This window comes from Nuphar pumila, chromosome 14 (genome assembly GCF_984573655.1).
Source record: "Nuphar pumila chromosome 14, dmNupPumi1.hap1.1, whole genome shotgun sequence".
NCBI lineage: Eukaryota > Viridiplantae > Streptophyta > Magnoliopsida > Nymphaeales > Nymphaeaceae > Nuphar > Nuphar pumila.
The window spans coordinates 9,682,552-9,821,514 of record NC_143262.1 but is presented as its reverse complement, the minus strand read 5'-3'; the positions used below and the strand labels follow the sequence as shown (position 1 = coordinate 9,821,514).

At 38.4% G+C, this 138,963-nt stretch overlaps 5 protein-coding genes across 8 annotated transcripts in view; 3 read left to right on the top strand and 2 right to left on the bottom strand.

Annotated features, from left to right (window-relative positions):
* The first annotated feature begins 31,794 nt into the window (after window positions 1–31,794).
* Window positions 31,795–52,669, top strand: LOC149816309 (potassium transporter 7-like). Its single transcript, XM_089987496.1, has 10 exons — window positions 31,795–32,426; window positions 47,183–47,411; window positions 47,511–47,759; window positions 47,919–47,969; window positions 48,241–48,501; window positions 49,860–49,912; window positions 50,073–50,187; window positions 50,279–50,533; window positions 50,640–51,162; window positions 51,909–52,669. The coding sequence occupies exons 1-10, from the start codon at window positions 32,166–32,168 to the stop codon at window positions 52,453–52,455; spliced, it is 2,544 nt and encodes an 847-aa protein (XP_089843622.1). The 5' UTR covers window positions 31,795–32,165; the 3' UTR covers window positions 52,456–52,669.
* Window positions 52,670–53,669: 1,000 nt separating this feature from the next.
* On the bottom strand, window positions 53,670–111,883 carry LOC149816308 (copper-transporting ATPase PAA1, chloroplastic-like). 2 transcript variants are annotated; one of them, XM_089987960.1, is made up of 17 exons: window positions 111,388–111,883; window positions 110,901–110,954; window positions 110,657–110,810; window positions 95,134–95,208; window positions 94,735–95,015; window positions 92,638–92,871; window positions 92,228–92,326; window positions 91,977–92,126; window positions 70,442–70,588; window positions 69,929–69,979; window positions 69,651–69,823; window positions 62,125–62,257; window positions 60,489–60,586; window positions 59,072–59,309; window positions 55,935–56,138; window positions 55,301–55,381; window positions 53,670–54,180 (listed from the first exon to the last, which is right to left on the bottom strand). In XM_089987960.1, the coding sequence occupies exons 1-17, from the start codon at window positions 111,814–111,816 to the stop codon at window positions 53,971–53,973; spliced, it is 2,811 nt and encodes a 936-aa protein (XP_089844086.1). In that variant the 5' UTR covers window positions 111,817–111,883; the 3' UTR covers window positions 53,670–53,970. The 2 variants fall into 2 exon arrangements, with proteins under 2 accessions (XP_089844086.1, XP_089844085.1); XM_089987959.1 differs by having other exon boundaries at window positions 69,651–69,979.
* A 2,181-nt stretch (window positions 111,884–114,064) lies between these two features.
* Window positions 114,065–119,467, top strand: LOC149816307 (Alg9-like mannosyltransferase family). The gene is made up of 9 exons (XM_089987616.1): window positions 114,065–114,292; window positions 114,411–114,528; window positions 115,399–115,503; window positions 115,643–115,938; window positions 117,935–118,216; window positions 118,332–118,551; window positions 118,682–118,833; window positions 118,905–119,067; window positions 119,173–119,467. Exons 1-9 carry the CDS (start codon window positions 114,072–114,074, stop codon window positions 119,254–119,256), a joined length of 1,641 nt encoding a protein of 546 aa, XP_089843742.1. The 5' UTR covers window positions 114,065–114,071; the 3' UTR covers window positions 119,257–119,467.
* A 6,168-nt stretch (window positions 119,468–125,635) lies between these two features.
* Window positions 125,636–127,720, top strand: LOC149816306 (uncharacterized). The gene is made up of 2 exons (XM_089986806.1): window positions 125,636–125,762; window positions 127,073–127,720. Exons 1-2 carry the CDS (start codon window positions 125,640–125,642, stop codon window positions 127,454–127,456), a joined length of 507 nt encoding a protein of 168 aa, XP_089842932.1. The 5' UTR covers window positions 125,636–125,639; the 3' UTR covers window positions 127,457–127,720.
* Window positions 127,721–137,061: 9,341 nt separating this feature from the next.
* LOC149816305 (serine/arginine-rich splicing factor SC35-like) overlaps window positions 137,062–138,963 on the bottom strand; it is a 3,975-nt gene continuing 2,073 nt past the window's right edge. Inside the window, exons 6-10 of one of the 3 annotated variants that reach the window (XR_016427739.1) lie at window positions 138,923–138,963; window positions 138,478–138,832; window positions 138,210–138,370; window positions 137,688–137,938; window positions 137,062–137,578 (exon numbers count right to left, since the gene is read on the bottom strand). The exon at window positions 138,923–138,963 is cut by the window's right edge and continues 166 nt beyond it. Coding sequence is in view for 1 of the 3 variants with exons in the window: in XM_089987958.1 (XP_089844084.1) it covers window positions 138,365–138,370; window positions 138,478–138,832; window positions 138,923–138,963 (402 nt within the window). In the remaining 2 variants the exon portion in view is untranslated. Of the gene's footprint in view, window positions 137,579–137,687; window positions 137,939–138,035; window positions 138,371–138,477; window positions 138,833–138,922 lie in introns of those variants that run through there. The other 2 variants (XR_016427738.1, XM_089987958.1) reach the window with 2 other exon arrangements.

Below are 138,963 nucleotides of genomic sequence, written 5' to 3'. Positions count from 1 at the left end.
ACAGAACTATTCACTTGACTATCGGTATCGGCCGTACAGATGAATCCAAACGATTCAGGGCCAATACCGATACTGACAACATTGGTTTTACCAACCGGAGGTAGGGGTGGTCATCATGCGGGCCCGTTCCGTTGACCAGGCCCACTTTTTAATGGGCTCGGGTTTGAAGATAAGCCTATGACCAGGCCCATTGGCCCGTTGGGCCAATGTGAAGCGGGCTGGGTCCGGCCCTACCTGGCATGGCTCAATCTTAAAATGCATAAATACTTGACTGAAATTATAGGTTAATTATGAGTATAACAAGTTTTCATGCAATTAATTCATAATTAGTGCAACTAATTAGATAAATAATAATAATTAACAAATAGCAAGTTTTTATGCAACTAACTAGATAAATAATAATAATTATCGAAGTTCCTATGTAATAGTTAATTTTAAAAAGTTCTATATTATTAAAAAAATTAATAAATAACTCAGGCCCATAAGACCGGCCCAGTAGCCTGTAGGCCAGCCCAAGCCCGGCCCACCACGTATATAACAGGCCAGGTTTTGGCCCGGTACCTAACGAGCCCAGGCCTAAATCATGGCCCAAACCCATTTAATTAGGTAGGGACAAAATGACATCTCAATAATGCCCATTCTTGTCCAACTGGTTTATTAGTTGGGTTTAAAGGGATCCACCAAGAATAGCCTGATAAGATCCAGACTCGGCCCAAACCCAACAAATGTCAGTTCAGCGTTTATGTGAGATAGGAACTAGATTGGGCCTGTTTAGGGATGTAAACAATTTGGATTTGGATAGGATGTACCTAATACCATATCCAAGTATTCGGATGTCAGCTAAATGAATTCGAATTTAGATTCAAATTTGGATAGTGAAAAGCTCATACCACATCCACTTTTTAACATGTAAATGGATTTGGATATCTATCAAATATCTGGATATTCATCGGGTTTGGTAGAAATAGCTCAAGGCATCTGATTATGATCAGATATGGTTTTAGCTTAACAACCCGACTACATGAAATTGGATTTAGTCGAATATCTGATAAAATATGATCCATTGACATCCCAAGGCATGTTGGGCCTTGGGTCAGACCCAACCAGATCTCCCCCTTAAAAGATATTTTTGGTATGGCTGTGCAGAAGCGAATCCCAAATCAAACCTAGGTTGTTCGAGCTCAACACATTAAAAAAAAATGGATCGTACTGGAGTTGGGTTAGATCGGCTGGAATCTGCCTTTTTAAAGTCAATGAAAGAAAAAAAAATAAGTAGGGAAAAGCAACGACCCAACACCTCCGTTAAGAGTAGGGGTGTCAACGGGTCGGATTTCGTTCAGACCCAGGTAGAACAAGACTTTGACCCAATTTTCGGACCAAACCCTATAGGGTCCAAACCCATGTTTAATCGGGTCCACTATAAGAGAAACCATACTCGTACCCGGATAAGACCTACAAGAACCAGATCCAGATCATACCCGATAAAATAATATTTTTTATCATTTTTAGATTGAAAAATTGTGGGTATTAATCGAACTCGGGCCAGGCTCGGGTCTGGTATAAAATTTCACAAACTATACCCAGATCCATGTATTAACCGAACCTTTGGGTCTGAACTCAGGTCTTAATTGGGTCTTCTTATTTATCACCATACCTGGATCCTATAAGGTTTGGTCTGGGTCAGGTTAGGGTAAAGCAGACATGTGAATTGCCGATACCGAATCTCAAATGAATTGTTGTTCTGAATCGGCTAAAAAATAATTAAAAAACATTTCCTGTCACTCATAAGATGACACATGTTAAACTATTAAAATAATATAAAATTTAATTATAATCCTTTTTCATTTTATTAAAAAATAGCCGATTCAGGTTAGTACTGTATCGATTTTTCTGCTGATATAATATAAATCGGCCGATTCACACCGGTACGACAACATTGGTTCAAATCCTGCTCTGCTATAATTTATTTTTTATTCATGATGCAACTTGACTTGTATATAAACAAATTTCACGTCCTAGATGAGCTTATCGAACATAATAGAGCTTGATGGGTGTTCATCAAGCTTGAATGAGTGCGAACGGACCCTGAGCTAGCTCAGCTAGTTGTACACCCTAACTATGGAGATAGGGATGGCAGTGGACCCGGTCTCAAAATCCTGCCCTCCATCCCTACACGGGTTTTGATTTTAACTTTCATCCTTGCATCCATCTCTATTTCATGTCGTCCATCCCGGGTCCAAACGGAGTGAAGCGGGACGGCCCCTGACCTCGGTCTAGTGTCGTCTCTGAAAAAGGATTGGGGACGGGGTGGGGTGGGATGGGGGACAGGGGAAGGCAGGGATAGGGATGGGGATGCGAATGGGGGAAGCGTAAGTCCATCCCTACCTTCATCCCCACATGAGTTTTGATTTTTACCTTCATCCCTGTCTCATTTCCTCCATCTTGGGTCCAAACGGGGTGAGGCGGGGCGGGGACCTGTCTCGCCTGGTCCACTGCTATGGAGATCATACTTTTATAGCAAAATCAATGGGAACACTTCAAAATCAATGGATGAATGGAGAGTATGGAATCCAAAATACTACAAAAATAATTCCTTTTTTTTTGGCAAAAAAGTTAAAGAATTAAAGTGATTAATATTCTTAGCTTACCTAGGGCTGTACTTAAAGAAAGCCTGTGCTCATTGTAATTTTGTTTTTTAGAACAAAAAAGAAAAGCATGAAAGCAATCCAACCTTTTTGATAAAGTTTCATATATAAGGTATCTCTCTCTCTCTCTCTCTGCACACAAATAGAACCTTTTATAAAGCCAGACAGCTCACCAATTACAAAATATCACTATAAACATTATTCTTAATGTTTCACATTTTATATATTATTTATATTTTTGTATATTATATATATATATATATATATCATTTTCATGAGGAAAACAATTGTTAAAATCGCTGTATAATTGTATGTACAAAAAGGACTTAGCAAATCCATTCATTATTATTATTATTATTATTTTTAAATCTGACCCTATAGGTATGATTTATACGGTATGTTTTATGCGGAATGACATTTGGATGTAAGTGAGCTTTTTTGCCTGTCCAAAAATAGACAGCCATTAATGCTTCGAAATTTCTCAATTCATACAAATATATCTTTTTATTTAAAAAAACAATCCAGTGATCAATTCTTAATAGGAATGGCAGTGGACCGGGCAGGGACAAGGTCTCCACCCGGCCCTATCTTATACGAGCTGAGCTTGCCATGTTCATGCTCGGCTCATTTACCTAAACAGGCTGGCTTGTAGCTCGGCTCACTGACCGAGTCGAACATAGAGCTGCTCGTCTTGTTGTCCAGCCCTACCTTGCATGATCTGACTAAGGTCTCTCTCTGTCTGAGTGGACAGGTTGGGGTTGTTCCGCAAGATGACCTTAAGGTTGGATTTTGCTATAATTTTCTTAGGCATAAACAAATGGTATATTGGAGATTGAATTTCAAGCTGGACGAGCAAAGAGAAATACATTGCAATGTTGGCTGATATTATATACATTTTCTAGGTAACTCTTACCCACGGTGGCATCCCTTTCTGCATGGTTGCATGGTCGAAGCTGGGTAGAGAGGACCTCAAGGGTTTTAGTTTTACCAACAGGAGGCCAGTCAATATCTAGAAAAATAAATAAATGATATAAAAAATATTAGTATTATTTTGTTAGTATGATCCTTAGCAAACAAACCATGATTGACACATCTGTGGAGTCAAATTGAAGTCGATGAAACTTAACTCCTTTGATTTCCAGTTCAATAGTTTCATGTATTCAATAGCACCAAATATTAACCCCCTCTCTCTCTCTCTCTCTCTCTCTCTATATATATATATATATATATATATATATATATATATATATATATATATATATACATGGACGATAGTAACAATAAACACCCATGTTGGATGCACGTGCTATTGATTGTGAGTGCGATCAACGGTTCTCGCAAAAACATAATAAAGTGCCTTTAGCGGTGGTAAAGACCGTTGCTAAAGATCATTTGAGAGGACACATAGCGCCCAATCGTTCATCCTCTTGTTCAACGGTAATGCCCTGTCTGTTATTACTCTCCTCCATGTGTGTGTATGAGAGAGAGAGACTCAAACTGACCTCACAAATGCATTTGGTATGTTTGAGGGGAAACGCAGTTTTTGTTCTTCTAGGGTATGTTTGGTTCGTTACCACTTAATCGCTTTCTCAGGGGAACCTGAGAAAGCGATTCTAAAAGCCCGAAATCTCATGTTCTTCCGAACATGAAATTTCAGGCAGCCTGTGATTTCATTCTGATTCAAAATCATGGCAACCCATGAAATTTGCCGTGGGGAATAGAATCAAAATGATTTGAAATTATTCTGATTCCAAATCCCATGCGAGTTGAGACTAGGGGTGGCAAAATCTGACACGACCCACCAACCCGCTTCTTAGGCGGGTTCGGGTTTGGCTTAAACGGGTTCATGTCATAAACGGGTCGACCCGCCTAACCCATTTATTAAACGGGTCAGGTTCGTGTTAGGGGTATGCCAACCCGGCTGACCCGTTTAATAAACGGGTTAGGCGGGTGGGTCAACCCGTTTACCCGAACCCAACCCGCCAACTCGCCCGCCAACCTGTTTACCCGACTCCGACCCGCCCGCTAACATGAACCCAACCCGCCAACCTGTTTACCCGACCCGCCCCGCCCGCTAACATGAACCCAACCCGCCAACCCGTTTACCCGCCCCGACCCGCCCGCCAACCCATTTACCCGACCGACCCGTTTATTAAACGGGTTAACTGTGTCGGGTCGGGTTACCCGTTTAATAAATGGGTCGGGTTCGTGTTTGCCACAGCCGACCCGTTTAATAAACGGGTCGGGTTCGTGTTGGTATACTGACCCGCCAACCCGCCGACACGACCCGCCAACCCGACCCGATTGCCACCCCTAGTTGAGACATGCACCCGAACGTACCCCTAATGTAGAAACATGATTTATTAAGCTGTGAAAATTTTAAACGTTGTGGGCCATTGGTGTTTTGGGACCATCCAAAACATCCCCAATTACATAGTTGTTCTTGCTAAACAAACACCACCCAAATACCCACTTGCACATCGTAATCACATGATCCGAGAGTCGTTTCTTATTAAACAAACCATGTACAGACCATGTAGAACGAAGAAAAATCTGAAATGGCGCTTTCAGCTCATTATAACGTAATGGTGACCCGATCAAGTATTAACTTACACACATTTACACACTACTTTTGCCCGTTCGATGATGATCAAGCACATTATTTGTTTTTATCAATTATAACATATTAACTTTGTTGTCAAAATCACCACTAAATTCAAATGCTTTGGTTAGTTTATAGTGATATCGAATCAATTCAATCAATCAATCCATGGTAATGTTGTTATAAACACTTGGATCCGATCACACCGTGATCACCAATTTGTGAATACGTAGATTCAATGGGTTTTGACAAACGATTAGGTATGAACTGAATCCGAATTTTGTTGTAAAAGATATGAGATCTCCGCTTGTAAGTTGCACATCTTTCCTTTTCCGGTGAAAATGGATCAACCTTATCAAGAATGTCAGCTTTCCTTTGATCTTGGTTTTAGCATGCAACACCATGTACCTCATACGTGAATCCTAAGAAAAATGTGAGCTTTATAATGTATGAACGCAACCAAGACTCAAAAAAGATCCAAAAGGAACAAGTATGAAATATGTAAGACAAAACCACACTTATTTTGAATAAAATTACAAATAAATAAAAGAAAATACGTAAATAAGAATCTCACATCGGGCTTAGATAGTTCTTTCTACGACGATAACAAACGAGTAGAGCTTCTGCATGGCAGAAACTCCTAAGACAAGGATCGAGATATAGGGTTTATGGGTCCAGAATCTACCAGACTATGGATATGTGTACTAGGTTAGGGAGAATCCGACAAAGACAGAGGTGTTGAGGGACTTAAATTATAGATGAAATATGAGGGTGCCTAGACATAGATCATAAATGGGGAGACAAACCACCTATTTATAAGTATAAAATTGGGGTTTGGATATAGGTTTAGATGATTCTAGGTGGGGGTGTAATGCCACAAAAATCTTAACCCGAATTTTAGCAAAAAAATAAATTTTTTTTTAACTTTAAACAACAAAAAACAATACTTTTCATGTGGGGTTGAAAGACTTTGGAGTGGTTTACAGGTATGAATCAACAACGTAAAATCAATGAACCATTTATAAAAATCAAAATGATTTATATTTATAGAAGTAGACATTCCCAAAATGCAGTAAGATGAATAAAAAAGATAGAGTTGCAATTACACAAGCACTCTGATCAAAATGAAACAAAATCTGAAGTCTAGCCTTGGATCCTTATATATCCTGATTCTTGACGTCGCCCCTGCATCTCTCCATCTACTGCATATCATATCAATCACTTGAAATCCCTTTAAAGGGTAAGACTCATAAAAGCTTGGTAGGTATATACCAATCCCAGGTAATTACATAACATTAAAATATACATTTTTATAGAATATATCATAGTTCATTAAGACATGATACATTTCAATATAAGATGTCACAGTTCATCAAAGTATAATACAATTCTAATATAGTTTATCAATGCATAAAATAATTTAATAGAAAACATTACAAAATTAACAATTGTGAAGTAACATGCAACTTTATTTGAAATTTGATCGTGCATTATCAGGGCATATTTTCATTTCAAGACTGTAAAAATAATAAAGTTTTTGCTTCTCTTGATTACATTCCCCTTGGGTACACGAAGGCATACAATGCAATAGAAAAGAACACTTCGAGCATTCATTATGTTGTGTTTTATGTTTTTTGAAGGTCTAATTGACTGAGATACAAAGTGGGTGGTCCGAGACAAGAAAAAGTTTTTGCACTGGTAAATGTTCAGTCTAAGATGCATATTGGACTAGCTACAGTAGTTGAAGATCTACCGCCTAGGACGCATTGATAGCCCCATTCTCTTAACCTTCGAGTAACTGGAGACCATCAGGATGTCTTGTTCTTATAAACATAATATTGTCACTTGAGACTTGTACCACCTACCCTTTTAAGTAGACCATAAATCTGAATAGGTTCAGGGTTCTTATTATAATGTTTTTGTTATTTTATATGCCTCATATCATTAGTCAATTTAAGGTTTAATAACCCTAGTACCCATTTAGGGTAGTCATAATTCATTCATATTTACCCCACCCATTCAATATTATTTGGATGCTTTTATCCCCAATGAGTACTCCGCCTGTGAAGATGAATATTATAAGTGTGTATGTGCATGTACCTTTTATGGTACGATGTTTATTTCACACCTTATGGGTTCATATCAACTCCAAGCTCGTGTATGAGCCAACATAAGTACTTGCATGCTAATATTATATCACATATATATCACAATGTAATGCATGTAAATATCCCAATTTTTACTCGTTCATTTTTAGACACCCCTCCCTTTCACATATGCCAACCCTGTAGGTCAATGTAGGAGTCTAAGCCTAGGTCTGTTCTAGTTTAGGTGTCATTTCACCCATTTTGTTAAGAAAATTATCATTTTACCCTTAGATCCTTGTCAGTCAGAGTCAACCAAGCTCATTTTTAAGTTCAGAAAAGATGGAATGTTAGTCATTTCTAGCTCTTCCGGGCTCACAATGAGCAAACATTGTTCATTTCTGACCATTTTGGCTAAAATTAGTCTATTTTTCAAGAAATGAGCTCATTTCTAGCTTGAATCCAAGCCAATTGTCTCTGAATTAGTGAATTTCAGTTAATCCTGTTCCCTTGAGTCTAACTTGAGCTCACCAAGAGTTCAAGTAGTCCGGTTTCAGTTTAAATTTTATTCTCACAGTCTTGGAGTTTATTTTAGCCCATTTCAGCTCATTTTAGCTGAAATTGAGCTAAGTCTTGTCAGCCTAGCTAGTGTTTGAGCTTCAGATTTAGTTCACCTCAGTATAACCAACCTTCATTATAGCTTAAACACAGTACAATCTTGTTACCCACTTCACTCCAGTGTTCATTTTTCACCATTTCTCTGAGAATTGGGTCATTTCTCGGTTATCCAAAGTCAGTGTCTTTTTAGTTCCTATGAGTTTAAAAATCTTAAAATCCAGTTAAAACCAGTTCAAACCTCACTCTCTGAGTGTCATTTTTGCCCTGCAGGGGGGAAATCATTTCACGAGCATTTTCCTTCAAAACTTTAGTTCTATCAATATGTCAAGCCGGTACAAGTGTCAATCCGGGCTCAGATCAATTCCTTTCCTGAAAATCTTGGCTATATCCGAGATCTGATTCACATTTGGATCGAATCCAATAGCGAATTTGATATCTAATACCCAATTTCATCTTCGAACAGGAATTTCCAATTCTTCGTCTCTGCCAAGGGTCAGGAACTTCAAATCCCTCATCCAGGGTCTGTATTTGGTATATCATTTCATATCATTTCATTGCATTTCAAATCATTGCATATTCATTTTCGAGATCCCGCACTCTCGTTTTCAAAATATCAAATCTAGACTCGATTTTAAAACCTTTTTTTCGAAATTAATTTAAAAAAAACTAGGTTTTAAATCGACATTTGCCATTTGGCCAACACTCAGGGCTTTACATTCCTTATTTCAAAAATATTTTTCTTAGAAAAATGATCTGGATTCATTTTAAACCTGATTTTCAATTCAATTCCCATTTTTTGCAACTTTCTTTAAGTGGGGCCCACCCTGCAGGGGGCACCAAACCCTAAATTTTTCATCTTTATTCAATTTTGTTTTATTTCACATTTTACCTATTTCAAAAATATAATTTTTTTTACAAATGTAGGTATCTTTTTAAGGCTTTTAGAAAATCTTGTTTTTAACCCCTTTATATTCCCCCTTTTTTAATCGTTTTTGAAAAATCAAATGGGGCCCACAATAGGTGACGCCACATTTGAAGGTGTTTAGGTTTAGTTAGTGTTTTACTTAAGTTAGAAGTTTGAAAAGTCAAAGTCTAACTGATTTTAAAACTTCATTTTATTCTAAAGTTTTAACCTTGTTTTAAAAATTTATTTAAAGTTTTAAAAACCAAATGTGGGCCCACATTAGGTGGCACCACATTTGAGAATTTTCATAATTTTAATTAGGAGTCAATTAGGTTTAATTAGGCTTAATTAATTAGAGTTTTGTTAGGTTAAAACTTTCAAGGAAAATCGCCCCTCCTTAATTTTTATTTTTTGAAACTCTTTAAACTAATCCAACTCTAAATTAAGAATTTTGAAAAATCTATAAATAGCACACCCTAGATTTTGACCCACACATCTCATCTTTTTCTTCTCTCACATATCTTCCAGCCCTCTCCTCAAATCCAGCAGCCTCCATTGTTGCAGCCCAAGGGAGGCTCAAGATTATATTTTCTTTTATTTTTTTCCTCTTTATTCAGTTATTGATGTAAATTATAATATTGGAATAAGAAAATTTACTTTCTTACTTAGCTTAGGGTTGCATTTGCATATAGTTTGATTTTAATATATCACTGCTATGTTTAATAATTCATGCACATATTTCAAATCCATAATGGTCAACATAAATGGCACGTGCACTTGCTTCTAGGGAGTTGATAAACTTGGTGGATTTCGTATTTGTGGCCATGGTCAGAATACAAACGAAACTCAAATTTATCATCTTCTTTTAAGTTACAAACAACCTACACTCTTAGGCTATCTTCAGAAATCATTGCATATTTTCAAAAAAAAATCAAGTATTTTTCTTTTTAGAATAAAATGTGATTCATTCAATACATATTCGTGGCCATAGTTAGGGATATGTGGTGGATCTATCTTATTTAAATTCTATAAGACACATAAATCCTTTTACAAATAATTTTCTCAAATTCTTTAGAAAATATTTTCACAAATTACATCCATGCATCATCTAGGTCTATAATGCATCATGAAATGAGTTCACAGGGCCACATGCCCATCCCTTTTGATATTTTCAAATCAAACTCAGAAAATTTATTTTCTTAAAGTTACTCTAAGTCTTTTTCCTCAAAAACGATTTTCTCAGAAACCCTTTTGTTTTTCAAGAAATTTTCAATATTTTCTGAATCCAATTCACGATTTTCAATATTTCTCAAATGTGGCTCACGATTTTCAAAGTATCCCCTTTTCCAAGTATTTCAAAATATTCCAAGCATACATCATGTTTTCAGTCAAATTTTTCTAAGTCATAGCACATGCCTGATTCTTCGTGCATTTAGAGAATAGAATATCGATTTAGACAGTTGAGCAAAGCAAAGCACATGATTGATCCTTGGTTCGATTACCCCTGGTTATGGCGCAAGAAATAGTTGAATCTTGTACCGACAGACGAGTCCCTTTCTTGCAAAATTTTCAAAACGGAGGTGAGTTATTTTCAAAATCAAAGGTCAGTTTGACTTGCAAAAGTGAAATTTTGCAATGAGAACAAGTTTGGCGACCGTGATGGGACAGTTAGAAACATTTGCAATAATTAAACAAGTGCAACTATAGGAAAGTAAAGAAACAATAAGCAGAATGAGTTTTGACTGCCTCATGAAAAGATTTCACAGGGCCACACGCCCATCCCTGTTGATTTATTTCAAAGTTTAAATTCAGAAAAATTGATTTTATCAAAGTTACTCGGATTTTCTTCAAAAATCGATTTTCAAGGTTTTTCCCTTTTTCAAATATTTTTCTAAGTCCAATTCACGATTTTCTAAGCCTTCTTTTCTTCAAAAGTGTTTTCCCAAGTATGAAAAATGATTTTTCAATCATCCCTTTTTCCAATAAATTCTAAAATATTCCAAGCATACATTATGTTTTCAGTCAAATTTTTCCAAAGTCATAGCACATGTCTGATTCTTTGTACATTTAAAAATATAATATCGATTTAGAGAGCTGAGCAAAGCAAAGCATATGATTGATCCTTGGTTTGATTACCTCTGGTTATGGCGCCAGGAACGGCTGAACCTCGTATCGACAGGCAAGTCCCTTTCTCATAATTTTTTTAAAACTGATGTGAGTTATTTTCAAAACTTTTTCAAATGTCAGTTTGACTTGCAAAAGTAAAATTTTGCAATAATAACAGGTTTGGCGACCGTGATGGGACCTATCTTCGCCCGATCAATCTATTCAACTTGTCAAAATTGTGTTCTACAATATCAACTTTATTTCATATGAACCTAGGAGCCTAGAATCAAACCCAACTGACATGAAAGCATGTAGACTAAGGCATGGTTTGATAGAACCGATTGAGGGGGCATTATTCATGCTCACATAGACTTAGATCAAATACAATCCTCCTCAATCTAAGATCTGATTGAAAACAATGTTTGCTCCTCATAAATCTTTCAAAATTCTACTTCGTTTGGTCATTAGAGACTTTTATTTTCTTGCATCTTTGTCATTTTTCAAAAATAACCCCACCTATTTTTACCTGGCCACCACGTTGCTGGGCTTTCTTCCAGAATCATAGTTCGGGACAAAGCCTCACAACTGAGCCACCTATTTGGGTTGACTCCCTCTGCCACGTACCGAGGGCCATAGTCCAAAGTATATCGGCAGACGCTCAAGGATGTTGGAAAATATGAGTCTGAAACCGGAGAAAAATATTTTTATGCCACGTACATCGAGCGTCGGCTCGAGTATATTGTCATAGCATGATTGAACACAAATAATCTGAGCTTTAGAGTTAGGAATATGGTCCTACAACAATTTTAAAACTTGTGCATTTAGAGTCAACCTTTTAAGGAATGTTGTATGCGCATACTTGTTTGTGTAGAATGTGATGTGAATGTATTTTAGACATTTCTCAATTATTTTTCCTTTTTTTTCCTCATATTCTCCAACGATTTTATCAAAATCCTAGATGATTTTTCAAAAAATCATCTGTTTTTGTTCAAAACTCCATGCGATTTTTCTTTTCCTTTCGTTTCTCTAGATTTCAAAATTTCAACCTTGTTTTGATCATGCCTGTAATTTTTCAAAAATCGTGTATATTCCTCAAGTCTTGTTCTTATTTTCTTTCTATTTTCTGTCTTTCCTGAGGGTCATATCTCTTACGAGGTGCAGCAAGGTCTCCCTGAACATCGGACTCTGAACACCGGACCTTTCTTTTTTCGGTGGTATTATTCATGGCTCAAAAACTTTTCCCGTATGTTCTCGGATCATTTGAGCGACTGCGGATTAGAACTGACATCATCAGTGGGCGAACAACTCGTAAATGGCAATTTAATTCAAGCACTGGCAGAACGATGGAATCCACACACCTGTACCTTCTGGTTCTCATGGCAAGAGATGACTCTACTACTGGACAAATTTTCAGAGATTATGGGTTTACCTGAGCCAGCTGGTCAGCCAGAAGATCCTTTAGAGCAGCAGTTTCTGATCAACGTTAAGGGACTTGACCCCCTAGACGCTTTAGCCTGGATGGAAGAATGCAGAACCTGTCCGCTGATAGAAGCATATGAGAGTCAGTGTGTCGACTTGTTTGAGCTATACCGACAGTATGAGGCATTTGAAGAAGTCGATTTCTTATCCCGAGCAGCGCGCAAAAGGATTCAACATGCCATGATTCTGTGCATAGTAGGACTAGCCTTCTTCCAGGATGGACAGAACTACGTGGACATGAGAATAGTGTAGCTTTTGCGAAGATGGGAAAGTCGACAGACCAACCGTCTCTCGATCGCCATGGTCGCACTTGTCTTCTTGTACCGGGGATTGACCCACTTCACGCTCAAAGATTTGATCTTAGTAGAAGGGTGCATCTACGCATTGCAGTCTTGGTTCTTCCAATACGTGTCAAATCAAGCAAGTTCTTTCAGATATAACGGCAAGAAGCCACTACCTATTCCTCGATATCGATTCTTGATCGAGAACCTCTATGAAGAAGAAATCGTGTGAGACTACTTCGACCATCGAGAGTCACCCCCTCGATACACTTATACGCATGGCAAGTGACTCAAGTTACTCAGACCGTTCTTCGTCATCTATTACCAGCCAGAGAGATGCGTTAGGCAGTTCTCGCAGAGGCAAAAATGTATTGATGTTCGAATGTTATCAGACATTATGCCAGAATTCGATCTAAAGTCTGCTCAGTGGTTCAAAATGTACCACTCAGCTAAATATAGATGGGTTCTTTTGTTATTCTTACTATTTTTCTAGGTTTTCGAGTGTCCTCTAATTATCTTGAATGGTGGCAGATTGCTTGCCCACCCCCTCTTTATCGAGTTTATTATCAATAAAATCATTTCATTTCAATAATTTTTATCGTGGCTTGATAACCTCGCCTAGGTAACAAGGCACATGTTAGTTGCTTACTTCTTTCATTAAGAATGACAAACACAATTGTCGCAATTCTAACAACGACCAGATCCCTGGTAATGGGGTATCCTTCAAATTGTCGACCTGATTCTCACTGAACATTTTCCCTCTATTCATTTTCATCCAAAATTGTCATCCTCAAATTCTAACCATCCACCTCATTCTGCAGAAAGCATCGGTATTCTCGAGTGATTCATATAAGATTCGGCTAGAAGACTGCATTATCTCAACATATCAGAACAACAGTATCGAGCAAGAGATGGATTCTCCAAGATCTGCCAGAAGACAAGGTCAGACAGACAGGAATGACATCAATCATGCCGCATATCAGCTGTTCAAGAAAATGATGATTAAAATGATGTCTGAGCAAGCAAAAGTGAGTTCTAGAGAGACTCTCGTCAAGAAGAAGGCATCTGTCACCTTCTCCATGAATGCCACTCGCAACAATGGCAGCGACACAAAAAGTTCTAAGCCCGATAGAGGCAACGTTGAAAGCAAAAGAAGAAACACCTTCAAGCAAGACAACAAGCCATTCCAGTCGAGCTCTCACCAGAAATCCTTACAGAAAGAAAAGATAAAGCGTGATGGTTGGAGTAATGACCGCAAATTCACCCATTTAGATCAGTCGCTCGAAAAGATTCTTGAATATATGCTGACCAAGGAGATGGTCAAGCTCCCAAAAGTCGTTGATCCTCTCATTGTTATAGGAAAATTTAAGGTTCAGTTCTGCAAGTTTCATCGGGCAATGGGGCATGATATCGAGCATTGCTTCATTATCAAGAATATCATTCAAGACTATATTGGTAAAAATCTCCTTGTAGAAGGCAAAGAAGAGGACAAAGCTGCCAGCTCATCAACGCCTTAAGAGCAACATGGTCAATACTCTCTCATTTCTTTCATTTTGCTTTTGTCATTTTGTAGGGATGACATGGTTCCATTTTTTTCCTAAACAAAATTATCAATCTTTCTCATAGCTTAGCGCCATCTTCTTTGTAAAATTTATTTTTGCGAGGAGTGACCTCTTTTTTAGTAAAAATTTTGGAGTAAATTTTTTTTTGAAATAGCGGAAGTGCGAAAAACACAAGTCGGGTGCATTACAGGATAAAACAGAGAAGTACTAAACATACCATTCATTAATTGAAACATTAATATCATTAATTACATCCCATAACAGAAATGTAAATCTACTAATCAGAGTTCAAACATAAAATACTAATAAATGAGATCTCTTGGCTTTATCCAAAACGACACCCCGATGCTCCAATTAGTTGCTACCTGAAAAACATTTAAAGCAGAAGGGTCAGACTCTCCTGTCTGCGTAAGAAGCATTATATTTATATGTGGTGCTCAGTGACCTGTGTACAAATATGTGCAAGTACTGCAGATATAACTAGCATGGAAGTTTATAACATTCTAAGAAGATGATTATGCTTTCTAATTCATGATACAGTGCAAAGGATGACTGAACTAGAAGTATATTTATCCACCTTAGTACAAGCTATAAATTCCACAAGTTTTACTAAAGTCAACTCAACAGAATGTAATTCTTCAGAGATAACTTTCTAGTCAACTTAAATTATTTAATGTTTATCTTACTCTTACCCTGTGGGTACGCACAGGCATAGACCTCGTAGCGGACCGAGACCATACAGGGGTCTATTATTTAATAACCCGTATGATTAGCCGTACGGATATCCAAAGGGGATGGTTAGTGACCGAGAGAGAACTCCCAGTGGCTAGAATAAAAATTAGGATGCACCCTATACTTAAACATTCAGCATTTTCAGTTTTGTTTATGAGCTCGAGTGTACGTTCCGTACCCCCATTGGTTATGCCGCAACATGACATTATCCAACTTTATCATGTGTGTTCCATGTATTGGACATAATCCTAAAGTCCATATGTGAATCACATATTTAGTTTACCATCGAAACTATTTCCTTCATAGATTTTTCAATTGCATTTCACCTAAAAAGTCTTTAGAAAAACTTTTTTAAAAGAACCCTTCACGAAAATCATTTTAGAAAAACTCTTTACTCAAATTTTCATGTTTATTAGTCAACCAATAGGCTCAACGGTCGACCAATCTTTTTGCTTCAAATCTTCTAAGAAAAAAAAAATTAGTCGACCGAAAGTTTTATCAGTCGACCGGACAAAATGTCTGTTTTGTGGAAAATTTAGCAGCAGTCGACTGAAGGTTTTATCAGTCGACTGATCAGAATGTCTGTTTTCTGGAAAAAATTTAGCAGCAGTCGACTGAAGGTTTTATCAGTCGACCGGACAGAATGTCTGTTTTCTGGAAAAATTTAGCAGCAGTCGACTGAAGGTTTTATCAGTCGACTGATCAGAATGTCTGTTTTTCTGGAAGAAATTTGGCATCAGCCGACTGAAGGTTTTATCAGACGACTGATCAGAATGTCTGTTTTTCTAGAAGAAATTTAGCATCAGTCGACTGAAGGTTTTATCAGTCGACTGATCAGAATGTCTGTTTTCTGGAAAAAAATTAGCATCAGTCGACTGGAGGTTTTATCAATCGACTGATCAGAATGTCTGTTTTCTGGAAAAATTTTAGCATCAGTCGACTGAAGGTTTTATCAGTCGACTAAACAGAATGTATGTTTCCTGGAAATTTTTTTACAGCAGTCGACTGAAGGTTTTTATCAATCAACTGAACATATTATCAGTCGACTAACTATTGTCCAAGTCGACTAATTTTGCCGTTTTTCTATAACTTTTAAAAGGGTGTATCTTTTTATTTTTCAAACATTTTGATCATTCTAAATGAACTGTTTTGCCACCCCTTTCATCCTCAATGTATGGAATCTTTCAACTATAAATATGAGTGCATTCCACACTCAAAAACATCGAATCCAATCGAATTACCCAATAAGAATGATATATCTTTATTTTACCATAATGTAAAATAGAAATCACGTATACATAACTTCAGACTTGATTAAAACCATTCAATCTACAAAGTATGAAAGGTATATTGAACAAGAAAATACAACCAAACAATAATTTCATGAATAATAATCCGAGGTATTTAAGGTTCCACGCCATTTGCCTACTTTATTTTTGTTTCGATCTTGAATCCGTCATGGCTAACACCCACACCAAAAATATATGCATTTCCCTACATAGATTCGAACTGTAGGTTTTGATATGAGTACTACATATCACCAGGCATACACATAGGAACAAAATGCCCTTACAAAGAACACCACAGTGCCCCAACGTTGGCCAAGGGTGAGAACCATTGGTTGAACCACTACATATTAACCTATTGGCGAGTCGGTGTTTTAACTCATGTCACCTGGGTCTCGAGGCCCTAAATATACCTACATATAGGTGGTGCTTGTCGCGTAAACTCCATGATATTGCAACATAGATGTGCAACAAGGCATCAACCACTTACATACAAATAGCAATGCTCCTTACCTCTTTGGAGTTTCACGACGGCAAGGCTGCAACCCCTTCTCTTCGTTAGAGCGGCACCCCACGTCGATAATGGATGTTCACGCGTTCAGCAAAGGAGGTCCACACAGTCCAACAATGGAGGTCGACCACCACCGTGAGAGAGAGAGAGAGAGAGAGAGAGAGAGAGAGAGAGAGAGAGAGAGAGAGAGTGAGAGAGAGAGAGAGAGATGTCTAATGTAACTCCTTACCAAAAATCTCTCATTTAACTCCTCTATCTAAAGGGAAGTTACCAAAATTTTAAAGCATTAAATCTTCACCCAAATCTCACATTTTTGGTGGGTGATGTCTATTTCCAACAATGCCCCCTCCTCTCTTTGGCATGATTTCCTCTAACTTCCCTCACTATTTGCTTTATGGGTATCCGTCTTTCATGTCACCTGGGATTCTCCTCAATCCTTGGTAGAGCTAGATGAAAAAGGCCAAAAATTTAGGCTTAACATAATCCCACGTTTTTACCCTTTTCACCAAGGTAGAAATAATCACTTTCTTGAAAAAAAATAATTTGTGCACAGGGGTTTTTAAACTTGGGTGGTGGTACCACACACTGTGTGTCCTACCACAACACCACACCATCACTTGGTGTTTACTTTTGCAGAAAATTCTCTTTATGTCACAATGGGACATTTTTCCTTGTTGATAGACTCCTTTCGTTTTTATATGGATTTTCACCCGTTTGGTCTAAACTTGCACTCGCTTACTCTAATCATGTTTCGGATCTCACGTTATCATTCCGAAACCATCAGGTTTCCCATTGGGCCCTGTAAGTCGGGTCGGATCATCGGATCTCGCCAAGATCCGAATCCAAAACCACTTGTGAGAGTTTGTTATCGGTTTCGTTCTAGAAACCACAAGTCATAAAAATTGTACTGCCTAACTTAAAATCTTACTATTTCACATAACTGCTCCCTTTTATTCATTTAGAATTTCATAAATTTCACGGGTTTTACACCCAATGTCTTTTGTTAGGCCATCCTGTTATTGAGGACCTTTTTCCAGAGAGAGTATGATGAACTCGCTCCTATGTGACAATTCATCGACCTTATCCAATCAACCACCTTTCAATAAGAGAAGCCTAAAGTTAGAGAGTTTTGACGAAAGCTTAATTTCTCTTCGAAAGTTCATTTTGCAAACATCTCCTCTTCAGAGAAGAGAGGAGTATCTTTTATTACTCGTTCAGGTAAGGGTCAAGCCTCAGTCTCTTCTTTGGGGAAAGGAGAGGAGAATCTAGTCACGGATGTGTCAATCGAATGTCAAGTGATTTCTTTCCCCAAGGATTTCAAGACGATTTTGCCAATTTGTCATAAAAAATAGTTGTTGATCTCAAAACTTTTATTGCACAAAGAATTACCTTCAGTATTCTTTCCAAAAGGACAAAGATTTTGCAAAGAAAGAATAAAATTCAAATCTTTTCTGTTGGTCAACCAAAAGGATGAAGGAAAATCCTCAATATAACCGGTAAAGGAAAATCCAATGATGTTGAAAAGCCATAAGTGAACTGATATTGATCATAGCTATGACACATTTTTAAAAGACCATTCTTCTGGCAATAAGACAGTGAAAATATCCTCGGTGATAAAAAGAATTCACTCAATCTCAATATCTCTTTAATCATTTAAGCTACCATTAACTATCTGCAAAAGAGATCTCTCAATTATCGTCAAGTTGAAGACTGATGAACGAGTCAGACCCTCGGGGCCAAAGGAGACTCGGATCATCTCCAAGTTGATGAAGTGTGTGACATGTTCTTCCAGGAAAAGTTTAAATCATCGCCAAATTGAAGGCTGATGCGATGAACCTCCCGACAATCCCTAAAAGATATTTGATCAATGCTATCATTAAGAGATTTTCAATCAAAGCGACCATATTATCAATTCAATTCTTGGGATCCAAGAAGACTCAGATCATTTCCAAGTTGAAGGAGCATGTGATGTGTCCTTCCAGTGAAAATGAGAACATCACTAAGTTGAAAGTTGATGTGATAAAATTTTTGCCTAATCCCAAGAAAGCTCAATCTTTATGTCTCAAAAAGAGTGCAAAAAGATCATCATGGGTAAACTCTAGATATCAAGTTGTCGAATCTTCCAAGAATGATCTTTATTTATGTGAAATTCTTTTATCAATATCCTTTCATAAACTGCTTTTATAATACTGAGAACACGTTTCCTTTTTTTTCATATCAAGGAAATGGACAACTTCCTTAAAGAAACTCAACAACAATAATTTGATTTTGGATTCTACAGAGTTAGCCCAGTTGGAGTTAATATTCTAGGTAGAAAGAGAGAATATATTTTATGCACAAATGTGTTTACATTTCAATCATTTTGAATCAACTACAATTTTTATCATGTTGGCAATATTTTCAAGCTATCCCGACATGAAGTGAGAATTTGATGTTCATTTTGACATATCTTGGCGCCATTGTTATCCTTCTTTAGGACTTTATAATAGAAGTTTTCAATATCCTTCTATTCTTTTTAATTTGAGTGCTCGGGCTCTCAGATTCGCACACTTTCCTGTGTTTCTCACTGTCTCGCCATAGACAATTCATTTTTTTTTTTGGTTTGAGGTCGAGCCAACATTTATATTTCTAGCAAAAGGTCATCATAAAAGTTGTTATGTCTCAGCAATGAGGCGCCCAAGATCAATCCATTTTCAAAGCTTTAGAGAACCCCATTTTTTTTCTTTTGCAAACCCCTCTCAGATTTATTGTGCAAAATTCGAAGGTCTCATCATGGTTTTCTCATTCGAGGATTCAGTTATCCATGCCCGTTCAGGTTAAGGGTTACACATGAGTTTTATTTCATGAGGTATTTTTCATACCCGTTCAGGTTAAGGGTTACACCTGAGCCTCATTTCATGAGGTATATCCATATCCGTTCAGGTTAAGGGTTACACCTGAGCCTCACTTCGTATAGTGATAAATAAGATGACCCAAGTTCAGACCCGAAGGTCCGATTAATACATGGATCCAAGTATAGTTTGTGAATTTTTATACCTGGACTCGACCCAAGTTTTGATTAAGACCTGCAAATTTTAAATATACAAATAAAAAAAATTATATTATAGACCTGGGTCCAGACCCCATAGCATACCCAGAAATCGTGTGTAAGTCTGTTTCTACCTAGGTCCGAACCAAACTCAACCTGTTGACACCCCTAATTCTAGGCCCAAAGATTCAGATTCAAGTGCCATGTAGGAGCCTGACTGGTCAGAAAAATAACGTGGCGAGCTCCTGTTGACAGTTGATCTAGTTTATGAGCTAAGTCATATGGATTTGGCAGGTTGATGGGGCTAAGTTTTAATTTTGTAAGGTTTTAGGCAAAATTTTGGATTTTTAGCAAGTTTGGGGGCTCAAAACACATTTCCTCGCATGAAAACGGGTCCTAAATAGCATATTTGGGTTCAAACAATAGTTGAGGTTGGAACGATACTCTACACTATCATTCTGGACCCACTCATAGGAATGACAATCTAGATTGTCATATCGAAGTTCAGTAGATCCACCCCTGGGGACAACAACTTGGCCTGGATCCACTCCAAAATTCTGAACTGGATCCAAATTTTTTAATTTGAACGACAGTCTAGAGTGTAGTCTTGACCTTTGGATCCAGATCCACTTCACTAGAATGACAAATGAGCTTGGAATGACATATAAGAGTCCATTTGAATTTAAATCTAGATCCATCATAGGGTTGATAAATAAGAGTTTTTTTGTATCTTGACAGTCTAAATTGTTATATTGGCAAGTGGGTCTAGATCAAAACAAAATTTGGGTTCAGGTCGGATCCAATTTAATAGAAAATCTTATTTTGGACATAGCTTTTGACATGGATGTTCGGTTGAAGTGATATTTGGTGTGTTGAAAAGCTTATAATGTCAACTTCAATTTTTCTTTTAAATGAAAGACTTGAAAACATCATTTTTTAGGCCAAAATTATATTTGAAGTAAATTCAGTTGTTTTGAACAAGAGACATTAGTGTTTTGAAAAAACAAACACTTGAAAAAAATTCTTAGGAATGTTATCTGACAAAATTGGAGTGTCTAAATATGCCTCATTTTTATTGTCAAACCAAAGGAGCTCACTTGATAACAAAGAAGTTGACACATTGATTTTGAAATACAAAAATCAATTTTGAAAGCGTTTGACAATAATGAAATCTTTTCCAAAAACCATTTTTGACTCAATAGACATGGAATGTGCTATGTACCTTAAGTTGTCATAGTACATAAGGTGTCATAGGCCCTGTCTCTAATGCCAAGCATGCATAAGAGCAAACATTCATAGTGCTGACAAATTGTTCAGGCACCTCATTAGATCCTTCCACACAAACTGGAAATCAGGCCCATTCCACCCAAAAAAATAAGTGGGTGTTGTTTTGTCTTTAAACATAAAATGGAAGAGACCAACCAAAAACCTCAGGTCAATTCCATGAAAAGGAAAACAGCTACATGAAAGGGTAAAACCTTACAAACTACTCTTCTGCTAAAAGTTGGACATGGCGACTGAATGCATGTCTTCAGGCCGCCAGACCAAGATTAACCACCTAATTTAGACCAGGAGAGAAACCGATTTGACAAATCTAACTATACAAAAGCTAAATATGTACACCATAAATCTTTCAGCCCCTTTAAATAAAACTTTCGAACCTAGCCCTGAACTCCGAAAACCCTAATTCCCTTATGCAAGGATCTTCAGACCCAAGCTATGTGTATTTTTTCAGCTTATATGTTCAAGATTACTTGAAATATGAGCTTAAATATAATTTCACTGCTATCTCAGGGGGCCGTTATCTCCGCCAATTGCATGAATTGTCACAGGAACCCATGACAGAAGACACAATCTGAGAGGCAATACAGCAGGCTTTGGCTTGCTCAAATTGGATATTAAAATTTCAGTCTGGCGTGTTTCCTTCTACTGCAAGGTTGTCAAACTAGAAGCGAAAGCGGGAAATGATATGAGAAGTTTCAGTGAGACATTTTAAAATTTATAAGAAGCCGGAAGCGAAGTATTAATTTGAAAGCGAAATAGAAATAAAATATGAAACAATATTGTAACTAAATAAGAATCGAACAAGAAGAAAATAAAAACCAAAATAAAATTGATTATTCTTATATTTCATGTTTTTTGGGTAAGAGTTGAATTTTTGTTAAAATCTAACGATGATAGAGAAAGTACATGGTAAATGAGTGAAAGCCTGGGAGACAATACATAAAAAAAAACATGAAAAGAAATGTGTGAAAAGAATATAATAATCATAGACCATGTATGTGAGAAGCATTGAAAAAGCATGGGGAATCGAGATTCTCATGAAATTTCAGAAGCGAGGAGTATCACACTTCTGTTAGGAAAACCGCAAGCAAGAAACAACTGAAGGAAACAATAAACAAGAACGATAAAAAAATACAGCAAGAACACACAGATTTACGTGAAAAAACCTTTCCTCAAATCCGAGAGAGTAAAAAACCACGGTCGCCCAGAGAAAAAACTTTATTGCTCTTTTTCGACAGTTATAAGAGAGAAATAAAAGAAAGAATTTATACAAGGCAAGGGCGACACTCCTAAACCTAAACAAGTTAGGTTTGATCCATAAGAAACCGGGTCTCAAACTTAAGCCCAAGAAAAATTTCTCAAAGACCCGCACCGGGAGAGCCCCCGGACCCCCCTTTCTGCAAGGGCAAAAACTCTCCTAACGAGGCAACATCTTTGAGCAACCAAGACTTTCTGGGGCTACCTTTTCTCTGGCTGCGTTTACGTATGTATGTCCACAACCAGTGTAGATGTTGCCTCAAGCCAATCAGCAATCAAGCCTTCAACCTCATCTTAATATATTGCAAACATATTTAGATTATATTCATTTGGTTTTAAATTTGTTCTGTATTTATGTGATATTTAATATATATATATATATATATATATATATATATATATATAACAGGCGTACTCATATTTTTTGAAATTACCGTGTCGTACCCTCTATACCCATACTCATACCTGTATCTGCATCCGCAACCATACCCAGGTGACAGAATATAATTGAATCTTTTGCTTGGGATCTCCTATTGGGTCCGTTGGTCTTGCGTCAAAGAAAAATGTGTGGATCGATTTGGAGGTGTGGGTTGTATTGACATGGTGGGTGGCAACACCTAAATGCTGTGTTTGTTATTTTTATGAAAAAAAACTTGCATTCATTAGTATATGTCATAATAAACATTCTTAAAATGTTTTATATTAATAATTAACATGTTTATGATTCAGATTATTTTTCTTTAAATCTTGCTAAAAATTATTTGATGACAATTTTTTATCATTTCAGTTATCTTGTAGGGATGGGATATATGGATGGATGCACTAGTTTATGTAAAAGAAGTATATCTTAAATACCTTAATTCTAAATTATATGTGGGCTGGGTTTGGTACCCCACCGAAACCTGAACCTTCGAACTCGTTAGTTGGGCAGGTATGGGTGCACCTGATGGATCAGATTATATTATTTTATAATGTAATAAGAGTATATTAGTAATTTCATTAACAGGGATTAGGGACAGGGTGGGGGCAGGTCGGGGTAGGGCGGGGGCAAGAGTAAGTCCATCCTCGTACGGGTTTTGATTTTCACCTCTATCCTCGGCGTTTCATATCCTCCATCCCCGCCCCAAACGGGGTGGATTCAGACAAATCCCGGTTTCCCCCTGTCTACTGCCATCCCTAATTCCCATGTTTATTTCACCAATGGTGGAAAAGAGAGGGGAAGGGATGTCAACGTAGCAATTTCTCATGAGAACTGCATGAAACAAACGGGCCCTAAGGGGTGTTTGATCACGCGTCCCACAGTGTCTTGGTTGACCAGCCCTAAGGGGGTAACCTCACATTTTCTGGATCCAATAGAAAATCACTCAATCTAACCTCACAGATCCATTCATCGTGGCTCGTTTCTTAAAGAATTGAATATGGATAGAGTGGCTTTAAGTAAAACTGTGATTTTTTTTTGTTGTAGAATTTTAGTGCAATATTGACTGTTGATTTTTTAAGTTCTAAAAAAAAACATGCAAACAATCAGACAATATAAGGTATGTTATTTATTAAATACCAATATAGGACATGTTTGTAGAGAATGATCAACAAACAAACTAAAATTTGTTGAGAAAATTAGTGGTTTCTGCTATAAAGAAAGGTCCAAGTGAACTGACTGAGAGGAACCTACCATTTGAATGGGCATCTAAATTAAGGATTTTGTAGGGCCAATCCACTAAACTCACTAGAGTATGCAAACGGGTTCGGATCCAGAACAGCTAAATACATGCGGAGTCAGATCCATATCAAATCCCAAACAGCCAAAAATTGTAAAACCTCCATCCTGATCTGTCCCATTTGCATCCCTAAGAGTAACGTGATGGGGGCATATCCTCTTGTGCATCTCTCCAGCCAGGGGCAGATCTAACTGATGCTGAAATATGGTAGTTGCCCATACTAATTGCCAAAAATGTTCATATTAATTAAGGGTGTCAGCGGGTCTGGTTTACCCGAACCAAACCCTATAGGGTCTGGGTATGGTGATAAATAAGATGACCCGATTAAGACCCAGGTCTGGACTCGAAGGTCTGATTAATATATGTACCCTGGTATAATTTGTGAAATTTTATACCAGACTCAGACCCGACCCGATTTCCTATTAAGACCCACAAATTTTCAATGTAAAAATGATAAAAAAATATGGTTTTACCAGGTATATCCCGGGTTTGGTTCATCAGGTCCGGGTATGATTTTCTTACAATAGACCCAATTAGACTCAAGTTTGGACCTGATACCATACCTAAAAATCTGATCCAAGTCTGGTTTCACCTGGGTTCTAACCAAACCCGACCAGTCGACACCCCTAATATTGATGTGAACTAAAGCTATAGTCAGCTTTATCTCACATAAACATCAACATCTTTGGAAACTAACAATGATACCTACCCCCTTTTATTTCCACATCATGTTGCTCCATGGTTCTGATGGTGTGGGCCCACCAAATCTTCACTTTAGATGCTCGTTCCAAAGATACACATGAAAGCAACTATAATTATTTAACAAGAAATTTCATTTAGAGGCTCATCTTTTGCCTGATATGTCAAAATTCGACTCATGTTTTTTGAGAATATATTTCAAGACCTAAATTTTCACTTAGACTATCAAATGGCGACGCAGGTTGGAGTAATTCAGGTTAATCATGAGTTAAACCGCTCACAAACACATTTTTTCAAACTATTTGTTTAAAATAACATTTTGTATGGATCTTAACCATGAAAATAACTTCAAGTATCTATTTAACAATATAAATTTGGGTCTTGTTTTGTTTTGTTTTTTAGAATAAAGGAATTTTTTCATTGAATCTCAATAGATTGTTACAAATTCGTTGGCATTGACAGGGAGTCAATTTTCAACCAACTAAACAAAATTGAGAAGCATGTAAACATTGGTTGAATGCAGTCCAATCACTGGAACCCCACCTATGGCAAGCAGATCCAATGTATGGGGCAAAACACTTTATCCCACTAGGGGTAGCCACGCCCCACTATAAAAAAAGGGGTTGCCCACCAAATTAATGAGGGGGGACCTACCGCCACGGCCATCACCACCACCACCACCACACCCCAATAAAAAAATAAAAAAATAAATAATTAAAAGGGACAAACTTTACAAGTGTTTCACCCCCAACACAAAACCATACCTGCCACTAGGGATGCACAACGAGTTAGTTCGGGCTCGCTTGAGCTCGACTCGTTTAAGCCCAGCCAGAACTCATTCGGGTAGATAAACGACTTGATCTTGAATACAAGCTCAAGCTCGGTACACATAAATGAGTCGAGCTTGATCAGGCAATCAAGCTTGATCAGCCTGATTAAGCTTGGTTTGCCTAGTTATATAATACATAGAATATACTGTGTGTATATTTTATGTTTGTAAATTTTGACACTGCAACCACCAAAGTGGTACCCCATGTGGTAAGCAGGGGCTTGTGTCAAGCTGATAGCTCAGGATCGAATCCCTTTGCCGCATGGGGTGGCTGTTGTTCTGGTAGGGGTCCGCCTAACTCCAGCTTGCCTTTCAAAAACAAAAAAATTGACACTACAGGCAACGGGTAAGGTGTTAGCCACCCACTACTATAATTGCAGTTCATTTTTCTTTTAAATAAAAATGCTTGGCCCGAGCAGAGCCAGCCTAAGCTCGTCTCGAACTCGGCTCATGTGCATCCTTACCTACCACCTATATCCAGCTATAAGCTAAATATCAGCCTAACATATGCTTATAGATAACAGATGGATCCTGATGTTTGTCCCTGTGCAGTCTAGAATTCCTTTCTTTCCAAACAGTCCACCAGAAAATAGTGATCCGATATCGACATTTATCTTCTCTTTGAAGAACTCGTCTTGCTGTCAAAAATGGTGGTGGTATATTTGTCGGGAAGGAGTGACTTTTTTAAAGTCCAGCTGGGGTTAGGCAGACCCCTACCAGAACAACAGCCGCCCCATGTGACAGAGGGATTCGATCCTGGGCCATCAGCTTGACACAGGACCCCGCTTACCACATGGTAAACAACCTGGGTGGTCGGGGAAGGGTGACTTGGTGCCTTACTTTAGGTCCAAATATGCTTTGCTTGGGGTCCCTTTTAATTGGTCTCTTGTTAGAGCAAGGTGGTCTTCCTCGGGTACATGGTCTCAATGGTCTAAGGTTTAACCCCCAATTCGTTTGTGGATTGGTGCAATTGGGTGATGATGGTGTTGTTTGTGTTTGGGCTCACTCTCCCTCGAGTCTTTTTTTCCTTTTGCATTGCGTTCGGTGTGTGTGCTTTGCTTGGATGGTGATTATGGTTGATGTGCTGACACAAAAATTTGTCAAGACTCGGCATCTGTTTGGTTAGTGTGTGCAGCAATTGTGGTGCAGCTGTAGAGACCGTCCCACATCTGTTTTGGTTCTGCCCATTCTTTCATATCATATTCACATCCTCATGGCAATAGCTTCGCCCCGAGATCTGCTCCATCTGCAGCTTCTTCCTAGAGGTAGTTTATGGAACTTCGTGTGGCAGACCGGCGGTGTTGGTTGTTCATTGCTTGATGAGCGGTTTAGCGCGAAAGAAACAGGCCATGTTCTATGGGATGTCTCATTTGGTAGCTCTCAAGTGGCTGGTTATGGAGTTAGATTGGATTCACTCTCTTTTTGCTGACAACTAGATCTTTCTTGTGAAGCTTAGGATTGATGCCTATGCTTCTTTCTGCATTTATCTCCTCATTTGCTTCTTTAATAAAATTAAGTTTTCTTCCCCTAAAAGAAACTAGTTGTTGTTTTGGGATGAAGGCGTAGTAGTTGTTGTTGCTGTTGTTTCCCTAAAAGAAGTAGTCATATGGTTTTATAAAAAAGTAAGTGCCTCACTCATTAATGAGGGGCCAATGTACTCCCCCGGGCTGTTTTTTTTTTTTTTGAGAGAGAATAAGATATGCATTTAAATGAAAACTATACAGATTTTGACAAGTATGATGAGGTATCATACTCTGCCGAAGGGACACGAGAAAAAAAATATATAAACGTCGGTAAAACAAAGCAACACTGACAGAAAATTCTGTTTTGATGATGCAAAAGGGCCGATATAACCATGTAAGCCAAATGTCAGCCAAAACATGCTTATAGATAACAGCTGGATTCTAATGTTTGCCCCTACACAGACTGGATTTTCTTTCTTTCTTTCCAAATAGTCCATGAGAAAGTAGTGATCCAGCATCGCCATATAAAGGCCCATCTTTAGGATCTAGTGGTAAGTTCTGATCCTAGAAGCAAATGTTTTCTTGAAACCATGTGCCTCTTTTTGAGCTACTAGCAAATGATGAGTATTTAAACAAAAAATTGCGTTATTTACAACTAGTCACATGGTGTTCATGTAGGCCATGATCGCTGAAAACTCTACTTACGTATAGAAAACCAGTTTCCTGGGAAACCTTTTCTAAACATAAAACCTACTGCTTCTCACACTTGAAAAAAACTAATTACATGGAAAATGTGTTTTCCATAGCGTGGGAAACTCATTCTCATCACATGAATAACCTATTTGATTTACATTGAGAAACACATTTTTCAGGGATGCAAAACGGTTCGGTTTTGGGATTACAAAATACATTATGGAGTCGGATGGGATCCAGAGCAGCCAAATTTTGCAAGAAGACCATTCCTGAATCTGATCCGTTTGCAACCCTACACATTTCCCATGCATTTTGCACATACATTACCATAGATTCAAACTTGATTTTTATTGTAAGCTAAATATCATTAGTCATTATATATTAATTTCTTAAATGGTTGCTATAAAATAACATAATATTTGCCGAAATACATCAGTGTCTAAAGATATTGTGACAAAATCAAGACATTGTATCGATCAAGTTCTTAGTTTTTTATTGTTATTTTCTTGCATAATTATTATTTTATTTTTAGTTAACTAATTTATTTTTAATTAATCATTAACTCCTTAAATCAGTTTATTTTGATACATAGCATCTGCAAATTTTCAGAAACAATATTGTTGTTGTTTGCAACACACACACACACACACACAAAGAGAGAGAGAGAGAGAGAGAGAGAGAGAGAGAGAGAGAGAGAGAGAGAGAGAGAGAGAGAGAGCAATAAATTGGTGTTTATTAGGATCAATGCTATTAGCTTCTGGAATCCAAATGGATAGGAATGCGATTGTGAAGCCCAATGAAAAAATAGAAGAGAGAGAGAGAGAGAGAGAGAGAGAGAGAGAGAGAGAGAGAGAGATTCCTATCTTGTTGTGACCGCCTTATCCCCTCATCCTGTTCATACAAACTTTGATATGATCAAAACTTATAGAGACCGGTCCCAAACTATTTATGAGTGTGGCCCTATTGCGTCTCCCTCTGCTTTCCACCCGGTAGAATCCATAGCTCCTGCTGTTTTTCTTCTGGTTATTGGATCAACTGTAATACTCGATATTCTTTGATATTTAAGTCATTAATTCATGATATTATGAATTTTTCCATTTCCTTTAGTAGAGCCCCTACAAACTTTTAAGGGATGTTTATGGTAGTACCTTACTACCATAAGGTATGGTGGTAGACACTTGATTTACATGGAACTAAGCTTCAAATGCAACATCTAACCTTTGGATCATGTTTAACATGTTCTTTTTACTATTTTCATGTGTTAAAGTTCACTGAGATATGCTATTTTATGCCATTTCTAGAACACACTTATTTTTATGGATTGTGAGCCATTGATTTTTATTGTATCATAAATAGGATCTAATGATGTATTAGACATGATAAAACCTTCTTACATGACAAATAAATCATGTTAAACACGTCTCTATGTAAGATCTACCATTTGGTGGCTAAAACCATACAAACAGGAGTAATATGGTATCATGGTACAAAACCACCATATATATATGTGTGTGTGTGTGTTTCTATGTTTAACTAACTTTAAACTAATTATATAATGATTATAACTTCCAATTTATCGAAATGGCCAGAACCATAGTAGCTTTAATCGGATAGGGAATCGGTCAACCTCGGTTGGTCAACATTTCAGCAACTCGTGATTAATCAGCAAATTAAGATAACGTGTGGGTGGGGGGGGGGGGGGGGGCTCTGCTTGTTGGGTAGGAGCTGTTAGTGCATGTCACCTTGTGTTAGGACGTTGCAAGTTCAAATCCCAATGGTATGATGTATAACTGGTGGGGGTCTGCCTAACCCCAGCTTGCCTATAAAAAAAAAGGTAACTTCTAATTAATCAGTTTTTTTCATTTTTATGTTAGCATTTTATATTTGTTTTTCTTAAACCTAAATTTTAAAACTGCCAACAAATAGTGATCTAATTCAAATAATTTCTTATACTTTTGATAATCATCTAATTTTTAATTTTGCAATACATAATAAAAAACAATCCCCAAGTACTTGTAAATTCTTTTATATATATATATATATATATATATATATATATATATATATATATAGAGAGAGAGAGAGAGAGAGAGAGAGAGAGAGAGAGAGAGAGAGAGACGATATTCCTTTCTTGATGAGAGAGAGAGAGTAGTGTGTAATGTTGAACATGCAAAATGTTGGATGTTACAACGGATGAGCGCACGCCGTTAAAGGTCTTTTTTTTTCGTAAATCGGATTCTCACCGGGTGTCCGACTCGTTCGATTCTAAAGCACGTCTGATGATAGCCTTTCGTGTGTGTGTGTGAGGCAGGAGGCAGTCGGATAAAACGTTTTGTGTAGTACATGGTTTTAAATGGAATTGTAGTGGCCCATCATCCCTTAAAACGCTATATCATTAATTCGGTGATAACATTTCTCTGCTAGTGTTTTACTTTTTTCTTTGAATCGGGATAGATCGCGATTCACTGGTCCTATTTATCGTTGAGGAAGCGATTCTACGATTTTCATATTGTGAATGCTTCCTCATCAATAGAGATGTACAACAAATCGAACCCTCTCGAGCTCAGCTCAAAGTTCGTTCGTGCTTTAAATGAGCCGAGTTTGTTCCTGACTCTGAGATTCAGACGAGCAAATGAGCAGAGCTTGACAGGCTTATTGAGCTCGATAAAACTAGGATAAAAGTATATATATAATATGTTTGCAAAAAAAATATAAAAGTTATTATTACATTAATTAATGGGTAGGGCATTATTTTTTTCTCACAAGCTGTTGAATTTGAATCTCACCTAGAGGATTTTTAGTATGTATATGTTTTTTCGGTCATAATAAACAAAATACATGATTTGGCTTGGTGGTGGGTCACTTGTGAAACGTTGGGAGAGATTAGGGATCACATCCTACTTTCTCAACTTTTTTTCAAGATTCCACCTTTTTGGAATGCCATTCAAGCTCGGCTTGAGGTCAGAACTGAGCCGAGTCTGGTCAATGAAATTCAAGCTCGGCTCCGAGCTCAAGCTAAGCTTGGACAGAGGCATTTTAAACTGAGTCGAGTTCGAACAGCCTGGCTCAGCTCGTGTGCATCCCTGCTCATCAGGATGCCCACTCTGTGGTTTAATGGCCGAGTCTGACTACCATGCCCAAGACTACTAGCTGACAGCTAGATAATAAGGTAGGCCCACCACACGCCTGAGAGCAATAACAAGCACAAACCACCAGATTTTCATGATCAACTGCTTTAGCCCCAAAGAGATTTGATGTAGTGGGATGAGACCTAGTCTGCAGGTGATCTAGGTTCGAATCTCACGGGCATCGCCCCTTGTGCAAGACGAAGCCTGGTGACTGACTCCCTGGGGCCCACGGAGTTTTACACTGTCAGGACAGCGATTGAAAGTACTGCAGGCAAAGCTAGGTCTTTGATTCCAGGGTGATTTCATTTCTCTATGTAAATATAAAAAAAAACTCATAAAGCTTTAGCGCCTATCTCATCTAGGGATGCAAACAGTTCTGATTCAGATCGCCATATTGACTTAATTGGATGTTGGCATACGGATTCTAATTCGAATGGTAAAAAACTCGTATTAGATCCATTTTCTTACATGTAAACAGTTTCGGATATCGAATTTGATAATAAAAATCAAAACCATATCATCTTTTTTGGCTTGCCAAATGTACGAATAAAATTCGATTCAGTGACATATCATCTTTTCCAGAATTTGTGAATTGTGGCGTGGCTCCACAATGGGGAATAAATGACTATATAGGGTGGAAAATGATTTCCTCGTGCACGTGTAAATCAAGCCTCCAAGTTAATTGTAACCTTCGTCTATGTGGTGGCCAACACTACCGCCTTAGGTGGCAACAGACTGATATGGGGACTTATGTTTGAAACTCACTCGGGGATTACTATACCATTTTTCATTATCCCACTAACCCAAGAAAAAGAGGAGATCTTTATTTGATTTCCGGAGATTCCAACAAATTGCTGAATAAGTGGGAAAAAGCGCGCGATTCTCGTCTCGTGGGCGACTTTTGTTCCTTCTCTTTTTATTGCCCTCTTTTTTTTTCCCCGATTTTTCTCGCTTTTCTAAAAATCTGGAATACAAAAATATATTCTCGTTTCCCAATCCTCCCCTCTCCGCGTATTAATTCGCTCTCGCATTTCCCGTTCTCCTTTCTCTTCTTCTTCCTTTCTCTGCAATTCTAGGGTTTCCAGGGAATCGAATTTGTCGTTGCCTCGCCGAGAGCTAGCGAATCGACTGCGGATCTCGTCTCCTGACTGCCGGTTCGCCGATCTCGATTCGGACTCGCTCGCGATCGCGTCGTTCGATGGATTGATTGGCGAGAATTCTCCTATTGATCGGCGGTTCTTTTTTAGAGAGGATCGATGGCGCAAGAGCGCCTAGCTAGGGCGTCGATGCCCAGGGTTGCTTCGGAGTCGAGATGGGTGTACCAAGACGAGGATCGGTCCGATGAGAACGAAGGCGCCAGCGATGGGGATGAGGAGGAGGGGGATTTGCCGCAGTGGGTGAGTTCCGAGTCCGACGAGGACAATGCCGCACAGCGGCTCATCAGGACGGGCCCGCGGATCGATTCCTTCGACGTCGAGGCGTTCGAAGTCCCCGGCGTTCCGAGGAGTGACTATGAGGTACTTTTCGGTTCCACAGTCCGATTGAGGTTTACGCTTCACTGTTAGATTTTGCTTCAGGAATAATGACTGGTTGCGTAATTGAAACTCTTCAATCCGTGAATTGTTTGTGCTGATCTGTTCTCGAGTGAATTCTTGAAATATTGGAGCATAGGATGCCAAATTTGTTTCCTTATTTGCTTGATTCTGTATGCTGGTGTAATGACCCGATCCTGGGCCTCTAGAACCCAGGTTCCTGGAAGTTAGTTCTCATAGGGAAATTACTCAATAACCATAACTCAAAACCCCACAACACAAAACCATGCCAGAAATTTTTTTCACTAAGTCGTGTGAGTGACGACAATAGTCCCTGACCTACCGTTACAGAATGGTGTGAGTCTACAACCTAGTAAGATTTCATTTACAAATAGGTAAGACCATTACAACTGGAGTAAGTTGGAAGCTTCTAATCTTAGTTTAGTTTACTATTTTACACACATGTTATTTATAAGTTTTACCTTATTTTTTAGCATTTTTAACATTATTCTCGAACACATATTCTACTCTAGTCGGCTATTTCGGAGATAGCCTCTTCGGGCGTAGTAATGCATGTAGACAACTCAAAGTCTACGATGTTGGCCAGACTTATGATCCAACATAAACTACAGACAGAGGTGCTGCAGTTGTTCGTCGATTGCAAGCCGGAAATGAGCTCAATCAATAGCTAACCGAAGAGCTAGGGTGACTATATCTGCCCTCAAGGTGTCTCAATGAGCTATACCTGCCCTCAAGGTGTCTCAAGGAGCTATACCTGCCCCCCAAGGTTTTGTGGTTAATGCTACATCCTACATATGTTTAGTAGGCAATGTTTTAACCCCTAAGGATATATTTGATGGATTGCCCATAGTTGGATGAAATGAACAAAAAGAACGGAACAGAACATTGGTTCTGTTCGTTCTGTAACAACTGTTTTAAGTCCAACGTTTGTTTGGACCGTACTCAAATGCTATGTTCCAAATGTCTGTTGTTTGACGATAATGTGCGGACAACTTGGACAGTCATGGATAATGGGTCGAATTACTTCATTTTGGATCGTGATGCAGAGCAGGCGGTACCAGTACCATGTGACCCTGGCACGACCAGAGAACCCGACCCACCATTTGGAATGGACGATCGGATCCAGCAGCAGGATCTGACCCCAGGTGAGTTGACTCGATGCAGGAAGATAACGCGCACCTACTCCAGAAAAGGGAAGATCCGGCTCAGCACTGATCCAGTCCCGAATTGAAGCCTTCTCGGGTCCGGGTCCGGACCCGAGACCCGGATCCAGTGGCCATCTTTAAAAGCACTGCTTAGGGCTGCGTGAGGGCAGTTTTTTGGAGAATAACTACAACTTGTTTTTTTTCTTAGCAGCCTTGTTTTCTTTCTCTGTCATTCTTTTCTCTTTTTTATTACTGTTCGTTGTTTGCCTTTTTCTTCAATTTGTTTATCAGCAACTTGTCATTGACATTGGGCATTTAATACAAATAAGTTCCAGCATCACCGTTTGGGTGAGCTTTATTGTTTTAGCCTGTTCAGCATACGACTGTACACAGTCGTGCCTTCCCAGCCTCCATCAAGGTCACGCGAGGGTTGGAGTTCGCATCAAGAAGTCGTGTCTTCACTGCTCTTATCACAGCCCTCTGAAGGCTGCATCAACTTGGTATCAGAGCCCAGACATCCTCCTTCGGCAGCCTCATGGCTCAAGAGGCGAGGGACGATCCGGCACGCAGCAAGGAACGGGAAGAAGTTGGTACCGAAGACCCAATGATGCGCATGATGGAGATGATGACAAAGATGCAAGAGAATATGCTGCGCATGAACAGAGAAATGACTGAGATCACAAAGAGGATGGATGGGATTGACTGTCGACTCGTCGCCATCGAATCGACTGCAGGATCAAACCCAGCGACAACCCAACCAGTGGGTACCACCGTGGGCAATGGCGCAGTAAGTATCATCACGGCTGCAACGATCGACCCAGCCCAACTGGGTCCTCAGCCTGCAGTATTTCAGGAGGGTTTTGAGGAAGGTCTGCGCAGGACTATCTATCGAGAGACGCTTCAGCAAGGTACGCCCACCCTAAACTCTGGTGCGACTGCGATGCAGCCGACTCCAGGGCCTCTTGGAGATCCTCCCCTCACTGGCGTGAACCCGCAGGCCTGGCATCGACCCACACATCTGGGAATGCAGGCTGGACCCGGCCTGCATGGCCCGAGTGTGACTCTGGATTAGTCCGTGGGTATGCCAACGTCAACTCGTGCAGGGATGGGTTTGTCAACCCTCTCAGCACCCGCGCGCGGGGGTGCGGTCGCCGGCAACTCGAAGACTAAGGGGATCGATCCCCTGTGGTCCGGACCTGACCCCTCAGGGACCGGTCAGGAACTTATTTTAATCGGGTCTAGACCCGATTACCGAGGACCACCCTTTGGGTTCTCAGGAGCGGGTCCGGGTCTGGCAGCCCCATACCCAGCCTACCCAGTTGGGTTTGGTTCGCAGTTCGCTCTGAATCCGACCCAACCCGTGAATTTTGAACCCCAAAATGGATCCCATACCGACCCGAACTTGTATCAGACCCGGACGGAACTCCAGCTTGATCTTGAGCCGGGTCAAAACCAGACCCATATTCATATGGACCGCGGATCGAGTTCAAACAAAACCTTTTATCCCCATAACTCGATCCCCGATCCGACCTATCCAACTCTGGGTCCGACGAGTAGTTTAGGATTAGGCCCGATCCATATCCAGTCGGGCGAACCATCCCAGTCCTACACCAACCCAACTCGATACCCGAACCCTAACCAACCCAATAACCCCTTCCCGATCCAAAACCCAGTACCTCGCCCAACCCTACACCATTATCATAACCCAAACCCGTACTACCCCTTTCCTACCCACTTAGAGCCAGAGACCCAACACAACCATCCACCTTTAGTAGGACCCCCTTACATACTAGTGCAACAGCGACAGCCACAGATGGCCCCACCCGCGGGCAAACTAGGCCGCGTCAGTTTCAGCAGGGAGCGGCGCGACCTGAGCGTCGACCACCCCTCGGTGGAGTTCGTCAGCACCAGCATCCAGGCGAGCAGTACCACATAGAGGACAATGAATCAGTGTGGGACGATGATGCTTTCTGGAACGAGTATCTTGCAGGAATGGTTGAGGCTCGTCAACAGAGAGCAATTGAGCATCCCTCCACTTATGGGGTGAAGCTGGACCTTTCGGAGTTTGCGGGGCGGTTCGACGCGGAGCAGTTCTTCGACTGGTCTTATGCCGTGCAGTTTTTCTTTGACTACCACACCGTAGCTGATCACCGTCGTGTCTCTCTAGCGTCTACTCGGTTGAGAGGATTAGCACAAACATGGTGGGTGGAGCTGCAGCGATCGAGAAAGCGATAGGGACTAGAGCGTGTACAGTCGTGGGAGGAGATGCATAGATTGATGCAGTCAAAATTCGTGCCTTCAGATCACACCGAGAGAGCCTACAAGGAGTATCTAAGCCTGCGTCAAGGCACTCGGACTGTGGCGGAGTACACTGCCGAGTTCCATCGTCTTTCTCTACGGGTGCAGATCGAGGAAACTGCCTGCCAACAGGTCATGAGGTACATTTCTGGTCTCCGTCCTATTATTTTTGACGACTTTAGCTGTATCACGGTTGAGACTTTAGATCAGGCCAGCATTTATGCCATGAACGTCGAGGAAAAGTTAAAACGGAGGCAGGAATATAGGACCTCCCGTAGTGAACAATCCAGTCGACCCAAGTCGAGTTTTCCAACCAGGGGAGCGAGCTCCCCTAGGAAGGAGGACTCAAAGTCTACCCCTAGAGCAGAATTTAGCAAACCTGATCCGTCCGGACCCGCATTCAATACCCAGTCTAAAGCCAAACCTAGTGATTCTACCATTCGTTGTTTTAGGTGTCAGGAGCTAGGGCATGTCGCGTCTAGGTGCCCCACTGTGGGCAAAAACACCCATCTCGTCGAAGGTATTGTGGAGTCAGCATCCGAGAGTGAGAGTGAGTCTTTGGTCGAGGATGAGGATGAGAGGGAAGTCGTAGAGTTCGACGGCAACGCCGACAATCTATTATCCATCCGTCATGTCTTGACCGCATCCCATGAGTCGACCCCTGCAGAATGGCTACAGAACAACATCTTTAAAACCCGATGCAACTGTGAGGGTCACGCATGTGATGTTATTATCGACACCGGTGCTTGTGAGAACATGGTGTTCGAGAGCATTGTGTCTACCTTGAATCTGAGAACCGAGAAACTGTCTCACCCCTACAAGATGACGTGGTTCAAGAAAGGAAACGAGGTTCCCATCACCCAACGTTGTTTAGTTCGATTCTCCATGGGGGAGCACTACCACGACGAGGTGTGGTGTGATGTAGCCCCTATGAGTGCGTGTCACATCTTGTTGGGTCGTCCTTGGCAGTTTGATCGCAAGACCATTCATGATGGCCGTAGGAACACGTACTCGTTCATATTTAAGGGTCATAAGATAATCCTTCTCCCCATCGAGGAGACGGGATTTCCCACGGTAGATAAGCCCGAGCGAGTTCCCCGACTGGCAGGACTATCCTACCGGTCTTTCTTGAACCAATGTCAGGAGGATGGTTATTGTTATGCTGTGGTGGCTAAGCCGTCAGTGAGTACGTCGTTACCAGTACCTACGGACATCAACCCCCTTATTGAAGAGTTTAGCGACATTATGCCAGATGACCTTCCAGATGGTCTTCCTTCCACGCGTGTCGTGCAACATGCTATTGATTTTGTGCCAGGGTTGAGTCTCCCCAATCTCCCCGCGTATTGTATGAACCCCTCCGAGCATGCCGAGTTCTTGAGGTAGGTCCAGGAGTTACTACAAAAGGGCTTTATTCGTGAAAATGTGAGCCCTTGCGCGGTACCCGCCCTGCTCACCCCTAAGAAAGATGGGTCCATGCGCATGTGTGTAGATAGTCGAGCCATAAACCGCATCACTGCCAAATACCGTTTTCCCATCCCTCGTTTGGATGATATGTTTGATATGTTGGCTGGTGCTTCCATTTTCTCCAAAATCGATTTAAAAAGTGGGTATCACCAGATTCGTATCCGAGAGGGGGATGAGTGGAAGACGACATTCAAGACACGTGATGGGTTGTATGAGTGGTTAATCATGCCATTTGGGCTATCCAATGCCCCAAGTACTTTCATGAATATGATGACCCAAGTGCTACGCCCTTGTATAGGAAAGTTTGTCGTGGTATATTTTGATGATATTTTGATTTATAGTTCATCTTTATCTGACCATTTGAGTCACCTGCGTCAGGTCTTAGAAATTTTAAGGAGAGAAAAATTGTATGTCAATGCGAAAAAGTGTGAGTTCATGACGTCCAGTGTCGTATTCCTAGGCTTTATTATGTCATCTGATGGAGTTAAGGCAGACCCCGCGAAAGTTCGTGCGATTGTCGATTGGCCTATCCCAAAGACTATTGAAGAGATTCGTAGTTTTCACGGATTAGCCACTTTTTACCGACGTTTCGTGAGAAACTTCAGCACCCTCATGCCCCCCATCACGGAGTGCCTCAAGGGTACTAGTTTTTAGTGGACGCCTGCTCCGGGAAAAGCCTTTACGATCATCAAAGAGAAAATGACCAGTGCTCTTGTCTTAGCCCTTCCTGATTTTAGTGCAGTCTTTGAGGTTGAGTGCGATGCCTCTAAGGTGGGAATTGGCGCAGTCTTGAGTCAGAATCGTAGACCTGTTGCCTTCTTTAGTGAGAAGCTGACTCAGGCCAGGTGCCAGTATTCCACTTACGATGTTGAGTTTTATTCCGTAGTACAAGCCCTTCGTTATTGGAGACATTATCTCATTTATAAGGAATTTGTCTTGTACACGGACCATGAGGCATTGAAGTATCTGAATAGTCAAAAGAAGTTGAGTGCTCGTCATGCCAAGTGGGCCAGTTTCTTGCAAGAGTACACTTTCTCGATTCGCCATCAATCTGGTACCCTGAACAAGGTAGCTGACGCTCTTAGCAGGAAGGACATCCTCCTGATGACTATGTCAGTGCAGGTCATTGGGTTCGAACAGTGCAAGGAATTATATCCCACGGACCCTGATTTTCAACAAGTCTGGGAGGGGTGTATCTCTTCAGATCACACCATCGACCCCCGTTTTAGTATTCATAATGGTTACCTCTTCCGTGGGAACAAATTATGTGTGCCTGATTTCTCACTTAGGCTTCAGTTGATTTCTGAATTACATGACTGAGGGTTAGCAGGGCATTTCGGACATGATAAGACGTTTGCTCTGTTAGATGAACGATACTTTTGGCCCAAAATGCGCAAAGATGTTGTCAAGTTCATTTAAGGGTGTCATGTGTGTCAAGTGTCCAAGGGTTATCGTCAGAATAGTGGTATGTATACTCCGTTACCTATTCCTGAACGGTCGTGGGAGCACGTATCCATAGATTTTATCGTGGGCCTCTCCAGAACGCCACGTCGTTTTGATTCAATTTTAGTCGTTGTTGACCGGTTATCCAAAATGGCTATTTTTGTCCCATGTAAGCGAACCACCGATGCCTCTTTAGTAGCGTCCTATTATTTCAAGGACGTTGCCCGCTTTCATGGTCTACCCCACACAATAACTTTTGATCGTGACACGCGTTTTATGAGCCACTTTTGGAAATCGTTATGGGCTTTATTGAAGACCAAGCTTCAGTTCAGTAGTGCGTACCACCCCCAGACCGATGGCCAAACCAAAGTTGTGAACCGCACCTTAGGAAACTTGTTACGGAGCCTAGTAGGGGAAAATGTTAAAACCTGGGATCTAGTCTTGCCTCAAGCCGAGTTTGCGTATAATAGTTCCATCAATAGGTCCACGGGCAAGTCTCCTTTTCAAGTGGTTTATGGTCGGTCGCCCACTCATGTCGTCGATCTAGCTCCAGTGACCAGTCTCCCTGACCCCGCCCCAGACGCCTTTGATGCTGTTGAATACATGCGTGATATACATAGGCAAGTCCGGGCCAAACTCATTGAGAGTTACGAAGCGTACAAAGCCTTCGTTGACAAAGGTCGTCGCGACATTCAGTTTCAAGTTGGTCAGTTTGTTTGGGTTTACCTGCGTCCTGAGGGTTTTCCCGTGGGCACCTATAATAAACTGAGCCCTAAGAAATATGGTCCGTTCCAGGTCCTACGACGATTAGGTTCGAATGCCTACCTCCTAGAACTGCCTCACGATTGGAACATTTCCCCGATTTTCAATGTATCTGATTTATATGCTTACTGTGGGGACAACAAGTCGTCGGAGCCGACTTCTTCCCAACCAGGGGAGAATGATGCAGAGCAGGCGGTACCGGTACCATGTGACCATCTTTAAAAGCACTGCTTAGGGCTGCGTGAGGGCAGTTTTTGGAGAATAACTACAACTTTTTTTTTTCTCAGCAGCCTTGTTTTCTTTCCCTGTCATTCTTTTCTCTTTTTCATTATTGTTCGTTGTTTGCCTTTTTCTTCAATTTGTTTATCAGCAACTTGTCATTGACATTGGGCATTTAATACAAATAAGTTCCAACATCACCGTCTGGGTGAGCTTTATTGTTTTAGCCTGTTCAGCATACGATTGTACACAGTCGTGCCTTCCCAGCCTCCATCAAGGTCACGCAAGGGCTGAAGTTCGCATCAAGAAGCCGTGTCTTCACTGCCCTTATCGCAACCCGGTTCGTTCACCATTTTATATGTTTTAACAAGTTATTATGGTTTTTTGCCCGGATATGGATCCAATTATGAAATTATATCTAAAATCATGAATTTTTGCACCAAATATGGATCTCGAATGAGATTTTTGCTCCAAATAAGGATCTCAAATTGGATTTTTGCCCTGACTTTATTCTTTGACTAAAAACATAACCGGGCACATAAGGGCTCTTTTAATGGATACAACATATGCTCCTGAGTAGATATTGCTGCTGTTCTTTGTTAGATCTACTCAATATGGTAGCAAGATTCACTCAAGTGTGGGAAATACAATTTTTACTACCAGGGAATTGGGATGGCATTTGTACAATTGTATTATTAGATGCAACTTCTACCTCTACTTGAGAACACCTGTTTTAGATATGTGGCAAGCATTGAGCTTACCTAATCTTCACTACGGTTATCTTCACATGAGCTCATATTTGTAATAGAAGTGATACATCTGAGCACATGAACACTAAAAAGTATATTAATGGTGTCACTTATCCCAACCCTTGTAGATGGGTTGTTCAAGACCCTATTTGCAGGCTCTCTACTAGTGGCATCAATGCATTTTCATTAGATCCCTTGATATCATGATAGTGCAAAAGCTACTATTTTGTCTTCTGAGTATGAAATTATTGGCAAAGTTTTTTCACCAGAGAACTTAGAATATGTGACATTCATCATGAAAATCTTGACAAAAGAATTGCAGGAAAACACCACGTGATGATATCGCAATATTTCAAATGCCTTTTTTTTATCAAAACCCTTTAAAAATAAAAAGTCAAAAAATATGATATTTGTGAGATATATATACATATATAAATGCAATTCAAAAAAAGAAAAGGAAAAGCAGTTTGCAGAAGCAACTGCTCATAATTTTATATGGAAATGTATTGGTCAAATACGTACCAGCTGCCATTTGCCAGTGATAATGTTGTGTAGCTACACTTTCTCCCGGTATAACCTTACAATCGATGCAACAACCCCTATCTCTCTTTCTAAGTAGGAAAAAATCTATCTGACTCGTATTAACCCCACTTTTAAATGTTACTAGGTGAGACTCCCTCTTCCTAAACCAAGTGTTTGCTAAGATCATATCATAGGACAAACCAAAATCTAAAATCCTTTCTCCACTTTCGTTTCTTTCTCCTATACCATAGCCTCCATGGATACTCTCATATCCATCCCTACTAATGCCTACATCTCCATTAAGGTCACCGCCGATGAAAAGCTTTTCTCCATAAGATATCCCTTGTACTACTCCATCTAAATCTTCCCAAAATTGACGCTTAATGGAATAATCTAAACCTACTTGAGGTGCATAAACACTAATAATATTAATAATATCCGTACCTAATACTAATTTAATAAGTAAAATCCTATCACCCTTCCTATGGACCTCAACTACATTATCTATAAACTCACGACTAATAACAATCTCTACTCCATTCCTATTCTTATTTATTCCTGTATACCAAATCTTATATCCCCAAAGTTCTATCACGTTTGCTTTCTCACCTACCGATTTGGTCTCTTGTAGACATAAAATATCCATATTTTTCCTACACATAACATTTACTAACTCTACCAACTTACCAGTTAAAGACCCTATGTTCCAAGTGGCTAACCTAATTTTATGGTCTTGAACTATCTTATTTACCCCCACCCGTCCAACAAAGTGAGAGAACCCTTGCCTATTTGACACCACACCCGGGCGCCGGTGTGACATGTCACTTCTGGGCGACGACCTAGCAACCCTTGCCCATTTATCACTGCCTCCGGGCCTATAGAGTACAATGCGTCGCTCAGTAGGGAACACCCCAACGAAATTCTCATATTGGTTCATATTCATAGGGTGTGACTAAATTTTTATCCTGGCTTGTCATTGGCCTACCGCAACCCTCCTCCTTTATCTGGGCTTGGGACCAGCAGTGTATAACTAAACAGTTAGCCAATTTTTTCGAAAAAATCTCAAAATGACTAAGTATGAAAATACATGATATTACACTAGATCTATCTGGAATTCGACTTCCCTATTCGGTGGAAGTCCTGAAAGTTCTTCGGGAAAAACATCCACGAATTCTTGTACAATCTCTACCTCTGTGATTGAGAGTTTATCGTCGACTTCAGTCTTTATATAAGCCAAGTATCCAATACAACCCTTCTGTAGATACCGGTTGGCTTGAAGACATGAGATGATTGTCGGTTTTGCAAGTTTTCTAACACCCCGAAGGGTGAAAGTAAGGGTTTCGGGGTATTGAAAACTGATGTTTTTTCTTCGACAATCAATAGTCGCATGATGATTAGATAACCAATCTATGCCCAAGATAATGTCAACTCCCTTAAAGTCCAATATCAGAAGGTCTACTTCATTTACATACGCTGACTTTCCTACCAAGTGTCTCTACTTGGTATTTTATTTCTAGAGGTACAGGTGAAACAGGTAATAGTACCGTAAAAGTAGGGGTGGTAAAACTATGTGTAACACTCGATTCAAAGAGAACATGTGCACTAATACCAGAAATTTGGAATGTACCTTACACCACATCTAGGCTAGCCAAGACTTTATGTAGAGTCGATGCATAAACTCGACCTAGAGCAACTGGTTTCTCTTTGGGTTTTGCTCATTCTCCTTGTACTGGCTGGGGACATTTCCTTGCAATGTGTCTCATTTGTCTGCAATTGTAACATTTGATATTCTTTTCATCGCAACAACCTTCATGCTGGAAGCTGCAAGTCCTACAACTGTTGTTTCCCTTGGAAGGTGATCTTCGGTATCGAGGTTTCTTAGCTTTTGGTTGCTCAAGCTTCTTCCTTTACTGCTTATTGTTGTTTTCTGCTCTGCTTTGCTCCTGTGGTTTTGAAGATCTGTTGTTGCCTTGCCTCTTCTTGAAAAACCTTCGAGACGACGAGCTAGTTTGTCCATGTTGTACTTGCTTGGGTTTCTCTTGTACCTTCGGTTTTGTTGTTCGAGCATCCCAAAACTCGTACCGAGATGTCATCTCCACCAATCTGTCGAACCTTTGAATTTGCAAAGGTCCCACCATCCTCAGAATTTTAGGTTTTAGTCCGCGCTTGTATAGCTTGCATTTTTGCTTTTCAGTAGATACTAAAGCCTTCAAAAATCTGGATAGTGAATTGAATTTGGTGGTGTAGGTTGCTACACTCATATTTTCCCTGTTTGATGTTTTTAAACTCTTCTTCTTTCTCCATCTTTTCGATCTTGGGGAAGAATTGTCTGTAGAACTTGTTCCTGAAGGTGATCCAGGGAACAAACTCTTCACTTTCTAGGACATCTCTGATGGATTGCCACCAGTACTCAGCATCTCCAATTAAGTTGGATGTCGCGACCCATGCTTTCTGGTCCTCTAGGCACTGTATTGCATCCAGTGCTTTATCTGCTTGCATCATCCATTTTTTTGCTGCTACTTCTCCAGGAGTTCCGTCGAACAAGGGCACTCTCATATTCTTGAACTTCTCATCACATTTGATGATTCTATTCTTAAGTATATTCTCTTCCATATTTAATTCTTCTATTGTGTATTCTATTGAAGGAACCTTTCTTCGATGAAGAAGAACAAACTTGGTTGATTCAAATTTCGATCTTAATCTACTAATAAATTGAAAGAAATGCTTTATATTTATTTGATTTTGGCGGAGTTCTATGTCTTATGGATAATGACACTTTGGTTCAAGAAGAGCCAACTCTTCTCATATTTCGCTCGGACAAGCTATTATAATATTCTGTAATGCTCTTGTCCCCTTGAACCATATTACGAACTTTGTTTTGTAAGTTGCACACATATGCAATATCTTTAAGAGAATACATTCTCTTAAGATAGTCTCAATCATCATTGGCATGTTTAAATTGTATAAGGCTTGAATATTTCTTGATATCCATACTACTTATGAGCCAAGACATAATCTTGGCATGTCCCATTCTCCATTCCTTCCACTTTTTTCATAAGTGGTAATGGTTTTTGTTTTCTCAACCTCAGTAAGAGGTATTTCTTTCTTACATTCAATCTTTGTAAGGATTAACTTAGGTTTCAAATCAGTCATATCCACTAATCCCCATAACCCCTTTCCCCATATAAGGTGCTTCATAATTGAAGCCCACAGAACATAGTTTGAATCATTGAGTTTAATGGGTTTAATGGTAACATTATCATTGTCATCCATTTTACAAGGTTTTGGGAAAGAGATAAGGAAGAGAAGAAAGAAGAAGAATAGAAAAAATAAGAGAGGGAAAGAGAGTAATAAGTACTCCACTACGGATGATGAGTACAAGTGCTCCTCCAAGCTCCCAAGCTCTTACATGATCACAATTTCACATGCACTTGAAAAGATCTTCACTTCTTTTCCAAACTTTGAATGGCATGCTTCTCGATGCACTGAAAAACACTTATCTTGAACACTACTGTGCTATGATACCATGTAAGATTACATGTAAGATTACAAGTTCTTGTATCACTACCAAATAAGACTACAAGTAGTCTTAATCAAAAGATCACACAAAAGAACCACAAAGGTTCAACCTCAATACCCAAAAAAGGGTATGCAACAAAAGGCGAAAAATATATTTTATTGGCTGGGAAAAACCCACTAAAAGCATACATTGTAAGGGGATCTTATCCCATATTTATGCAAGTGCGAGCTAAAGGGAGTCGTTGGGCTTGCCGTTGGGAGTCCAACACCTCTCTACCTTCTGACTTTAGTCAAATATTGACTAGTCAAAAGGTTTACAAATGTACAAAAATAAAAAAGAAAAAGTAAAAAGATCCTATTCTAACTAAACTATTCTAACTAAAATATTGATGTATATACTATTTTTTACAAGATTTGGCTTTTATTGAACTCGTCTATCTACAACTTAGTGTAAGAAGGAAAAAAAATGAACTTCAAGTATCCATGTTTCCTTAGGGTTCAAAACGATAATACAATGCATAGAAGGCTCGGCCCCTTAGTTGACTCTCTAATACAAGCTGGACAAAAATGTCCTTTTGAGGTTGACCGAGAACAAATAGGCTAAATAAAAGAGTAAAAAGAACTAGAAAAAGACTGGCACACTCTATGTACAATATAATACATGACAATGTTAGAAATGTCAACCATGTCTCAAGGCACAACTTAGTCTAATATTTTTCACAGTCTCCTTCCCTTATATAGCACTCCTTTATGGGGTTTTGGCATCTTCTCAAGCCAGTGTTTGAAAACTTGCAGGGTCAACCCAGTGACTTGGTTGACTAGGCTGAGTTGCACACAGTACACACACACACACACACACACACACACATATATATATATATATATATATATATATATATATATATTGAGAGAGAGAGATTATATGGCATAAAATATTGATATTATGTGTATTATATGTAAAAGGATGCATATACATGTATTAATCAACATATTATAAAAAATATCACTTTGTAATTTGTATACATATATGCACATTATAAAACATATGACATTGAATATACTATTTCCGTTATATGTTCATATTACAATATAACGGAAATAGTATATTCATAGTTTTACATATTTATATAAAATATAAAGTTGTCATGATCTGGCCAAGTCATGAGTCAACCCATACCGGGTTGGCTCAAGAGTAATTGTGTTTTAAAACTATGTCTGAAGCATATGCATTCACATGCAATTTTCTTCCAAGGTAATAATGCCCTAAGTAATATGCCGGGAGGGGCTCTGAACGTGTCAGCAGTCTAGAATATACTCGTAGCTGTCTTCTTGTCTTGGAGTACCCAGAAACTGCATCAAGATATTTGGAATCATTAATAGTTGCTTGATATCTCAACCTATGGAAGAAAATGTGAAGGACTAGAGTTGGTGGTCCTTTTCCATGGTAGTAGAGTTGGCTGATATGAAGTAGCTGTGCTGATAAACAAATCTAACAGGAACCTGTCATTTGGCCAAAGCTCTGTGGTGCAGAGGAGCATCATTCCACATGTTCAGGCTTCCACATTTGCATTACAAATGCAATTGTTGTGACTGGAAGTTGCTTATGTATATGTATGTATGCATGTGTGTTCACTTAGTATTTCACAAATAAACTCCGTTCTTTCTGCATAATCTTTTATATCCTTTTTAATTTTTCTCTTCTTTTGGCTTGCACAATATTGAGAGTCCATAATGTCCATCAAAAATTCCCTTCTTGGAGCAGGCCTCAGTTTTTTATGCTTTTGTAGAAAGAGCATCAAATGGTATATCAACTCATGACCATCAAAGAGACTTTTGGAAAATAACCATGTTTTTTTGTGGAAAGAGTGTCATTTGAAATGCTACATAAACATCCATGAAAAAATGAAATAAGGACGAGAGATATTACAAAATCAAGTGATGTTCTGAATTCTTATCTTCCCAAGGATATCAAAGTTATGCAAGCCATGGAAATTCATAGATTGAGATTTGGTTTAGCTCAAGGTCTTGCAATTAAATGTTTTCTGCATGAGAAAATCTTGCTTGTGCAACATGCCATAACTTTAGGATATTGAAATATCAAAGTTATTCCAAATTCTAATTGTACACTTGTCTATCTCTTTTCCTGGTGCAATTTCTACTGTATCATATTTCTTCTCTTTGTTTGTGCTCCAAATTTCCATTATATGCCATCATTCTATTTAAATCTGTATAAGTTTTTATTTATTGAATAGTTGGCTATCTGAATTTGTTTGTTCTATTTTTTTTCAGAAAAAATATGAACTTCTATTTCTAATTGTTGACACTTCTAAATGATCAGTATTGTTTGGTCAGGTGTACATGTTTCATGCATTGAGAAGTCTCCTTGTCTAAGAGGGGCACCGACTTTTGCTTTTCCTTTTAATTCTTTTGCTTATATATGTTCATTCTGTGTTGGGAATATATAGAGTAATCCCTTTGTTTTGAAGCATCCATTCTGAAAATGAAAGTTCATCTCATTAGAGATGCAAAAACACAGAGAAACATTCTGTTTATGAATGAATTCTCCCTGAATTATCTGAATCATGAGATTTAATTGCAGGACTTTACTTTGGGCAGGACTGTTCTGCTTGCTTTCCAAACACTAGGAATCGTCTTTGGGGATGTTGGAACAAGTCCATTATATACCTTCAATGTGATGTTTAACAAAGCTCCTATACATGGGGAGGAAGATGTTCTTGGAGCACTATCATTGGTCTTGTACACATTGATTTTGATACCATTGGTCAAGTATGTCCTTGTTGTGCTTTGGGCAAATGACAATGGGGAAGGTGTGATTCTGTAAAGTATAGTGCATCTATGCTTCATTCACCTATTCATCCATCCTGTGTTCACCCCCTGCTATTTTTGTTGTGCAATATTTATTGCAGGTGGAACATTTGCATTATACTCTTTGATATGCAGGCATGCGAAAGTCAGTCTTCTTCCGAATCAGTTGCCATCTGATGCTCGTATATCAAGTTTTAGACTGAAGGTGCCATCTCCAGAGCTTGAGAGATCACTAAAGATTAAAGAAAGTCTAGAAACTTCATTGCCACTGAAAAGGCTGTTTCTCATGTTAGTTCTTGCTGGTACTTCTATGGTGATCGCAGATGGAATTGTTACACCTGCAATGTCAGGTTTGGTGTTATTATCCTCAGTCTTTTGATAACGACTTGATTGATGTCTCCAAATAATGGTTCAACTAGGTCTTCATTGTATAGGATTCTATGCAATTGTCTTATCTTGAACCTGAAGGTCTATCTGTAGGTTCTCATCTTCATCATTTGGAATTTCAGTAATGTCAGCTGTGGATGGTCTCAAAATTGGAATATCTGGAGTGAAGCAAGGTAAATCCATGAATTCATTGACCCATCTAGAATGATTATTGAGAGGTCCTTCTTTTAATTTCCCTTTTTCTAATAATTGGGAGAGGATTATCTTTTCATCTTGGATTTTCTTCCCCTTTTGTCTCATTGGCTATTTTGTACACTTGGACCAAGTCCAGAAAGCACACACACTGTCTAAGAAGAGCATGAACTCAGATACATGTGTTATTTATTGTAGTGCATCTCAGCTAAATGGAAAATGTTATTATTGGATACCCTTGTCTTTCTGCAGAGGAAGTGGTGCTGATTTCGGTAGCATTCCTTGTTATCTTGTTCAGCATACAAAGATTTGGCACAAGCCAAGTTGGGCTAGCCCTTGGACCTGCTTTATTCATCTGGTTCTGTTCTCTCGCAGCAATTGGGGTCTACAACATTGTGAAGCATGACAGAAGTGTTCTAAGGGCATTTAATCCTGTCCATATCTACTACTTTTTCAAGAGGAATTCAAGTAAGGCATGGATGTCACTTGGTGGGTGTTTTCTATGTGCCACTGGTAAGTACATTCATAGTCTGTCTTTACAGTTGCAGGGGATCACTTTACCATGATGTATATGAACCCTTCTGCTCCATTTTCCACTGATAAAAAACAACTTTTATGTTAGTCAAGATGATTACAAATTTACAAGGATTTGAGGACATGAATAATCTTCCTGCTTCAAAACAATGTATATCCTATGTCACATGTGTGCGGGTGCGGGGGTGCGGCAATATATATATATATATATATATATATATATATATATATATATATATATATATATATATATATATATATATATATATATATATATATATATATATATATATATATAAAAAATTTGTGCAGGGGAGGGGTCGAGCCCCCTCCCTGCGCCCTCTTTGTGCAGGGGAGGGGTCGAGCTGATGAGTTGTGGAGCCTAATTCAGAGTTTTTGCCCTTGCAGAAAGGGGGTCTGGGGGCTCCCCCCCGGCGCGGGTGCGGTCACCGCACCGGGTGCCGCACTCGCGTCACGTCGACACGGGTGCGGCACCCGGTTTGTGGAGTCCCTGTGACATAGTATATCACTCAAATTCTCTTAAAATGGAATTGTAAGGCTTGATGATGGTGATATGTAGAACAGTTTACTGAATATCTTTGGTACTCAAAGGCACCCCTTTCATTAGATCATTATCATAATGCACACTTAAGTAAAGCTGTTACCAGAGCAAGTCAAACTAATTGTATTTATTTTGGACTTCATTCTTGAATAAGATGAGAAATATTAGGGGATTATAGTCCTAGGAAAGTCAAGGCTAATGTCTTTTTGTTGTTAAAGAAAAGCAATATTTTGGTTTTTTTGTTAAAATGTATGCATATATATAACTGTATTTAATAATGTTTCTTGTATTGGCCCACCAGGGTCATTTTGGTAATTTTACCTTTTGTAATAGGGACTGTCCACTAGGGACAGTTTAGTCTTTTCGGAATTTATTTTTCTTTTTGTGTCTTTTTCACATTATGTAAGGGCACAATGGTCAAATGACCATAGAGCCGTTGGGATGCTCCCAACATCTCTTGGAAGCTCCCCAAGGCCTCTCTTGTGTATAAATAGGGGCTTCTCCCCTCTTTTATTTTATGCTTCTCTTAAGCATTTATGCTCAATAAAGATTATATTTTTTACTCTTGAAGTCTTGTATATTCACTTTGTGCTTGTGTAGTGTCTTACTGCTATTGTATTGTCCTTTATTGGACTTGTATTAGTGCTTGTGCACTTTGTATTTGTTTTTCTGCATACTTCATTACAGTTTTACCATCAATTCTCTTCTTTTGTTACATCCATGATAGTTTAAAATATCCATGGCCTTGAATCCTTATGGACTGGCTGCATTTCAGGTTCTGAGGCAATGTTTGCAGACCTATGCTACTTTTCAGTTAGATCTGTACAGGTATGAATAGTTCTAACCAGTTGTTGAGTATGTTAGTGTATTTCTGCTGTCATGTAGTTGTGATTAGGTATTTTATTGACTTGTTAAATTTTTTAAGAGAAGGTAATGAATTGAATTTTTTTTATGTTTTTTTGATTGTCATTAGTGAATCTGGTTGTAGGTTACCTTTGTTTTCCTAGTTCTTCCATGCCTAATGTTGGGATATCTTGGCCAAGCTGCTTTTTTGATGAAAAACCTGGACAAATATGAGCAAGTCTTCTTTTCTTCTGTACCAGGTAAGTTTAGCAATTGTGTGTTGCAATTGCTCTTGAACCTTATTTTATTTTTATCATTAAGATAAAATGACATAATGATCAATGACCACAGATGGAGCTTTTTGGCCGGTCTTTATCATTGCTAATATTGCTGCACTAATTGCTAGTCGAGCAATGACATCAGCAACATTTTCGTGTATAAAGCAATCAACTGCTCTTGGCTGTTTTCCTCGTCTGAAAATCATACACACCTCCCGGAGGTTTATGGGTCAGATATATATTCCTGTTATGAACTGGTTCTTGCTTGTTTTCTGCTTGCTGATAGTCGCCACTATTGCAAGTACAAATGAGATTGGAAATGCTTATGGTATCTTCAAGTAACCTCTTGGCTCTTTGTTTTAAGAATGCATTGATTTTATTTGTTTCTGTTCAGTTACACAGCTACTCATATTGTTCTCATCTTTGATCCACAGCAATTGCTGAGCTTGGGGTGATGATGGTGACCACTGTCTTAGTAACTTTGGTCATGATTCTAATATGGCAGATTAACATTATCATTGTACTCACCTTCTTGATTCTATTCCTGGGAATGGAATTAGTATTCTTTTCTTTGGTTCTTTGGAGCATCGTTGATGGAAGCTGGATCATTCTGGCATTTGCAGCTATCTCATTTATGGTAATGATTATATGGAACTATGGTAGCAAACTGAAATATGAAACTGAGGTGCGGCAGAAGTTATCCATGGATATAATGAATGAGCTTGGTCCTAGCCTTGGTACTATAAGAGCTCCTGGAATCGGCCTGCTTTATACCGAGCTGGTCCGAGGGGTTCCGGCAATATTTGGGCACTTTCTCACTAGCCTTCCTGCGATTCATTCTATGATCATATTTGTTTGTATTAAATATGTTCCAGTCCCAGTTGTTCCACAGGATGAGCGCTTTCTCTTCCGGCGGGTTTGCGCTAAGAGTTACCATATATTTCGCTGCATTGCAAGGTATAGTTGGAACTTCTGTTAAAGATTTTACTAAATCAGATGCCCTTCTGTTTTCTTTTTATTGTGTAATTGATTCGGTGAACTAAGCGGTCTAGCTTCCAAGCTTTCAAACTATCCTTTTTGTGGAATCGCTGAGTTTTGAAGAAGTGGAAAATATTTCTTGTTTAGCTCTATCCTTGGAAAAGCTGGTTATTCTTTCTTAAAACACATACTTGGGCATCTTTCAAACACATACTTGGGCATCTTTCAATGTTTAACACAGTCAACAGTTACACAATCATAGAAGACAATGTTTGATGATTGACACGTTAAGACATGGTGAGAACATCAGGGATGACATTCAATTCTAGGGATAGCATGGCATCCATGGCCAGTGATAATATAGTGGTTGAGGATTGTCCTCAAGGATTAGTGACTTGGTGACAGGATTTTTCAACAACTATGATAACAGGCTTATTACACTATAAGGTCCACACGGGTATTTGGGAATGTACCTTCAGCATTGAGTCTGTGTCTAGATTTCCTGTTTGAGCTACATTCCATTTGGTTGTTAATACAGCTTATTTTTTCCTCTTTATTCTGTGTGTCTGTCTTGTTTCAGCATCTTTTTTCTGCAATCATCAATTTCTTGGTATTTACCATGTGCTGTGAAAGATTATCCAAAAAAGTAGATGCTGACATAGCTTTATATTTTATTCGTTTGTTTTTTGCTTGCTTGTCGATTCATGTTGATTTGGTTTCAACAGGTATGGATACAAAGACGTGCGCAAAGAGAATCATCAAGCATTCGAGCAACTTCTCATAGAGAGCCTTGAGAAGTTCATCAGGCGGGAGGCCCAAGAGCGATCGCTGGAGAGTGATGAGGACAGGGACAGTGATTCTGAAGAAGAGTTGGACCCTTCTAGAACACTTATTGCACCAAATGGCAGTATATATTCGCTTGCAGTGCCACTTCTGTCCGACTACGAGAGCATCATTACGCCAGCCCGGGAGGCAAGCACCTCTTCCACGGGAGTAACCCTGGCAAGTGAACAAACAGAAACCGCAGCCACATCAGAGGGAGACCAGAGCCTTGAGAGGGAACTATCATTTATACGAAAAGCTAAGGAGTCCGGGGTAGTGTATCTCCTAGGGCATGGAGACATCAGGGCAAGAAAGAATTCTTGGTTCTTCAAGAAACTGGTGATCAATTATTTCTATGCATTCTTGAGAAAAAATTGCAGAGCAGGGATTGCAACGCTGAGCGTGCCACACACGAATTTGATGCAAGTTGGCATGACTTACATGGTTTGAGATGGAGATTTTGCATCGTAAAAATGAGGTGGGTTTTTTTGTTATCCATCCAAGTATGGGATTGAGAAGCCTGTGAATGGTTCCGGACATTGTATTCTTTTGCGCCCTGGTTCTTAGCGTCAATTGCATGGCAAAGCACATTTTGATTCTCATGTCATCTAAATTCTTGTTTAGTTACAGGTTAATACTGCATTTACGCATTGCTTTGGTGTTATATTCGTAAGGTACGGGCTTGTGAGCAGAGTATGAAATTCCCAGCCGGTGAATCCAACACTGCATAAGATCACGAAGACGGTCTGAGCATCTCGGAGTTTGTGCTGATTTTAACGTGGGCATGTTCTTTTACATAGATTTACTTGAAGGCAAGAGCGTAGTGTTCAATTGATGCACATTGAAAATGGCTTAAACCGTGTTTAATTTCTCCGATAGGCGTGCAAGTTTGTCTATTGCATGCCAGCAACCCGAAGCCTTCAAAAGGTGGTGAGTAGATTGAGTGCTTGGGCCAGACACTTCAACAGTGTTTGGCCTGCTGCAGCGTTAGTGACAATTGTCGCAAGAATTTTATGAAAATCTCGCGATAATATCGTTAGTGACAAATTGCCTGAGTTTGAAACGACAATTTCTCACAAGATTTTCAAAATATCACGAGATTTATGAAAAAACATAAATACCATATTTAAGTTTTAAACGGCTATTTATTGTGAAAAAGCTGTATATTTTTGTTTTTAAATAATTTTTATTAATATTTTTTATAAAAATTATTTTTATATTTTAAATTTATTTTTTTATTGCTGAGATTTTGCCAAAAAAATGCGAGAATTATGAGAAATTTTCAATTTCTTGTGAGTTTTTGAAAACCGAGATTTTGCCAAAAAAACGTGTCACCATGACTATCTACCCTTTTCCTTTAAAGGGGGCCCCCCATGAAGGCGTGGTTAGGTGATTGGGTTTGAATAGGGCACACAAAACACGAAAATTTGCAATGCATTCAGTGATTTTGTGTAAAACACAACACAGAAAATCGCAACATGCACAGAAATTGAGTATTGTGACTCAAGTACTTTGTAAACAGTAAAGTACTCGGCTTTATCACTGGATCTGCTCCGGGCTCCACGCCTGTCAAAAGGGCTTCACTTACAAAAGTGTTCGGCCCCTAACACTGGATCACACCTCAAAAGACACTTTGGCTGTCTTGAATGGATAGAAATCTAATAAAAGTACAAGTGAAGATAAAACCTGAACTTCCACAATTTCACGATGATGTACAGGACGAAAGCCAGTTGACCCAGAATTCTTGGTTAAATATGAACAGACTGTTATTCCCGCATTGAGGACCCTCTGTATCTCTCTCTGGGCAGCATAAGCAACTCCTAGCACAGGAGAATAAGATTGGAGTCGTTCTAATTGGCAATGACGAACTCGGTGCCCTTAAACCACCAAACGAAACCTCCTTCCAAGTCCCTACTGTGTCACATTTTTCCAGCTTGGCGTGTACGTTTTGTGCAATCCATTGCTTTAGTAAATGTGGTCTCTGCTAGAGCTTTTCCTGCTATCAGCGGACAGTTTATAGATGGGTTTCCTTCTCACGCCGTACTTCAGCCGCAGCAGTAGTGAATTCGCCATGACACAAACTGAACTCAGACCCATCAGAGCTCCGGCAATGGATGGTGTGAGCATTGTTCCATTAACTGGAAGCAACAAACCAGCAGCTATTGGGAGGCCAACCTGCAAGAGTGGTTCCAATATATCTTTTTACAGCAAATACAAAACCACAGGAAAGCACTATGCAAACGATGGTAAACATTGACAAGAGGCATCTAAACATGAAAGAGAAAAGCTATTCGGCATGACAGTGGGTGGAAAGGTTCTTTTTTTCAAAACGTTAGTCATAAACACCGACACAAAATGAACAAGCGATGCAGGAACCTACGAAGAACTTGCCATAAATATACAGTCACTGTATACTTTTTTCTTATTGTCTTATTTTCTGTTTCTAATGCAAACATTAAGTATAGAAATAAACTCCAAAGAGGCAAATCAGTCAGCCCTTGTAGCTTGCGAGTATTAGCACTTCCACCCATTCATCTTAAAGTGCAAAATGAACACTCAACAGGTGCGCTGTCATAACTCAAATTTGACAAGCAACAGCATATGCAATATCAGTTTTGAGTGTAATATAAAGGATACAGCAAACATGGCACTTGACTATGAATATGATTGTACAAACATTCAAAATACATTACAGCATGCAAATTTATAACTCCCAATATATGCATATTCTATTATTTATAAGGGAGATTAAAGGCCACTTTCGATTATATCATGTCCAGTTGCTTGATTCATGAATTGCACAATTTAAAAATAAAAAACAACACCGCTGTCCATATTTCTTATTGTTGGAACCAAGCAATTTTTGTACTTCTCTCTTTCAGCAAAACACGCTTCATGTGTCTCCAAGTCAATGCTACAACTGTCCAACTAGGTAGATCATCTAACTTGTAGAATTTTGTACCATCAACGTGAAAGGTAAAATACATGCTTATAAGATTTTCTTCTGGATTCTCACTGCCCCCTAAATTGTTCTATTTCTAGTTGATATTTCAAAGTTTCAACTTGTATTTTTGTATCTATCACAACTTTTAGATGTTTGACCAGCTCAACCATTCAAAATTATTTTGTTGAAGACCAAATCTCATCCTGGAAATTATTTCAAATCCTATGGCCTTTGGTTTCCTTGCCTCGTCTTGCATGTGCAGCTACCATTCCCAGCCTTTATGACTGCTCATTTTTATGTTTTTTCATTATTATCCTTCAGTTGAATGAGCAAGAAAAATTAGCAACTTACAATGTTATATGCAAAAGCCCACCACAGATTCTGTTCGACAGTCTTCATAGTTAGCCTGCTCAGCTCCAGAGCATCAAGCAACTGCATGCAGGAAATCACAGTTTATGTTAATAATCAGTGAGTTTGACATTTGGCAGCACAAGGGAAAACAAAAGGTAAGAGTATTTAAAATCCTCCTGCTTTTTATTAGCATTTGTATAGAAAATGGAAAGCAGGAAACAGAGACATGTGATGACCACATTTCCTGACTATGCATTTTCTTTGGATCATGGATACTTCACACTGAAATAAAAAATCTGTTCACAAAAGATTAATACAATAATGCAAAAATCCAAGAAAATTAATTGTTATGCATCCCTAAATCTTGAGGATGTTTGCATTTCCAATAAAACTATTATTTTTATGTCAAAATATACCATAGATTATTTCTGTATGAAAATGAAAATCATATCCTCATTGGACATTCAAATGTAACTGCCATAATTTACTCACAACTACCTGGGAACTGGGAAGTTGATAATCCAACCATCGAAAGCAAACTTCCACAAATAATAAGAGGTGAAAAATAACATGCATCATGTGTCTTCCAAAAAAATTGCAATCAGAATGCACAAAAAACTAGCAGTTGAAACACCTGTGTGAGTTTGTCACCCATGAGGACAACGGAAGATGCTTCACTAGCTACTCCAACACCCCCACCCATTGCAACTCCAATTTCTGCTGAGGCAAGAGCAGCAGCATCATTAATGCCATCACCCACCATAGCTACTACTTTGTGTTCTTTCTGAAGGTCACGAATGAAACTCAGCTTTCCATCTGGTTTGACACTAGATACCACCTAAAGTGCAATGTGTAAGTCAGGATTTATATGATCAGGGCAACAAAGGAAAATAATTAAAACCCAATTCAAGGACATGATGTAATCAACAAAGTTGAAAAAAGTTGAAAAATGAGCTATTTTTATCATTTTTGTGGATTAGTGCAGTCAAGCACTCAAGCTTCACCCCCAAATATTTCATGTTAAGAAAAATAAGAAAGGTAGTATAGAAACTTTGAGATCACAAAAGCATAAACTTGGAAAAAAAAGGAACAATCAACTCCAACTTTTTAACAGATAATATGTGAAAATTTGAAATTAACTACCAGTAATGGACAGATGACAAGTATCAAATACTATAATATGTGAAAAATTGAAATTAACTACCAGTAATGGACAGATGACAAGTATCAAATACTATAACCAGTATAAAGAAAAGGGATGCACCAACTTGACCCAATTACTAAAGTCTCCAAGCAGTCAACTGCACGGAGTACGGTATACACAAATATAATCAGACATTGTTACCTGACTGATTGAAATGGGTTAAGCATCATGTGGACTTGACCTAGCTATCAAGCAACTACATGGTTGAGATGAAAAGAATGGTTTCTGAGCACAAGGCATACTCCTTTAAATAATTTTATTTATCTACTTTCATAGTTGAACTTCTTATCTATGTTATTCCTCCATCAATAATTTTTAGATGCTAAAAAAGCATGATAGCCTTTACATACCATACTTCTGTTTCGTCAGATATTGCCTAAAGGCACAGTTTTACAACCATATTCACTACAGCAAGATACTTGGATAAACAACACTCATCACTCTTCAGCTATGTCACATAGGTGCAGGTGCAGGTGCAGGTGCAAGTAAAAAAACTTAGGTGCGGGGGGTGAGGGGAGGGTATATATATATATATATATAATTTTTAACAGTTTTAAGTTAACACTACGTGTATGTGTGTGCATTTATGTATTTATATATAATATAGATAAAAATGGACTTGATTAGGGTTAACTGAATCTACTTTTGGATAGAAATGGACCTCAGTGTGGTAGACTTCACGTAACACAAAGGAAGCTGTGTCCAAGTGTCGCACCGGCTTGGGTGCGGTTGCGGTGCCATGTTAGAAGAGTCCGTGTGACATAGCTCATCAGCTTGCCTAGGCCAACAGATCTAAGAGACATGTTTGCTGGACATCTGACTGCAGAACTCATGCTCATAATCGAGACATAAAGATATATACTTACTGCAAAGGACTTAATATTTAGAAATATAGGTTTAACTGTGAGAAAGTGATCCTCCAATTTGTACACCTGATGAACTGTTAGGACTTGAATTGCAGATGCAACTTGGGTATTTGGCTTTATTTAGAGGCCGTTGGTGAAAGGGTCAATGCAGGTATCTACCCATAATGACTTGGCTTCTTCAGACAAGGTTTACCAACTAACAAGAGTGTTATCAGAATCAAGTGGCCAAGACCGTGAGTCTCGTCAACTTAGGCTTTAGGAGTCATTATAGGAATTTAGTGAAACACGTGTTTAAACCCCAAAATATTTTGATGAAGTACAATAGAAGAATGAAATCTGGCAAAAGCGATTTCCCCATATTTGGGTTTTCCAACTGTCAAGTTCCTACAAATCTAGGTGCATATTAGTAAGAATGGAGAACCTGTTAAAGGTTATTATGTATTATATCATGACATTTGTCACTAAGAAACATATACCCTACCATTCATATATGCAAATGGATCGACTCTCGTAGTTTAGGCAAACCTCTTCCTAGAGAGAGTACCACCCTTTTATATAGCTCTAACCCTTTCAAGTCTGGCCCAGGCACTATTACAAGTATCTTATAGTTACTGTAATTATTTTATGTTTCTTATTCATGGTTCTTTCATTTAGTGGAGCAACATAATTAACATAAACCGACCTTCATAGAAGTTGGCACAAAATCCAGATAAGTCTATTAAAAGGACATTTTCACATAGTTTGAAACATTGGCTCGTGCAGGGTCTAGGGCTTCACTCAAATTGTCCACATGCTTTCTAGTGTATACTTTGGAAACCTCGTCCAACACATAAGCAGATCAATCCATGTAATTGAAGTCTTCAATGACAAATTCCAAGTCTGTGAAATCTTTATGACCTCATGAAACAGTTAGCAAGCCTTGATAAACTCACATACATTTTCTCAAGTCATGTTTCAGCATTCTAAGTTAACCCAGCATCATCAGCACAGCATGACTCTAAGCCCTGTCCAACAAGCTGAATACTAACACTATGGCCACATAATATAAGCACTTAGAGAATTGAGAAGTACGGAAGACCGTGAGCCAAAAAAAAACCAAGACTCTCTTGTTCTAGAGCAAAACCTAAGCATAAGCACTAATGTCCAAGCTCAGCTAAGAGCAGCTCACCTTGGTTTAATATTTCATTCAAGCTACATAGAACAAAAAAATTATTTCTTTTAGAGAGAAAAGCCACAGGATTTGAACCAGTGACCTCTTATTTGGAAGGCCAACATAGGAACTGTTAGAACATGAGTTCTTGTGAAACAAACTTGTAATATATTGTACATACATTAAATCTAACATCTTAAACAAGCTCACTGAGCTTTTAATGAACCTAAGATCAATCTTTATCTCGTACTTAGCTCGTTTAATTAATGGAGGTTAAAAGTTAAAACTGAGCTTAAGCTTGACGTGTTGATTAAAAAATGAACTCAAGCAAGCTTTTAGCAAGACAAGAACTTGTGCTTCTCCGAAGAAGGTTGACTTGTTGATGGTTGCTCACCCCTAGAGACAAGAAAATAAATAAATAATATATGCCTATATTCTCAACCATGATAAAATTTATTATTGCAGATTTCATTAGCTAGTCATGTTTCATGCAACTTGTTAGAAAGCCATCAAGAAGAACTAAAATAAAATAAAATTTTAATAACAGTTACCTTCTCTTTTGGAATACCAACAATCGATGCAACATGCTCAGCAGTATGTTGCTTGTCACCAGATAGCATATATGTGCTTATTCCTAGCTCTGAAAGTGATTTAATCACTTCAACAGCATCATCTCTAATCGTGTCTTCCACATAAACAAGACCAACCAAAGTACCATCAACTCCTACATAAGCCACAGACTGGTTTTGAGACTCTATACTAGGTAATGCACCATGCCTAACTCCATTCCTGCAAAATGTAAACCAACTTAAAGCAAATTCTTGCACTTTAGGATGTTGGTCTTCTACTACAATTTTATGTGAGCATGTTTGTGTTTATTACATAATAGGTACAAACATGTCCCCATGTCTTCTCATAAAATTGTTCATGATGCATGCATGTGCAGCTATGTGATAGATGCTACAACAGATACTGAGTGAGATAATTGCAATCAAGAAATACACACATCGGTGTAGCAGCCACTGCATGTTGGTAGCAAACAGGCATTAATACATATCATCACTTCAAAAATTATGCACATTCTGATGGCATGCATTAATGCATATTTGCTACATCATCACTTCAAAAACATGGCATCTTAATGTTAAAATTTTCACCTGTAATCATGCGTGCCTTTTCCTACAACATGCTGACCTCAAGTTCAATTCAAAACTACTGGTTCGAAATTGACTCACTTAAGCTCCAGCATGTGTGTGTAGGACAAGTCTCTGGTGTAGATGTGCAGACAGTATCAATGAGTTGAAATGAGCATTATCTTATTGCTCGTGTTCTTTTAAGTGAATCTAACCTTATAAATATAGTCTACATGATCTGTTTGGTAGGGATCAACTTTTGAATCACCATAATCCTGTGTGCAGGTTTTTCTGGTGATTCAAAAATCAATGGCTATAAATGCATCAATTTTGCAAGACTTAAAAAAAGGTATTTTTTGGTCAAAAAATCATGATCCATCTAAAGTGTACCACCTGAAAGAGACAAAGATTGTTCTCTTAGTGGCTGATCCAAAATCCAGCAGTCATTCCAGAGCTCTATGATATGATCATTACCCCCATTACTATGGACAAGATGGAAAACCACTGCCCAGCCTTTTCATGAACTTGATCCCTTTTACCACCTGGTTGGATTTCCAAGCCTAGCCTTTCCAACCAACTTGCATAGGGTAACACACACCAAATAACATGTGAGAAAGAGACCAGCCACTAGATATGTTTATACCTACTTAACCAACTATTCTCAGGTTTGTGGATGATTAAACAACTGATCCAAAAACTTAGTTCAACCTCAACCAAATTTTCAATCTCACAACAAACAAACAAGCAAAGCTGTGCTGCAACTGCTTCAGTTCATTTACCAGCTACATATATTCAAAAACATCAATTCATGGCCATTATAAACCAAAATACTAACCTCAAAAGCCAGTCTAACGTCCCAACCAGTACTTCTTTATGCTCAACAACTGCCATAGCCCCAGAACCTGGTTCCTCCTTAAAAGAACCATCAGATGCCTGCCAATAAATTACCCAATTAAATAAAAAATATGATCACGTAAAAATCTGGAAAAATAAACACCACGGTTAGAGAGTCTCTATGAGTCACACAAAAGAAATGTAAAATCGCATTGCCGAGCATGACTGTTCTACAGCAGAAAAAATGTGGCCACTGAATTTGTTGCTCATTATTGGGCATCTATGTCACATAGGTGTGGGTGCAGATATGGGTGCGGATGCGGCGATGCGGCACTTTAAAAAAACTTGGGTGCAGGGGTGCAAAGAGGGTATTTATGTGTGTATATATATATATATATATATATATATATATATATATATATATATATATATATATATATAATTTTTAACAGTTTTAAGTTAACACTAATGAAATAAAAATAATTATCATATTATTATTCAACATGCATAAATTCATGCAATAAATCAAATTAATAATCTATAATTTCTATTCCTCATCAATAAAAAATAACACCACATTGGTGTAGAGGTGCATATATGTATTTATATATAATATAAATAAAACTGAAATTTGTTAGGGTTAACTGAATCTACTTTTGGAAAGAAATGGACCTCAGTGTGGTTGACTTCACCAGACACAAAGGAAGTCGTGTCCAAGTGTTGCACCCGCACCCATGCGGGTGTGGTGCCCTGTTAGAAGAGTCTGTGTTACATAGTTGGGCATCTGTATGTCTGTGTGTGTGTGTGGAGAGAGAGAATGAAAGAAGTTATTAATCACCCCAGAATGCAAAAACTACAGTACACAAATTAAAATTAGAAAAGTAGAAGCCATAGATGTAGGGCTTGAAATTCTTGAGCAGTTAAACATTTGCCGACCAAAGTCCATGAAATCTCAAAATCACAACAAAAACATCAAAAGGTAGAGTTTCACAGGACCTCCACAAAATGAGTGATTCAGGAGTTTTTTCAACTGATAGAGTTTCATGTTACTCAAGAGTGGATGTTATGGGAATCATGTCCTAGAGCGGATGTAATCTATGAGATCAGAAGTGTCACTCAAGCTTAACCTAAGGCTAGGGACAGCATTGGGTGGTAAGCATCATGGACTGGAAAAATTTTAGTAGGATTCGGTTACACTACACTTGCTAATGGGGTTGTGTGTGGATATCTGGACCAAGAAAGTGCACTGGATATCGTGCTCCTCTTAGAGCCAGAGCTTTTGCTGGCTCTCTTGAATAGCAACAACGAAAGGCTTTGGCAATAGTGTTGCCGTTTTACTTCGATTGCTGGTTATTTTATAACATTCCATTTTCTTTCTTTCTTTCACTCATTTATATGCTTATAACATCTAATCATTTTTAATATGACTTACTGATCAACATGTGGGATACCAGATGTATCATTTCACATGATTTAATAATGATTGTAGTTCAAGAAATAAATCATAGCACATCCCATATAAAACTTAAGTCCCAGTTTTCAATAAATTAGATTAACCCTCTTAGGTCCAAGATTAACAGTCCAAAAAAAAAAGCATAAGAAAGGCTCATGACAAGCTGAAGCTGAAAAGCAATCACCTTAGCATGTGCACAACCGACTACTTGGGCAGCTTTCACAATAGCTCTTCCAATGGGATGACTCGAGTTTGATTCAACTCCAGCAGCTAATCTTAGAATCTCGAACTCTGAAAACTTAAGCTCCAAGTATGCACTGTAGTAGCAGATGTACTGTTTAGCATGACATTAAGAAAACCTAGGGACTGAACATTTCCATATAAGAACTTGACATCTAAATTTCTTATAGTTGGAAAGAGTAAGATACAACTGTTAAAATATATGTAATATATATATATATATATATATATATATATATATATATATATATATATATATATATATTTATCATACACTACCCGATAAGGGGTAGTTCTGTAAACTCGCCCAATAGGGGCATTTTAGTCTTTTTCTTTTATTTTTCCTTTTTCTTTTTTCCTTATTTCTTTTTTCTGTTTTTTTATTGTCCTTTTTGTGCATTTAATGCACAGCCATTGGGGGCCCCAACAAAGAGTCGTTGGACCCCCAACGGTCACAATTGTGACCGTTGGGAGCCCAACGACTCCTTGTTGGGACTCCCAATGGTCCCTCTCTCTTGCTTTTCTCTAACTCTCCCTCACTCCTCTCTTGCCTATAAATAAGTGGGGTCTCCCCCTTTGTAATGTGTGGCTTCTTCAAGCCCTTTTGTGCATTTATAAGATTTCATGCTTTCTAGCCATTATTGGCTTTTTTGTATGTCCTCTTTTGGACTTGTTCTTTGATTTCTATGTGTGAATGTCCATTGTAGGACATACTTTTCTTTTCCGCATATTTCATTACATGGTATCAGAGCCTTGGTTGTGCTCTTGATTCATATAGCTAGTTGTCTTGTTTTATCTCTCTCTTTGTTTGTCCTCCATTCTTGATTATATAATGGAAGGAAAACAAAAGATTGATCTCTCCTTCAAGCTTAATGGTACTAACTACATGATGTGGGCCGCCGCCATGGAGACAACCTCAAAGGTAAAAAGCTTTGGGGATATGTTATGGGCACCATTAGGGAACCTCAACTTCAACTTACAAAAATTGATGGTGATCAAGAAAAAGCTCTAGAAGGAAATGCTCGCATGAAGGCTATTGAAGATCACCAATCCAAGGTAGAAGATTGGGAAAGTAAGCATGCAAAAATTCTTGCATGGTTCATGAATAACGTGGAGCTAAAGATTTGCGCCAACATTGCTAAATTCCGCCTAGCAAATGAAGCATGGTTCTTTATGAAAGGTATGTATACCCAAAAAGACCTTGCTCGTCAATTTTTTATCCAAGAAAAAATCCGTACCATTAAGCAAGGTGAAATGAGTGTAAGAGATTACTATAGCACTCTTGGACCTTTATGGGATGAGCTATCCCTTCTTGAACCCAAATGGGTATCTAGTGAAGATGTGGAGATGCGAAGAGAACAAATGGAAAAAGAACACTTTTTCCAATTTTTACATGGGCTTAGGCCCGAATATGAACAAGTTAGGTCCTCCCTTCTTCATAGGTCAAAACCGCTTCCATTGGAAGATGCCATTGCTGAAATATGCCAAGAAGAAACACGTCTTGGCATGATTAAAGGAGGAGATGAAGTTCTTGCCGTATCTAAACCCGGCAATCATATGAAAGCATATAAGCCTCCACACTTTGGGAGGCAAAACAACTATAATGGCAATTATAGGAAAGCCATTTGCTATCATTGTCAAGAACCGGGTCATATAAGACCTAATTGTCCAAAGATAAATGAACCTCCAAAAGGGAAAGTTGCTATTATTGAAGAAATCCCACAAAAGAAGGAGGAGCCAATGAAAGGGAAAGAGTCCTTTTACCTTGCTCAACTATCCGAAGCACTTCAAATTCTACTCAAATCGCCATCAACTTCGGGAGCCGCCATTGCCTCTTCTTCTCCTCCAGGTACGCCCTCTTGGATTCTTGATTCTGGAGCATCTTTTCATATGACCCCTATTGAAAATGGACTATCCAATGTATGTAGCAACTCCAAAAATTCTTTTGTTTCAACCGTCGATGGTACCTCTTTACAAGTTAAAAGTTTTGGAACCTTAGACTTTTCAAAAGATTTTTTTGTGCCAAATGTAAGAGTTGTACCTCAACTTAATTTAAATCTTTTATCCGTCTCTCAAATATGTGATCATGGATGTGAAATCTCCTTCTCAACCAAGGGTTGCTCTATACAGGATCTCCAGTCTGGGAAGCGGATTGGGCAAGGCCATAGGAGGGGAGATCTCTACTACATGAACCATTTAAAACTTCCCATCAACTCATTTTGTAATCATGTCCAAGATAAAAATATAGAAACTTGGCATCAAAGACTTGGACATCCAAGCTTCTCAAAAATGTACTCCTTTCCTTTTGGAAAGAAATTTTGTAATGAGAAACATTTTGTTTGCAAGAGTTGTATTTTTTGGAAAAATGAAATCCACCCATTTTTCAAAGAGAACATTTGTGTCCAAAAGACCCTTTGAATTAGTTCATTCGGATGTTTGGGGTCCTTCTCCGGTCATATCAAAAGGAGGATATTCTTACTATGTTATTTTCATTGATGATTTCACTCGATATGTGTGGATCTATTTTCTCAACCTAAAATCCGAAGTTTTTAATTTCTTTAAGAAATTTCATATGATTGCCAAAAATCAATTTTCAACTAATATTTCCATTCTTCGATCCGATTCCGGTGGAGAATATCTATCAAATGAATTTCAAGAATACTTAGAAACCAATGGCATTTGTCATCAAAGGTCATGTCCTAGGACTCCCCAACAAAACGGTCTAGCCGAAAGGAAGCATAGACACATCTTGGAAACCACTAGGACTCTTCTCATTTCCAAAGAAATTCCAAAATGCTATTGGGCCGAAGCCGCCTTAACTTCCACTTACTTGATAAATAAAATGATATCCTCATCCTTACAAAATATATCTCCATATGAAAAACTCTTTGAAAGAACACCCGATTTTAATAGATTAAGAATTTTTGGGTGTAAGTGTTTTGTCCTCACACATAAAAGAGATAAGTTGTTTCCCAAAGCTATCGAATGTGTGTTTTTAGGATACGGAGAAAATCAAAAAGGTTTTAGGTGCTTCGACCCAACAAACTATATGTATCCAAAGATGTTACCTTTTTAGAAAATGAGAATGGTTTTGAGAAAAATAAAGATATTGATGAAAGCGAATATGCTTTCTTATTTGATCTTCTCTCTCAAGAAGATGTGACTCCTCACATAGAGGATGTTCCTAATGATTTAGAGGATACTCCTCTTAGTAATGTTGAAAATAGAAGTAATGATTTTGAAAATAGGTCAATTCAAACCTATGCTAGGCGTGGTCAAGAAACTCCCATAAGCGCTTTAGAAAAATATTCTCAAAATTCCCACATAGAAGAAACCTCTTTAAGGAGATCTAGCCGAATCTCCAATCCTCCTAATAGGTTTGTTTCCTATGAGTCACTAACACCCAAATATAGGGCATGCCTAATTGCATTACACTCTTATCATGAACCATCACACTATAATGAAGCCAAAAACATTCCTCAATGGGTTGAGGCCATGAAACTAGAACTTAGTGCCCTTGAAAAGGCTAAAACTTGGGAAATAACTTCATTACCCGCTGGGAAGAAGTCCATTGGATGTAGATGGGTCTTCAAGATTAAAACTAAAAGTGATGGGTCATTAGAACGTTATAAAGCCAGGTTGGTAGCCAAAGGATATGCCCAAGAGTACGAAATAGACTATGAAGAAACCTTTGCTCCCGTAGCCAGAATGACTAGTGTTAGGACTCTTATTGCGGTTGCATCTGTTAAAAAATGGCCTATCTATCAATTGGATGTTAAAAATGCATTTCTTAATGGCGAACTAAGTGAAGAGGTTTATATGGATCCTCCGCCAGGAGTATCTATTGGAGAAAACAAAATTCTTAAACTAAAAAAGCTATGTCACAGGGACTCGGCAAAACAGATGCCGCACCCGCGTCGACGCGACGCGACGCGGGATCGCGTGCAGGTGCGGCACCGGGTGCAGTCAACACGACCCTGGGTGCGGTCAATGCACCCAGGGTCATTTTTGTCCACAATTTTGGGCGAAAAAATTTTTTTCCCCCCGATGAAAAGGAGGAGGATTAGGGCAAAAAAATTTTTTTGCCCTAATCTCTCCTCTCTCTCCCCCTGAGCTCGAGCTCTCCCATCGCCGCCCCAGCTCCGCCGCCCCCAACGTCGCCGCCCCCAGCGTCGCCGCCCCCAACGTCGCCGCCCCCAGCGTCGCCGCCCCCAGCTCCGCCTCCCAGGCTCCTCCTCTCGGCTCCTCCTCTCCTTTCGCAGGTATGTCTCTCACTCTCTTCTTGGGTCGGCTGGGGAGGGGCCGAGCACCCCCCCCCCCCTCTCTCGGTCTCTTGTTGGGTCGGCAGGGGAGGGGCTGAGCCTAAAATCTGGACCAAGCCCATTGCCGGTGGAAATGCCTGACCCAGGAAATGGGTGGGCATCTGGAATGGCACGAGTCCACCTTTGACTAGGACCTGACAGGCCGGTTGAAGAGAGTTATGGACTGGTCAAGGCCAAACTGGACTTCCAACCACCGACGAGCCGACGCGTAGGCCTGTAAGCATGTTGCTGGTTCGGGATCCAAATTGTGATCCCAAATCCAGCCCTTATGTGCTGGGCACAGGCAACCAGGACCAATCGTCAGCTGTAAATGAAGGCCTCCAAGAATGAATGCAGCACACATAAATAATGCAACATTGCACTATAAATTCACCAAAACATAAATAATTTTAATTGAGCCTCCTCTGTAAACAGCTCGGGTTGGAGCAGACTGCGGTGCCCAGTTGTATCCAACAACTATTATTTGAAACATATCAATCACTAAACTGGATAGTGAATGCTTTCAATCACACAATTGTGATGTTACGATAGCTCATTTAAACCCACAAGGGCTCCACCTTCTTGGCTAGAGGCGATCACGAGGACCACAATGGCTTGAAACCCACAAAAGGTGTTTATTACCCAGAAAATTATTAGCATCCATTACTTCATCAGGATATACTTTGGTATGTAATTTAGTTCTTTTATGCAATACTTATTTGATTGATATTTAGGTCGATTTATGTAATTGCTTTACTTATTTGATTGATAATTTGATATTTAGGTTGATATACTGCATGCATGATGAATCATATTATGAGTTTATGACAATGTTTACTGTTAAATGTTAAACTGTTAAAACTTCAAAATTATATATATATATATATAATTTTTTTTTACATTTTTGCCCCTGCCGCACCCCCGCACCCGGGTTTTTTGGAAGTGCCGAATCGCCGCACCCGCACCCATGTTACATAGTAAAAAAGCTCTATATGGGTTAAAACAAGCTCCAAATGCTTGGCATGACAGATTTAGCAATGTAATGACTAGCTTAAATTTTCGTTCATGTTATACTGACACTGCGTTATTTGTGAAAAGTGCAGGGTCTTTTGTAGTTATTCTACTACTATATGTTGATGATATGATCATCACTGGAAATGATGAGCAAGGAATTCATGATATTAAGAAAATTTTAAAAGAAAATTTTGACATGTCTGACCTTGGTTTCTTAAGATATTTTCTAGGTATTGAAGTTGCATATTCTCCCCGAGGATATATTCTCTCTCAGATGAAACTTGCTGCTGATACTTCTCGAGAACCCTACTCCCTACCGTCAACTCGTTGGGTCTCTGACATACTTATCCATCACTCGGCTAGTAATAGCTCATGCAGTTCACTCCGTCAGTCAGTTTCAACATGCGCCTACAACTCTACACATGAGTGCAGTCTTAAGGATTGTCAGATATATTAAAAACACCATAACTAAGGGAGTTTTTCTTTCCTCTTCATCATCCCTTTATTTAATTGCTTATACAGATGCTGATTGGGGAGGAAATCCCAATGATAGAGTCTCAACTACTGGTTTTTGTGTTTTCTTAGGTGACTATGATTTCTTGGAGATGCAAGAAGCAACATAAAGTATCATTATCCTCAACTGAAGCGGAATATCGTGCAATAGCCACTACAACCATGGAGCTTGTGTGGCTTAGAAGTCTCCTTTGTGATATGGGCATTGTCATCTCAAATCCTTCGAATATGTGTTGCGATAACAAGAGTGCTATCTATATTGCAAGCAACCACACCTTCCATGAGCGTACTAAACACATTGATATGGATTGCCACTATGTTCGAGATGAGTACCTAAAAGAAACCATAGCACTACCCTACGTCACATCCGAGTACCAGTTGGCGGATTTCTTCACCAAAGCTCTTGCTGCTCCTCGCTTCATGTTTCTTCTCAACAAGCTTTCCGTTGTATCCCCGTAAAGCTTGAGGGAGGGTGTTAAAATATATTTATATATATATATTTATATATATATATATATATTTATCATACACTACCCGATAAGGGGTAGTTCTGTAAACTCGCCCAATAGGGGCATTTTAGTCTTTTTCTTTTATTTTTCCTTTTTCTTTTTTCCTTATTTCTTTTTTCTGTTTTTTTATTGTCCTTTTTGTGCATTTAATGCACAGCCATTGGGGGCCCCAACAAAGAGTCGTTGGGCCCCCAACGGTCACAATTGTGACCGTTGGGAGCCCAACGACTCCTTGTTGGGACTCCCAATGGTCCCTCTCTCTTGCTTTTCTCTAACTCTCCCTCACTCCTCTCTTGCCTATAAATAAGTGGGGTCTCCCCCTTTGTAATGTGTGGCTTCTTCAAGCCCTTTTGTGCATTTATAAGATTTCATGCTTTCTAGCCATTATTGGCTTTTGTGTATGTCCTCTTTTGGACTTGTTCTTTGATTTCTATGTGTGAATGTCCATTGTAGGACATACTTTTCTTTTCCGCATATTTCATTACAACAACATCTTAGCCACGAGGATGTGCAGGTCTTTGTGATATTTTTACTACATGAGTACAGGAAAAAAGGGCATAAAATATTCACCAAACAATAGGTCTTTGCTCAAAATCAAATCCTTGTAGAAACATGCATACCATGGCCTTAAATTGCATACTCCCAAAATAAACCACTAAAAACTATAAACATTACAAAACACAACAGGAAAATGATATTTTCCAGTATAGGGAAGAGAAGTCATGAACAAATAGGTTTACTGACAAACTGGCATGAGACTCCAAATATAGGTCAAGACTGACCAAAACTTTCACACATGCATGCATGTGCATGTGTGTGTTTTGGAACTAGGGCTTCAGTAGGTATTCAAAACTAAAGCTGCAGCAGGCACAAAATATAAAAAGAAATTATCTAAATTTAGGGTTTGAAACTTGTTGACTATGATCCTCAAAGGCTTCGTTGAGAAACACAACACAGCCAATCATCATATGGAAAACAATTGGAAGAATCTTTTTGGTCTCCCAATATCAGGGCAGAGATTCGTACTAAAAAGAAAGAATTCAATCAATTGTAAGAATCAACCAAATTTGAATGATTTGAATAGCAAAACAATAACATTTATATCAGAACATAACTAGTTGTTTCAACTCAACTTTGAATTATTTGCTTCATCAGAAGATACAGTCACAACTTTGGTCACAGTGGGCCTTCCAGTGGTCAATGTTCCAGTTTTGTCAAACACGATCGTGTCAACTGAAGCAAATTTCTCTAGGACATCTCCACCACGGATAAGCATTCCTCTAGTTGCCCCTAAAGAAGTTCCAACCTGAACAAACAATATCATATAGTACAAACCTAAGATCAGAAATTGCACCAAGTCAACAAAGAATGAGACCATCATTATGTATAAACTAGTCTCTAACAAGGTTACCAGTACAGCTGTAGGTGTAGCAAGGCCAAGTGCACATGGGCAAGCAACAACCTGGAAAAAAGAGAAAGACAGTATTAAAACATGGGTGAAACTAAATGCCCTCTTTAACTTGTCATTCCATGATAACATGATAGGGTAGAACTTGTTGTGGCAGGCCAAGAGCAGGTCTGCACCAACAGCCAGGCTGCAGTCCATATTTGCATATGAAGGCTTATGGCAACTTTGCATGAGATAAGTGGAATTCTGGGCATTAACTTTATTCAGAAAACGTGAGTTGGATATTCCAGTTTTCAACCTTGCATATGAAATTTGTGTATAATAATTACATCGCATGAAAAAACTAAAATAAAGAGAAGGGATGCCTTCACAAAAGAAAAAGTTTGAGAGTGAACCAAACAAAGAAGTAGCAGTTGAAAAAACTCCTCATTGAAACTTAAACATAATGTGTACATCTAGGAAACTAGTATAATAGCATGTGGAATGATGCAACTTTTTTATTTACAAGAACAATACCAGAACACTACAGGAGAGTTGCAGTGCCAAGGAAACTGGACCTCCATGTTGGATAATGCCTGGGAGAAGCTGCGAACCAAAATTATTCCAGACCAAAAAAGTGACAGCCGAAAGTGCCATGACCCCATATGTGAAGTAACCAGCAACCTAAAGAACAAAATAAACTTTTGATGAGCAAAGATAAGGAAAAAAAATAATACATTGGGCAAATGAGACCCAACACCAGGAACACGTAGAAGGAAGATAAAGCCAAGCATGCAGACAAAAAAATATTATATAATAATATATATATATATATGTGTGTGTGTGTGTGTGTGTTTATATAGGGTAAATATTGGGACAGCGCCATTATGTTGCAAGCTGCATCGACTCAATTCAACCCCACAAATGTGTTCAGCATGGTCTATTTGTTAGGAATCACATCTTGGACTGTGTTTTCTCAATGTGGAAGCATGATTCTTTGAATCATGAAAATCTGGCACATTGTGGGCTTCGGTTTTTGAAGCCCTTGAAAAACCTGCTTACAGGTCATAATCCGATGATCCAAAACCCATTTCCCATTGAACAAACCATGTAGATCACATCTCTAGGATCCAATTCAGATAATAATAATAATAATAATGAAGATTTCTAGGCAACATTAGGTAATGGCGCCATGACCAAATATTAACATACACACACGTGTGTGTATGTGTGTGCCTGTGTATATGTATACACAATTACACATGCATACATGCATACATACATACATACCTACATACCTACATACATAAGTGGTAATTGAACTCTCATGTACACACATCAGTCATGAAATATTTTGTAGCCAGTCGACTAATTAACATCAATAAAATTATCAAAATAGAAGATGTAGCTTGAAAGTAATCTATGATTGAAAAAATCAACAAGCCAATTAAACAGATCAATATAACCATCATATCTTTCAAACAAAGCATACTCAAACAGGTCTCTCATCCTAAAGCATTCACAAGCAACTTTCGTAGTCACTGAATCATTTTAGTAGAAAGGAAATTAGCCACATAAACAATGAACAATCAATCAAGATATCCTCCTGGAGACAAAATTAGAACTTCAACACCATTTTCAGATAAATGACTTACAGCAATAATTAAGATTAAAAAATGGACATGATCGTCAAATAGAGCAAGATAACCATCATCAAGACACATATTATCAGATACTTGAAGCTCTAGCCTCTAAGCTTATACTGCAGTCAGGATTATCTGATTCAGTTCCCTAAACTATATTTTTAAAGTTATTCTTAAAAAAAAACTTTTACAGCATAGATAAAAGAAACCTGTAAACAAGATCAGGTAGTTCTGTTAGCAGAAGCCAGATGCACTAACTTGACAATTTAGAATTTTAGATCCTACATGTTTCACAGGTTTACTTCTCGAACAATTACGGTACATATCAAAATTAAGAATATTAAACAAATTCCAAACACTATGATATAGATATAAATAAGAGAAGACACCTCTGGCAATCAATAATGCTAACCAGTGTTATTAAAAATGCGCCTCAAGGCGCAAAAAGCGCGCCTCGCCTCAAGGCGAGGACCTTTCTACCTTGAGGCGCAGGTACAAGGCGTAAAGAGCCTGAGGCGTGCGCCTCATACGCCTTGAGGCGTACGCCTCGTGCGCCTCATACGCCTTGAGGCCTACGCCTCATGCGCCTCATACGCCTCGAGGCGTGCCTCAAGAAGAAGAAGTTTCTCATCTTGTTAATGCTAAAGTTAATTTTTATTTAATGAATGCTCATGTTTTATTTCTCAGGTACTTACATAATTTTAGAAGAAATTCCTCATCTTGTTAATGCTAATGTTAATTTTTTATTGAATGAATGCTCATGTTTTATTTCTTAAATACTTACATAGATCAAGTTGTTGCATTAATGTTATTTTTACATGTTAATCTCGTATTTTTTCAATATTTGTTTGAGATTTTTTATTTTTTGTTAGTTGTTGCTTCATCAATAAAGAATTTTTTATTTATTTATAATTTTAGAAGAAGAAATTCTTCATCTTGTTAATGCTAATGTTAATTTTTTATTTAATGAATGCTCATGTTTTATTTCTTAAATACTTACATAGATCAAGTTGTTGCATTCATATTATTTTTACATGTTATTCTCGTATTTTTCCAGTATTTGTTTGAGATTTTTTATTCCTTGTTAGTTGTTGCTTCATCAATAAAGAATTTTTTATTTATTTATAATTTTAGAAGAAGAGAAAAAAATTCATCTTTTTAATGCTAATGTTAACTTTTTATTTAATGAATGCTCGTGTTTTATTTCTTAGATACTTACATGGATCAAGTTGTTGCATTAATGTTATTTTTACATGTTAATCTCGTATTTTGTCAGTATTTGTTTGAGATTTTTTATTTCTTGTTAGTTGTTGCTTCATCAATAAATTTTTTTTATTTATTTATAATTTTAGAAGAAGAAGAAATTCCTCATCATGTTAATGCTAATATTATTTTTTTATTTAATAAATGCTCATGTTTTATTTCTTAAATACTTACATAAATCAAGTTGTTAATGCTAATGTTAATTATGTTGACATGTCATCTCCATGAACAGATAATGCTTTCACATAAGAAATTATACATTTGATATTGTTAATGCTAATATGCATTTCATTGTTAATGTTAATTTTTCATTTAACGAATGCTCATGTTTTAACATACTTACATAGATTCAGTTGTTACATTAATGTTATTTTTTTTACATGTTGATCTCATGTTTTTTCAGTATTTATTTGAGATTTTTTATTTCTTGTTAGTTGTTGTTTCATCAATAAAGAATTTTTTATTTATTTATAATTTTAGATATTTTTTATAGTTTTTTTTAGGCTTACGCTTTGCACCTCGAGGCTTACGCCTCGCCTCAAATTTTGGTTGAGCGCCTCGCTATGCCTCAACGCTTTTCACAACACTATGCTAACTAATCAATAAACAAATAATGATTAGGAGAAGGTGAAAATAGAGAAAAAAAAGATAGAAGAAAGAAGGAGAGAACTTCAATCCACAATCCACATAAATTGGACTAAAACAAATCTACCATTCGCATGGAACTAATAATAGTTTTAAAACCCAGAGAGCTGACCCAGTAACCTGTCTGAGTCACCCGAGTGGGTCCTTCTACCGGGGCAACCCCGTTGGTTGACTCAGTTCACACATATCTACCTTCATATTTTAAAATTTTATTTTTAATTACAAATTATTAACATCATATATAAGAATTATGGTGATAGAAAAGAAGATTAGTTTGTTTTATGTGTATATGAACCGATTAAGATTCAATGTTCTTGCTAATTTAATTACTATTATTTACTATTTTAAAATTTTATATTGTTTTTACATTAAAAATCTTGATTACTCTATCATTATCCCAATTTCATAATGAAGATATCTTTATGGCAGTTAATTGTTGACTTGGATAGTTTTATACTCATAATAATTAGTTGATTGTGATGCCTGATATACTAGTTTGGCGAACCTGAAAAATGACAAAATTTCTTTCTACAATCGCAATTTTTGTTAATTATACATTAATTACATCACTTAATGTTACCAAATTCTTATATATTAATATTTTGATGCCATGAATATTTTGGCCATTTTATACAAAATTTCTATTTACACAATATATTTATACTATTTCTATTGTATAAAATATAAGACAGCAAAACCTGCCGAGTCAATGGGTTGACCTGGTCAAGCCCCAAGTCATGAGTCACTCTCCGAATTATGGAACTAAATAAATGAGGCAAAATGACCAAGTGACTATAACTAACCTAATAAACACAGAGCATTCCAACTGTCTCGGGCCGATCTTTCAGAATAGGACATGTGCAATGCGGAGCTCTACTGAGTGGAAAATGCATCGAGTGTAGGAACGCGTGGTATGCGTTCGCTTGATCAGTGACGTGCGGTGATAGCACGGCATGCGATAGGCATCAATATCATCGTTAGTGCATCGATGTGTAGTGGCACAAACATGGAGCGTTGTTCGGTTAAACAGTGTTAATGGATCAGAGGATGTTGCCTTTGGAGATTTGGTTAAGAACCTCTCAGCTTTCAAGAGTGTCCCACGCGTAGCGGTTGGACGCACGGGAGTGTGTGCGGGTTAGGGCTAATTCCCCCAAGAATCACCTTAGGTGGTTTCAACCGAGTATGGTGACTCGGAGCTAGGTGAGTGAATGCCTAGGTGTTGCGAATGAGTCTGGGTGGTGCTCTTCGCTATAGTGCTCAATCATCAACTGGTCTTCGAACTAGGGGCCGCAAGGTCTTATTCCTTCAGTGGCGAGGTTTTGCTATGTCGTGCGCATGGAGCTGCAATACGCTTCATGGCACGCAAGGCTAAGGCAAAGTTTATGCCTCTTTCGAAAGTGATAATTGGTATGGGACGACTATGCACCAAGCGGCATGGACTACATGGAATGCGCATTTGAAAATGCGCTTGATCAGCTTCCGCTAGGCTACTGCACACGGGGTGGTGAGCAATTGCGCATGACCAATGAAAATGATTCAGCACATGGAATGGTGTTGGTACGCAACCTTTGGCCGTTAGGCTGGCCAGTTTGGGCAGCTTGGCGTGTCGCGGGTTTGCGAAGCATTCTATGCCCGTGGCCAGTGTTGTGAAAAGTGTTGAGGCGTAGCGAGGCGCTCCACCAAAAACCGAGGCAAGGCATAAGCCTCGAGGCGTAAAGCGTAAGCCTAAAAAAAATGAAAACTTAAAAATATTATAAAAAATATCTAAAAATACAAATAAATAAAGAAATGCTTTATTGATTAAATAACAATCAATAAGAAATAGAAAATCTCAAATAAGTACTAAAAAATATGAGATTAACATATAAAAGTAACTAAAAACTGATTACATAACTGGAAAATATATGAGAATAACAAAAAAAAGTTAAAATATACTAATAAACTGATTACATAACTGAAATAACTGGAAAATATATGAGATTAACCAACAAAAGTTAAAATATATGAGATTATTCTAAAAAATATGAGATTAACATATAAAAGTAACTAAAAAACTTATTACATAACTGGAAAATATATGAGATTAATCAACAAAAGTTAAAATATATTAAGAAACTGATGAGTTGTGAAGCCTGATTCAGAGTTTTTGCCCTTACAAAAGGGGGGGTCCGGGGGATCCCCCCGATGCGGGTCCCGAAGATTTTTTTTTCTTGGGCTTATGTTTGGGACCTTGTTTCTTATGGATCAGACATGATCCATAAGGTTTAGGGTTGTTGCCCTTGCCTAACAAAAACTAATTACATAACTGAAATAACTGAAAAATATATGAGATTAACCAACAAAAGTTAAAATATACTAAAAAACTGATACTCACTTACAATAGAACAACATAGAAAGACAAACTCTTCTCTATTAATTATTTTATTTGGCAATGACAGGAAAATGAGAAACTATCCTTAATGGTAAGATGAAGAGCACTCGTGCAGCTTTATACTGCAGACAATGACTTAGGTCAAAGCTATAACAACAGCTTCTCCATGGCTAATTAAGAAAAAAAAGAGATTTAAAAGGACAAAAACTGGTTTGGTTTGGAGCTCTTGTGCAAATGCCCCAACAAGGTGTTAAAATATATGTAATTCATATATATGTATATATATTTATATACATATATATTTGTATAATCTAAAATACCTGATAGGGGTATTTTAGTCATTTCACAAGTACCCGATAGGGGTACTTGTTTCTTTTCCTTCTTTTTGTATTTTTTCTTTTTTATTTTTTATCTTTTTATTTTTTTTTGGTTTTTTGTCCACCTAATAGGGGCCCCACCATGGAGTCGATGGGGCCCCCAACGGTCACATTTGTGACCGTTGGGGGCTCCCAACGACTCCATGGGAGCCCCTAGGTGGCTCTTCTTTTAAGGCCATATGGCCACTCCTCCCCTCCTTCTTTTGTGTATAAATAGGGGTGAACCCCTCTTGTATTTTTCACTCTTGAGAGTTCTCTCTCTTTCAATAAGAGGCATTTATATTTTTATGTTGTGTTGTCTCCTTTGGGTTTGGGTATTAGCCCTTGTTGTTTGTTCATTAGTGGATGTTGTAAGTGCTTAGAGCACTCTTTACTTTTCCGCATATTTCATTACATGGTATCAGAGCCTTGTGTATGCTCTTCTTCTTAATATAGCTAGTTGTGTAGCTATATTTGTTTTTTGTTGGTTCTCTCTTCTTTTATCCTTTTAAGTGTGATTATTATGGAAGGAGAACAAAAGATTGATCTCTCCTTCAAGCTCAATGGATCCAACTACATGATGTGGGCCGCCGCCATGGAAAACAACCTCAAAGGGAAAAAGCTTTGGGGATACGTTATGGGCACCATTCCGGAACCACAACTCCAACTAACTAAGATGGAAGGCGATCAAGAAAAAGCTCTTGAAGGAGATGCCCGCATGAAGGCCATTGAAGATCACCAATCTAAAATAGAAGATTGGGAAAGTAAGCATGCCAAGATTCTTGCTTGGTTCATGAACAATGTGGAGCTTAAGATTTGCGCCAACATTGCCAAATTTCGGATGGCAAATGAAGCATGGTTCTTCATGAAAGGTATGTTTACCCAAAAAAACCTTGCTCGTCAATTCTTTATTCAAGAAAAAATCCGGACTATCAAATAAGGAGAAATGAGTGTTAGGGACTACTTTAGCACTCTTGGCCCTCTATGGGATGAGTTATCCTTGCTAGAACCAAAATGGGTTTCTAGTATAGATGTGGAATTAAGGAGAGAACAAATGGAAAAAGAACACTTTTTCCAATTTTTACATGGGCTTAGGCCCGAGTATGAACAAGTTAGATCCTCCCTCCTACATAGATCAAAGCCTCTTCCTTTGGAAGATGCCATTGCCGAAATATGTCAAGAAGAAACCCGTCTTGGCATGATTAAAGGAGGAAATGATGTCTTGGCCGTATCTAAACCCGACAACCATATGAAAACCTACAAACCTCCTCATTTTGGAAGGCAAAATAACTATAATGGCAACTATAGAAAAGCCATTTGCCATCATTGTCAAGAACCGGGTCATATAAGACCTAATTGCCCTAAGTTGAATGAAGCACCAAAAAATAAAGTTGCTTCCGTTGAAGAAGCCACTCAAAAGAAAGAGGAAGCAATCAAAGGAACGAACTCTTTTTCTCTTGCTCAACTATCGGAGGCACTACAAACTCTACTCAAGATTCCATCAACTTCGGGTGCCGCCGTAGCTTCTTTCTCTCCTCCAGGTATGTCGTCTTGGAACCTTGACTCTGGAGCTTCCTTTCATATGACCCCCCTTGAAAATGAGCTTTCCGATTTATGTAATAATTATAAAAACTCCTATGTTTCAACTGCCGATGGTACATCTTTACAAGTAAAAAGTTTTGGAACTTTAAACTTTTCAAAAGACTTCTTTGTGCCAAACGTGAGAGTTGTACCTCAACTTAATTTAAATCTCCTCTCTGTTGCTCAAATATGCGATCATGGATGTAAAATCTCCTTCTCAACTAAGGATTGCTCTATACAGGATCTCCGGTCCGGAAAGCTGATTGGGCAAGGCCATAGAAGGGGAGATCTCTATTACATGAGCAACTTGAAACTCCCCATTAACTCTTTTTGTAACCATGTCCAAGATAAAAATATTGATATTTGGCATCAAAGACTTGGACATCCAAGTTTCTCAAAAATGTACTTCTTTCCATTTGGAAAGAAATTTTGTAATGAGAAACATTTTGTTTGCAAGAATTGTATTTTTAGCAAAATGAAATCTACTCCTTTTCCAAACCGAACTTTTGTGTCCAAAAGACCTTTTGAGTTAGTCCATTCGGATGTTTGGGGTCCTTCCCCCTTCATGTCTAAAGGAGGGTACTCCTATTATGTCACTTTCATCGATGACTACACTAGGTATGTATGGATTTACTTTCTCAATTTAAAATCCGAAGTCTTTGAGTTCTTCAAAAAAATTCATATGATAGTTAAAAATCAATTTTCAAGTAATATCTCTACTCTTAGATCCGATTCGGGTGGAGAATATTTATCAAATGAATTTCAAAACTACTTAGAAGTAAATGGAATTTGTCATCAAAGATCGTGTCCTAGGACTCCCCAACAAAACGGCTTGGCCGAAAGAAAGCATAGACATATCATGGAAACCACTAGGACACTTCTTATTTCCAAAGAAATTCCAAAGAATTTTTGGGCCGAAGCGGCTTTAACCTCAACTTACTTAATAAATAGAATGATATCTTCATCCTTACAGAATACATCTCCATACGAAAAACTATTTGAAAGAACACCAGACTTCAATAGATTAAGAGTCTTTGGATGCAAATGTTTTGTCCTTACTCATAAACGGGACAAATTATCTCCTAAAGCTATTGAATGCGTTTTCTTGGGTTATGGAGAAAATCAAAAGGGTTTTAGATGTTTTGACTTGAAAAATAACAAACTCTATGTATCCAAAGATGTAACATTTTTGGAAAATGATAATGGTTTTGTGAAAACTAAAGATATTGACGAAAGTGAATATACTTTTTTATTTGATCTTCTATCTCAAGAAGATGAGACTCCTCAAGAAGAGGAAATCTCTAATGAGTCTTTGAATGACCTAGAGGAAATTCCTCTTGATAATGCTATAGATGAGAATAATAGACCAATCCAAACATATGTTAGGCGTGGTCAACAAACTCAAATAAGTGCCTTAGAAAAATACTCTCAAGGATCCAACATTGAAGAAACATCTTTAAGGAGATCCAGTCGGATCTCCAATCCTCCTAATAGGTTTGTTTCCTATGAGTCCTTAACTCCTAGATATAGAGCATGTCTAATTGCGTTGCATTCATTTCATGAACCTTCACACTATAATGAGGCCAAAAATATTCCCCAATGGGTTGAAGCCATGAACTTAGAGCTTAGTGCCCTTGAAAAAGCAAAAACTTGGGAAATAACTTCGTTACCCACTGGAAAGAAATCAATAGGATGTAGATGAGTCTTCAAAATTAAAACCAAGAGTGATGGTTCATTAGAACGTTATAAAGCACGGTTAGTAGCTAAAGGATATGCTCAGGAATATGGTATAGATTATGAAGAAACCTTCGCACCTGTTGCTAGAATGACTAGTGTTAGGACTCTTATTGCTATTGCGTCAGTGAAAAAATGGCCTATCTATCAACTCGATGTTAAGAATGCTTTTCTAAATGGCGAATTAAATGAAGAAGTTTACATGGATCCCCCACCAGGAGTATGTATTGGTAAAAATAAAATTCTTAAACTTAAAAAGGCATTATATGGTTTAAAACAAGCCCCAAAGGCTTGGCATGATAGATTTAGTAATGTAATGACAAGTTTGAATTTTCGTTCATGTTATACTGACACTGCTTTGTTTGTGAAAAGTGCAGGGTCTTCAGTAGTTATTTTACTACTTTATGTTGATGATATGATCATCACAGGAAGTGATGAGAAATGCATTAATGATATTAAAAAGGTTTTGAAAGAAAATTTTGATATGTCTGACCTTGGATTCTTAAGATATTTTTTAGGAATTGAAGTGGCGTACTCTCCTCGAGGGTACATTCTCTCTCAGATGAAACTTGCTGCTGACATCTGTTCCAAATCTGGTATTTCCGACGATAAGAAGACAGAAACCCCAGAAGTCATCAATGCAAAATTAAGGTTGGAAGATGGAACACCTCTCGAGGATCCTACTCCCTACCGGCAACTTGTTGGGTCTCTAACCTACTTATCCATCACACGGCCAGACATTGCTCATGCCGTTCACTCTGTCAGTCAATTTCAACATGCACCTACAACTGTGCACATGAGTGCAGTCTTAAGGATCGTCAGATATATCAAAAATACCATAACTAAGGGAGTTTTTCTTTCCTCTGCCTCATCCCTTGATTTAATTGCTTATACTGATGCAGATTGGGGAGGAAATCCCAATGACCGAGTCTCAACTACCGGATTTTGTGTTTTCTTAGGTGACTCTATGATTTCTTGGAGATGCAAGAAGCAACACAAAGTATCATTGTCCTCAACGGAAGCCGAATATCGTGCTATGGCCACTACAACCATGGAACTTGTGTGGTTAAGAAGCCTCCTCAGTGATATGGGCATTGTCATCTCTACTCCTTCGAAGCTGTGTTGCGACAACAAAAGCGCAATCTATATTGCAAGCAATCACACCTTCCATGAGCGTACTAAGCATATTGAGATGGACTGCCATTACGTTCGTGATGAATACCTAAGAGGAACCATAGCACTACCTTACGTCACATCAGAGTACCAGTTGGCGGACTTCTTCACTAAGGCTCTTGCAGCTCCTCGGTTTTTGTTTCTTCTCAACAAGCTTTCGGTCATATCCCCGTAAAGCTTGAGGGAGGGTGTTAAAATATATGTAATTCATATATATGTATATATTTATATACATATATATTTATATAATTTAAAATACCCGATAGGGCTATTTTAGTCATTTCACAAGTACCCGATAGGGGTACTTGTTTCTTTTCTTTCTTTTTGTATTTTTTCTTTTTTATTTTTTATCTTTTATTTTTTTTTTTGGTTTTTTGTCCACCTAATAGGGGCCCCACCATGGAGTCGATGGGGCCCCCAACGGTCACATTTGTGACCGTTGGGGGCTCCCAACGACTCCATGGGAGCCCCTAGGTGGCTCTTCTTTTAAGGCCATATGGCCACTCCTCCCCTCCTTTTGTGTATAAATAGGGGTGAACCCCTCTTGTATTTTTCACTCTTGAGAGTTCTCTCTCTTTCAATAAGAGGCATTTATATTTTTATGTTGTGTTGTCTCCTTTGGGTTTGGGTATTAGCCCTTGTTGTTTGTTCATTAGTGGATGTTGTAAGTGCTTAGAGCACTCTTTACTTTTCCGCATATTTCATTACACAAGGTCCACTTCAGGCTCAAAACTTAATTCAAGAACTTTACCTTTCAAGTTCAATCAATCAAGTTGATTCAGGCAAGCACCTTTCACCTAGGGGTGTCAATGGTTTGGGTTTGATGATAAATAAAAAGGTTAAAAAAGAATCCGAGCCAGACCCAAAGGGTCCAATTAATATATGATATGGTTTGTGAACTTTCATACCATACATGGGCCAGACCCGAGTTCCAACTGAGATCCTCAAATTTCAATGTAAAATGGATGAAAAATATAAATTTACCAAAACAAGGTGAGGTGTGTATGCCTCACCTTGAGGTGTGCCTCGCCATGAGGAGTACGCGTCAAGGTGTATGAGGCGTGCGCCTCAGGGCTTTTGCACCTTAAGGCACAAAGCCTTTCGCCTTGAGGCAAGGCACGCTTTTTGCGCCTTGAGGCGCACTTTTAATAACACTGCCCATGACAACGATAGAAAGACTTGTAGCGATAAAGAAGGACCGTCGCACCGCACTGGCTTATTGAAAAAGTAAGTCCGTGAAAAATTGGCATAAGAGCAGAAAGATTCACGGAGACCTTGTTCTTCATTATGTGCGACACTATAGAGGACAATAATGATTTATCTTGGTTACGCAAAATTTCGCAGCTGAAATGTGGTTGACCTAGCACAGAAGCAAGATGTTGGCAGGATGCTATGTCACAGGGATTCAGCTAGCAGAGTGTCGCACCCGCGTTGATGCGACTCGACGTGGGTGCGATCAACCCGACCCTGGGTGCGGTTAACGCACCCGGGGTTATTTTGGTCCAATTCTCGGACTTAAAAAAAAATTTGCCAAGAAAATTTTTTTGCCCTATATGTCACAGGGATTCTCCAACTAGGTGTCGCACCCATGTCGCACCCGCACCCATGTCGCACCCGATGCGGTCAACCTGACCCCGGGTGCAGTCAATGCACCCAGGGTCATTTATGCCCAACTTTTGGACTTTATATATATATATTTTTTTGAAAGTGCAGCACCCTCGCACCCGCACCCATGTGACATAGGCAGGATGGTATGGGATATCTTGTCGATGAAAAGCAGAAGTGTAAGGTTGTTGTTCAGTTGGCTAAGAGAACGTAGATAAGCCAAATATTTCTACCAGTTGTGCGTTAGGCTCACAGGTGGAGCATGATGTTTGCCTTGTACATGAAGAGAATGTACGTTGGATTCGACTGGATGAATTTGCACCTTTGGGTATGAGAGACTCAATTAAACTTATAGATTTGCTCCCAAGATTGTGGGTTAGCGAAGTCCCAAGATTGTGGGTAAGCGGAGTACTCACGTTAGGCAAAATGCTCGTTGTTTTAATCCCTTGAGTTGGCAGATCCTCAATAGATTGTGTGTATAGAAAAAGTTGTTGTTTGTGGCTCGTTGGTTCCTACAGAAACATTTTGCTGACTTTAAGAGAGAGTTACAACATGATGGCTTCAGGAGTGGAGTTTCAGTGTTTGGCCAAAGGTGCCTATGTGAGGATGAGTCCTCAGAAAGACGCTTTGAATGACCACTTTCAGGTGATACGCAAGAAAGCATCTCTCATTTGAGGACTAGTTTAGACCATTGGAAAACCGCAAGTTGGTGCTTAAGAGAGTTGATATCCCTGCGGCACGCATTGGTGGTCATCCTTCTCTGTGAGGACCACGAAGGGCATAGAATTGCCCTTGTTGGGGTTGGAAGACACATCATCTATGAGTATAAAGACGACAAGTTTGTTGTACAGGCGAGGATGACCCGTTTGTGTTTGAGACTACACTGGGGTCTCACGAGTAGAGAATGCTTGATGTTGATAAAGTAGAAGACCGTTGTCTAAGTGATCGGAGATGCGTTAAAGGTATGAGACTTGGCATGTTGAAAGTTGCAGCGATGGTGGATATAAACCAGAACAAGTTGAGTAGGCTGAAGAAAAAGAGTAAACCAAAGATAAGTACAAAGAAAAACTGGCATATCAGTGAAGACTGTGTTCTTACCTGCACCAACATTGTCGAGAACGACAATGGTTTTGGGTGGGGGAGAATGTCCCGAGTCAATCTTTCAGAATAGGATATGTACAGTGCAGAGCTCTACTGAGTGAAAAATGCACCGAGTGTAGGAACGTGTGGTATGTATTCGCTTGATCAGTGACATGTAGTGGTAGCACGACATGAGATAGGCATCAGTATCGTTGTGTGGCGGCACAGACGTTGAACGTTGTTCAGTTAAGCAGTGCCAGCGGATCAGAGGATGTTGCCTTTGGAGATTTGATTAAGGACCTCTCGGCTTGCAAGAGCGTCCCACGTGTAGCGATTAGACACACGGGGGGTGCGTGTGGGTTAGGGATAATTCTTCCAGGAATCACCTTAGGTGGTTTCAACAGAGTACGGTGACTCGAGGCTAGGCGAGTGAATGCCTAGACGCTGGCGAATGAGTCTGTGTGGTGCTCTTCGCTATGGTGTTCAATCATCAACTGATCTTCGAACTGGGGGTCGCAAGGTCTTATTCCTTCAATGGCGAGGTTTTGCTATGTCGTGCACATGGAGCTGCAATACGCTTTATGGCACGCAAAGCTAAGGCAATGTTTGTGCATCTTTTGAAAGTGATAGCTAGTATGGGATGGCTATACACTAAGTGGCATGGACTACATGGAATGTGTTTGATCAGCTTCCGCTAGGCAGCTGCACACAGGGTGGTGTGCAGGGCCAATGAAAATGATTCAACACATAGAATGATGTTGGTACGCGGCCTTTGGCCGTTAGGCTGACCAGTTTGGGCAGCTTGACGCATCGCGGGTTTGCGAAGCATTTTATGCCCGTGACAGAGCAATAGAAAGGCTTGCGGAGGTGTGAACACCCCAAATTTTTCAAAATCTTTTTAATATTCCCTTTTTGCCCCTGATTTCATTTTTTTTGGGTAATTGAGTCACTTTTAAATATAAATCCCATTTTATTTCTCAAGTTTTCTGAAATTAAATTCATTTTTTATATCTGACTCAATTTCGGATCCGAATCCAGATAAAAGATCCAAATCTGAGCTTCGTTGTCCAATATTTAAAATCAAATTCTCGAAATTTCCAAACTAACTTTTTGAAAAGCTCAGACAGTTTGTCTGGTATCCGTTTGGATCCATCGTGTTGTATTCCTCAAATTCGAGGTTTAAAACTCGAATATTTTCTCAAAACTCGGGTCCAAACCCATTTTCTTCCAAAATTGCTCAGAAAACCTTTCTTGTGTAAATCTTTTTTGAAAAATTTGCAAAATTATTTTAAAATCCTTAGTTTTTAGAATTTCATATTGAAATTCAAGAAAAGAACAAAAAAATCAAAAAATAATGAAAGAAAATTACAAAAAAAAAGGTTTTTAAAAGAAACCCGTTTTGGAAAAATCTTTTTATAGAAGACCTCTTTTTGGAAAATGTAAAACCCTTACAAAACTCAAAAGTCGAGTTAGGGTTTTGGGGGGGGGACCCTCTCGAGTTTTCTCTCTCTGGCCGACTCCCTCAGCCGCCTCCATCGATCTCTCACTCTCGATCCTCCATCGCCCGCCAGTGGATCTCCTTCCCCTTCCCTCGTCCATCACCAACAACTTCATCTCCAGCCATTCATCGCCAACCGAAACCTCCTTCTTCCCCTTTAAAATCAGCAAAAGGAAAACCCTAAACCTCACCCGTCTTCACCCCACCATCTGCATGCTTCGCCTTTTTCCCTCTGCTTCAGTCCTTCTCTGCTTATTCTTCTTTCTTTGATTTCCTTCCCCACCGATTGAAGGGAGTCGACTCTGCTCCAGGAATCCTAAAGCAATCCGGTGGTCGGTCGCGAAGTTACAGTTCCATATCTCCCTTGATTGTGAAGAAAGCATAACTCAACATCAACGAGCAGAAGAAACCACCTCTTCGACCTCAAGTTCTGTCGAAAACAAGGTAAAAAGCCTCTCCTCTGATAGACCAGAAGATTTCTCAGTTTCAGTAAAAGCAATCGGAGGTAAGTGGCCCATCTTTTCCTTTTTCTTTCATATTGCTTATCTTCCTCATTGATTTACCGTATTCCAGTTTTTCTTCCCCATTTTATCTTGATTTTGTTTATAGAAACTTTACCCTACCATTCAGACTTTGTTTTTTTTACCAAAACGCATTGGAGGTGGGATCGGTCTGCATATAGCAGGACCGACCCACCTGTGTGCAAAATCAACAGAATATATATTCCTACATTTTTTTTCCTTTTACAATTTATTTCTGAATTTCTTATTTCTAACACCTGCTTATGTCATTATGTGTTAGATCGAGTAGTTCCTTCATCGATTTCTTTCCTTTTTTTTTTCTCTTTTATGTTGTCTTTGTTTGTTTGTTTTGTTTCTTCCCTTTTATCTGTGATACATTTCATTGGTAGGTTCTTACTTGCATTTAGTTCATAGCATCTTGTTTAATATATTTCATTCATTTTTTTTATCCAGCAGCTCTCTAATGAGCTCATTTTAGTCGATTTCCTGTTTCAATAGGGTTTAATGGCATTTTGTTCATCGGGTTGTGGTTTATGCGATACTGTCTTTTGTTTATTTCCAGTATTTTGTTTGAATCTATTTCTTTTCATTTTCTGAAATTGTTTTCATCGTCGATTACATTTACATGATCGCGTACGTAATTCTATCTGTCTCTATATTTCGGTTCAATCTAGAATCATCAATTTTTTTTTGACATATATTCCTCATTACATGATCTGCTGTAATTACTTTGCTTAATTCCCTCTTTTGAGAAATCGGGTGAGCTTGGTAGCTATTTCGCTAGATCGGCTATGAACATTGAGTTCCCAAGATGATCTGCTATGAAGGATTAGCGAACCATTGGTTTGGATCTTTAAATATCAATGGATCTACTTTACTGTGCATTCAGCGTGGACACTCCATGGGTTTCTTTCAATCACGATGAAATCCTTGGATTTCATGGAGAGATCAAATTCCAGAGTCAGCATGTCTGCTGTAAAACGAGCCCGGATCGACAAAGAATCCCAGTTCCAATCAGATCTGTAGCTATCATGAAAATAAACCCACCCTGTAATATGTCAAGAAAGTGTTTTCTGGATCATTTGCAAGAGTTTCGCCCTGTTTTACTGAAAATTGAGCCTCTCATGGGTTGCTGTATCATGAACCTCCGTGGATCTCCTCTCCTGTGGGCTGTGATGGATTCCTCAACATTCATCCAGATTTCATGATGTTTTGATGGCAATGCATTCCCTTTTCACAATAGCGCCTACTTTAGCTTCGTAGGTGCCATTCAAAATACTTCAATTCATCATGATCTCAATTGTTTCCCCCCAGAAATTCATGTTTTGCAGAGAGGAACTAATGGTGGTCGGTTGGAGCTCAACAAATGGCACCAATGAGGATCTAGATCATGATGATGACGCAGTAAACTCTTTGGGATATTCCCAAAAACTCTGCTACGGTTCATATGTTCCATGCTTATTTTCTGAAGGAGCCTTAGTTGAGTTTCTGAAACGCAAGTCTTCTCAAAGGTTTTGGCTTAATGGGAAAATAGTTTGTATTGAGGGAAAGGCACTTGATCACTTTGCTGAAGCTATTGAAGGGCAATATGAGGAATGGTTTCTGTTGGGTAACCTGCTGAGTGAAGTACATTGGGCCAAATACAATGAAGAGACAACAAAAGTTCTCATGAAAAGGAGGAAGGCTCCAGGAAGCAACAGGAGGAAAATGGCTTTCTGAGTCTGATATGTGCAGAACATTAGTGGGGGATTTAGTATAATTTCCTTTTGGAAATCCAATGAACCACAGTGTTACATTGTTGATCCTTGTCCAGTCTCTATTGATAGAATGCTCAGTGGGCTCCTCCAAGCTCAGTTCTAGGGTTACTGCAACCAGCTGGGACATCCTAGAGTCCACCAACTTCCTCTTAACTACTAGAAGTCTAGAAGCTGTGCTGGGTGTGTAAAGTTATGGCTAGGAGATATTGAGGGAGTTGCCACATCTAAGAAAGGGGATGAAGATTGCCTTTGCCCTCTGAGACAGATGGTAGATACTATTGCTGTCCCTATCTTATTTTCATACATTATGTCTTCAACCACTCTAGATGAGATTCCCTTGGCGGTTGGAAAAGGATCTGGCTCATTAGGAGTACTGGGCTGTTACATTTCAAGTGGTGAAATCAAGTTCTCTGGACGGTTTGATACCCATGATCAAGTGGTTCTTGGACTCTCTTGAGCTTTTAATGACCGTGGTTTGTACAACTGCAGCCAGGTATGTCTCACTTGTTACTAGTGAAATGTTTATGTTGTTATTACTCTATTAGTTGTGTTGGTCATATATAGTATTTCAACCTTGCCATGGAATGCCAATATACTGAATTGTTTTTTTTTTTGATGTGTGAACAATATTTTGCTTATGTTACTTCTCCTGAGTAGTAGTGGTGTATAAGTTGAAAATGAACCTGAACTCTGATAGTTGGGAATGTACATCCTGAATCTTAGCAGCCGCATTTCATTAATTCTCTAATGCATTTCCTATCATTGTCAAATGTTTATTCCTTATAGGGTGAGGTATGGAACACGTGTCTTTCACACATTACCCCACTCACATTGTAGCCTCGTTTGCTGCACCCCCATCTCCAACACCATGCTAACAGTCATATATAGCCATCTCCATTACTTGTTGAGTGCTTCCATTAGCACTTCATTTGCACATTTCTTCTTTTTCCACAATTGGGTTCAACAGCACTTCCATATATATACCTGCACATAACTTTGTCATTTTGCCACCCATTGCATCCATCATTAACCGAAAAGAACCTTGGTGAAAGCAGTCTTGTTATCAAGGAAGGAGTTCTGGATCCATTGCTGTCAGGAAGAGAAGAGTTGCTGAACTGATTTCATAAGAAACTCGATTCCTGGTGTATGATTACCTTATCCATTGATCGGCTATTAAATTGTCAGCTAAGGGTTGTCATGTGAAATACAATTATACATGTTTGCAAAAACTCTTTAAGTGATTTTGAAGGCAACTCACTAGGTTATTGGGATAGGGTATATCGATTTGAGATATATATCATCACTACTTACAGCTCATTAGTTCATCTTCTCTCTCATGCTGTACATATCTATATATGTGTATATATATATGTATATATACACTTATACATATGATATATGCATGCATATATGTATATCGTATCTTCTATCTTTCCATCATTCACATCTTAATATATGAACATTTTCTTAGATATCCACATGATATATGCCATTCTTCTTCTACTTTTCATATTAATCCAGTTGTTTTGCAGGAAATATGAGGGGAATATCATCATTTGAGATTTGTATTTTCAAAATTCAAACCTTGTAATAAATTAGGCCTTAATGAGAATTTACATTTCCTGTCTTAGATAGAATGAATGAGCATTGTAAATACCATGAATTTCTTGTTCTCATATTTTTCGCCTTTATTTTCCAAAATCTCACAAATGAAAACACGAATGGCACGTGCACCATTTCGTAAGAGGTAAATTAATCCTAAGTTGATGATTTACATCAATGACCATAGTCAGGATGTAAACAAAACTTAGGATTTTTATCTTTTATAAATTAACATTGGATCCACACTGGATCCTCTTCAAAAATCATCATATTTTCAAATATTTTCTTCTTTTATTAGAATTTAACTTAAAATTAACTCAAAATATATACCAATGGCCATAGTCAGGGTATATTGAGAGTTAATTTCATTTTAAATTCTATAGAAGCACAAAAAAATGTATTTTATTCTTCTTTTGAATTTAAATATAGATTATTATATAATACATTCAATGACCATAGTCAATGATGTATTATATTTTCAATCTTATTTTAATTCATTCAAAGAATGAGATATGCTTTTCAAAATCCAATTTTAAATTCTTTAAATTCATTCATCATTTAGGATAGAATTACATCATATTTTCAAAATTCTTTTTCATAACTCCAAGTGATTTCCTTCAGATATTTTCTTCACTTCTCAAATCAATTTTTCAACTCTTGTAAATTTAAATATCATTTTCGGATTCTAAATTTGAAGTCCAATTTGACTTTGAAATTCATTTGTATATCCGAAATTCAAATTTTAATTCAAATCAAAGTTCAAAGTTCAATTTAACTTTGAAATTCCGATTCATCTTCTGATTCCCAAATCAAACTTTAAATCCAAAGTCCAATTTGACTTTGAAATTCATTTGTATATTCAAAATTCAATTTTCAAATCAAAATTCCAAAACTCATTGTCAAGATTCAAATTCGATATCTCAAATTTTCCATTTTTCAAAGTTCAATCTAACTTTGAAACTTCTTATCCATCTTCTCATTTCAAGTTTGAAATCAAGATTATTTTCTTATCCTCAAAATCCTCTTGAGATTGGTTCTGAATCTCAAGATTCAAGTCTTTTTCTAAAGTTTTTCAATCTGGGTTTTCAAAAACCTAGATCCATCTTCAAAGCCCCATTTGGACTTTCAAAGTCCAAAATCCAAAGTTAGAGTTCAATCTCAATCCATTTTTTTAGGATCCAGAATCCAATGCCACTTTGGATATCAGACTTCATATTCAAATCCATTTTAGGATCCAGAACCCGATTCACACCTTGGATCTCGGACTTCAGATCCAAATCTATTTTAGGATCCAGAACCCAATTCTACATTAGATCTCAGACTTCAGATCCACTCCATTCTAGGATCCAGACCCAATTTCACTTTTGGATCTCAGACTTCAGATCCAAAATCCATCTTAGGATCCAAAGTCCAACTCTATCTTGGATCTCAGATTTCAGATCCTAAACCCATTTTAAGATTCAAAAATCCATTTTAGGATCCAGAATCTAATCCCATCTTGGATTCCAGATCTTGGATCCAATTCTATTCAGGATCCAGAATCTAATTCCATTCCCAATTCCAACTTTCAAAACCAGTTCCATTTCATTTCCAGATTTCAAATCTAAATCCATTTGCAGATCACATCTAGATTTCTTAAATTCATTTCTATTTTGGATTTCTGAGATCCATCCTGATTTCAAACTTCGAAATTTGACATTCAATTCCATTTCAAGTATTCATTTCCTTTCTTAAATCCAAGTTTAAAACTCAAATTCAATTTCAAAGTCCATTTCTGACTTTGAAGCCTCATTTTTTTATCTCTCATCAAAATCTTTCTTTTCAAAATCAATCTTCCAACTCTGATTATTTCAAAGACTTAGAACTTCTTTGACCTGTCTCAAGTTCTAAGTCGGATTTTATCATCCAGAAACCATTTATTCACTCCATTATCAAGTTCATCTCAGAATACTTGGAAAATTTTCAAAACATCTTTCAAAAAGAGCATACATCCTTGCATTGCACAAGCATGATTCTTTGTGCATTTAGATCTTTAGGATAAATTCTTAGATGATATTTAGGCAAAGCAAAAGGCATAAATTCGATCCTTGGTTCGATTACCCCTGGTAAAAGCGCCAGGAACGGTCGAACCTCGTACCGACGAGCGAATCCTATCTCTCCATTTTCCCGCAAAATATTTCAAAACGGAGGCGAGTAATTTTCTAAATATTTTCAAATTAAGGTCAAGTGAGACCGTGCAAAAGAGTTTCTCTTCTCTTTTTCTTTTCTCCTCTCTTTCTTTTCTTTCTTTTACTTTTCTCCCTTCAAAAATGAGGAAAATAGAGGTTAGAAAAGGAAAAGAGAAGGAAGAGAGAGAAACCACAAGAGAGGAAAAATTTTGCGATGATCACAGGAGGTAAGGAAGGATCGTCATGCCGCACTAGCTTAATAGAAAAAGTAAGCTCGTGACACCAACATACCTAGAACCAGAGTTACCGGAAGCGCCTAGCCTAGTGGGGAAGCGTGTTTCGAAAGCGCGAAATGTCATGCTTCCAAAATATACTGGAAAATGTGTTTCCCTTTTATGGAAAATGAGCTTCCCATTTATAGGAAACACGCTTCCTATCTATGGGAAGCACACTTCCCCCATGCTTCCCCCTTTTTTTTTGTATTTGTATTTTTATTTTTATTTTTTTCTCTTTTTCGCTCCCCCCCTGCTTCCGAGACAATTCTTAATTCGCTTTTAAGTCATCCCAGGCTTCCTGCTTCCCAAAATTTTGAAAGTGACTCGCTTCCCGCTCCCGCTTCCTCGACCGGCAACCATGCTTAGAACTAACAAGCAACACCACATCATACAAGAAAAAAGACTAAAAAAGACCTTGTAAAATAACAGAAATAACACAAACCTCAACATGTCTAATGATTTTAGACTGATCTTTTCACAATACTTATAGATTTTTATATGCACGTTGTAAGAGCTCACTACCATCTTAAAACTGAAACTAAAACTATCACAGGAAGCCACTTAAATAATTGACAGATTTACTGTTTAACTAATAAAAGCACCCACTTGTGTTGGGTCTTTTGCATGCTGAACATTGTAGGAGTGGGTTTGTATTGGGTTAATAAGCCAAGAGATTGGTGTACGGAGGACACTGATTGAAATTAGAATGTAATCTGGTTGTATTTGGAGTATTCCCTAGCTATTTTGGATTGGAAAAAAAAACTAATAAAAGCACCCACTCTTGTGCAGAAGACAAGTACCTTGTCTGCAAGGCGTTGCACAGGAGCCTCTCTATTTTGTGCATCAGTCACCAGACGAACAATGTCTGAAATGAGGGATTCACCACCTGGTCTTCTTACTTCAATCGTGAGTGTGCCATTTATGTTTATACTTCCCGCATTCACTTCATTCTAGAACAAACATCAACTTTGTTAGGTCACTAGTGGAAGAGCAAATAAGGCCAATGACCAAGCCAGGAAACATGCAAAAGAGCGTTAGATGTAATAAGTACCCCACACAATTTTGTAACCGGAAGAGGCTCCCCAGTGAAACTGGATTCATCAACAGAACTTCTACCAGCAGTAACACTTCCATCCACTGGAACACGATCCTGAACAATGACAACATCGTTTAAATAATTGCAGTGCTTTTATTCACAAGATTAAAACATGCTAATGCTAAGGACTGAAATTTAATAACTCTGTGTCATAATGATAAGTATTCAATCTAAACAAGGGCCATATGAAGTAGAATATAAGACTACAGTTAGTAAAACTACATTGTACAAGTATGAGACACAAATCCACAATTAAACAAAAAAACTCACAAAAATTTGTACCATAAATTTATGGACTGGAAGAAAAAAATTCTATGTAAAATTATCACATCCAGAAAGTAGGCAAATAAAATCTGTTTACTCACTCCTGGAAGAACAACAATCTTGTCTCCAACAGAAAGACTGTCACATGGAACATCAACAAGTGTGTGTGATCCTTCTAAGTCATTATCCATCATAAGGCGAGCTTTTGTTGGAAGTACGCCCAGAAGTCCAGTCATATCACTACTTGCCTTAATTTTAGCTCTCTGCTCAAGGTTTCGGCCTAAAAGCACAAATGCTAACAGCATAATGGGCTCCTCAAAGAATGTCTTCCAACCCTGAAAACAAACAAGTTAAATATTCAACAAGAAAAGATAACCATAGTCACAAGGTAAACACGGCCAAAAAGCATTTCAGAGCTAAATCATAAGAGTTCTCTGCATTAATATATGAGACAGTTTCATGAACTACATAGTAATTCGCCAAGCATTATCAAGGATTCTTAAACCTATACCACATCATACCAAGTCTATGTAATAGCATGCACAGAACCAATTCGATAGATGGATTAGGAAATGGTCAATAACGTAACTGATGTTCTTGACCTCGAAAAAGGAGAAGATAACCATGTATTGGTCCAAGAATCCTAATAGTAAATTCCCACTGAATTCTGCTTGCTTTACATGATGCCAGCAAGGATGGAGGTAAACCAACAAGATAACATTTGAAAATATAGCAAGAGCAAGTCTTTATGTCTGAATTCATGGATACCAGAGAAAACACATAAGTGATTGAGTTCTAATGTTCTAAAAGACTACATGAAGGGAAGCTAAAATATAACTGATATCTTGGACGTGTCGCCAATTTCTTTTTTGGATAAGCAATGTGTCACCAATTTCTCGATAGACTTTCAAGCAAATGCAGGGATATGACAAGACTAATGAATTGAACCATTGGGCAGACCATATATGCAAAGTCATATGAGGTCATCAAACCAGTATGAACATACACACCACACATCAAAGTAACACAACATATGATTCACATATGCCAACAAAAACTTCATGTGAAGTGTGAACATGTTAGAAAAATACTGTGGTGCACTGTAATAATATTCTGTATTTTATTGGATGTTTGGCACTAGCAGCTCACAAGGACTTCAAACTTTGACAAACTTCCACAAGATTCATTAACACAAGATTTATTCTGTGCACTAGGCAATAAAAGAAAACTTTCCTGGCCAAAGAAATGAAAAACATTATCTAAAAATTGGGCGTACAAAAAAGAGAGCATCTGACAAGAAGTTACCCCAGTGCAAGAAGAGCAATATACTAATGTACAAAATAATGGGATGAAAGTCTAAATCAATAGGCATCCAACCAAGTATCGCCTTCTCATCGCCAACTCATCCAAGTCAATTAAATGTACTCCTCAATTTTTCTCTTAGAGTGCAAGAGCATTTGTCTTCAAAGAATTAGTTGTTCCGTTCCAACTATGGTGATACCACTTGGATTGGCAAACCTTCAACAACCTCCGCCCTCCATCCTTTCCACCTGGTATCTAGAGAAGCAAGATCTGTTCCACTTTCCAATAAGTTATCTGGCCAAAATTTCCCAACAAGGAACTTAAGGCCCTCATATTTCCTGAAAAGATTATGAACCAACCAATTCCAGCTTCTATAAACAAATGTGATTTTGACAAATGAGGCAAATCCTAAACCATTTTTACAATTTATACAGTAATACTTCCTTTGGCAATACTAATGAACTTCTTATCTTGTTAAAATTCACTGCCATGAAAAAGGGGACAAAGAAAACAGGAAAAAAAGGAACTTTACACGAACAATATAATGTGGCATTCCTCCTACACCGTTACTTTGTTTAGCAATTTTTAACGAGGCAACAAACAATTTCCGTCAGCAAAGTGGACCCTTCTTCCAACAGTAGCTATGAGTATTACTTCATCATTCCCTTTAAAAATGAGAAATAATTAATTTTTTTCAACAAGCACCTTTTTTGCAGGTCATATATCATTTTAAACACATTCAATAAGCTATAAACAGTTCCACATTGCAAATAAATAAAATTCAATTTGGTTTCTAGAGCTTAAAAAGGAAAGAAAAATAGAACACTTAAGGCACCGAATTTCAGTCATAAAAGCACTGAAAGGAACATAGTTAGATGAGGAACTGTCGTATGCACCAGTTTTGGCAACAAGACAGCTATTGAACTGACAGCAAAGGAAGATATTGCCCCAAGGCCAACTAAAGTGTTCATGTTCGGTGCTCCTCTCAGCAGGCTTCTTATCCCTTCAGATATTATCCGACGACCAGGACCAACCAGTGTAAGTAGAGACAATGACATGTGAAATCCAACAGAATGAAATGAGTGTATCCAGGAGGGTCCATTTGCCCCAACAAAATGAAGTACATGTCCAAAAAGACAGACAGCACATAGCGCCCATGAGACTGCAAGATCTCTACCTGTAAGCATAGCCAAAAAAACTTGTAGTTAAACGATTCTGTTCACTGATAATTGACCTTAATGACAAACAAAAAAGAAAAATGAGAGGAAATGCATCATACAACTAAAGTAACTTACCACTTTCTTTCAAAAGATTAAGTTTTTCCTCTCTCTTTCGCTCAAAAACTGAATTCAAATCTTTCCCTGAAGCAGCTGCAAGAAAAAAGGCACGCAGATTCCCAAACATGTAATAGACTTGTACCCAAATGGAAGCAAGAAGATAACAATTTTTTGAAATACATATTAAAATAAGTCTCAGAACCTGAGAAAAATATGATACACAATAAAAGATTTTTTCAGCAATAAAAGTTGTTTCTGTACAAGTAGCTTTCATCTTGACCATTATCAATGACATATTGAGGAGTCCAGAGCATAAGAATTGAATAGAACCCAAAGACAACAATAAGCAGAGGCACATTTGAAAAATCAAAATGTGAAAATTTTGGATTTCAAACTATAAAAGATGGGAGACAAGCGGTTTGACAGAAGCATTCACACAAAGTGTTGCCAGCATAACATCTAGCTGCATTCAGACCACAATTAGCCCAAAATCCACCAGACGTTCCAGCAAGATTTTTTATGAGCGACGAATATTTATCTGCTATAGCATCCATCTAGCACATACACGAAAGGAAAAGGCAGAATATTTCGTCTCCATGTTATTCACTCTGTTAAATCTCAAGGTGAACCATTCTTCTTAAAAAGTCAAGCATAAGGAAACATGTACATTTTGATGACATTTCAAATAGAACCCTACCCTTTCTGTAGATTATGAAACATTTTAATCAAAAAAAAATGCTTAGGAGAATCAATCCTTGAACTGCCCCAAGGGGGGTTGGCGTAGTGGGGTGGGGCCCTAGCCACTAGACTGGTGGTCAAGGTTCCATTCCCATGAGCATCTCCTCTCTGTGCAAGCCGATGCCCAGCATAGGCCCCGGGGGCGGGGATCCTAGCCTTGGAGTTTTATGCCACTGGCACGGCAACCGTAGGTATGGAAGGCTGAGCCAGCGTGACCAGGTCTTCATGCTAAGTGCAATTTCTTCAGGTTATAAATCCAAAAAAAGAATCAATCCTTGAACCAATAATATTGTATCCATCTGAAACCAGATTCAAGTGTAAAACCTATACATACAGAGGTGTGATACACAAGTCAGAGTGAGATAGGCAAGAATTCTAAGTTTTTAGCCAGTTACTAAAAGACCAGAAAGAGTCTCTGCTGAAACCTATACAGTATCTAGAAGCAAACAATTGGCTTCTCAAAAGTGTTCATCTTATCATTAAACATACTTAACTGGATAAATAAATCTGGAGGCACATTTCACCTGTGAAAATGAACTTTAAAGGAGTATGCAACCTCAATACCTAAAAAGTATCTCAGGAAATATAAATCCATCATCTCAACTCACTTTGAAGCTACATTTTGGTGATGGTTAGATAATCCTAATAGGATGAATACTCACGAATAACTAAAACAAGCATGAATGACAAGCACTGATGTGAAACTAGACCTTTAAAGCCACTCTACAACCTCCAAATTACAAGAGAATGCAACATTTACAGGTGAAACCAAATTGGATCAAGTTGGATCCATGGGTACCCAAGGATGGACTTGAATTGAAACATTGCAGGTCCACGCAGGATCTCAAGCTATGTCACAGGGATTCGGCATAGAGGGCGCCGCACCCTCGTCGGGTGCAGCCAACCCGCACCCAGGGTTATTTTTGTCCAAAATAGATAAATTAAAAAAATAAATAAATTATTTAAAGTTTTGTCTCGTATACAAAGCTTTGAAAGTTTGAAAAGTTGGGAAATAAATGTTTTGAGCCACATACATTCTTTTATTGATTTTAAGAAGCTGGCATAAAAAGTTGAGCCATTACATTCTTTTATACTTTTTATAGAACTTTGTCATAAATGCATTAATAGAAAAAGTGAAAGTTGCATTGGAATGAATTTCTATATTAAATGGGGAGAACCGCGTAGGTCTGATTCGGTATTAAATGTACTTTTGTATTAAATGGGGAGAACCGAGTAGGTCGAACTTTTGCATTAAATGCATTAATAAAAAAAGTGAAAACTACATTGGAATGGACTTTTGTATTAAATGTATATAAATCCAAATTTGATTAAGCAATACCCGATTAAAATCAGATTAAGCAATACTTCTAAATTTTTTATTGTTTCTGGTGAAAAACAGTTTTTTTTATTAGGAGCTTGCTTTATGGATAAGTTTTATATATACATATGTTAAAATATTAAAAATATATATATATTAAAATATATATACCCTCCCGCACCCTCGCACCGAAGTTTTTTTAAAGTGCCACATCGCCGCACACACACCTATGTGACATAGATCTCAAGGGATCCTCGTTTACTATGAACATAACCAGACATGAACTAGCTTGAAACCGGGACCACATAACGAACCTGGTCTAACCAAGCAGGATATATCAGACTCACACCCATAGACATACCTCAAATCACAAAAACAAATGTAAAAAGAACAATAATAAGTGGTTCCTATAAATACAGAATGCAAGTTTTATTCAAATGATTGGGATGATCAATAAGAAAGTGGAAAATTTTACAAAAGCAGCAATTGTCCTTCACCAACCCACACCAAAAAAGAACAACAAAATCCATAAATTTGGAACCAAGGTCCAGGGATCATCATCTTAATCAATTAATACCTATTCCTTGATCATGTTGGCAATACAATAAACCATTGATAGTCTTCATGGGACCATCTCTACATCATCCATAAAAAGTTACAAGTGCATGAGTTTGACTAACCATATGTGGAAATATGATAATGCATTTCAGCTATGAATATGTCTGAAAGATTATGAACATATCAAGCTTGACTTTTTTTTACTTCAAAAGTTGTTAAAAGACATTGTAAGGTGATAAATTCATCTCAATGGGTCTACGCTTCAAGGGTTGGTACAAGGAGAAGAGGTGATAGAGATGTGGTCATCAAACGTGGCTTGATTAAAATTTCTAACACGTGAGGAAATTTTTGCTAAGGCAGAACATATATGACAACTGAGCCAAGCCTTTGGTGTTTTTGTGTGTGATGAAATGGATTGAATCCAATGAACATGCAAGAACACATTTCAATCAAGTAGAATACTTAGATTGAATCATCAAACCACCCACACAAGGGTCTAACAAATTTGTTATTGCATAGAGTCACTCAAAAATGAGTTAGAAATACAAGGCCACAAAGGGCCTATTTATAATACGAATGGGCCACTAGGGACCAGCCCCAATATGGCTGTTGGGCTGCTCCCAAGGGTCATAAATATGACTGTTGGGAGCAGCTCCAACAGATATATTAGAGCTGCCCCAAAAACACAAAAACAAAAGAATACAAAATAAAATAAAAGCAAAAGATAAAAATAAAAGTAAAAGATTGTCAGCCCCTAATGGGCTGACACCTATTACAATAAAAGACCAAAATACCCTTGTTGGGTATTTTGGTTTACAACAAATGTATATACTTATACTTCCTACTTGGCCAACTCTCGGTTGTCCCACCATGAGTTTGAGGGGGGGGTGTTAAGATATATATTATCTTAACACCCCCCCTCAAACTCATGGTGGAACAACCGAGAGTTGGCCAAGTAGGAAGTGAAATCTGGGAGACGAAAGTGCTTTGGTGAAGAAGTCTGCTAGTTGATACTCAGACAGAACGTAGGGCAATGTAATGGTCTTCCTCAGAAATTCTTCACGAACGTAGTGACAATCCATTTCAATATGTTTTGTTCTCTCATGAAATGTATGATTGCTTGCAATGTATACATCGCTCGTGTTGTCGCAACATAACCTTGATGGTTTCGCAATATGAACTCCCAAGTCTTCGAGAAGTTGTCTCAATCATACCAACTCAGACGTAGTTGTTGTCATGGCACGATACTCAACTTCAGTGGAGAAGAGAGACACCTTCTGCTGCTTTTTGCATCGCCATGAAATTAGGGAATCACCTACAAACACACATAAACCCGTGGTTGAGTGTCTATCGTTTACATCCCCTCCTCAGTCAGAATCAGAATATGCAATAACTACTATTGAGGAAGACGATAAAAACAAGTCATGATTAATGAATTTCTTAATATATCTAATAATTCTCATTACAACACTCATATGTACTATAGTGGGAGCATGCTGAAATTGACTAACAGAATGAATAACACGAGATATATCAAGATGAGTAATAGAAAGATAAAACAAAGCCCCAATCATTTGTCTGTTGAGAGTTGGATCTTGCAAAGACTTTCTATCATCTTTCTTCATTTTAGCATTTATGACCTCCGGAGTATCAACCAGTTTTTCATCCGAGAGTCCTGATCGTTCAATGATCTCTGTTATGTACTTAGTGTGTGACAAAAAATAACCATGAGGTGAGTAGGTCACTTCTATTCCAAGAAAATATCGTAAAAAACCAAGAGTTGTCATATCAAAGTTGGCTTTAAGCACATCTTTGATATAATCAACTCACTGCTTATCACCTCCTGTGATTATCATATCATCTACGTAAAGTAATAAGATCACCATCCCTGCATTGGATACAAGGCTTTGCGCAACCGAAGAGTTTTTCCATGTGCTAATTCCAAACCTGGCAGAAGATCCATGTAAACTTCTTCGTCCAGCTTATCATTCAAAAAAAATAATTTTTACATCTATTTGAAAGATAGGTCATTTTTTAATTGATGCTATGAAAATGAAAGTTCTCACAGTAGTCATTCGAGCAACTGAAGCAAATGTTTCGTCGTAGTTTATTCCATATTCTTGACTATATCCCTTGGCTACTAACCTAGCTTTATATCTTTCTAATGTTTCATCCCATTTAGTTTTTACCTTGTAGACCCATCTACATCCTATGGTCTTTCTTCCTTTAGGCAATGTTTGGATTTTTCAAGTTTTTGATTTCTCCAAGGCTTCTAATTCATCGTTTTAATCCATTCTTGATGATTTTTAGCCTCATGATAAGATTTCGATTCTAAATAGTAGTGTATGGCCATAAGTAGGGGTGACAAAACCTAACACGACCCGCCAACCCGCCTCTTAGGCGGGTTCGGGTTTGGCTTAAACTAACCCGTTTAATAAACGAGTTGACCTGCCTAACCCGTTTATTAAACGGGTCGGGTTCGTGTTAGGGGTATGCCAACCCGCCAACCCAGCTGACCCGTTTAATAAACGGGTTAGGCGAGCGGGTCAACCGGTTTACCCGAACCCGACCCGCTAACCCACCAACCCGTTTACCTGACCCGAACCGTTTATTAAACGGGTTAACCGGGTCGTGTCGGGTTACCCGTTTAATAAATGGGTCGGGTTCGTGTTTGCCACAGGTGACCCGTTTAATAAACGGGTCGGATTCGTGTTGATGTATGTTGACCCGCCGACACGACCCGCCAACCCGACCCGATTGCCACCCCTAGCCATAAGGCATGATCTATACCTTGGTTCAAAGGAATTATAAGATACAAATCTACTAGGAGCTTTTGAAATTCTTATGGATTTTCTAAGACTAGACGAATCTATATCTTGGTTTTGAGAATACCTTTCTAAAGCACATCCGAACATAGGTTTGTATATCATTGTGAGATGGGTCTATATCATTAAGACCCCCATTCACACTCTCACTTGCATTATGTATGTTTTCATTTCTATTCTCACGTGTGTCATGAATATTTTCACACCTTTCATGTTCATTGACAAGGTCAAAAAGAAACGAATAGTCACAACTTTCTTGGATTTTTTCTTTGCTAAAACCAATTTCATTTTCAAGAAAAGTGACATTTCGATAAACATACAATTTGTCTTTTTCAATGTCATAACATCTATATCCCTTTTGGCTTTCACCATAGCCTAAAAAAACACAAGAGATTGCTTTTAGAGAAAGTTTGTCATTCATATTGGTAAGGACAAAGCATTTGCATCCAAAGACCCTTAACCTTTTATAATCGGGAGATGTTTTAAAAAGTTTTTCAATAAGAGAGATATTTTCATTGTTTTTGAAAGGCATTTTATTTATCAAATAGACTGTCATAAGGGCGGCTTCGGCCCAAAAAGCTTTTGAAACATTTCTAGACACAAGAAGTGTTCTAGTGGTTTCAATAATGTGTCTATATTTCCTCTCGGCTAGTTCATTTTATCGAGGAGTGTATGGACATGATTTTTGATGAATAATCTCATTTAAGTCAAGATAATTTTTGAATTCTTTTGACACAAATTCTTCCCCGTTATCGGTTCTAAAGATTTGAATATTAGTTTTAAATTGATTCTTAATATAACAATGAAATTTTTTGAAACACTCAATTACTTCTGATTTTTATTTTAGAAAAAATATCCAAGAATGTCTACTATAGTCATCTACAAACACAACATAATAGGATACCCCTCATTTGGATACGACTGGAGCCGATCCCCATACATCCGAATGTATTAACTCAAATGGGTTCTTAGTTATAAAATGTATTGGTCCAAAAGGCAAAGACTTTATTTTGCCAAGAATGCAATCTTCACACACAAAATCTCTTACTTTATAATTTGAAAGAAATAAAAACAAGTGCAATTTGGTCACGCTAGGATGTCTTAGTCTTTTGTGTCAAATTTCTATATCTTTCTTTTCCACAAAATTACAAAACGATTGTTTTGGTAACTCAAGATTGTCCACGACATAAAGATTTCCTTTTCTATGGCCTCGCCCAATCGGCTTCTCGAACTGGAGATCCTGTATTAGACAATCATTAGATGAAAATAATACTTTGCAACCATAGTCCGTAATTTGAGAAACTGATAAAAGATTTAAATTTAATTTTGGTACTACTCTAATATTTGGCATGTGAAAGATTTGATGTTTTTGAAAAATCCCAAAACTTTTGATTTTCAACGATGTTCCATCGGCAGTTGAAACATAAGTCATTTGGGTTAAACTTACATTCGGACAATATGGACTCGTTTGGTGTCATATGAAAGAAAGCATCGGAGTCAAGGATCCAAGAGGTCTTACCATGGTCACCACTTATAGATATGGCCGCTCTCAAAAAAGACGGAGCTTGAGCTTTAAGCATAGGTTGTAGCGCCTCCATTAGTTGATCTAATGAAAGCGAGCCAATGCACTTGGAGTCGTCTATGTCACTCCTTTCAACCGAAGCAACTCTTTCTTTATGATCATCCTCCTTTCTTTTGGGACAAAAAGGCTTGATATGTCCCGGTTCGTAACAATGATAACAAATTATCTTTCCACCTTTTTTGTATTCATGATCACCTCTCTTTTCATTCCTCTCATAGTTGTTGGAGTTCCTTTCATTCTCGTTTTTAACAAAATGAGGAGGTTTATAGCTTCTAGTATGATTTTCGGGCTTTGACATGGCAAGCACGAATTCTTCATCTTTTGAAACGGAAAGCTTCTTTAATCTATTTTCTTTCATAGTCAATTCTTCAAGAGTTTTCACTATGGAAGGAATACCTCATCTATGAAGGAGAGCCGACTTAGCTCCCTTAAATTCAGGTCTAAGCCCGTTAATGAATTGATAGAAATGCTCCATTTTAATTTGGTTTTCACGAAGTTCTACATCTTGTGGGCAATGCCACTTTGGCTCAAGAAGAGTCAACTCATCCCTAAGAAGAGAGAGTGCATTGTAGTATTCTCTAATGTCCATCTCTCCTTGAGTCATAGTTCTCACCTTGTTTTGAACATTGCATATGTGTGCAATATCTTTAAGACTATACATGTCTTTAAGATATTTTCACGCATCACTAGCGAAATCAAATTCCATCAAGCTAGAACATTTGTGGATGTTCACACTATTGATGAGTCATCCAAATATTTTGGAATGGCCCATCCTCCACTCTTTCCATTTCTTTTCATAGTCAAAAACGGCTTTGCCCATTTCCTCTCCTTGAAGTGCAACCTCCTCATTCTCAATTTTTGTAAGAATGAGCTTAGGCACTTTTTCGGTACCGTCTACTAAACCCCATAATCCTTTTTCCCATATTTTGTGTTTTACTATAGATGTCCACATCACATAGTTGGTATCGTTTAGGCGTACGGGAATGGAGACTATTACTTCCCTTTCATTCTCAATTTTTTTACAATTTGAAGAGAAAGTGTAGAGAAAGAAAGAGTGGGGAAGAAGAAAAAGAGAGAAAAAATAATACAAAACTTTCTTGAGAGGTGACACGCTTCCCGATGCAACAATCCACGATTTATTGTATCCGCTAAACTCACGATCCTCCTCTTTATATTGTCACAAAGTTTCCTCTAAAAGTTGATTTTGGACCACCAAGCTCTGATACCATGTAATGAAATTGATTGAATCCAATGAACATGCAAGAACACACTTTCAATCAAGTAGAATACTTGATTGAATCATCAAACCACCCACACAAGGGTCTAACAAATTTGTTATTGCATAGAGTCACTCAAAAATGAGTTGGAAATACAAGGCCACAAAGGGCCTATTTATAATACAAATGGGCCACTAGGGAGCAGCCCCAATATGGCTGTTGGGCTGCTCCCAATGGTCATAAATATGACTTGGGAGCAGCTCCAACAGCTATATTGGAGCTGCCCCAAAAACACAAAAACAAAAAAATACAAAAATAAAATAAAAGTAAAAGATTGTCAGCCCCTAATGGGCTGACGCCTATTACAATAAAAGATCGAAATACCCTTGCTAGGTATTTTGGTTTACAACAAATGTATATATTTATATATATAAGTATATATCTTAACATTGTGCATGCTAATAAAGTTTAAGATTCACCAAATCAGTTTTAGGGCAGATGTTCCTTCCCTCTTATGATCTACAATAGTAGATTTTCAGGGTTAAAGGGTATTTCCAAGACTTGCATAATAGTTTTAATTCTACAAGTGCATAATGAGTCTAGGTCTTAACAAGGTGAACAAATTACAGATTATTCAGGGCCTAAACATAAATGTCACTTCACATCTAAGAGCAACACTGAGCAAGGTTCAGATTGACCTATAATTTCTTCAATTATCATACCTTTGCATGATTGGATTTCTCGGCCAGTCAACTCGTGACTCGGCCAAGTCATCTCGGATCGGAACCCTTCCGAGTTAAAATAATGGGTAAACTCATTTCTATCCCAAAATCGCCTGATTCTTGTGTAAAATCGGTTGACTCAGCCGAGTTAAGTAAAAAAAACATTAACTCAGCTACAAAATAAACAAGATTTAATAGAATCGGCTGAGTCACAAGCCGATATGACAGCTGATTCAACTTACAAGTTTTGAGAAAAAACCCAAAGAAAAGTGTAAATGGGTAGGGTTTTGACCTTACCTCCTTTTGGCCTTTCATCCCCTTATCTGCCTCTTTGCATCTCCCACAAGTGCTTAACCTCCCATGGCATGGCTGGCGACTGGTGGGATTTTCCAGCCATTCAACGGCCAAAGGAACCAGTGAAGGATGTGGCAGGTAGGCATCTCTCTCTCTCTCTCTCTCTCTCTCTCTCTCTCTCTCTCTCTCTCTCTCTCTCTCTCTCTCTCTTGATGTGCTCTTGATGCTCTGCTAGGTTCTACCCATCTATTGGCTAGGGCAACACTTGGGTTCGACTTCAACTGCTCTTAATGGCACGATGCTCTCACTGCACCTCTTTTATATGCCACTTGGGGTCTCAATCGCACTGTTACAGGCTCAAATCTAGTTGATGTTTCTTCCCCTTTTTGTGGTTGCTTTTGCCCAAACGTTGATGATGAATTTATTAGCTTATGGGTGTTAATATATGACGATTAATTTGTTTTTTTTTTCCTCTGCAGTTTTTTTTTGGTTATTTTGTTTGTGTTCTTTGAAATTTGGATTTGTTAAAAGGAGTAGTTTAACATATTTGTTCACGTAGCAAACAAGATAAATAATTCATATGTTTATTATCTAATTTTAATATGTAAAACGTATGATGTTAGATTTTTGAATGCTGAATTTAGCTAAATAGGAGTCACACTTAGCAAAAATGTTCTTTTTTGTCTTAATAATAGTTTAGGACCTTAGGCTATTTAATTGTTGTAGGATGGGTTTATAATTTCTATGTTTATGATTTAATTTTAATAAATTAAGTGAAAAAACATTAACTCACCAGAGTCACTGAGTTGACTCGTCTGAGTCACTGAGTTGCAAGCAGCCTATCTGATATTGAGTTCCAAGACCATGTACTTTTGTCTTTCAGAAATGGAAAGATATAGGCAGGCCAAGGAGAAGGGAGCTCTGTACACCACTTTGATTCATTGCATGCACATCTTAAATAGGTTCATCATTTGTTCAAGTTTGCCTAAGGGACACTAAATATTTTTATAAATGAAACAAGACTTTTAATCAACTAGAAAGAACAGTACCAAAATATCCATATTTATTTATTAGTTGCTTATTTTCTATTTACTTTGAGAAATCCAGTGTCAATAAACTTGAAGGATTTATTGGAAGTGTTCTCAATGCAGGCTTCTTTGCCTATCTTATGTTGCTAAATATATGCATTTAATTTGTGTGCATTATCTTTCACCGATATCACATAAGTGTGGGAGCAGATGTGAAGGGTGCGATAAGGCAATTTAAAAAAAACTTGGGCATGGGGATGCATATATATATATATATATATATATATATATACACACACAGTCATGTCACCTGTATCGTTAAAGGTAATTTCTCGACGAGAGTATTTCTCGAAGAGATTTTCAAAAGTTGATAAATCTTGAAAAAATCTCAGGAGTTTAAAAAATTTAAAAATATATAAATAACAAAAAAAAGCTAAGAAAATAATAAGTTTTGCATTATTTTTCTTTCAAAAATATAAAGAAACATGTTTTAAAGGTTTTAAATATATAAAAGAAACAAAAAATAGGAAATGCAACTTAAAATTTAAAAAAAAAAAGAATTTTTCTCAAAAAATATCGGGATCATATCACGATATTTTGTTTCTGGCGATATTTTGAAAATATTGTAATATATTCCTGATATCATCGACTACCTTGAAATAGCTGATAATATCCTGATATTTTCAAAATATCGGCGATATCGGTGACAGTGATATATATATATATATATATATATATATATATATATATATATATATAGTGTGTGTGTGTGTGTGTGCACGTGTATATATTTATGTATATAATATAGATAAAACTGAACTTGGTTAGGGATAACCTATGTCACACGGATCCGGCTAGCAGGGTGCCGCACGTGCGTCGATGTGACTCGATGCGGGTGTGGTCAACCCGACCCTGGGTGCAATCAACGCACCCAAGGTCATTTTGGTCTATTTCTTGGACTTAAAAAAATTGCCAAGAAATTTTTTTTTGCCCTATATGTCACAGGGATTCTCCAACTAGGTGCCACACCCGTGTTGCACCCACACCCGATGCAGTCAACCTGACCCTGGGTGCAATCAACGCACCCAGGGTCATTTATGTCCAACTTTTGAACTTATATATATATATATATATATATATATAATTTTTTATATTTTTGCCACACCCCCGCACCCAGGTTTTTTGAAAGTGTTGCACCCCCGCACCCGCACTCATGTGACATAGGGGATAACCAAGTCCAGTTTCGTACAAAACTGTACCCCTGAGTGTGGCTGACCGCACCTGACACTGCGGAAGCCGTGTCCAAGTCTCACACCCACACCAACGAAGGTGTGACATGGGTGTGTTTCCTTTTAGAAGTGTCCATGTTACATAGTCTTTCACTTAATGTTTTTTCTTATTTATCTTGAACATGTGTGCTTATCATATTGATTGTGTAGATAAACTGCATAAATCTTACCATATAATCAAATGATGAATCTGCTTATCACATTCATTGTCTTAAATAACAGGTCTGATCTCAAGTTTATAAAATTATCTTTATAGGTTAGAAGTAAACAAAGTTTCTGTTCATGGCTGCAAGTGTTCAATATGTTGAATCACACCCCCATCTTGGTTGAAGCTAGCTCCAACCTAATTGAGAGCATGGAACAAGTGCAAACTGCTTCAAGTATGCTGAGCAGCAAATCAGGAGCAAAAATGCAGGAGAATAATCCAAATATATGGATCTATCAATGAAGCCTCTGAAAAGGGAAAAAGAAAAGAAAATAACATATACAACGTTGGACCACCTATCCCATCAGCTAATATGGTCCATAAATACAACTTTTTAACCTCAAACTTGAACTAGAGAAGATAGAAATTAAAGCAAATGGCACCAGTTGCCCACCTATCTGTCAACTATTGCAGTCACAGAAGTACACCCGGTAATATCCTATTACTGTAAAAACAAAGAATCTGGATATTGCAAAAAGCTGCACAACTTTTCAGTCCTTACATTCAACTTCCTGCTTCTTCTTAATGCATTTCAAATACCTGCCTAAGGCATAAAATTGTTTGTTTGCCGTTCTATGCTCTTTTGATAATGAAATGAATGTTGAAGACATTTGAGCCATTTTATTTGACTAAATCATGGTCAACTGAAAACTCAGGCACTTAAATACAATAACCAAAAAGTTGGGCAGGTTCTTGTAATATACCTTATTTTTTAGCAAGACTAAAGGTATGTAAAATTTAGAATGAACCCCCAGTGCTGTTCAAGTTCAGCATAACCAACAGCTGGACTTTAGCCGATATTGGGGTCCCATGCAGCAGAGAGCAAGCAACATCAAACCATGGACTTGAATTACATTTCAATATTTTAAAGAAATACAGCTTCACTAACTAATGGATACTAATCATGCAATCTGCATGATAACAGCTTGCACCTTCAGCAATTCTGCAGCCAGTCAACCCCATATTTCTCAAGTAAATCCACAAAAATTCATCCGTCTGTATAACAAATGTTTGAATCTTCTGCATGCTCTTCTATTGATACAAAATTTAAAAGAGAACCATACGAGAGTAATTGTATGAAGCATTTAATCATAGTACAATCACCGGTCACTCACATGTGAGGACTAACAGTATAAGAGCATATATAAGCTCATGACTGTTGGGTTTCTATGAGAGAACGACATATGTATCCTTGGGAAAAGAAAGAAATCACGTACAGATAGGTAGCATAAAGATCATATACACTAACCACAATGGCCTTGCAGGACTTGCTGGACACATCCACCACCAGTGAAACTTCAACCAGCCCATTTTCCACCATTCTCAACAAGCTTAACATATTTGTGTGACAAATTTGCTCTGAAACACCCACTTTCTGTAGGATCCAACAAAACCAATCGACCACTTAACCATGATATGTAATGAAGCCTCTGATTAGTAGAGAAGAGAGAGCCACCAGTTTCAAGAGCTGAACAACTTTCTGGCAGGAGAGATGAACGATTTCTAGGATGACTTGACAAAATCCTGGCTTCAGTCAAGTAAATTTAGTGAATGCCGCCACCTCAGGATCAGAATACACATGTTCAGTTAGAAGCAGAGGAACTCAAAAGGATGTTAATGGTTTATCCTCCAGATACCTTTCTCCTTATTTTTAGATGATCATTTTATAACTTTGTGGACAAATACACAAGGCTAAAGATCACTAACGTGAAATTTTACCTATGTAACCGTGACACGATGGTTCAGCTGTCATACCCGTGTCGACACGGCTACGGGTACCAGGTGCAGTGTGGGTACGCCGCAGGTTAGGTCAGGTCCCGCACTGCGCTGAGTCGGGTCGTGTCTAATGCAGACGCGAACCACAGGAAAAAAATAGTGCCCCCCCCCCCCCCGCCTCGTCTCTGGCTCTGGCTCTCGACTTCCCCTTCTCTCTCCCTCTCTTTCTTGATTCCCCTCTTTGTCTCCCTCTCTCTCTTGCTCGCTCTCTCGATTTACCCCTCTCTCTCGTCTTCCCCCTCTCTGTCTCCCTCTCTCTTCTTCTTCTTCTTGCTGCAACAAGCATAGAGAGAGAGAGAGTACCTCTTCCTTTTCTCTTCTTCTTCCTCTCGCTGCAGCAAACACACAGAGAGAGAGAGAAGGGAAACTGGAGAGAGAAAGAGAGAACCCTTCTCATTTTATAACTTGGTTAAACCAAGTTGGTTTCGCTGACCAGGTTTGGAGAAATCCAAACCTAGTCAACGAAGCTAAAAAATGACCTTTAAAAAACAAGTTTTTTTCAACAAAGCTAAAAAATGACTCTCTCTGTTATATATATATATATATATATATATATATATATAGCCTTGTTCCCGTATCCTCTTTTTTTGAAATTGCCGTGTTGTACATTCTGCACCCAGGTGACATAGAATTTTTCTCTTCAACTACTCTGTTGAATGAAATAACTCCAGCTCTACTGAAGCATTACACCAAAAGCACAAAACAGCATATTTGCCACAAACTATATTTTATTTTTTTGTTGTGACAACGTAAGCTAAATGCTGTTCCTTCAAAGCCAGCCTTCTTAATATCACAAATGATATTCCAAAGGTAGGCTTGAAGCTCTAAAAAAAAAACTGGAGAGACATATAACAGATGACTCAGCTATTGGCTCTATAAGATCTAGTAGAAATTCACTATGCTCCCATGCATGAACAAAAAGTCTAATGCATTTTTTTCAAATATCACTGAAAAACAAAAGCTCATCGCCTACATGAAAATTGTTCAAAATAAGAGACTTGAAGTACCTTGAAAATGAATTTCTTAAAACTCTCTGAGTGGTAAGAAAAGATACAACATTTCAATTTAGATTTGTAGGGAATGGAAAGTTAGAAACTGCAAGTGATAAGCTAGCACTGAAAACCATAAGAGAGAGAGAGAGAGTCACAAGCTCTTATGCTTCGAGAAGATCGATAAATCCATGATCAGCCAAACTCCTTATAAAAAGTGACACTAGTCCCTCTTGCTTTGGAAATAAAACCCAACGATAAAATGAGTGTTTCGGAACCCACCAAAACAATTTTAGCATATAGCTTTTCAGTTTAGCAACAACAATCACCGATGCAAGCATCCACAAAGTCGTATTTTGCATCAAGAAGCATAGGATTTGTCTTGCGAGGAGATCATTGTCATATCGTTCTTTTTATGTTAAGGCTGCCGGTCATAATACATGTGCATTGCATATATGCCTCCTTTGTATATGCTTGACAGTTGACACAAACTTGAGTGCCTGTGAGCAAAAACAGGTGATAACCCTAATCCCTAGAGATTATGTCCCCAATAAAACTATCAGAAAATCCCTGAGAACAGTATTTGTGACAATGTCATCATTCCTAATGGTCACCCTAATGCTAATTTTTTTTAACCTATTTCTGTAAATGTTTGCAAGGAGATTGATTTTGCCAGCATACCACAGCACCTAGTAATATTGACTTGTGATTTTAGTTCAAACGGTCTACCAGTACTCCCAACCTTTGTTGTTCCCCACAGGTTGGATCCATGATTTTTTTGTTCCTAAATTTACATATGGAACGTTCAACATAACCAAGCAAATAATTGGATAAAGATGAAAATTTATGTACACAAATTTTAATGCGTAAGACACTTGCATTTCTGATTCTCCAGCAATTTTCAAATACAATAGGCACGTAATGACTACACGAAACCAGCTCCACTAACAAGCGGTATAAAACAAGATGATTTTGTATTTTCAGTCTAACAGATGCTTACATCGCAGATTAGACTTAAATCCACAACTTGTCAAGTGTGAAGCAAGCTTTTCACCCAACTGTTGTTTCCAGTTCTGCATATCCCGCCCTTCCGGTACAGGCCATACAACTGCTGTCTCTGTCGCAAGGTTGACACTAGCAGAGGACACCTGCGGCTGTTTCACATGAAATGTCATTCATCTACTGACCATGATGCATGGCTAGAAGAAAGGTGTACAAGTTTCACCACAATCACAATCTAGTACCTGACTTTCCAATATGCGCTTCACGCTTGCTGCACACCCTCCACAAGACATACCCTGCGATAAAGAACGCCATGAAAAGTCATAAAACTAAAGGCAATCAGTTCTAACAAGAACGCTATAGCATCACGCTACTCCAATCCCATTCCTTGGAAACCAGAAGCGGTAGAGGATCTGCGCCCTCTCTTTCTTTCTTCTTTTGCAGTGGAGAATGTAATAGGGCATTTAAAATTGTACAACAAAAATCAATATCAGCAGAAACAAATTTCGCAATAAAAGAAACTAGAATATTAAAAAAAACGAAAGAGGTAAGTTTTGACGTTATTCAATACGAGTTTACTGATATTTTGAATTTTCTAATTCGTTTCTGTCAATAACTATCTAAAGAACGATAAATTTCAGCGAATCATCCCGCAACTAACATTAAAATAAATGAAAATAAGGAAGCGAAAACACCTAACTATCATTTCCATGACACGAAAAGAATTACCCCGACGTCCAGCACTATAACGTCAGAAGATGCGGCCAGAACCTCATCTGAATCCCCGGTGAGCGACTTCGTCTCAGTTCCATCACTCGATCCTTCACCGTCACCGCCTCCTCCGTCTCTGTCATCAACGTCCCCTCCGCCGCCGCCGCTTGCGCCTATAGCCGCTGTGCTGGACATTGATGCCAAACAATGCTGGGCGGACGGCAGAAACGCCCCGGTTATTTCATAATTGAAGGGAAATCTGTGACGGGAATGCCCTAGATTGCCGTGGACGAGGCATCTAGCGCTACAAAACGGACGCGCGATGTCGCGATTGCGGTAGTTCCTGCAGAAATGGCGGGCGAGGAAGAAGAAGAAGGATTTGGAGGAAGGTCGCAAGGGTTGGCGCAAGAAGATGAGAGGAGTCGAGGCAGCGGCGCTACACTCCATGGCTGGCCGCTCGCCCTTTTTTCTTGATGATAGCGAGGGTGTGAGGGGTATTTATAAATGCCGGGACGCGGGAGGATAGGTTGCCCGGGAAGATAACGGATGGCCGGGTTTTGCAGACCCTGATGAGATGTTGACACGTGGACGGTCGTGAATGCGTGAAATATTTTTGTTCTGGGATGTGTATGAAATGGATCTGGGTCCGGAAATCATACCGAACCTACAATGTTTAATCTTATTAGTACACCCTTTCCACTACATTGGGTGCCAATGAATCGTAGCAGTTGGTGTCCCAGAGTGAATCAGGTGAGGGCTCGGAAACAAGCTGAGCTGCTTGTGTCTACTGTCTAGGCATACGTTCGGTTTATAACGAGATCAATCAAACTCATAAAATAGGTAGGTACGGTTCAGCTCGTATACCGAGGTGGTATCCGAGGTGGTAAGCGGGGTCCTGTGTCAAGCTGAAGGCCCAGGTTCGAATCCCTCTGCCACATGTAAGAGATATCTGGTAGGGATCGGCTTAACCCCAACTTGCCTTTAAAAAAAAAATCTATGGACAACTGCCATCACCTACAACCCATCCAACCAGCACAAAGGCACCAAAGCTATCTCTCAGCGTGAAGACCATGCTCCATTGATGTCAATAAAGGTTGTATGCATTGGGTTTTAACCACCAGTGAGGAAGAGAACCATCTGAAATTTAAGCAATCTTGCCCTTAGATTTGTGAATATACATACATCTGGCTGAAAATTCACATATACTTAATCAAATAAAAACTAAACGTGCTTGCTACATCTTAATCGGTCTCTTTACCCCATAGTTGTCACAAACATGTATGGTTACATGAGTAATTTATAAAAAGTTTCAAGTATGTTTTTATTTGAAATGCTGGTTGATAAGACTTCAAAAAAATACTGATACAAGTACATATACAAATATTTAACAACATTTAATGTGTTACAAAACTCAAAGTTCATTTGGGATACACAATACAGAAGAGGAGGCCTCCTTAAATCCCAAAACTCAAAGTGTTGGTGAATTTTACATGAAGTCTACTAGTGTTGCCGAATATAAGGAGGAGTCTAGGGTAAAATTAGAAAACTACCTTCAAAAAAAATTCACTAACACTTTTGGGATTTATCTAGGTAGGAAACAAGCTCTACGCTCCTCCAGCACTTTGTGGAGTTTATGTTGAACTCTTCTATGAAATTTATGATTGAATATTTTATGCATTTTGTGAGAATAATAAAATTAATATTTTTACTTTGTGTGTGATCTCTCTTGCCCTTGGTGGCTTGTACTCTTTTGACTTTGACTTATTAGCTATGTCACATGGGTGCGGGTGCGAGTGCGAGTGGGACACAGGTGCAACGCAATTTCAAAAATTTTGAATATGAGGACTCGGTTATATATATTTATATATATTTTTAAAAAAAGTGACTGCATACAACACTATGACTGTGCACACAACACACACACACATATATATATATATATATATAAATCTTTTTTTTTGTTTTTTACTTTAAAAAATAGATGAATATAAACTCGATCAACGATGATCGAGTCCAAAACGTGAACGGACTCGACTCCAGTGCGTTGACCGAGTCCGACTCTTAAACTACAGGAACAAATTTGGATCCTAAACCTAGGCTATCCAAAAAAAACTCAACCCTAAACCTATCCTGATGAGTCACAAAAAACTCAAGTTGATCTGTTTCAAGTTTTAGCATCCAGATTCGAGCCTGAATTCGAAAATGCATAAATGTCTAACTTTAAGCTATCTGAATCCGGGTTCAGTTTTAGCTGATCTCATCTGACTTCAAATCCAAATCTGAACATGATTAAGTGATCAGGTTAGACTCGCCAATGCCTAGATCTGACCAAAGTCCAACCCTTTTACATCCCTACTACCTTTGGAAAAATTTAGCAAGATGGCTAAAAAATGGCCTATCCTGACCGGACCTTTCACGCCCAGCGGGCCAACAGGAGAGGACCAGGAAAGACGGATCCAAGTTCCAACCAGGCTGCTTTTGATGGATCCGGGACCTCTTAAAAAACACGACAGGCCGAAACTTATCGGGTCCGGACTAAGACTGGCCCGATCACTCGTGGGGCTCTTCTGTCTTTGACCCAAAAGCCAGGGTTGGAACAGTCATAAAAAAAAGAGAGAAAACAAAAGAAAAAACGGCCGGTCTTCTACTTACGCAGATCTTCCCTCGCCCGGGAATTCCCATTTCCATTCTTTCGCTCAGAGATGAGAAGGAAGCCCGGCGGCGAGACCGTCGAGGAGGAAGCGCGATTCGTCGGAGACGAAAACGAATCCCCTAAGTCGAGCAAACCCACCCTGACTCCCTTGAAGAAGGTGTTCGCCGCGTGCCTGCTCTTCAGGGTCGCGAACGCCCTCCTGGTCCGTACCTACTTCAACCCCGACGAACACTGGCAGTCACTCGAGGTCGCCCACCGTATCGTCTTCGGGTACGCCGGATCCCGAAAATCGCTTCCCCGGGGTCGCCTTTCCTTCCCCGTCTTCCACCATTCTTTTGATTCATTCTTTTCTCCGTTTTCTTCTTTTCCTCCGTTTGGTTCGTTGCAGATATGGCCACTTGACGTGGGAATGGAGCGAAGGGATCCGTAGTTACTTGCACCCGTTGGTCTTCGCTCTCCTCTACAAATTCCTCTGGTTCTTCCGCCTGGATTCTCCCTCCGTCATGGTAAGATCTCGTTTTTATGACTCGTTGAATTGCTGGCGTTTTGAAACGAATCGTTTGTTTGGATGCATGGCGTTGGTGATCCAGTGTGATGGAATTGGCTTTCCAATTCCACGAATGCTAGCGGTTGCCGCGGGCACCTGTTTGGCTTTTCAACTCTTCCATTTATCCAAACGCTTGAATCTCCATAAATGCGACACCGCATCATCATCACCATCATCAAGCTTAGCCCAACTACATGGGGCTGGTCTAATAGCAGCCGTCTTAAAGAAATGTCCTTTTGGTGGTAGAGGCACTCGTTTATCTCATAAGGCACCATTAGCTTGAGAGGGAGAGTTGCAACACCAGTTGTTACAATTCAACATCGCACCCAAAAGGAATTGTTGGGTTTCCCTCTCTTTTACAGGGTGTTTGAATGCCAAGAAATTGAGAAGCCGGGGTACTGTGCTTGAGTTTCCAACTCCGAAAGTGGTCGGAGTTTTGATCGGATATTCAGGTTTACAAAGAGCCCGTTTAGCAGGAAATGTGATAAAGTGGGATTCTAACTCTCTTTCTGATGCACACAGTGGTCTGAGAAGTGGCAACACCAGATACAGCAATCCCCAATTTGCAAACACGTTTAGTCGCCAAATCCCCCTTCCTGTAGTCTGTTCACGTGTTTCACTCGTTTTCCTCCGTTGCCTGGTCTTTGAATTGTATTCTCATTATAGCACTGCCCTAATCATGGCAAGCATAAAAAGTTAGATTATGCTTTACTCCATGCTTATACTTCATTCAGTTGTAACGGTGATGCTGAAGAAGATCGCGGTAACATAGATTTGGCATAGTGCAATGTTGAGTAGTACTGAATTTATATCTTCTACTGCCCTTTAGATGAAGGCTCCACGGGTTTATCAGGCCATTTTTGCTGCTGTTGGTGATGTTTACTTTTATAGACTTTCCCAAGGCATTTTTGAGAAGCGAATTGCAGATTGGGCTGTATCCTTTGTAAATCATTTTTTCTGATGTTTTTCGATCGATCTACTTCTTGTGCTTTATAGTGAGCTGTTATTTCTGAGCAGTGGCTTACTTAATTTTCCCTACAGTTATTTCCTCTGTTTCCTTAATTCAGCCCCAGCTATTTTCACTTCTAGCAAATTGGTTTATGTTTTACTGTATCACGCGGACTTTATCAAACAGTCTGGAAGCTGTGCTTACCATCATGGCTATATACTATTGGCCATCTTTGAAGTGCTCATCATCATCATCTTACGAGCATCAAACGTCTTCAAGGAAGCTGGCGTTGGCACTAGCTGCATTTGCTTGTGTTATTCGACCAACCAGTGCTGTTGTATGGTTGTTTCTTGGTATTCTGCACCTGTTTGAGACGCATGAAAAGTTGAAATTTGTATTCATGGAAGTAATTCCAATAGGGTAAGTGTCACAATTGAACTCTCTATTTTATTTTCTTTTTTTCTAATCCATGTGCATATGTTTGTAACTTATGGTACTTTACATCAGAAAGGTGCTTTAGGATGGCCACACAAATTTACCTTACCATACAGTAAGACTTTTGCTTCTATTGTTAGTGGAACAGCTTTCATCTTCTAATCTTAGATTTGGCAAGGACTGGATCTATAGCTTGTGAATTATTTCATGAGAAAAAATGCAACATTGGAGCTGGGGTTGTAAAATGTTCAAATTTGAATTTCTTCTTGGCCCCCAAGTGTCACAATGAAACTGAAAGAGGTTGGTTGGAACACTTTCATCTTGATATGCTAATATTTATGAACCGATAGTTACCACAAACATGTGAACACCACCGACATCCAAGCATGTTCTTGTGTTATTGTTACCAAATCTACTGTTCGGGTATTGGTATTATTAATCATAATTACTCTCTCTCTCTCTCTAGCTGGGGCATTGTCTACTTGGGGTCAGCATTGAGAATCCTATTTTTAATTAATTTTGATTTATTGTCAAGTCTCAAATCATTCTGCAATTAGATTTTTCTATCTGTCTCCTCCCTGGTTCTTCATTGGTCACTTTCTTCTCCTAGTTCCTGTAACTTCATCAATCCATATATCCACCTGGATGTACAAATTTCAGCAATACTGTACATATCGTCTCGCATTCTGCAATACTGTCCATCATACAGCATACAGGCATGAGCATTGTCTTGTATAAACATTTCCACAATTAGACATACCTTCTTATAACATTGCTCCGGCTATTTCAGCCTTTTTTAATACTTCCCTAGTTCCCTTTAGTTTCTGCTTCTTGGTTTACTTTATGCTCTTCTTCATTAGGCAAGTTACACACATGCATACCTAAAATGCATAGGGCCGTGCCCAGTGCAGGCCCATATTCCAAGGTGCTTTCTAACCTTTATATTCTTAAGGCGTGAAGTCGGGTTTCCACAGTGGCAGTCTGAGCACTTCGTATCAATGGCCCTCGCATACATATATATGCCAACATGATAGGGAACTAAGTTCTAGCTTTGCTTCAGCTGACATTAGCAGTCAGAAAAAGACTTTCACATAGAAGAGGAGCCAATCCCATATTTCAGTTATTGATTTTGTATTGTTATGTTATGATACTTAACGGAAAAAGGAGATCAAAAGTGTCATATAATTACATGCATAGATTGATCTAAATGAATTTTAAGATATAAAATAGCTAAGAGCTGACTAGGAAAGTTTATAAACTGTATTTTCTTATTATAGTATTAATCTAGATGCTTTTTGGAAAAGAAAAATTATATATTACAAAATCAGAAGAATTGTCACTGGGAAAGGTATTCTCCTATCTCAGTCTTTGTACGGTATCAGAGTCAACTGAAAGGGCTACAGCTCAGGTTTTCCTGTTTCATTCTAGCGCCAAAGCTCCCAAAAGACTCTAAATTTGATTGAAGAGGGCCAGGTTGTAATTGGGAGTTTCATGACCTGAGAATTGAGAGCCATCAATCTCCTCATTTTGGTTATGAACTTGTTGCAGATGCTCTACCTTATTCCGGGCAATTTGTTTCTGTTTCTAGTTAGCAATTTGCTTCTGCTTCTAGTTAGATTTACTAGTTTCATAATATATGAGATTGGATATCTCTAATCCTTGTTCTTTTTATTTCTCCTTGCAAAGAAAGTTTCTCATGTTTTATATACTGTCTCTATTAATAAATTGTCTGTCCTTGTAACCATCAGATAGACAGTTGTCATTGAACCCAAGTTACAAGCTGTATGTGTGTATAAATCAACTGCCTGTTTATGTCCCATGATTGTTTCCATTCAACCCACCCGATCACATCTACTTGCCTTTTTTCTTACTATGTTTTGTTCAGCATATTAAAAAATAAAAAACAAATAATCACTTGTTGGGTATGGGTTTACAGCTGATTACTCATGTTAGTTTCTTATGCTAATTTTATCTGTTGCAGGGCTTTTGTGCTTGTCTTGGCATGCCTTGTTGACAGATGGATGTATGGCTCTTGGGTTTTTGTTCCTCTTAACTTTGTTAGATTCAATTTCTTTTCTTCTGGTGGAGATTATTATGGAACACACAAGTGGCACTGGTACTTTTCACAGGGCTTTCCAGCAATGCTCTTCACGTTTGCACCATTTTCAATGGTTGGTGTCTGGCAATCCAAGGAGTGGAAACTGTTTGGCCTTATGGCTTGGGTTGTAGGAGTTTACAGCATCCTTGGTCACAAAGAATTCCGGTATCTTGATGTTAACTTTGACTAAATATTATGTAATATGTTTGTCCAACAATCCTATTTGCAGAAAAATTGCAGCCTTGATATGTTGATGCCTACTAACTGTACTAAATGACAGATTCGTCTTGCCAGTTCTTCCCATAGCTCTGATGTTCTCAGGTTACACATTGGCCACAATTGAAAAATGCCATTCAGTGGAACTGAATCGCAAGAGAATTGGAAGCATGACACAAATCCATAATTTTGGTTTGTTGCGTCATTTGAGGAAGAAGTGGGCTGTCTTATTTCTGCTCTTAACCAATCTCCCAATGGCCTTGTATATGAGCATGGTTCATCAGGTAAAGGTTGTGCAAAAAGATTAACCGGCATCTGAATTCTTTGCCCCATTTTTTCTTGTCCTTCAAATTTCATTTGAAGCACTACACATTATCATCCACCCAATATCTTAGTTGCAAGTATGACAGACAGAGAGGAAGTGAAGATGCCATGGCTTTCTTGGCCAGAGAAGCTGCAGTTGGGAAGGTCCAGAGTGTTCTTTTCTTAATGCCTTGCCACTCTACTCCCTATTATTCGACCCTGCACCAAAACATACCCATGCATTTTCTCGACTGCACCCCAAGGTAGCATGAATTTTTCTATCAGGTGTTCTCTGAGGCTGCAATGACTAACTTTTCTGGTTGCTTTTCAACAGTGTTGAGGAGGGATATGTGGATGAGTCTGATTGTTTCTTATTGGACCCAGCAAGCTTTGCCTCCAACATGACCTTAAATTGGAATCAACCCAGTCATATTCTATTGTTTGATTCTCAAGAAAGGCACTTGAGGGATTTCCTGTCGTCACACTCGTACAAACAGGTAATCAAGTCTGAAACTGCGGCCAATTATATTTCCTGCATTGTATTTCTACTGATATTGGCAACCATCTTTCTCTTTTTTTATTCTTTTTGCAATTTGTGACAGATTGGAAGGTTTTTCCATGCCCATTTTGAAGTGGACCGTGATCTTCAAGCAGCTGTTCTTGTATATGCTTTAACGGAAGACTGAATGTGTTGCTGAGCGGCTACTCGCTTTCTGCTTGGTTGTGGTTCTCTGACATTGTTGTGAAAGCTACCTGGTATTGCTGAGCGATTGGTTGACTCGTTTTATTGAATTTTTGCTGTACTGGAAAGCCTTTTTTTGGAGAGCTCATTATCTACCGTGTTGAGTTTACAAACTAGAAATCTTTATCTAATCCAAAAGAAACTAAAAAATTATCAGTTTGCGGTATGTTGGCGGTTGTTTAAACTTAAGCAGGCATTAGATCATTTTGTGCCACACCATTACATGTTCTCATGTTGTACTGATTTTTTAGGTCATAAGCTCCATCTTTGGCTCAATGGTTCGTTTTAACTGAATGCCCAAGAGGCTATTCTAGAGGTTGTTTGTAATACAAAATTTTCATATAGAGTTTTACATTTCAGGCAAACAAACCTACTTGATGAGCGTCTGTATTCAGAGCCAACAGAGTTTTTACCAAGGTCTTGATTAAGATAGCTGAATCTCTTTCCAATTCCCAGGGCAGTTTGGCAGTTGGGATGGGATTTTATGCATTTGGGAGAGGAAGTGAGACTATCTCCCCCTTTATATTTGCACTAAAGAGTGGATTTGGCAGATACCACTTTTCCAAATGCTTAAACTTCCTGGACTACCAGTTTCCAAACAGAGCCTTAGGGTGCATTTGAGAGCCTCGGCTCTCCAAACCAAAACCGAGGGATCTGCTTCCGTTTGTGAACCTTGGATTTTTGGCTGGGGCCTTCACCACATCATCTCCCCTCAAGCCACATCAGAACCTTAGATCTGAGATCCGACTCTGTCAAATGACCCTTATGGTCCATATGTGCATGAGTTGGTTGCCTGGCTATCTCTAACATGGCTGGTAATCATATTTGATTTAAATGGGCTGAAATTGCGATATGCTCTCTTGTGTGTCTGTTTCTAAACTTGGTACATTGTGATTCCTAAATGGCTGTGCTATGATAATGCCAGACTAAGGTTTCTGCTGAGGATTTAAACTGGATTTGTCAAGCCTGCTGTCATCATTAACAAATGGGATCGAATGAGATAGGTAGATTTTTTTTTTTAAAGGGAGATAGTTAGATGATAGTGCAGAATGGGATAGCTAGATGGTTAGGTTGCACTATCGTAACCAAAGTATCTCAGGTTCAAATCTCGTGAGGGTTATACCTCAGCTTGCCTATCCAAATCAAAAACAGCAAACTGTGCAATAAAAAAGTTGTATGTGCAAACCCAGAGGCCTAAAAAAACATTCTTCTGTGCAGTTTTCCATCTCAAACTTGTACTTGATCGCATGTCTCCAACTATCACATTTCACCAACGGGGCTCAGCGTGGTTGGTAGGAGCTGTCAGTGCAGTCTCCTTCTGATGGGAAGTTGGGGCTCGCCCCGTTTGAACCGGGCATGACGGACATGAAACGGGGATGAAGGTTAAAATCAAAACCCGTGTGGGGATGGACTTACACTTTCCCCACCCTGCCCTGTCCCCTTCTCTATCCCCACCTTGCTCCATCCCCCATCCTTCTAAGGAATGGCAATGAACCAAGGGAAAATGGGGCCCCACCAGGGGCGTAGCTAGGATTCATGTGAGGGGGGGGGGGTGCAAACAAGGGCGTAGAAAAAAAAATTGGTGTGATAGTCGGAGGTTCGGGGCAGCGCCCCGAAATTTTTTTTTTTGAGATAAAATAAAAAATGGCTACAATTATTAATAAAAATCTATTTCATATGGACAAATCAAACTATCTGCTGCAGTCTTTCTCAATCTCAACGGAAAGTTCTTAAACATTATCTAATGGCAATATATAACAATGGTGCGATAATTTGAAGTTCATAACAATGCATAAATTTTATTTATGACAAAATAAATCAAAATACAAAAGGGCCGCACCCATGTGACATAGATGAGGAGAGAAAACTCTTGGTTATTGATTTATGTTTCATAGTTGCTGAACTTTATTTGTTATTAATGTTTCATAGTTGCTGGGAATTCTTGCTTTTCTCATTTCCTTTTCTTTCCCTCAGTTTTTCATAGAGGATCATTTCTGTATAATTAAACTTTTTTCAACCCAAGGACCATCTTGCAGAAGAATAAAAGCTGAAAAGATTGCCAGAGATTTCTGCAACATGATGGCTTCTGCAAAATTGTAAACTATTCTAGCACGATTGCAAAGCATAAAGAGATAAACCCTTACAAGATCATTGCACACACATACGCACACAAAAAATGTACTCTAAAATAGACAGGCATAGTGGGTATTGTATCTATTGTTGTTTGATTGAAACAAATTCTGCACAGAATGATTGTTAAGCAAGTTTGACTTGCATCTCCAGTTTGATAATTTATTTTTTCTTTGTAGATAATTTATGTTTCCATTAGCTTCAACATTTAACACAACTTGGTCCATCTCTTTCATACTCGATCTCCTTGTTCTTCTCATCAATGTCTTTCTGCATTGACAGAACAACTGAATAACTCGGTATTTCTGCAACTGCAGTGCCACCACAAGGGTATTTCTTTTTGTGATTCTAAGAGTTCTCGCAACTGGATAACTAGGTCATCCTCTGAATGTATATGTCTATTTGTGGACAGTATTGTTATAGATTTTGTTGTTATTCATGTTTATATTCTTAATGTGTATATTCTTTAATGTTTTCACTATAATCTTTTATTATTTTCACTTTTCTTATTTTGCATAAGTCATAGCCCCAGTAATGTTGCTTTTACCGGTGACATTTTTTCTCTCCTCATCAAGGCTGGGCTAGGACTGGTTTTTAATTTATTTTTTTTCAACTGGGCGGGGAGGCAGGACTGGGCTACCCCCCCCCAGCTCCGCCTATGGCCCTGCCCCACCTCACCCCCGTTTGGACCGGAGACGGAGAATATGAAACAGGGATGGAGGCGGAGGTTAAAATCCAAACCCGTGTGGGGATGGAGGTCCAGATTTTGAGACGGGGCAGGGGTGGAGACCTTGCCCCCCCCCCCCCCCCCCACCAGGTCCATTGCCATCCCTAGGGAAGAAGTTTTGTGTCAACAAAGCACATAAAAAAAGAAAGGAACTTTGACGGTTTTGATCCTCTTTGAATATTAGATCTTGCAGTTGTGAAGTGTATGAAGTCAAATTGGGAATTCTTCTTTATTGAAAAAACAAAAACAAATTTTAAGTCTCTCTCTCTCTCTCTCTCTCTCTCTCTCTCTCTCTCTCTCTCTTTACTGGGGCATATTTCAAACACCTGTGCATAATTCAAAAATGCATCTAGACTTTGTTGTGGTTAATCTCAAGTCGATTTGACCTTGCTCACTTGAAGATCCCCAACTATATTAAAAAAAACCCACCACAGTTTTGACATTACTTTATCACAAAATCTGAAAATACAACCTTGAATATTTTATCAATTACTTTTTCTCTCTTCTTCAAACTTTCACTCTTTTCCATAAGCTGAACCAATCTTTTGTGGCATGAGGACGATGATTGTCAAAATATCAATACATTTTAATGATAAATAAAAAGCAAGCCGTTTTATGATTTGCTATGTTCTTAGGTAGGTTTGGAGTAATGGGTCGGTGCTAAACCCATTTGGTGCTAAAACGTGTGCTAAATAGGTTTTTTCGCTCGGTTTGGCGAGGGCTCCTCATCATAAAAAATAAATAAAAGAATTGAAAAAAGTAAAATGAGTAAATCTAAATCTGATATGTGGTATCTTAGTTTAAGGATTCCTAGAATATAAAAAACAAAAAGGGAGATTTTCAAAAAACAATCCTATTTTTTCAATATTATTAAAAACACACTTGAGTTTTGTCATGGTTAGTAAAAAAACAGCTACGGTCCACTTCCGTCCAAGTTGCCGTTGAATGTATGTATGTAGTAATTATCAAAAGTTAGAAATGTTTATATTATTACGAAACTTAGGGGTGTTTTTGAATTTTTTGTTAAATATTATTTTGCGGGTAAATCAGTAACTTTAGACCAAAAAAATAAATTGAAAATGACAGAAACCAGTAACTTTATACCATTAACTCACCAACCGCTTGTTTGGTAGGAGCAGCCAGTGAATGTCACCTTGTGTTGGGACGAGGTTGCAAGTTCGAATCCCAATGGTATCGTTGTATAACTGGTAGGGGTATGCCTAACCCCACCTTTAAAAAAAAGCTTTATACCATTAACTTAACCTAGTTTAATGAACAATTCAGGTTAAATGAAGTGTGTTTTTTATTAATCCAACATAAATTTAGCTCCACTCATCTGGTAGGGGCGACTTGTGAATATCACCAAGTTGACGGACGGCACAAGTTTGAAACTCAAGGTGGCATCCCTTGCCGTAAGGTTGAAGCTAGGTGTACTCCCTGATCCTCAAGGGTTTTACAAACCAGAGGCAGCCGGAAGCAGATCATGTCATGCTGAACATAAGCGTTTTTGCTCATGCCGACATCGTGGCCGTCTGTTTGCATTTTGGATGAATGTCATGTAGTTTTGTTGACTTTTGAGCTTTTTAAAATGCAAATCGGATGGCCACGGTGTTAGCATGAGCAAAAACGCTCATGTTCAGCATGACCTGATCTGCTTCCGAGGCAGCCAATGTGTGGTGGGAGATGGGGGGGGCTTCCTTTGGATTTCTGAAAAAAAAAATATAAATTTAGATATGTTTTTAACAATATAAAAAACTTATGTGTATTTTTTATTATTGATAAAATTTTAGGTGTTTTGTGAAAATTACAAAAAAAAAAAAAACTCATTCTACAGGAATCTGATCAGGTCATGCTGAACATGAGCGTTTTTGCTCGTGCCGACATCGTGGCCATCCGATTTGCATTTTAAAAAGCTCAAAAGTCAACAAAACCGCATGGCATTCATCCAAAATGCAAACCGACGGCCACAATGTCGGCATAAGCAAAAACGCTCATGTTCAGCATGACCTGATCTGCTTCACATTATTCTACATGTTGAATTCAGATGGTTTATCTGACTATATCTGCTTAGTGGAAGAAGGATGGGGACATGAATCAAAGGACCGGTTCCAACAGCTCTATCCAGTTAAGGGAAGTTTGAACTGTGCTAGCAAATCCGTGCTCCCATATACCACATTCTATTTTAGCTTGTTCAGACTTTCTCAAAGGTGACAGGACTTTTAGACGTCCAACAATATGTTTGATTTAGTAGAGAAAGAAGCTTGATGGACTACTGGTGATGAGAGAAGGGAAAGGCCTTTTAGACGTTCAACAATGTGAAAATAGTCCCTGACAATCAGGATCAATGTTATCAGTATTGATGGGTATCGGATTGTATCGACTGATACACATCATATTGACAGAAATCCGATAAGCTTCACTCCTGACTTGGCTTTTTTTTTAATAAATGTTAAAAAATAAAATTTAATATTACTTTAATAGTTTTAACATGTATGATTGACACATAATATTTTTTTTTATGGATAGAAAACAATTTACTTGAATATTGGTATGGCCGAAATAGCTGAATGGGTGGTCGTACTGACAACATTGATAAGGACAGCATGAATTCAACCCAAATTGAATGCAATAACTAGGGATGGCAGTGGATCGGGGCAGATGCGAGGGAACAAGGTCTCCACACACACACACTCTGCCATCCCTAGCAATAACAGGCAGATTTTGTGTTAATATAAATTCAATTAGTTAATCATGAGACCCACTTGATAAGAGCAATATATGGACCTGGGTCTGGTTTATAAGCCAAGATAAGGACAAAAAAAAGAGGAGTTGAGATTTTTCAGCATTCTGGTTCGTTTATGTATCTGAATCTGAGCGTGAATCTGGTTCCAGCACGTCAAGTTCAGATCCAGTTCCGAAACCAACCGGGTCGGAAAGATCCCACCGGGTGACAACAGGCATCAATGATAGGAGTGTCAATGGGTTGGACATGGTTCAGACCCAGGTGGGTTTGAACTCGGATTTGACTTTGAGCTGATGGTACTGGATTCGTATTTGGGTCTGCAATAAGAAACCCATACCCGAGTCATACAAGGATTACATGAACCAGACCCAATCCATACCCAGTAAAATAATTTTTTTATATTCTTCATATTGAAAAATCATTGGTCTTAATTGGAACCCTGGTCAGACCAGGGTCTGGTATAAAATTTATCAAGCCATACTCAGCTCCATATGCTAATCGGAACCCTTAGGTCTGATCCAAATTCTAAATGAACCTCCTTGTTTATCACACAACCGGCAAACCCAGACCCTACAGGGTTTGGTACGGGTTGAGTTCGGGTCAAACCCGACCTATTGACACCCCTACTCAAATGAGCCGTGACCCTAACCCAGGACGGCTAGCCATTCCACCCATCTTCTTCCTCTCTTCTTCAAGCACACTCCAGAGAGAGAGAGAGAGAGAGAGGATGGCGGGCAGGTTGGGGAGAAGATTGATCCACTTCACCAATCTTCCAGTAAAGCTTCTCATGCCCTCAAAACTGGATAACATAAAGGAAATCGCCATCAAAACTATCCCATCTGCTTCCAAGGTTCTCTCTCTCTCTCTTGATTGAGTGTCCTTTCATCCCTTTTTGTGCTGCTTTTTATGATTTCGGGTTTGATTTTTTCTGTTACTGCATTCGTTGGGGAGAGAACTTCCTTTGGACTGTAACCAACTTCGTGATTTTTTTGCTAGCCATTTCTGTTTTTCACGATATGGGTGTTTTTTAAATTAGAATAAAGAAAAGTCACAGTTGATTTTCATTTCCTGTGCCCTTCGAGTTGAAAGCATTATATGGATATCGTTTGGTTATTTGCTTTCATCAATTGCTTGCTTCTTGTTTGTTTATGTTGCTTTTGTTGGTGATATTTGTTGATTTAAGTTACCCTTTTATCTGTATATGTGCGCATATACATTGATCATGTCTCTCAAATATATACACGTATTCGTTTCATTGGTGGTGGTGTTGATATTGATATGCTCGTGGCCTTGGTATCGATTGTTGGTGTCATATAAATGTTTTCCCTGTATATTGACATCTCATGCATTGCAGTGCATTTGAGTTTGCCATACACCTAGGTGTTACCAGTTCCCATCTCCAATGCGGTTGTCCGCAATTGTGGTGGTTAGGCCTATTTGCTCTAGCCATCCCCATGTAAAGTGCCATTAATTTGAAAAATGGACGATTACGCGTGTACATCAAAGATCGAGAAATGAAAAAATCTTGAGGAAGTAAAACCTGTTTCTTTGCGCTCTGGTCGGGAAAGTTATGGTTGTGCTTGCTTAACAATTTGCTCGTATTACCTACGTCATATGTGGATTTATGGAATGGAGAATGGGGATTGTGCTGCCCTTTTTCCGATAGGTCATGTTAGGACCTTCCAAAAATCATAGTTTTAGGTGTTTTATGTTAGATCTGAACCGTTAGATGTGTTTTATCATTGCTTATTTATTAAGAAGCAAGCTTTGTTTTGAATTGATTTGATGTAAAAATGTGAATATTTTATCATCAAATTTTAATGCAATATCAAGTCAACCATTGATTTTTTTACCTCTTTAAAATACACATATAAGCATAAAGATGCTTAATAAAAAATATGTTTTCTATTGAATAAACAATTATAAGCACATCTAACGGTTCAGATCTAGCATAAAACACCTAAAACTATGATTTTTGGGGGGTCCTAACGAAAAAAAGGGGGCAGCACAATCCCCATTCCCTCAATGGAATGCCAGTATTCCCATGACATAAGTTAGTTTTATTTTTTTGGGATTACTGCTTGATTTTTTCATATAATCAGAGCAGTTTTATGTTCTGTTCTATTCATCAAGTTTTGCTTTGTCTATTTGTATCTGTAGATTGAAATAAAGAGAGTGCTTGAGGGTCTATATGGATTTGAAGTTGACAATGTGCGCACTCTTAACATGGAAGGCAAGAAGAAGAAAAGGGGTGGTCTCGTGTATGCGAAACCTGACTACAAGAAGGCATATGTGACCCTTAAACGACCACTATCTCTTCCTTCAAATTTATATCCAATTGGTTTGCTTGAAGAGGAGAGGCAAATGAGTAATAAGCAGTCAAAATCGAGTATTGTTAACGAGCAAGAGGCGAAGACTCATTGGCTCGATAGTGATAAGGGAGATGGCTTTAAGCTCGAAAAGGAGAAAGCGAAGGATGGTACTCCAGAAGCTGAGAAAAAAAAGTTCCCTTGGAGTTATGTGCCCTCTTGGAAACAAATGTAATACGCTTCAGATTCAGTGTATGTCTGGGATATGTTCTTTGCTCATTCTTGCTGTAACTTCATTTGGACCTGAACATTTTCTGCTGATGAATTCCATGGGGATTCACATTTTCTTTATCTTCAACCGTACATCTTAGGTTGATTTGTGAATCCTCCTTAGATAAGCACAGCTTTGTCAACCCTCAAAGCACTAGATTTAAGCCAAACCGTTCTCTCTTTTCTGTGTATCATTTTCATTGAATAGTATTTGTGTTTCTATTTTATGCTAATTTCATGGTTCTCTTCATGAGGCATCTCATGAATGGTTTGCATTTTACTTCTGACTTGACATGCAATTGCATATAGTTTCTAATGGCACTGTTATTCCATATTAGTGAGTAATGCATATGTATTTCATTGATATATACCTACACATGCAGCATCATTTTCTACATGTGCTTATCAACATTTCCTGCTCCTTATTTTAAATAGTTAATTTTTATGCATTTGATACTCCATATGGTTACACATTTGACCCTTGTCAGTGGAGTGATGTGGCTCTGTTACAAGTTGTTGCCTTTGTTTCGTGAAATATTAAAAAATCACATGGAGTTGGGTATCCAATTTTCATTCATTTCCATCTGCTTTTACTTGTTCCCATGACTTCTACACTTCCTTTCATTTCATCCAACCTTCTTATGCATTCTTTCAGTTATAGTAATAGGATTAAAGTTGATATCTTGTTTTTCATAAGTAATTCTGTATGGATTTTATCTTGCATCTCCTCTGATCATGACTGTTGGGTTTTTCACTTATGTATTGGTGGGTAAAAAACATCTGTTCTTAGTTAACCTTGTGAAAGGATGACTGCATTTTTTTAGTTGTGAGAAAATGCTAGCAAGTGCTCAATATATCATAAACTTGATGATGAAGATGATGCCTTGAATCTGTGCTGGTCACAAACTGAAACCAACATAGAGAGATTACTATGTTGTTCTGGCTTGTGCATAATTGCTAAAAACGTTTAGCGAATTCCAAAAAAAAAAAAAATCATAGAATGATGATGAACATGATGCCTTCAAGCTTGGGATGGCCTTCATGTCAATAACGTAAAGCAAAATCATAATGTTTCCTTTATTGAAGGATTACTATTTAGTTTTGTTTTGTTATTTGTGAGCCAACAGGCCGCCTTATGTTAATTACTTTTTTTCTAATGCTTGTAGGTCAATTTCCTTATACAGCATTTGTTGTAGCCCCCTATCTCTATATATGCCAATTAGCTCACTTATAATATTTTCAAGTTTCCTTCCTAGCTTCAGTTGTCATCTCCTGCCTTCTTTCAGTAGGTTGGAGTGAAGGTCAAATTTCTGGGATCGCTTTGAAAATTTTGGTGTTATTTTGAAGGAACAGAATGAATTCTCTATTGCTATTGCTCCTTACTGCGTTTTCCTCTTTCAGAAGAAAAGGGTCTCTGTTCTGTTTGAAACATTTTTCCTCCAGATCCTTTCCATGTTTTCTAACTCTCGTTTTTCTACATCATTTTCCAGTGATGCATTTTCATCTAATATAGTATTGTTCTCATTCCTATTCTTTGATTCTACTTTCCAACTCTTTTTTTTTACATCATTTGCCAGTGATACCCGTTCACCTAATATGCTACTGTTCTCATTATATGCTTAGCCTCTATTGAAAATATTGATATGCTGCCAATTTGAAGATCAAATTTGGTCTATTCAGATATTCCGAAAGAAAAAAATTGTACTTGTATTTGGTTCCCTGAATATACCTTGGTTTTCTGTTAAGCATATGATGCCAATTTTCGGGTGTTTTGACTTTTTCTTTTCCTGGTCTGCTCATTTCTATATTTCAAATACATGAAAAAATTCTCTCCAATCCCTGGTTGGAAATTTTCACTTTCCTTCTTAGGCCAAATTGCTCAAACTACCTACAACTGTTTGTTGAATTAAATCTCAAGGCAATGCTGCCGCTTCTCTGGTTATTTTTTATGGTTATATTTCTGTTTCCTTTTGCAGAAGGAAACAATGAACCACTTTTCTGGTGTCAGTCTTTAGCACTTAGAATCACTCAATTTGTGAAGCATCACCCGAGCTACTGCTTTTATGTCTGAAACATTTTCTGATCTACATGACCAAGATAATGACTTCAGCTGAAATCCATATAACCAAGATGTGCTTAATCATTCTAGCTAGACACCTCTTTGGTTTTCTCAATGTTCTTAGTGGTTTGGAATTTTTGCTTTCCCACAAGCATTTCCTGCTCATTGTTGTATCATTAATTGCCAAGGCTCACTTCCCATCTCTATCCTATTAGTATGTGCCTGCTTTATGAGGCTTCCCTTCCCAAGTCTAGTATAGTGGTATAACATAGTTACCAAGTGAAATGAATACCGGAAACTATGCGTGAAGCAGTAGCGGGGAAATGAGTGTAAAAAACTAGTATGAAGCGTAAAGTGAGATTCATTTTGGAAGCAATTATGAAAGCGTGTGAGAAGCAAAAAAGGTAATGTGAAGGGGAAGCGAGGAACAAGCAAAATAATAATAACATAAAAAACACAAACAAAGAGGTGGGGGGGGGGGGGGGGGAAAGCAAGTGGGAAGCACACAAGTTTGATGCTTCCCATCCTTAGGATGTGCTTCCCCCCATAGGGAGGGGCTTCTGGTAACTATGGATGTTAGTCTTGAGAATGAGCTATACAGGCACTATCCTTAAGATATCCCACCGGAGAGCTACTATTTACCACTCATGAAACATGGGATGTTGCCACTAGGCTACGCAATCAATGAAGGATGACAGCTCAATAGTGATTTCATAAACTGTAAACTGAAGACCATCTCTTAGCAATTAAACATAGGGCCTAGATACACCTTTACATGTAAAAGATTTGACTGACAGAAATGGACTCTTCACCCTAATGTACCTATCTTTTTGGCTTAATTCGCTTTTAATTTTATAAAACAGAGTAAAAAAACAGACATATATATGAGAAACAAGTTAGGATATAAGAATAATGATATTTAGATTCAATAATCATTATGATTCAAACCAGAGTTATCGAAAGCTTCTTAAGCAAGTGGGAAGCACACTTCCAAGAAATACGCTACTCTTCCCTGAAACTTCATGAGAATTTTGATTCCCTCATGATTCTCTATTTTTCATAAGCATTGTTCAAGCTTCCTATATGCTTCTCACGTTTCTTTAAATTTTTTCATGTACTTCCTCTCACATTTTCACTCACTTCCCATGTGCTTTCTCTAAATTGGTAACGACTATTAGATTTTAACAAAAAAATAAATTTTTTACTAATAATCATGAAATATAAGAATAATAAATTTTATTTTAGTTTTTATTTATTTCTTGTTCAATTCCTATTCAGTTCTTGTATTGGTTCCTTTTTTATTCCGGTTTCGCTTTGAAAGTGTTACTTTGCTTCTAACTTATAAATTTTAAAAATTATCACTTTGTGCTTAACGTATTGCATTGTTTTCTGCTTCTGCTTACTCAGGCAACTTTGATTCAAACTCAAGATACTATTCAATAGGACCCATAATTGAGATTTTTTGAAAAGCATTTTTGATTAACAATAGGTTTTCATGTCCTAAACACTTCTCTCAAAAGAATGCATTTTCTTGCCGATTTTTTGAAAAAGACAGACTTTCAATTGTTTTTTTTTCAAAGTTTTATTAAAAACGGAGTTTTGCCAACCATGCCTAAAAAACAAAGGTCACTTAGTGAGTCTCCCCTCCTATATGGAAAACCCAAGCACCCTTGCCCGCAAAAAACATCCACCAGTCTGATCTCTAAAGAAATCAATCATGGGTGACAAAGTTACAACACCTCACCACTTGGACAACCCGGGTGGGCTACTGTTTACTAGTAATGATACTGTCAGCATCTTACTATTTTATTTGCACCCCCAAAAACTTGTCAAACGCTGCATTTTAAATCATCACTTATGGTATGTTTATATTTGAGCCTCATGAGATTTGAATTCTCATTCTAATGAGATTCCGAATCGCATTTGAGCCAGTAACCAAACAAAAATATCTGTCAGCCATGAGAAACAGAATCATATTTGATTCCATTTCTCTCCAACCCCGTGAGAATCGAAATCCAAGAGGTTTGTGTATGATTTTGAATCATACAAATTGAAATCACATTGGATGACCCGTTGGCCTGCAAAAGCACGTCGTAAATCACCCCACGACTAGGAAGTTTTTATTCTCTCTCCTCTCGAACATGGAAGGGGATAGAACCCCTGTGTGTCTGACCTAACTGTGAAGCTCACAGGAGAAAAAACTCTTGGATTAACCTTTTGTGTTAAATCAGTCGCCCAGACACAGAACAGGTATACCCTTTTGTATTATTTTTGTTTTTAGGATGCCTGGAACCACCATTGCTTTGCGCCACCCTTGATGGCTGGCAAAAGATTCATGGAAGGTGGAGCTCGCAGGAAATCACGGCCAGCAACCTTCCACCTCCTCCCTGTTGAGGATGAAAGGGGCATCCCTCCCCCCAAAGAGCCCTTTTTCTTTTGATGGGAAGATGGAGCTTACCAACCACAAGGCAGGGTGAAGCTTTTCGAAAATCACCACCAACAAGCTCCGCCTGGTCCCTGTTGGATGAAAAGTGGCAGACCCTCTTTTCCTGTCTATTGTTGGCAAGGTGAAGCTTTGCTGGAAATCATCATCAGCAAGTTCCACCTCCTCACTATTGGGACATAAAGGGCGGCACCTGGCTTATACTTTTTTTTTTCACCGAGGGTTGGAGCTCGCCAACCATGACCTCCACTCCTCTCCCCTCCCACCTGGTTTAACAGGTGAACTGAGGTGGAGTGGGGCTCACCGGAAATCAGTGCCAGCGAGCTCCACCTCCTTCCAAATGGGATGTAAATGGAATTCCTTTCCTCCCACTGACAAACATGAGATTTGGAATTATATGAGATTCCACATCATGTAGTACTCAATCATGTGATATAAGAATTTGAGTACATGAGATTCCAATCATGTGATTCCTTTTCATTTTTGAAAAGATCAGTCAAACATACCCTTGATTTTTATTTGCAACCCTACCTCACCACATACCAGATACTGATGAAATGAGCGTCAAATATGTATGCTCATCTCAACTACGGCAAAACTCAAGTATGTTGAACTCTGTTATCAAATATGTATGCTCGTCTCTATCTGGATATGATAATTTCTCCTGCACTAGCATATAAAAATGACAAACATATTACAACAATAACAATTCTACTCATTCATCAAAAGAATTGAAATTTTGTTCACTTGACCAAGGCAACCGCACAAGACATACTAAGCTCATCAAGGTGATCCGACAAAATTGGCATTCGCAGAATGATTTGCACAAACACATAAACAAGAGAACATAGAAAGATGCACTTAGTTTTACACCAAAAAAGGCCATTGCCACATTTATCTGAACGCATATATTTAGAAAGAGAAAAATAAAAACATTGGCAACATACTATAGAAGTTCAAATTTTGGTTTTGGACATGACAAACCAAATTTCTGTTACTGCAAGCCCTACAGTTCACACCAGGCACATATGTGTATGTGGGACCTTGATCCCTACTTATCACAAATACCAGATTCAGTTTTTTGCTTTATCTCGGAGGCTTTCATGACGGACACGACCATCACCATGCTTACCACAAATACCACAATGACCTGCACTTTATCTATCACAGCTATTCATGTGTACCATGACCACCACCACTGCAACAGTCAACAAATGGATCGAACAAGATCTCTTGCACGCAGGAACCATGCTATGGAAAGAAACCCTTTACCAGATCAACAAATACATCAACAAACCCCAAACACGAGTAGAATATCTGCTTTTCCTAGTTGAACATAACAATGCAGACAAAATATGGCAGAGGGATGTGTGTTGACAGCAGATATGATCAGGCATGATTGCAAAGAAGAATGAAGTTCCATGGCCCGGAAAGTAGGGGACATTTTGTGGTAGACACAAGTGGGATGAAAAATCACAGCTGAGAAAGTTCAAACTGTGCTGTAATTGTTGGTCACAAGGTCGTCAGTCTTTTGGCCATCTTTCACAAGATTCAAGGCAGCAACAATCACAACTTGTACATTCTCATGTTTCACTGACCTTGCGAAAATGTTGCAATTGTGTTTTACAGTCACAAGATCTTGAAAAAATCCAAGAATCAAAGAGCATTGCAAACATGCTCATAGAGTACTATCACTCCTAGAAAGCAGAGTGATATTTTTCTACTCTATAAGTGTTGTGATTGTGATCTACAATCACAAGATCTTGAAAAAATCCAAGAATCACAAGGCAATGCAAACATGCTGGTAGAGTAGAAAAATATCACTCCTACAAAGCGGAGGAGACTTTCAATATTAGATAAACATAGCATCTACAGAACCATGCAGACAGCAGGCCAGATACCCCGTAACACTTAATAACTGGACATCTTCACCGAGAGAGAGAGAGAGAGAAGTCAATATACAGCCTGATGGCTTAAGCCATCTGACTGTTACACTTTGAACCTAAGTAAAGCCATGATGGAATGTTACTGCCTCAAACTAAGGCACGAGAAACCTTTGAGTTGAAAAAGATGATCCTATATCAATCACCAAGTAACATTGCTTATGCACCATGAAACAAGCAGCAGATGAAATATGGGATCCAGGTAAGCAATGTAAATCACAGCATCATAGCTCCGGCTAGGTCACAGAATAGAAGTACCTATGGCTAAAGAAATGTAACAAACTCAAAGCACAGAAAACAAGTGACGTTCTGGAGTATTAATAAGGTAACGGCAATTAACTCAGAAAAAAGATTTTTCCTTTGATTCAAGGAAAAAGTGCTGGGAAATGGAGAAATATATAGTGCATTTTAAGTTTTGACAATGGCAACTAGAACAATCACACCATTGAGACTTCCAACAGAACTGATAAGGGGAATGGACCATCTAAAAAACATCTTTTTGAGATGAATGATTGTGAAGAGTCTTTACTAGAAAAGAATAAGCCAATATTAGAAAAGCACCTGAACTAACAATTAAACTAAAAAAGAAACATAATAATTACTTTAGTAGTAACCATATTAAATAATAGCATGATAATAACCAATAACAGATGTAGATGCGAATGTCACAAAAAAGAAAAATGTTGCCACGCAAAATGAGCCTTGAGCACCCTCTAAAGACAATGATGTAGAGGTCCTAGAATTCCCAAATTGCTTCAACACTGTTGATAATATTTGGTCGATAACAGAATTGTGATATACACAATCACACATCTTCTCGGGTGCATGAGCTACTTGAAGGCAATGTTTGGTATCTTAAATATCTATGTCCAAGGTGACAAGGACATCACTGACAAGCTAATGTATAAATTATGTCCAAGATAGTGTCCTGTCCAATGTCCCATTGGTTCTGCCCGACCATAAGACCTTAAAGCGGAACAATTGTCAACCTTTTTTGGATCAAACACAGCAGGCTACTAAACACATCATATTAACATGAGGAATGCTATTAGAAATACCAAATAAATGGCAAGTTTTAGTTTATGAAAATAGCATGTATCATCGCAGATTAAATATATTATAATTGGCTGGGAAATAAGGCCTTAATTTCTGCATGTAATTACTAAAAGATGGAATGCATAACACAATACCACAATAAGCATGTCACATTACATGTCAAAGCCTTTACTTGCCTCGTTAATCTCTATCTCCTATTAAAAGACACCACAATTACAATTAGATCCTTTGGAAACCTAAAAGGAGATGCTTGAGGAAATGATGTCATTGGTACTTCTTTGACGTACCTCTGAAAAGGATACAGAAAATTTGATTTATTGACTATGTTGTAAGATTCTAAGACCTTATTTTCACTTGTACAATCTCATGAGGAAGTAAATGTGCCTTGCCCCCTATCATATCAAAACACTGTATGTGTTTAATAAGAAATTTTCACATGACCCAAATTGCAAAAAAGTACCCAAGGCTTTTGTGTCATCTTGAAATGACGACAAGGTGATAAAAAAATATTAAGCAACAAACAAGGAAATATCACAAAAAGAATACACTTAAGGAGATTGCTGAAAGTGAACATTTCTATACTAGTTGTCATTCCATCTAATGTTCATATTACAAGGACAAGAATCTTAATCATATGAAAACAACCACGTGCATTAGCTAGCTAGTAAATTAAGCACAACATACAAAATGTTAAATGCAACTTTATATGATTCACGCACCAAAAAAATAAAGTAATTATAGTCCAACTTTTAAAGACAAGTGAATTGAGCAAAATTAATAAAGAAGAAAAGAAACAAAATAAAGAAGAAAAAACAAAAATAGTGCATGGAAGGTTGCTAACCTATACTTCATCGACCATGGCAAACTATTTTGTTGGAAAGGCTTCTAGTAAAATTCCAAACAAATGCACATTCCAAAAGGATACAAGTCCATAAGAATATCCAATGGAAAACCCATTTTCATTTACTAACCACATGCAAATATAAAAGAAAAAGTTAATCTCCACTTGTCTCCAGATGCCTCGCTCGAGAACCCCTATCTTTGGCTTTTTCAACGTAACCTTTTAATTTTTATAATTTCTTTCTATGCAATGGAGCATCACTGCAAAATGTCCATATGCCAAGTTTATATGTGATTTAATCATTTAATACACTGCAAAATGTCCATAAGACAAGTTTATATGTGATTTAATCATTTTCCATTTAGCTTGGAAAGCATGCCTAATGGCCTTGGCCAGAAGAAATGTTTCTTGCAAGACCCTCTGCTGGCTTCAAAAATCTCCTCTAGAAGCTGGAGATGAGGCACAGTTTGGATTTGGTGGGCTTAAAATCCTGTAATGGCAGATTTGGACAGAATGCAACACGTGATTATCCAAAGCCAGAATCTGCTCTTTATGAAGTTATGTACCATCATATTCAGATGATTCTCAGAGTTGTAGTAAAGGCTTACAAGTCGGATTCATGCACCAGACAAATGGGGGCTCATTTGTTTGCAGGAATGGAATCCAAGGTGGAAATGTGAATAACCAACCTCACTCCATGAGCACAGAGAGAGTTTTGTAATGGACACATTCCTTGGCTGATGCCTTGTCGGGTTATTATTCATTTCTGTTCCATATTATTTTCCATTCCCATGTACTGCTTTTTAGTTTAATATACAGCTTTCTTTCTTCAAATACAAAAAGCATCACTTTTTCTACTATGAAGTATGAAGACAAGATGCTTAGTACGATTAGAGATGCTCTCTAACTATTTCCATAGCATTCTTATGTTTTTATATTCCCTTTACCCAAAGCATTTCTTTCAAGAGTCTTTGCATCAAAATCCATTCTAATTTGAAGCACTCATTGGTACAACTTCCACTGTTTCTACTAAAATCATCCTGTGCACCTAAAAGTATGACAAGAACACAAATTGCTGAGCAGCATACACTAAGAATCTACATCATTATTGTTCCCTAAGCTTGCTTAAGCATAAGAAAATATCCTAATATGCAACAAGACAAACGGAGACACCTGAACTTGAAAAGAAATTCTGCAGCCATAGACATACAGCAATCAAAAACACGTGTAAGGAGCAAAGGCATCTTTCACAAGATAATGTGTACCAATGGGAGTGAATCTACATGATAAAATTCCTACATGTCAATCAGGAGAATTCTATGTTACAATCAACTATCAAAGCCACCAAAGGAACCCGTAAACCTGCACTCCCGCAGCCAGGAACAGCAACACAAAAAGCATCCACGACGACCATGTCAAGAAGGTCACTACCCAACTAGTTTCTCACATCCCTCTCCAATTATCAGCATCAGCCACAGACCAGGATTGTGACAACCAGAACTGTGCAGGCTGCAGACTAAGTGAAGACAAGAATAAAGTCTTACATAAAAAGGAACCTACAGATACAGCAAATCTTTCAATAATTACCAAAGACTATCTTAGTATAGAGACAATGGAATCAGCCCATAAAGCCTCTGCAGCATCAGCATCTGTAATACCAATTGCAAATCTATCCCATTGGCAGCAACATCCACAGATAAGAGCAGGGGTACATCTTCCAATTGGTCATAACAGCTACAAAACTCCTTTAGATGACCCCCAATTTAAAACAACCAGACCAAGGAGTATGATCAGGCAAAAGTCAGAACCTAATGGTTAAAAGTCTCCACATATAAGAAACTTAAAAATACAAACCTTACCGATCAAGAAGACTATCAAAATATGTCTTCTGCACACATTTTTGGGCTCAAACTCAGAAATCTGGCTTGGTTACTAGACATTGAGGACAGCATTCTGCAGATTTATCAGCACTAAAACCAACAAGCAATGGACCCAATTCCTTCATCTAAAAAGTACACAGCATCAGCTACAAAAGCAGCACCAAGATGATATCCTTTCTAACCATCAGCAAATCAGCTACAAACCACTCCTGCCCGAACATATAACTACCAAATGCAGGATATATTTCATCATAAGTTAGTTTTTCTAAGAAAACAAGATTTGCAACTAAATAAATAGGCAGATTAAACATAGAAAAAATATGTCTAGAACACCCAAGATCCACCTTGATCACATTAAAAAACAAGAACTGCTGACATATATATGCTACTTAAATACTTTTTATGACATATATAACATATCGGCCCAAAGTTCCAAGTGATAGAAGCCAAAAGGTGAAGCAGCCTAATAGTTTCAAATAAAGGAAACCAAAACAACCTTGAAACAGGGTTCATTGTTATGCAATCAAAGCATACAGAACTTTGATCTGCAAAAACACAGGTCCACACACGCTGTCAACTATCGCATGCCTCCAACATGTAGCATTTACAAATTCCTCCAACATTGAGCTTTTAACATGAGTAGCACAGAGGTCAATCCTGCAAAAGAAATTAAAAGAGAATGTAAGCGACAAAGCATAAGCAAGCTATGGCATTTTCTGTGTACCAACACAAAACAATTAGTCCAACAAGTTACTAGATCATACATCAGCATCTGAGTTTCTTGGTGATTTGCTCTGAGAATCACGATGTCGACCCTGAGGAGAAATGCTTGCAGGAGACCTGTCATCACGACGTCGACGCTGAGGAGACATACTCACAGGAGATCTTTCATCCCGACGATGCCGCTTGGGACTTTCATCATGAGGAGATCTTTCATCCCGACGATGCCGCTTGGGACTTTCATCATGAGGAGATCTTTCATCATGAATATGCCGTTTGGGGCTTTCATCACGAGGAGACCTTTCATCACGATTATGCCACTTAGGGCTTTCATCACGTGGAGACCTTCGTGGTGAGGGACTCTTCCGTGGTGAAGGACTCCGATGAGCAGGAGAACCACTGCAACAAATACAAAAGAGAAGTTACATGTCTAAGAAAAGTATTCTAAAAAAATAGACCTCACCAGGAAAAACAATCAGCCAGAAAAACCTGTGAAATGATCGGCTTCTCTTTCTCCTAGGCTCATCATC

Excerpts from the sequence above, each read along its gene's own strand:
- LOC149816306 (XM_089986806.1), top strand. The coding sequence starts at position 125,640 with ATGGCGGGCAGGTTGGGGAGAAGATTGATCCACTTCACCAATCTTCCA. Across the intron at positions 125,763-127,072 it reads CTATCCCATCTGCTTCCAAG|ATTGAAATAAAGAGAGTGCT; the intron begins GTTCTCTCTCTC and ends TTGTATCTGTAG.
- LOC149816309 (XM_089987496.1), top strand. The coding sequence starts at position 32,166 with ATGGCGCAAGAGCGCCTAGCTAGGGCGTCGATGCCCAGGGTTGCTTCG. Across the intron at positions 48,502-49,859 it reads GTGTTTTCTATGTGCCACTG|GTTCTGAGGCAATGTTTGCA; the intron begins GTAAGTACATTC and ends GCTGCATTTCAG. Across the intron at positions 51,163-51,908 it reads ATATTTCGCTGCATTGCAAG|GTATGGATACAAAGACGTGC; the intron begins GTATAGTTGGAA and ends TGGTTTCAACAG.
- LOC149816307 (XM_089987616.1), top strand. The coding sequence starts at position 114,072 with ATGAGAAGGAAGCCCGGCGGCGAGACCGTCGAGGAGGAAGCGCGATTC. Across the intron at positions 115,504-115,642 it reads AGCGAATTGCAGATTGGGCT|CTATTTTCACTTCTAGCAAA; the intron begins GTATCCTTTGTA and ends ATTCAGCCCCAG. Across the intron at positions 115,939-117,934 it reads ATGGAAGTAATTCCAATAGG|GGCTTTTGTGCTTGTCTTGG; the intron begins GTAAGTGTCACA and ends TATCTGTTGCAG.
- LOC149816308 (XM_089987959.1), bottom strand. The coding sequence starts at position 111,816 with ATGGAGTGTAGCGCCGCTGCCTCGACTCCTCTCATCTTCTTGCGCCAA. Across the intron at positions 60,587-62,124 it reads TCGGTTGTGCACATGCTAAG|GCATCTGATGGTTCTTTTAA; the intron begins GTGATTGCTTTT and ends ATTTATTGGCAG. Across the intron at positions 56,139-59,071 it reads TTGGTATTCCAAAAGAGAAG|GTGGTATCTAGTGTCAAACC; the intron begins GTAACTGTTATT and ends ATTGCACTTTAG.